Here is a 143,750-nt window from a genome sequence, read left to right as displayed (position 1 = left end):
GAAGAGGCTCGTTCTCGATTCCAGAACTAGGCTCACTTTTGGGGCTTGTTTGCATATTTGGATTCATAATCCTAACAAATGGGCAGATGAATACTTGGATGTAATAAATTAGTTCGTTGATTTCGCCATGGCACACAACCAGGGTTCACCTCTCACCCAATGCCCGTGTAGGAACTATAACAATTCAATGGTTGAGTATTATGAAAATGTTCGATACCATTTAGTAAGACATGGTATGATGGAGACGTATACCACTTGGAATCATTATGGGGAACAATTAGTACATCTTTCATCTTCACATTTGATCCCATTAGTTGAGACAGTTAAATCTTATATTGATCCAAACAAACAAATTATGGATATCCTAGATGATGTTTTTCCAAACGTCTCAACCAATTTTGATCAAGAATGGGGAGATGACATCCCTCGAACCATGGATAGTGGAGCCTTTAAAAATTATTAAAAAGTGGAAAACAAGAATTATACTCTAGTTACAATGACTTTTCGTTACTGACGACTATTGTGGAGCTAATGCATGCAAAAAATAAAATTTCGTGTGTCTAATCGGTGCTTTAAATTTTTTTTTTTTTTACTAAGTCGCGATGTGTCGAGACACTCGGAACTTGAGAAATGCTCGGTTGGATAATAGACTAATTTGCCACATACTTCGTGAGTCATCTTCGTTGGATGAGCGCATCTATGTAATCCTTGAGGTTTATACAGTCAACAGTAAAATGGTTATGGTCTCAGGGATACCAACAGTAATTGGCATCGTCTTTCAGCCCTTTGAAACCAGGTTTTACCTCTTGGTGGTAGGGAGTTGTCGTTCCATGAGAGGAAACATCTTTCCTCGAGACATATTCATGAGGGTGTACGATATGTATTTGTCATATTGCTCGGGGTAACACTCTGCAATGGGTTGATAACCTTCATACTTTTTCTTCTTCGCAGCACAATCATACAGAACTTCTTATTTTACTTTCTCTAGGTACTCGAGTGATCTGTCTTTACCGTTGGGGAGGTGATCTGTATCATTATGTTTTGCTTCTCAGCTAGGGAGTAGCTGGTTGCTTCGCATAGCAAAACCTTGAAAGTCTCAGAGAGATCCTTGGTCAAACGGAAATAAAAATCACCATGGCAAATCCCCTCATGAAGGTATGTAAGCCATTGCCTCATCGTACCTTTGCACATTGCATACTCATTGTTGAAACAAGATATAATCAGGGTTTTACCTCACCGAGGCAAGGTCAATCAGTATGTATTGCCTCTTTTGGATAATCATATATGTGTCGAGGAAAACTTGCTTGAGCTTAGACAATGAAACGATTGAACCTGGGGTTATCAGTTTAAACCAATCTCCGGCTACCTATCTAAGGATGGTCGAGAATAATTTTGATTAGTGGCGTCATTGTTCCCATAGCCCTTAACATCATAGATAATCTGTCGAAGTGGTCATATGGTAGGTAAGTTCCTCTAGCTTTGCATTTTGAATGTTGTATCACCACTCGTTGGCTCGTTAAGCAGGGCCTTAGAGAATGGTAGAGGAACCTTATTTTCAGAGTAATCGATATTTTTAGGCTTAGATGCCCTCTCTATGTCTCCTAGTCGGTTCTAGACAATCTTCATTTCCATGCTCAAGACTTCCTTTAAAGTGTTCCTTAAGTTAGTACGGTCATGTGGGTTTTCGATCGAACCCTTGGTTATCTTCTCGGCTGCTTGCACTCTTTTTCCTCAAGCACTTTCCTCTACTTGGGTCTTTTTCTTGATAACCTTGTGGGCAGCCACATCTTTGCTCCCAACGTCCAATATGGGGAAAACCTGCAATCGTCAAGTCGTTGGTAGGGTCAGCCCCCAGTCAGGATGTGCTTTCGATCTTCTTATTGGTTTGCATAATTTTTTCTAGAAGGTCGGCATGCTTTTTTTGGAATAGGGTGGTCGAACACTCTTTTTAACCAGTAGTTAACATTTGACGATGAAATGACATTTGCTCAGTCAAGATTACACGTCTTTCTAGATCAATATGTACAAGCGACCTACTCAGCCTTGATTAGTCAACAATGTTACTTCGAGCAGCGGTCCAACCACCTTCACATCCCGTCTTGGACTTTCGCTTTCAATTGGTGATTGACACGTGGCATGATTGGTGTCTAAGTTGTTAGGTTTTATGGCTCAAAATCAGGGTGATGCAAAAAATTAGGTTTATGTTAACTATTTCATTTTGGTGTCCTATTTAGGTTTGGATTTTGACTGCTAAGTTGGTTTCCTTGGTGGAGAGATTTTCTTAATTACCTATGCACTATAAATAGGACCTTCGGGTTAGTCTATTTTGTGTGGCTCATTCGTGTGGCAATTTAGTGAGAGTTAATTTGTGAGTTTGTGAGTTAGAGAACAATTTGAGCGAATCTTCTCCATTTGTTTGAGTTCTCTACTTGTTTGGTTTAAGGTTTGTAATTTGTGGAATTTAGGTTGTGAGAGTTTAAATAATCTTCTGATATCTCTGTTTGTTTAGTGAAATTCCTCGTCTCGCTCGTGGACGTAGGCTTTACGCCAAACCACATAAATCTCTTATGTTAGTTTGAGATTGTTTGTTTTAGCTTTCACCTACAATGTTGATATTGGTACTTTGTTAGAATTCGGTTCCGTTTGCACATAAAAGTACAACAAGTAGTATTAGAGCCAGGTTTCGGCTTGGGTTTTGCTTGGCAGTCACTATGAAGTCTTATGTGTCATCGGTGAAAGTTGATATTGAAAAGTTCGATGGCAATGACTTTGGTATTTGGCAATTGAAGATGTGTGCTTTGTTAGTTCAGCAAGGGCTTTTAAAAATGCTAAAAGGTGTGAAAGCTTTGCTGAATTCATGGACTGATGAAGAAAAAAAAAGATGTTATGGAGTGGGCACTTGGAGCAATCCTGCTGACTTTATCGAATAAAGTCTTGCGTGAAGTTGGTAGCATCAAATCTGTGCACCGGAGTTGTGGCTAAAATTGGAGAGCTTGTATATGACCAAAACCTTTGCTAAACAGTTGTATTTGAAGAAAAGTTTACATACTCTTTGTATGGATGAAGGTACATCAATTCATAAGCATGTTGATGAATTGAATAAACTTATGATGGATTTGAAAAGTGCGGATGACCAAATTAGTGATGAGGATTATGTGATAACTTTGTTGTGTTCTTTATCTCCTTCGTATGAACACTTTGTCGATACCATGCTATTTGGTAGAGAAAGTCTTAGTTTGGAAGATGTTAAAGTCGCTTTGAATTCTAAAAAGATAAAGAATAAAGTGTCTGACACACAAGATGGAGCTTTGGTAGTTCAAGGAAGGAATAAGGAAATGAGCAAACTTGGAAAGAACACTTGCAACTATTGTTATAAGAAAGGTCATTGGAAAGTAGATTGCCCTAAATTCAAGGGCAAAAAGAAGCCGTTTGATAAGTCTTTTGCTAATGTTGATGCAAACATTGCAGAAGATTGTTGTTCTGAACTCCTTTAAAGGTTATGTGAGGAGGTGGAGCTTGGTACTCAAGCTCTTTGGGTGGAGTGCAATTCCCATTTTTTGTTCGTATGTTCAAGCTTTTGCTTGGATTTTGTTTGGTATTTGTTAGTTTCTGTAACGGAATTTATTGGAGAATGTGTTGGAGGAATTTTCAAGTTTGAAGAGTTTTGGATTTTTTGATTCTAGGTGGAGATCAGTTTCGAAAAAATTTGGTCCCCGTTTGCATTTGTATTTTGGTATCCCAAAATTTGAAGTTTGTATTTGATTTGGAAGTTTGCTAATTTCTTGCCGAGGTGGAGATTGTTGGGTTTTACAGTTCAAAATTAGGGTGATGCAAACAATTAGGTTTGTGTTACCTATTTCGTTTTGGTGTCCTATTTATGTTTGGATTTTGACTTCTTAGTTGGTTTTCTTGGTGGAGAGATTTTGTTAATTACCTATTTAATTAGGATTTGGATTTTCTTCCTATTAGGATTCTTATTGTAACCTAAGTCCTGTGCACTATAAATAGGACCTTAGGGTTAGTGTATTTTGTGTGGCTCATTCGTGTGGCAATTTAGTGAAAGTCAATTTATGAGTTTGTGAGTTAGAGAGCAATTTGAGAGAATCTTCTCCGTTTGTTTGAGTTCTCTACTCGTTTGGTTTAGGGTTTGTAATTTGTGGGATTTGGGTTGTGAGAGTTTAAATAATCTTTTGTAATCTCCGTTATAAATCGTATTCATGAGATAGCTAATCACCAATTGGTCATGTCAATACCAAGAATGTACTTGGGATTAGGAATTTTTTAGGAGAGGGGGGAAGGAGAGGTATCGTCTTCGTATTTGTAAAGATCATGACCAATAAGAAAAACTTTGAGTTGGCGAACCCAAACAATATAGTTTGTGGTAGAAAATTCAATGAAGTTGGCAGTGTTTTGGCTAGGAAGAGAGGCAGAAAATAATGCCGTGAGAGGAGAATAAGGGACGGCAAGAGTCAAAATTTGTCTTTTTTTTTTTTTGTTTGGGATGTAGGGATGGAAAAGAGAGGAGAAACTTTAGGACCACTAGACGAGTGATGCTATATAGAATTATGACTACGCTAATTATAATTGGAAATTATATTTTTCTATAGGAAAAATTAGTATTCGGTCGCTAGTTACTAATATTCATTGACTGAAACCTTATTAGTTTTCAGATTTTAATCGAAGTCTCTACCATTAATGCAATAATGAATTTACATGTCAGTTACATAATTTTTAAAATAAAAATTAATAATTGATTTAGAATTTTACTACTCACACCTTTACTAAACTCCTAACTAATTTTCAATTCAAAACATTTTCACAATAAAAAAATAATAATTAGAATAAGTTTGTACCCCTTAATTTTTTTTTATAAAATGGTTTTCAATTTTTTTTAATCTTATATGTACCCATTCGTGTAATTTTTCAATTTTTTAATCTTAACATGTATCCGTTCTTAAATATACCAATTCGTTGTATGTAAAATGTACCCTTTTTTATATAAAATCTATTCGATTTGTTTCTCATCCATTTTTAAACTTATATGGGTATACTCTTCTTCTTGATTTGAGAATGTATGCATGTCAAGTTCAATCGAAGAAATTTACTAATGTTATTAAACCTAATATCTATTATTTTTTGTGTGGTTTTGAAGAATGTACCTATATTTTGGTACAATAATTTTTTTGTTAATTTTGATGAATGTACCTGTAAGATCCCACATCGTCCAAGGGAGTGATCCTTATATGTATATTCTCATCCCTACCTAGCATGAGGCCTTTTGGCAGCTCACTGGCTACGGGTTCCATCGGAACTCCGAAGTTAAGCGAGTAGCACGCGAGAGCACTCCCATGATGGGTGACCCACTGGGAAGTTCTCGCGTGAGTTCCCAGAAACAAAACCGTGAAGGTGTGCTGGGGGCCCAAAGTGGACAATATCGTGCTATGGGGGAGTCGGACCTGGAAAGTGGTCCGGCCCGAGCCGGGACGTGACAATTTGGTATCAAAGCCTAACCCTGGCCATGGTGTGCCGACGAGGACGTCGTGCCCCTAAGGGAGGTGGATTCTAAGATCCCACATCGCCCAAGGGAGTGATCCTTATATGTATATTCTCATCCCTACCTAGCATGAGGCTTTTTGGGAGCTCACTAGCTTCCCGACCTAGGTCAAGATGTGACAATTTGGTATCAGAGCCTAACCCTAGCCGTGGTGTGCCGACGAGGACGTCGGGCCCCCAAGGGCGGTGGATTGTAAGATCCCACATTGCCCAGGGGAGTGATCCTTATATGTATATTCATATCCCTACTTAGTATGATGCCTTTTGGGAGCTCACTGGCTTCGGGTTCCATCGGAACTCCGAAGTTAAGCGAGTAGTGCGCGAGAGCACTCCCATGATGGGTGACCCACTGGGAAGTTCTCGTGTGAGTTCCCAGAAACAAAGCCGTGAGGGTGTGCTGGGGGTCCAAAGCGGACAATATCGTACTATGGTAGAGTCGGGTCCGGGAAGTGGTCCCGCCCGGGCCGGGATGTGACAGTACCCCATGTTTAAACATACATATATACACACAATATATTGGAGACTATATAATTTATATTTTAACATTTCCACAAATTATGGATTTTTTATTACTTAAAATCTCATTAATATAAACAACTATAAATTTCAATTTTTAATTTAAAAAATATAGTAACCTACATAGAAATATATTATCACACTAATTTCAGGGACTTCGATCAAAAATTGAAAACCAACAAGGTTTCAGTCAAAAAATATTGATAGTTAAAGACAACATCCAAAGTGTTCCTTTTTCTATATTACATGCTACAATCATAAAAGAGGTTCCGAATTAATTATTTCTGTTCTAACAACCTGCATGATAGTCAACCTTTTTACTCCACTAGCATCTCTTCCTAATTCACATCTTTGCCAGCTTCAATTCAAACGAAAGAGTTTGATGAAGAAAGTAGAAATGGAAAGTTGTCAGCTTCTTTTTTTTATTTTTTTTATTTATTTATTTGAATTATGGTAAAATACCCAGCAACCAACTATCTATTCCCATCTTTGCCAGCTTCAGTTTAAGCGAAAGAGCTTTGATGAGAGAGTAGAAATGGAAAGTTGAAATGTGAAGGCAGAGTGTGTAAAGCTCACAAAAAGCGATTCGTACGTGAACGCAATAAGTATCTCCTTTTTCTTGAAACTGCTATCGTTGCGTGCATCAATTTTTACGTAATTAAGTACGACGAATACAACTCTTTGTTGTCTTCTAGATTCTAAAGAACAAATTTGAATTTGTTTTTCAAGTGTCCTTTCCCATGTTGAATTAACAAAGATTCGGTCATATGTGAACACGATCAGCGTATTTGTTTCCATTAGGTTTTGCAGATACAACACCATTCGCGTGTTTGTTTAATGATACACCTACTCCCAAATTGTATTATTATTTGTATCATTTTTTTTAATAAAAATAGAATCCTTTAATTTATGTGAATCCTATTTTTATAAGAGAGATAGTATACACGTTGGTACTCTTTATTAGAAATATAATATAAATAATGGTAAAAGTACTATTTTTGCCATTTTATGGGTCACTCATGACAGCTACAGATGGTTGAGCTGGCCACGTGGCAAATAGGTTGGGAAAAGGATTTTCACTGGATTTTTTTTTAGGAATTCTGTGATCGTGATCGTTCATTGTATATTGTACGCTCAAAATTTATTTTAAAATTTAAAATTAAAATATAAATAATACCTAACAAAAACTGAGCGCACAATATACGATGAAAGATTACGATTACGAAATCTTTAAGATCTCTAAGAAAATGATCCGGCAAGTATCATTTTCCAATAGGTAGGTAGCTAAACGAAGGTGCTGGTTTTGTTTGCGGCTGACATGTGGTCGCACACAGAGAATTTGATTGGACTGCAAAGGAAAAAGAAAACAAAAGTATAAGAGCAACTCCAGCATTGGAGCCCTCCCCCCAGGCTATGCACTATTCAATCCACCTGATGAACAGTAACGGCCCTTAATGAATAGTAATAGCCCTGGCAATAGCATTTGCATCTCCACCGTTACACTTCAATAGCCCCTGGCAATAGGCAATAAAATATTAGTATTTTTTTATTTATAAAATAATACAAAATAATTTTAATTGTAATATCAGATAAGATTTTTAATTGTTCTCGTTGCGCCACATGTCATTATCCGAAGTATTATTAAATAATACAAAATAATTTTATTTGTAATTTTGGATAAGATTTTTAATCTTTGTCGTTGCGCCACTTGTCATAAAATCTGAAAAGACAATTATTGGGGATGGATTTCCAATAAATTTTTTAATCATACTCGTTATACCGCGTGTCATTATCCGAAAATACAATTATTGGTGATGGATTTCTGATAAGATTATTAACCAATCACGTCACACCACGTGTCATAATCTGTTTACAATCTTTGAGGATAGATTTCCATCAGATTTTTAACGAATGACGGCATGCCACGTGGCATTATGTACAACATAATCCTTTCTGAATCCTCCATATAATCCACCATCCATCCTCACAAATCTCATACCAATTTTCTCAAGATCTCTATCATTATTCATATTTTTTGCTTCCTTCTTCACAAAAATCTGTATCATTATTCATAGTTTATGCTTCTTTCTTACAATGTCTTCTTCTTCCTCAAGGATGATGTGGGAACTCGATCAGGAAGAGGAAGAATTGTTTAACCAATCAGAAGCAATGTTCAATCACCAGGGGCAAAAAATGAGAGGGAAGAAGATGAGGAGCGTATAAAGAGAGATGACGAAGTAAGAATGAGCAAAGCTTCACATTCCCGTCGAGTCATCCAAGCTGTGGCTCAGATCTGCAGGCTCAGCCGTTACGGAAACCTTGATAGAAGCAGGCAACGACGAGGTATGGAACTCTTGGATGATTATTTTGTCCCTAATAGTGCATTCCCTGATACGTACTTTAGACGTCGTTTTAGAATGGAACGACATTTGTTCAACAAAATCATGATTGATGTTTGCAACCATGATTCTTACTTTGTGCAAAAGAAGGATGCTTTTGGTGCAATGGGCTACTGCCTGAGCAAAAAATTACTGCTGCCTTGCAGATGCTTGCATATGGAGCATTAGCAGACTAAGTGGATGAGATAACGAGGATGGGGAAATCAATCATTCTTGAGTCACTGATGAGGTGTTGCGGAACAATCGAATCTATCTACACCGCTGAGTACCTCCGCAAACCTACAAACATGGACTTGGAACGGCTGTTGAAGAAGGCCGAGATGCGTGGTTTTCCTGGGATAATTGGAAGCATTGATTGTATGCACTGGACGTGGAAAAGTTGTCCAAGTGCATGGCAAGACACTTATAGGGACAGAAAAGGAGCAAAAATTATCATTCTGGAGGCGGTGGCATCCTTTGATACATGGATTTGGCACGCCTTTTTCGGGGTCCCGGGAGCTCAAAATGACATCAACGTCCTTACCCAATCCCCAGTGTTCAACGATGTCCTGCAAGGAAGGGCACCAAAAGTCACGTATGAGGTCAACGGACGTATGTACGATGGGCCATACTACCTAGCTGACGGCATTTACCCGCGATGGTCAACATTTGTCAAAACAGTGCCACGTCCGCGAAGTGCAAAGGAAAAACACTTTGCAAGCTGTCAAGAGGGGTGCAGGAAGGATGTGGAGTGTTGTTTCGGTATCTTCCAAGCTCGCTGGGCGATCGTCAGGGGTGCTGCCAGATTGTTTGATGTAGAGTTGCTTCGATCCATCATGATGACGTGCATCATTCTTCACAACATAATTGTGGAAGATGAGTACGATTATGAAGCCGTTGATGAATATGAGCCAAACACGATGAACAATTCAAGAACACGTATATATTGTGCTCATGACGCCACTGATGAGCCTGTGCAACATGAGCCATTACTAAGGGATAGACGTTAGAATGAAAGGCTAATTCAACGATATACTGCATTTCAAATGCCAGACATGCACAATGCTCGGCAAATTGACTTAATAGAGCACCAATGGGCATTGAAACAAGCTAAAGATAATTAAGTTCATTTAGTGTGTTTTTTTTAATTTGGTATGTTTATGTTATTAGATTTGGTGTGTTTTATTATTTGGTATGTTTATGTAATTTTATTTGGTGTGTTTTATTATTTGGTATGTTTATGAAATTTTTTAGTGAGTTTTTTATTATTCGGTATGCTTATGTAATTTTATTTGGTGTGTTTTTGTCATTTCAATAAATATTCTCTTAGTATAAATAACTTACCAAATTAATTTCAATAAATATTCAATAAATTGGAAACAACATAAATAATACAAACAATAAATAATAAATTACAACCCAAAGTGATTGGAAAATTATGGACTCCGATTACAAAAACTAATCTATTTATCATCACTTAACCAATTTGTGGTGCTAGGATGATCTTCTCTTGTGGTGCTAGGACCATCTTGGCTTGCTCTCGCTTCTCTTGCACGCCTTCTTCGCACCACGTCCGCTTTCTGACTTCCAAAAAAATTTAGAATTTGGAGACTTCCCTTCTAAAGGCGTGTTCATAATCTCACGATGTCGTTGAGCCCGTCTTTCTTCTCTAACATGTTCCCTTTCTTGCCTAAGTAGCTCTCTTTCTCTCTCATTAGCCTGAAATTCTCTCTCAATAGCTATAGCTTTTGCGTCCTCTCTAGCCCTATTAGCCTTATATTTTGCCAATTCCCTCGCCAAAGTCAATTCACCTTGGCGAGTAAGTTCTTCCATGAACTTTGCATAATCATTCTTGGAAGCACTCCCTTTTCTCTTTGAAACCTTCTTACCTTGAGGCCTAATTGGATAACGGGTCGAACCCGACGCTTGTTCAGGGAGGGGCGTTTCGGGCACTTCTTCTACATCATCTTCATGAACATGCGAGACATGATCGGGTGTAGAGTGTAGAGGGGTGCTGTTCATGTGCACTTCTGGACCGACTGGCACAACTCTAAATTTAGGACAATCTTTGACAATATTCCAACATTCCCACCGATTGAATGATTTATTTTTGCTTTTGGATTTGGCAGCTTACCAAGCTTGTGCTTGAAGTTCCTACACAATGTGGGAGAAGAAATAATTATAATGAAAATAAGTAACAAAAAAATAATACAAACAATAAATAATAAATTATGCAGGTAACAAATAAATAATACAAACAATAAATAATAAATTATGTAGGTAACAAATAAATAATACAAACAAATAATTATAATGTAAGTACATAACAAATAAATAATACAAGCAAATAATTAAAATGTAAGTATGTAACAAATAAATAATACAGACAAATAATTATAATGTAAATTTGGGTATCAAATAAATAATATATTGTTACCTGATCCGAGTAATTTTCCCCACTTCGAACATTACTACTAGCTTGTGCCAATGCGTCTCTCCACGTACTAAACGATTGGCTAAGTAATTTCTAACAACTGGACATCAATTCTTTGGTTCTTTTCCCACCAATTTTCTCAAGATAATTGGTATGAATAAGACTCCACATTTCTCGCAACTGCATCTCATTACCCGTAAGCGAACTATGAGTAACTTCAACCCAGCTAGTACACAACGCAACATCTTCAAGAAGCGACCAATTCGTACCTGCACCAGTGGTCATTTTGTTGAAAAAAATGGATTGAAACTTTGAGACAAAGAAAGGAATGTGATTGAAAGTAGTTGAGAAAATATGAAATTGTTGTGTAAGGTAGATAATAATGAGAAGGTATTTATAGAAAAGTAAAAACAATTTTTTTTGAAAAAATTTCAGATTTTTTTTTGAATTTTTTACAATTTTTTTTAATTTTTATTCAACTAATTAATCTCTGCCGTTGGATATAAAAAAATTTGAATTCCAACACTCCAGATTGTGCCACGTGTTACAATGGTAACTTTTCTTAATTTTAAAACTATTTTTTCTTTTATTTTTTTTATTTATAAAGCATATTAATATCCACCGTTGATCTCAGATCGAACGGTGGATATTAAATAAGACTTTTATTTTTTTGACCGTTGAGATCGAACGGTCCAAATTAAAGATCCGTTGAGATCGAACGGACCGTGGGAAGCCACATGGCTTCCCAACGGTCACTGAAAAAGCAATTTTTTTTTTCCTGATTTCTTGTCGGCGACGCGCTCCCACGCACGACTGGGGTGCACGCGTCTGACAGAAAAAAAAAAAATTAAAAAGGCCTGACGCCAAGCTGACGTCAGCGCTGGTGTCACAGGGCCTTAGGCTCTCAGGCTGGCAATTCTCCACGGGCCCGGAGCTCGAGCCTCCACCTCCACTCGGGCTCTCTAACACTGGAGCCAGTCCACCGGGCCTCGGGCCCCTTTTCTCTCCCTCGTCCCCCGAGCAACTGCCCACGCTGGGGTTGCTCTAAAAGAATGAAGAGGGGAGCAGGAGCACGTGATGTCTCAAATTTGTTTTCCACTTTTGCTTGTCTGCAAACCCGAAGAAAAAGAAGAAAAGGAAGAAAATGAAGGACAAGGATTGTCTGTTCTCCCACTTTTGATGCCCTTTCGTATCCTCCTGTTTTGTATGATCACGGTTAAACTATGTCAACATTTTATATTGTTTTTTTTTATAGAGATAATAAGACAAAAATGAATAGTAATATAAAATGTTGATGTGACTTAACCGTGACTACACAAACAGAAAGACACGGAATGGCATCAGAAGTGGAAGCGCAGAACTCTGTAGCCTTCCATCTAGGTAAATTTTGAGGACTGTTGTACGGATTCCAGAGTTTAATTTCATTTGGGAATATTACTAACTTGGCTTCAATGTTTGATTTCGAGTGTGTTCTTGATGGATTATGATGTTTGGAGCTTGAATAAAGTTGCATATCAATTTAGAAAATTATAGTAAAGCATTGAACTTATATATGTCGTTGCTGGGAACTATGATATTTGTGTTTCAATATACTTGAAGTATGGAGATAATTGGTGAATCCAATATATGTTAGTCAAGGATTTGATTAACCTAAGTTGGAATTTATGTCTTTGGATTTATGAAGCATGAACAAAACTTTTGGACAAAAATATAATTATTGTTTATTATTGAAATTAGGGATTCGTGACATGCACGTGAATTTGAATGTGATTGATTTGTGGACTATGGTGAAAGTACGAGCTAAGCTTTGTGTTTGTACTATACTTCATCGTTTCTGAAACTACCAAGTACATGCCAATTTCATACCTTTTGATGACCCATTGAGGGGTTCATGCTAAGACACCTTTGTTGAAGCATAAGTGTCTCTCCAACCAAGAGGCCAATCACAACGCGACACGTGTCAACATCAGAATAAATCTCTTAAAGTCCCACATCACCTACAAACGGAAGTGAGTGACTCCCTTCAACTATAAAAGAAGATCATTCTCTTACAATTAGAGGCTAATGTCATTATTGTACTTAAACTTGTCATTAGAACTCACTAATGATGATTATGCAACACTTACTAGAAATATCACTTATTAGATTCCATTGTGGAAGACACAATTTTTTCTAAAGAATTCACCAGTTAAACCTATGTATTGTGTAAACTCTTCACTATTAATGAGAACTACTCTAACCCGTGGACGTAGCCAAACTTAGGATAAACCACGTACATCTTGTGTTTACTTCCCTATCTCTATATCTTTACATGTTATCATCACTAGGTGATCAAAGCAACCAAGCGAAAGTCGCAAACTTGACATTTTATTGTTCCAAAGTCTGTCCGATTTTGTGCATCAACACTTTGAATCATTGTAGGGGATTCACTTGCCTCACTGGATTTTTCCCGTACTCTTTTTATAATTGTTTTGTACGGAATGGTTTATGTTTTAAATCGTATTGTTAATTATTTGGAGTTGGATTTCAATTGATTTTGGCCATGGTTGTGAAATTGTACTTGAATATGGTTTCGGGTTTCTCCGAACATGTCACACGTATTACTGTGGTGATATATAACCGGTTTTTGTGGATATTTGGCATGCGTGCAATATCTTGTGTGTATACCCCGTTGCATTATGGCTTGCGTAGTTATTATATTTTACTTGGTCATCGGGTAGTGTTGGTATGTAGTGACGTTCGTGTAATCGCGTGCCACCAGTTTTAACTGATCGATTGAGCATGCTCATGATTTGAGATTTTAACTCAAATGTTATATGCTATATATTTTTATAATGAAACGAGGTGACCCCGAGGGGGAACGATATCATACGTGGTGCTCACTCCTACCATTGCATATTTTTCTATGCGAGTGATCCTATGGAGATAGTGCGCAAGATGATATAACAATGGGGACAGTAAATTGTATTGTACTTTTGAAAAACTCTGAATTATCGTGTATTTGACTCGCATGTTATATAAATCGATTTTCAATTTATTTTCAGCCTACCAAAGCATTTATGTTTCTGCATCGATTTTAAATAAACATTATATCTAACCTCGTTCATTTTCTTTTTATTTATTTATTTAACTCACGTTCTGAATTTAGTGTTTTTCACTGACCCCGGATTCGCAGGGAGTTTGTAGTTTCTGTAATATTACTTTTCCTTGGTTCCTTCATGTGCATGCGTATCCATTTGCACAACGCTCAATAATAATTGCAAATGGACTGTTCTTATATTTTGCATGCCAATAAATTGTAGCCCAAAGTCGAGGAAGGAGGACCCCGAGTTGATAGTTCATGAACTTTAGCTTCATTAGAGTATTGGTTTTTGAATTAAATTTGCGAGTGACAATGTGGAGCAATAATGATTTTAACTACCTTGGTTGTAAATTACATAAAATTATCTCAATTATTGGATCGGTCACAATTTTATACCCTATCTTTTAAAAATTTCAATGTCATACCTCATCTACGAATTTTTTACAATTTCATACATTTTGTCAGTTTTCGATCAATTCTTTCGTTCAATGCTAATGTGGATTGAGGCAGGGCCCACTCCCTGGCCCACTCTTGGAGGAGGAGCTACTGATGGTCAAGATAGCGGAGTCCAGGAGGACGCCGCTCTTGATCAAAATCTCAACATCGGCGACGTGCAGTCGAGGTGGTCCAGGATCGAGTCAACGTCGCTCTGGGTGCGAAGCTTGCCAGTAGAGAGATTAGGGGTCTGGTTCTTTCATCGCTTATGCTGGCTTTCTGTAGAGAGAGGAAGTGAGGAGAGGGAGAGTTTGGGGGTTTGCTTTTTAGGGTTTACAGAGGAGAGAGACGAGAGAGTGTGTGCAATCAAGTAGGGGAGGTGGTTATGAAGGAGAAGACAAGGGGGATCGGGTCCGATTCGAGCCCATGAGAGGTAAAGATCTGGTGGAACAGAGGGATGGAGATGAACGAAGGGAGGGGGAGTTGAAAAGGTGGCGGAGGAGAGGTTGGGGTGACCGGAGATGGGTGAGTTCGATGTTGGGGTGAACTGGGAATAAGGGGTGGGGTGATGGGTTTGTAAGGGATGGGTCCCACCTTTTTTTAATAAAATAAAAATATTTAAATGATTTTTTTTTTAATATTTAACTAATTTTTTAATCCAATTAGGCCAAAGAATGGGCTCCGTCTCAATCCATGTCAGCATTTAACGGAAGAATCGACAGAAAACTTACAGAATGTATGACATTGTAAAAAAATCATAGATGATGTATGATATCGAAATTTTTTAAAGATAAAGTATGAAACTGTAACTAATCCAATAGTTATGTAATTTACCTTATAAATTTCATTTAAAAAAAAAGTTTAAAAGGACGAAAAAAAATAAATAGAAATTTTAACCAATTTGAGATGATAATAACTGCAGGTGTTAGACATATACTTGCGTTCCATTTGTTTTTTATAAAGTTAAATTCGTTAAAGAGAAAACACGAAATAGGTTTGCATGCATGATGCAAAGCTTGCTGGCCGACTGAGCATGATTTTTGCATAATCTCGACATGATTTTTATCGATTTGTCGACTGAGCACAATCTCGACATTCATGATTTTTGCATAAATCGCGGGCTTCGGCTCATCATGTGTCAAATCCAACTTGTAAGACCAACTTCAATAATGAGTTAAAAACTAAATTACCTTCTAAAATTTCCTTCCAAACCCACTCCGACCTAAGGGAAAAATTTGGGCTAAATACTAAATGTTAAACCAAGGCCAAATTCCTCCCAAAATTTAGCCCAGAAATCGAAGTAGACTCCACCCAATATTTATCGAAATTTAAATTTTTTTAGATTAAAATGTTCATAAAATTAATTTACGAAAGTCTACATATTTATTTTAAAAAAAATGTAATTTAACAAAAAATAGTCTAAGTTCATTCTTTAATAATCTCGGGCTAAAATTTTAGACTAGAACGGTTGAAGCAGAAAAATTATTTTTGAACTAAAACCTAAATTTTTCGAACTAAAATATTTAACTTTTAATGCAATCATTGAGGATGGTCTAGGTGACAGATCGATGTTCAAAGGACTTTTGTCGACATTCATTTTCCAAAAGTAAACCAAACCTAAAAGTCATATATTGGCATATTATAACGAAAAGAAAACAACAAAAGCGACGAATGAACAACTCCAAACGGCTGGAGACTTCTTCGAAAGCACTGAAAAATTTCTTCACCAGAACTTTAATATGGACTGCTTCCAGAAGCAGGGTGTACGTAGTTGTGCTTATCTATTGCATGACGGTAGTGCGTATCATTTCTTAACAATTAAATTGTAATAAATTAATTCTTTCGGTAATTAGGCAAAAAAACCAACGCGTGGATATCACATGGATATATAAACCCTAACTTAGAAACAACTAGCACATTACAAATTTTAAAAATACTCGGGCGCCGTCTTAATATAATGTCAATTGACTCGCGGCCAGAATATTTGAGAAATGTATAAAGTCTTTGCGGTTTATAAAGTTGTCAAATCCAGCTGATAGAAGTCCAGGGTACTGCCATCAGTGTTCTTTCTGCAAAAGGAGAAAAACTAAGGAAGAGGATTTTCTACCTTCCTATGTTCATTCCCTTCTATCATCTCCTCTCACACATTAGTTTTTGTCTTATTATTTCTATATAAAAAAATCAATATAAAATGTTGACATGGCTTAACAGTAACCGTTCAAATAGGAGGGCATAGAAAGATAAAGAGATTAGGAGAGTAGATAATCCTCCTCCAAAAATTAATGGCATTTACTGTGGAATTTTTTTTTATGAGGAAATTTATTAGTATTAAAAATAAAAGTCGAATTTGGTTGGGCGGATAAAAACTCAACTCTCATAATAGAAGAAATGAGGAGGGAACAAAAACTTGACCATTTCTGAAACTTGAAGAAAATGAGGTGCAAAAGACCAAAAATTCCTCTGAAGCAAAACTTAGAAGTCACAGCAACCAAGCGACAATCTACCAATTGTACCTAAAAAACAACTCCAACAATTGTAATACTATAATTAGAATTTGACAGATGCATGTGCCCAAACTTTTCTTTTACGTGGCTTTAAGTAATGATATTTTATATATACGTTAGATTGTAATTTACCGTTAAATAAGAATGATTCTTTATATGTAAGAAGCTAAACAGTGTTGTCTAATCTACATATTTATAAACTACAATTTGACATTCGCACACTCTTTTTTTTTTTTTTTCTTCCGCACGCACACCGTTGTTAGCTTCTAGTGATTGTCTTTTCAATATGTTCGCTCAAACGATCAAAAATTAAAAAGAGTGTGTGAAAAGTAAAAATTGGTGTGTGAATAGCACTACCTTTAAGTTAATGGCCAAGCTCTAGCTAGGCTTATGAATGTACATGAAAGTCAATCTGAAACATGTGAATAACATATTGATAATAAAGAAATTTACATTATGCTAATGTCCTTAATTACGTCATATATCAACATTCCCAACCTTGGAAGATAAATTAATATATATGCAATAGCTGGAAAATTATATGCATGCATGCATTTCTGTTCTCCTTCATATTCTTTTCTTCTGTATTTTAAAGACTTCGTCTACTAAATTGATCGTCATTTACTTTCTGACTAAATTGATGTGAGGATTGTCATCATTAGGTCATATCCGATCGGGAATTAATATTCAATGCACGCAGTAGCATATCTAAGATTTTAATATCGGATGGTTTTAATTAACATATGGTAGCCCGCTGTCTAACTAACACCTAGATGGGGCCTAGGTGGAGGTAGATTTATGTAAATTTTTTATATATTATATAAATAAGTGTACGTTTACACTTTATAAAAAACTATACTTATATTGAGAATTTGAGTTTGTTATTTTAATTAGGTTTAGTATTTAGCATATAACATACAAAAATATCATAATTTGTGCTTTAGTATTTTAATGAATTCGATGGCATGAGATAAGTTCAAGTGATTACGAGTTTCGGAGTTCGTAGTACTTTACGAAATATTTTTCAGATGTCGTATAAATTTATACTGATTTAAAAAAAAATAATAGTGTCAAACATATATGGTAGAAAAAGTATTCATTGAGTAATACACTATCCTTTTATTAATTAAAATGCTACGTGGAACAACGTGATCGGACAACAATTAAAAAGAAAAGGAAATAGAAAAATAGGGAGTTGGTCATGTGGGAAATGGAGAAAGAAAGTCTTTCTTCTTCTTTGGAACCAAGGTCTAAGAATAGCAGAGCTACGGTGGTCTTCTCTGTGTTCCTCTTCGTCAGAAATTTGATCTTTCTTCTTGATTCAAAACTTCTGTTGCACGGCATCTGCATAGCCATGGTGGTCTTCTCTCTTCCACTACCTACCCAGACCATTAGGTGATACTACAAGGTCCTCACAAACACTTCTTTGGATTTCCGAGTGATGTCAAGATCACCTGGGTCCATGAATGGATTCGCCCCTAATTGCACGGTCGACCTCTAAACTTGACCTCTAGTTATTTTTTATTTGTTAATTAATTGTGAAATTTCGAGGACATTTACCCTTATTCTTAATCAACCAAAAAAATAATATTTGTAATTAGGATGACCACAAAATACTATTTTTATGTTGACATTCATATTATTTTATGAGACTATTTCTGCAAGAACCATGCTTCACTGCTAAAAGAAAAGCAGCAAATGCTACTAAAACTCAATCACAATTGGACAGGTGTCCAATCATAATTTCCAATTTTAATTATTAAGACACATATCCATTTCTAATTGACTTTTCAGAAGAACTTTCTGCTCTTCTTTTAAGGGTTGGTTTGGTATTGATGTGCTTTGAAAAAAGACTGCTTCTGTTGTGCTATGAGAATAAGCTCATTTTTGCTGCTTCACGTTTTCAGCTTTTTTTTCACCCAAAATTGTGAAAATGAGTTGTTTTTAAGTGTTTACCAAACACATTTTTGAGCTCAGCTTTTTTTTATACCCTTTTTTTTTATATAAAAGCACCTCAGTACCAAACCAGTACTAACAACGAAGCATGGTTCTTCTTCCAGCATGTGATCGGAGAAAAACATGCTAAGTTTAGTCAAAGAATTGGACTCTTACTTTGCCAAGATTTTTGCTTGAAAGAAATAAAATTAGGAAACCGTTATTCATAATCTTCTTAGTCTTATATTCCTTTTTAAATCAAGAGTGCATGACTACGAGTATTATGAAGTGCTAACATTCATATTATTCTTTGGGCCACGCGTGATAGTTTCGCTGGCATCGACTTCAAATGAAATGTTAAACTTGTTTGGCCCAAACATCTCTAATTTGGTTGGACTTATTTGAGAAATGCTTTTAAATGATTAAAATCGCTTTTAGAAAAAATATTTTTTAACCAAATTCTTAGTAAAAATGCGTTAATTCTGGGAAAGTATTTGAAGTGTAAGAAACACATAACTGATACTTCTTATAAGAAGTACTTTAAGTGCTTTTAAAACTTAATTTTTATTTTCTCTACGAGCAATTTTAGCGATTAAAAGAACTTCCACCTTGCATCTCTTATCGAGCAACTTCTCTAGGAGGATCCAGTAACAAAAAAGAAAAAGGGCTTGATGCCGTGTAGTTCTAACAGCGTCCCAACATTGACAACCTAAACCAGGCTATGGGTGACAGCTGAAACTATAATATTTTGGGCCTCAAGCAAATTTCAAGTCTTTGGGTCTCTGCAACTCTCAACCAAAAGGCCCAATCAACACACGAAAAAAATGAGCAAAGGCTAAATTCATCATTACAATTTACAAAAACTACATTCCTTACATATTCCAACCTCCTGCACTTCACTGGCGGACCAGCCCCCTCTGCCTCTTCAGCCATTAGGGTTTCTTCCTTTCAAATTCTGCAACTTTTACACTGAAATACTTGTTCTACAATTTTTTATTGTTCTTGTTGAGCGCGGCCCTTAAGATCGCCTTCCATTTTACCCATGGAAGCATTTTGAGTCATATATGCGCAATAGTTAAAAACTCCACTGGGGCGGGTGTCTTTAGGGTTTTCATTCTGAAACCATGCTCTCCTCCCACCTGGATTTTCTTCCTGAGGCATTGGTCCGTTTTCCTTTTGGGTTTTGAAGCTTGTTTTTCCCATTTTTCTTGAAACCCTAAGGCAGATAACTTCCATGTTGTTTGATTCTGGGTGTTCATTCAACTGGGAAGCTTTTGGCCCCTAGTAAAACTTTTAATTTGTAAATGTCTCACTCATGCGTGGGTAACATTTTAAATTCTACTTGGTCTTTAGGTTTCTTCGTTTATCAAGGGATGTGAAATTTGCTTACGAGGGAAAGCGATGGGTACTTTTGAGCTCTTACGTAACAAAAATCTTTCTTCCTTAACGTAACCCTCATATATAATATACCTGTGATAGTGCATAGTATTTTACACTGCCATCGTACTTATACTTGTGTTTCATGGACCAATTTATGTGTCCCCAATATGGTGGGACTCACAACTAGATGTAACCAGGTTTTTTACAATCACTGCCATGCGTGGATGGTTCACCCTCTAAAAAAACTGCCACATTATTGTCTCATAATTGATTTTTTTTTTTTTTTTTGAATTTTTAAATTAACACTTTATAGTACAAAACAAAATGAAATGAAATTGTTCACATACTGTGTTGGAGCATCTGCTAGTTATATTTGTTTGCTTCTTGTATTCGTGGTATTGTAGGTGGATAAATGCTGCTAAATTCTTGACCGGTGCATCAACTGTTAGGAGCATAGCCATTCCTATCATTTATAGGCACGCTAATATATATGATTGAGATCACCTGTTATGTGGATTGAATTTTTTTTCATTCTGTTCATATTTATTTACTGTCGTGTGTTCCACCGTTCTAGTCTCAAAGACAAGTGGTGACTAGCATGAAAAAAAACCTAGAAGTGTGATAATGCGTGGAACGGGAAATGAACGGAGCCTTTCCCACTTTGTAGATGTGATATCGATACATTCAAAAGACCTTTTTTTTCAATCAATTTATACGTTGTTCAAAGGTATCTTGATCGGTTTTGCCTTTCACTTGATTTGGCAAGGACGTTAGTTTCTTGTTCAATGTGGGATTGTTTGTGTATGTGATCGTTTAATCTTGGAAGTTGATCTTTAGCAAGTGATTTCACACTCGTTTCATTTTCTACACTCTACCTCTTGTTTGTTTCTATTCTTTGATTTATACAATCCTGAAGTCGGAAAACAAAGGGGCCACTACCGCTACAATATGGTAGTATAGGAGGTCTGACATTTGACTCTTTTAAACGACAAATTTGATATCAAATTATTGCTAACTCATCATGTAGCTTAGCTCCATTCTCACACGTATCGTTGTATATAAAAAGGCTGAAAACAAATGGAGCAAATTGCCAAAAGAAAGAAAAATGGATAGACCATTTCATAATTTCATTCATAAAGCATCCACATCAAGTATTTTTGGACTTTTGAATGAAGTCTTTGGGCTGACCTAGATTGGGCCGATGCTAGGTTGTCATCATGGGCCTATTTCTAGGTCTTCCTACATGCAAGGGAGAAGACCAAAGACCTTGTCTTTCTGCTACCAAAGTGATTTATTACATTAGTGTTGTGAATAATATGTGGATGGCCCACATGAATAGTGTAAAGTGAATAGTGTTTTTTCACTATTCATTTGTGGAAAATTTGTAAAGTGAATAGTGTTCTCTTTGCTTATAAAACGAATGAGGTTATAGAAGGCAGAAGGCTCACAGAAGAGGAAGAGAGAAAATAGAGGAAGGGGAGAGGAGATAATAGAGAGAGTTACTTTTGTACTCCTATTATTCTAATTTATAATGAAAGCACCACCGTTGCCCTGAAGACGTACTCCAGTCACACTAACTGTAAAGGAACCTCGTAAATTTTGTGTCTTGTTTTATTTAGTCCACTGCACACACCATCGATTTTACAACATGTTATCAGCATGAGAAGCTCTCATATCAGTGGAAAGCATAACACCATAAATTCAGACAAATAAAGGTACAGCAAAACAAGCAAAGGTATGTCCATTTTCCGTCTCTTCCACCGCGCCAGAAACATCCCACCAAATTCCGGTGAGAATGGAAATTTACAACGACCTATAGTCGTCACAAGATGAGAAAACTCATACCTGATAATTGGTTTCTAGAGATCCAGAAGAATCTCATCAAACTTGGAAATCCAGATCCTGTTGTTCTAGACGGATCAAGATAATTCTAGTTTTGAGTCTTACGTTGCTCAGCCCGGTGCCCATAGCCGCCGTATTTTAATGGCGTTGCAATCCTCTGGTAGATGTCAACGTTTTCTTCATCACCAGTTTTGTGACTCCCCATCTAATATCCAACACCTGAAGCGTTATCATCATTTTTTGGTGAAGAGATCGACGACGACAAAGGTTTATTGGTTTTGCTCCGTTGGCAAATTCTCATATCCCAGCAGTGAGCCCCAATTGAGATTACCTTTGTTGACCAAAGGGCTTAAAAGTCCATTACCATACCTAAATAAATATATAGAATAAAAATGGGAGCCAATGAAAGAGGTGTGGTTCTGGTTGTGCACAAAAAAAGAAAAAAAAAGAGTGATCAATCACTCACGTGTGAAAGAATAAAAAAGGGAAAATGGGGCCATTTTGGAATGGTGTGTAGCACCATGTGAGAAAGGAATAAAAGCAAAGGTTATGGGATGGTGCAAGGCACCATGTGAATGAATAAGAAAAATAATAAATAAAAAAAAGGGGTAAAGGCTTTTAGATGGTGTTGTACCATCTGAAAAGAAAGAAGAAAATATATATGTATTTATTTATGTGAATGATGTTGGTTTAAAATCCTTTCACAAGTTCTATTTACTTTAAAGCAATTTATTTATCATGGACGGTTTTACCGCCTACTGCTTTAAGTTTTGATTTATGTGAATAATGCTAAATTAAAGCCCTTGTTACAAACTTTATTTACTTAAATGCAATTTATTCATTATGGTTGAAATTACCGCCTATTGCTTTAATTTATTTATTGTATTTATCTTTTATTACGATGAGTATATACAGGACCTGAAGTTTCTTAATCAGATCAGAACCTGTAGTTTCTTGATCCTCATCATATAAAAATGATTGGACCTGAAGTTCCATCATGCAAAAAGATCGGGCATGAAGTCCATTGATCCTCAAGATCAGGACATGACGTTCTTTGATGAGTACAGTAAGTTTGAAGTGCCGCAGTGCCTCAACTTAATTGTAATAAAAGGCATAAAAGTCTCAATCTACAGACTATTACATAAGGACCAGAAGTTCCTTATATCCATACTCAAAATGGTTTAGCAAAAGTATTTATTAAGCGAATGAAATTGATTACCCGCGCTCTACTCATGAAAATGAAATTGCCAAGCTTCTACATGAGGACATGTTATTTTACATGATGCAATATTAGTTCAGTTGAAATTTGTTACCAACCATCAATACTTCTCAGTACAACTTGTGTTTGAGAACAAGTCAAACATTACACATTTACAAGTTTTTGGTTGTATTATCTATGTGCTTATTGCACTGCCACAACGTACTGAAATAAGGCATCATCGCCAATTGGGCATTGATGTTGAACACCATCTATCATTCAATATTTAGAACCTTTGATTAGGGATATGTTTACCGCGTGGTTTGCGAACTATGATTTTGATAAGACAATTTTCCCGCCATTAGGGGGAGAAAATAACTTCGGTCCTGGAGAACGATGAGAAAATATCATTCCAGAATAATGATGAGAAAATACCGTTCCAGTAAGCAAATCCCTCAAGTATACATGAGAGCAAATTGCTCTGTACAAATTCCAAAGAAAAATATGTCATAAAGTATAGAAAATCCCTAAATTATTCAAATTGCTTGAAGAAAGCCCCAAAGGGTAAAGCACAAATTATGTACTCAATACCAATGGATGATATAAATTACCTTAGTGAGTACTTTCATTATGATATTATTGCAACATACTAAAATCTCTTGCAAGAGTTGATGATATTAAATTGGGACTCCTGAAGAGTCTGGAAAGATTATAAAGTGTTGAGAGAAATATTATCTCGAACTGCAGATCAAACAATATGCCAACACGAATCTTATCCATGATGTTTATGATATTAAAGAATCATATGGATTGAAGATTATGAGTTGAATACTCAAATGATGTAGACACTAAGAATGATCATTTATCTTCGTGAGGGTAAAGATAAATTGATATTTGGTCCAGAAGTACCACGTCTTAGTGAAGTATATGCTTTATTGTATTTGGCACAATACATTGAATGAAATAAAGCTTATATTTACAAGCACGTGTAACACTCTATTCTCGTGCTTGAGCCCTCTGATCTCTTGTTTAAGACTTGCCACTTCAGCCATCAATGATTTAACTTGGTGAGTTCGAGCAAGTAGGCGTTGGCCCATATTGGATACAGAGCCTGCACATTGAACACTGAGAGCCAAGGAGTCTTGAACGGCCGACTCATCAAACTGTTTTGAAAGGATTCTGTTATCCTTTAGAGTGAGAAAATTCCTAGCTGAAGTAAGATTTGTGAAAAACAAGTTCATTTGAGCAACATCAACAACATGCAATTAACAATAAAAAGGCGGAATCATGTTTATATGCACTCAAAAACAAAACTTAACCCATGAACTTCAAAGCCTAGTAGATAGGTGAACCAAGACTCAACTCAAAACAAAGTGAGTTGAGAAATCAATACCTTTGTAGATTCCTCTTTGCATAAGCAAAGGCTAGTCACCCAAAGAGAGGGCCTTCATTCCTTGCATCTTAGATCCATGGATTTGGATGGATGAAAAGGTTTCTCCAAGTTCCCAAAATTGAGAACCTCTAAGTCTCCACACCAAGGCATATTGAAGAAGAAATGAGTGACCTAGAGGAAGTAAGATTGCTAGATTTTCCCCTCTAGATTGGCCGGCCTCTTTGAGAGCAAAAGGAGGTTTGTGTTCTCATCTTTACTCCCAAGAAAACCCTAAGGATGAAATGGCTATAAAGATGTCTTTATACCACCTCACAATGGAGTGGCAAACTTGCAATTAAGCCAAGTTCACTACCCTTCTCTAAATGGCCGGCCTAAGGGGATTTATTGGGCTATTTGGGCCTTTGTGAATCATTATTCATTAAGTTGTCATACAACTTAAGTCAATGGACTTGACGTTCGAAGCCCATTGGGCCTTAAGGTCCAAAACTATCCCGAAGTCTTTAACGAACTTATTCGTCTGATTAATTAACATATTAATTAATCCTTGCCATAAATAATTAAACCATTTAATTATTCTTACTCATCTCCGTTGAATCTTCAATCTCTACCTTACACGGTGTACGATCCATTAGGTTCCTTTTAGCGAGGCAGTGGGCGATTCAAACTCTTTCAAATCGATTGTGAATTGAAACTTACTTTCAATTCTCCCTTTAGTGTTTATACACGTTTAGGGCTTCCACAAACCATGAGTGACACCTAGCAGCATATCATGGTTACCCAAGCTAGTCAGAAGAGGTGGAGAACCTATTCAGTTTAGGATTACAAATGCAATACGGTCTTTCTCTAATACAATACTCTTGACCACATTGTTTGGTTTGATAGTTTATTCATGTCTACTATCCAATGTGAATCTTGTACTTATATGATTACCTTGAATGTGATCTGGAACACATTCCAACATCTCATTCATACTCTGGCCAGAGATTCTAAATCATATCATAGAGTATTCTCCCTCAAACAGTTTGAAGGTTAGAGATCCCTTGTTGCGCATTCACTTGTCTCCATGGCTAAGTGGCTTAACCCCGACGATGCCGTGGACACCCTGATAGAGTGACTTTTGACATAATCAAAGATCAAGTACCTAACCACAAGACAATTGTGATGCCTCAGGTCAAAGGACTACTTTGCATTATCCCAACCATGAGTTCTCATGTGACATGAATATGAGAACTCATCGTTGATCGTGTTCAGTGAACTCATTCTCTATTGAGCACCTACATGCTTGTCTTGGTGTCACTCACACCAATGACTTGAGACTAGTCACTCTCCCTGAGAGAAGACACAGCACGTACTGATCTTAACGGACTGTCAATGCCCAATTGGTAATCCTATGATCAGGAACGTTTAGGATGTGTCTACGAAAGAATGGTCTCATGAATCTAACTTCTTTAGATCGCATTCTCCCAATCACATATTCCTTGGACTTATCGTTTAAGCATATAACATTTATATAAGACGGCTCAAACAATAATGTTTGCCCTTAATATTAAACTAGATTAGTTTAACATGTGAAATGTCTATAAAGTATCATCATATGATTGGTTTTATGGCACATTTCCAACACTAGCTACCACTGTAGCGGTAATGTTATTCTTCATCACAAAGTCCCCAACCATAAGAGGACCATTAGAAGATAAGAAGGACGGGCACTATATATTATCCTGACGATGTTCGTCTGTATCACTCCTAAAACTCAAATCTAAGCAAATGTTAGATGGGCAAACCATTTTCAGAAATGATGAAAGCAAAATGAGGTCAAATAAAATCTCAGAAGTGCAAGAAAGGGAAAATTTCTACAGGCAACAAATTTCTGAGCATACTTTTGAACACAATTAATGTATCTATAAAAAGAAGAGGCAACAAAGCCACTTGTTCAAAAATCAAAGAGACACTGCTCTCTGAATTTCAAAAGCCATATTTTCAGGATAAAGTTCGTCAACATTTTTCAAACGCAATCTCAGCTTTTTCGGATATTGCTTGCAACTTTGTCAAAGATCTCTGACAAAGTTGAAAACGCGTAAATCTTACTATTCTAATTACACCACAGTTGCTGACAAGACTAAAGGCACATCACCACTACTTGCTATTGAAAAATCTCTATATATGTCGACCTTCGTTCTCTATAACAAGGTAGGCTTGCAAGAATACCTAACTCTTCCTCATCTCCAAAAATGCATCTTCAACAAAGCATCTCAAAATACTCAGTTTTCTTCCTTTCTGAGATACCTCTTCAAAACCAGTCACACCAGAGCAAGATTATCTCATATCATCAGGGACGAGAGCAAGAGTATCTTATATCATGCAATCTCCCTTTTCTTTCATTTGTCCTTGTTCTTACCTGCAAAGACAAGGATAAAGAAAGCAATATGTCGGAACTTCCACTCAAACTTTTGGTGAGGAACCGACTGCTTAGAACCTTTCTTGATTGCTTACCTAGAATTGCTCTCAAGTACTCATCTTCAATTGTTGATGAAGCTGGGTCTCAAGTCATCAACACCACAGAATAATTGGCATGTTGTTGGTTCTTTACATTGAAGTTGCCACGCATGGATGAGTCACCAAGAAGTGAAGGACCATTCAAATGCAAGGTTTGCATTCCACTCCTGCATCAATGAACAAATACTACAAGAGAAGATGCCACACATGCATGGGAGGAAAGCAGGGAAAATACCACTTCTGCAAGGGAAATATATAAGGCAAATGAAAATGATACATTGAAGCATATGGAGACAAGCGCAACAAACACATGTTGATTCATCCTCGAGAAAGCCAAAGATCACTTGCCACATGAAGTTCCTCATGGTCCAATTTCATTCAAGATCAAGCCTCGAAGGTCCTTAAAGAAATCACAAGTCCGATTCAAGATCAAGTGTCCACCACCCTTGAATCAAATTTAGCTCCAGATAAATAAAGTAAATTCAGACTTTTGGAGGAAATCAGAAGACCTTCCAGCCCAGTTTAAGAACAAGTCTGTGGAAAGTTAACAACAAGTAAAACATCTCTTTCGGCAACTCTTCTTGCTAAGAGACTGAAGCAGAATAATCAACGATCGGCCTAAATGATTTGAAATCAAAGGAAGATACTCATCAGGGAGAGCATCCAAAACATATCAAGATTTTAATGAGTCAATCGAAGACTTGTGGCCATCCAAGGGGGAGTGTTGTGAATAATATGTGGATGGCCCACATAAATAGCTTGTTACTATTTATGCACAGTGTTTTCACTATTCATTTGTGGAAATTTGTAAAGTGAATAGTGTTCTCTTTGCTTATAAAACGAATAAGGGTATATAAGCCAGAAAACTCATGGAAGAGGAAAAGAGAAAATAGAGGAAGATGAGAGGAGATAATAGAGAGAGTTACTTTTGTATTCCTATTATTCTAATTTATAATGAAAGCACTACCGTTGCCCCGAAGACGTACTCTAGTCACACTGACTGTAGAGGAATCTCGCAAATTTTGTGTCTTGTTTTGTTTATTCCACTATACACACCATCGATTTTACAACAGTTAGACCAAATTTCGCGTAATGCTAGGAAGAAAAAAATAAATAAATAATTTCAACTCTTTTCTTTTTCTTCTACTTCTTTGTAATCTAATTTTGCATATAATGCTAGGCATACTAGATTTTTAGACCAAACTTGCAGGCTAAATAATATGTCACCAATAGGAAAAAAGCACCTTAATCAATATTTAAGTAATAATTCAATCCTCAACAACCATATCATTTAATTTAAAAAATTTTGTTTGAAATTTTATCTCCTAAGTATTATCCTTTATTTTCTTCTTACTTGGTACATGGAATAGAGTCTAAAATGGGAGAGAGACTTACATTAGTAGTGTTCATATAGTTTCTAGAAAAATTAAAGGTTTTTTAGCCAAACTAATCTCTGAGATTGGCATAACTCTTTACTTTGGTTGCTGAGATTGACATAACTTTTGGTCCCTGAGAATTAAATTCGATAGAAGTGGTATTTGAGATTGTTCAATTTGGTCATTTCATGAAAATCTCCTTTAGATTGAGGTATTTTTGTCTAATCAACCTCTTCACTTGAAGTGGTGATTTCTTCAATTTAACAGAGATTTTTCACATAATGATCAAAATGATTGACGGCTAACAATTTCAAAGACCACTTCTATTGATTTTAAATCTCAGAGATCAAAGTGAGGAATTTGTCAATCTCTAAAATCATTTTGGCTAAAAAGTCAAAGTTAATATATGCGACTTTATAATGTTTACCTGGAACGCCAATGAGAAATATATACAAGTCCATCATCTAAAATGAAGAGGTCTTTAAAGGAAGGGATCCCTATTTTTTTAAAATAGAGATTAGTTGTGGGGCCACACCATGTCAAACTTCAACAATTCAAACCGTCTATTTTTCAAGTTGTACTTCTTAGATTATTCTTGCAAAATATAAGCCAAATCAGAAATATTTGAGACATCTAATTAAGTTCAAAGAAATTGAATAACACTTTGTTCTAAAAGAAACAATGAAATTTCATTGTGATATAATTAAATCGGCATATGATTTCGGATTGAATTGAATTTTTGCAAGGATGATCTATGAATTGAGACTTACAAAATAGACAGTTCGGATCGTTGAATTTTGATGTTAAGTGGGTCCCACAACTAATCTCCTTTTTTAAAAAAGAAATGGGGAACCCTTTGCATAAATGCCTGCCTGAAATGAATTACGTACTAAAAGTAGTTATAATTCCAAGGGTTTGCACATTCATTTGATATAAGAGCATTCATCTCATTCAACATTCTTTCAAGGGTTAATCTTAATTTACTACCCTAAAGTTTATTAGTTTTCAACATTTGGTGCAACAAGTTTTTTTTTTTTTAATCCTAGAATGGTACCTGAAGTTATAATTTTGAGACACTTTTATATATTTGTTAAGGTTGCTGTTAAATTAGGCGTTAACTGGTGATGTGGCGCCCACGTGGACAATGACTGGGCGCCACGTGTCAATATGAGCCCACGTAGATATTAAAAAAATTAAAAAAAATGGGTTGTCCTCTCTTACCTCACCCCCGCTCCTACCTAACCCTCCCTCCCTTCTCTCCTCTGCCGCCACCCAACCCTCCATCCCTTCTCTCCTTTCCACTCACCCGACCTTATTCGACTCCCCGCATATCCACCCTTCCCCTCCCTTTTCAATTTTACTTTTCTCTGTCCCTGATCCCTCTATACCCAAACCTCTTCTCCTTCACCACCATACCCTAACCCGACCTATTTACAGATTTGATTATGGCGATCCTTCGCGTTGACTTAAAAAGCGAGAACTTGAAGGCATTAGGGTCCACCAGACTATGCAAGAAGAGATTGAAATTTGGACGATTCTGGAGTGAGGATGGACTACCCCGTGAGCTCGAACATCCAGGCTCCACCTACCAAATTTGACCAAACCCAGTGGGTGGAGGAGCTGGAGAAGACAGTGGTAAAGTCACATCTACCAAATTTGACGGCGGTGGAGAACAAAACCCAGCAACCTGAGAAGACGGTGGTGAAGAGCCAACCTAGCGGCCAAACCGATTTTTAAAGCTTTCAAATTTTCTTCCGATTTGGGTTTCCAATTCGATTTTTTACTGGGGGTATTGCAGAGCCAAACCCAGCAACCCAAGACTATCAGAGATTGGCTTTGATGGCAAAGAGGATTGGGGAAAGGGGTGTGGTAGGAGGAGGAGGGTGGGCGTAGAGGAAAGAATGGAGGGAAGGTTGGGTGGACGCAAAAGAGAGAAGGGAAGGAGGGTTGGGTGGGAGCGGGGGGGGGGGGGGTTAGGTAAGAAAGGACGGCCCATATTTTTTAATTTTAAATTTTTTCAAATTAAATTTTAAAATTTTCAATATCCACATAGACCTTATGTTGACACGTGACATCTAATCATTGTCTATGTAAACGTCACGTCACCAATTAGCGTCTGATTTATCAACAACCTTGATGCATGAAAGTGTCTCAATTCTGAGATGAAAAAAATTTAATGTGCTAAATGTTGAAAACCTAAAAACTTTGGATAGTAAACTCAGACCCTTCTTTCAATATCGTTTGTGCTTCTATTATCTCTTAAACTTTTCGTTCATTCATCATTGTTTTCCTTTTTTTTTTTTTTTTCTTTTTATTCTTATGAAGCGACAAACCCCTTATTTAGATGACAGATCGATGACGACAGATGACCGATGACAAAATCATGTTTCTGCTGTTATATTTCGTATTTGCAGATAATTGGTTATCATGTTTGTCAATTCTATAAACGACTTGGTGAGAAAAAAGCAAACTAAAGCATGCCTGCTTCTTAAATTTTATAAAATTTAAACATATATAGGTCTTGTCTTGCCCACATTTATAAGATGGTTTATCTACTTATTTATATTGTTCATACTAGTATTTAAACATCCCATAAACCGCCGCTCCCTCTCTCCCAAAGTCAAAAACCCCCAATCTAATCTCATTTTCAGCCGCGGGCCCTGCCTCTTGGGTGGCGTCGGTGCCAACCCATCCCATTCTTTCCCAATTCCTTTTTCCTTCTTCTCTAACCGGCCACTGTCTTCTTCCTTTTCGTTTCTTTGGATTTTAGTGGCTGTTAAAAGTGCAGAACACCGTGTCGTGGAGGTTTCCCAAAGCCACACGAATCATATGACCGAGCGGATCCGATCTGCTGGAAGTCTTGAAAAGTTGCGAGGGCCCTGGAGGGAGAAGCCCAGCGTTTTTCACGTGTTTTCATTCTCCGTCTCGTAAAACGCCGCAGTTTGATTGTCGGAGTCATGGAAGAAAATGAACGTTTGAGGATAAGGTGAATGTGTTTCCTGGAATATGTGGATTCATTGTGGACAGTGATGTGAGAGTTTTACGGTGTGGGGAGGTGAAAAAATTGAGAGAAAACCGACCTAACTCTTCATATCGATTCCTACAAAGGGCACTAAATGCTAATGCACAAAATCATATTGATCTTGAACCAACTAAATCTGATTGTAAATAACACACACGCAAAAAAACACAACAATATATCGTCATTTACCCTGAATTAGGGTTACGTCCACGCTAGTGTCGATCTAGTTTCCACTATTACATTACATTATGGAGGCTTATTTCTAGAGAAGCTAAAGTTTGCCATCCCAAAGTGGGGGTAAAGGATCATTTTATAGAACAATTCCTTTCCCTCTTATATACTTCCTGAGCTAAGTTGAGGCCTAAATTTTTAGTGTAATGTTATTCATACCATGTTTTTATATCATATTTTTATACCATCTTAGGGGTGGCGTCTGATATGGACAGTCACATCATTTGAAAAATTTGCAAAATCCAAGGAAAGGAAGGAGAAAGACTCCTCGTATACCACAATCATCATTTAATTAACTAGTTTTTCTTAATTATTAGTTCATTAAATAATGAACTAAATTAAAAAATCTGATTAATTCAAAGATGTGGCTGTCCACATCAAATCCCAACTAAGTTGATATGAAAATATGATATAAAAGCATGGTATGAATAACATTACTCAAATTTTTAGGCCTAATCTATAGTACAACAAGTTTAAATGCTAAAAAACACATAAGAATGGTTAGACTTGTGAGGGCAAGTCTAGCACAATATGAATTTGGCTTTCTTTTCCAAACTGTAGTCCAAACTTTACTTTAGGACGGTTAAACCCTACAAATTATTCCACCAGCATTCCATTCCATGGAAACGTTATCATTTATTCAATTTCATCATCTTGTCCATCCCTTAAAGCCAATTATCCATTAATTCGTCCCAATCCCAAATAGCTTCATTGTCAACGGCCATTAGCAAAGACCCACTTTGTTCTGGTTGAGAGGATTGAGAGCCATGGTTTCCTGAGGATGAACTCTCCAGTGAGCTTAAGTTTGTTCTCTCTCCCATATTCTGAGGGTTCCTATTCGAAGTTGTCGAACCATGATCCAAATGATTTGCACCCTGAGCAGGAGCTGCTTGAATGATTAAGCTAGGGTTTCTTGTGATCTCAATCCCTGGAGGTCGTCTGTCAAATGCCCTAATAAGGCATTTCGATTTCTTGTACACTCGACATAAGCTGAATTCTTCCCTTAACTGCATGTATGCATGCCAACAGATATTAGCTTAATAGTTAATAATATGAAGTATTATGAAGTTTTTTTTTTGTCGAAAATTATTATGAAGTTTAGTTAGTTAAAGTTAGTTAAATGGGTTTAGATGCATATAATTAACTGCACTGAAACTCAATGTCGTACACCATCAATTTAATCGCCTAAAAACAGTGTGGTTCTGTCATATGGTTTCATTAGTTGTTAACTTGTTATAGGTATTGGCACCACTAACATGCATGTTCAATTTTGTTTTGGTCCCTTCTATAAATTAATAATTAAATGTCCTTTTGAGCCCCAATTTAGAATATAGATGGTGTAACACGGAGCTGATGAGCAAGAATATTCAGTTGTAATTTTTCGAAACCATATTTTATATTTATATATACACACACACAAAGTAACTTGATTAATTATGTCATTAGACTACAAATTCCAGTTGAATTTATGAAGTTTTAGAATACAATAATTTTATTGGACATGCTTGTTGACTCTCTAATAGATGTATGTTTCATGAAGTTTTATAACATCGATATTAATTTTGAGCTAAGAAATTAATTAGTACGTATATACTCACCGTGGGAGCAGGAGTACTACTACTAGTGTTTGATGAAGAAGCTGCCATTGATAGGTGATTACTATGATCTGCATGAACTTCGATGGCTTTGTATTCATTCATCATCCACTCGGTTTTCTTTCCACGGGGAGCTCTGCCAATGTAGAAACCCATGGTTCTTTTGTGGCCGATGGGACGATTGTAATTGGATTTGGAAGAGTAAACAGTGCTCGGAGATCCTGTCGCTTTCCAGTACCCAGTTGTTGTGAGTCGTCTCGGTCTCCCTCCACGAGCTTCACTCGCTTGTCTTGGGATGAAAAAGAACCACTGCTCTTGATCTTCATGGCTCACCTCTCCCGAAACCTCTGTTAATTAGTTCATTTTAATTCATTATAAACGTAATAATTAATTAAAGTGTAAATCATGAAATTGCATGCTAAGCTGGCAAACTAGCTTCATATATCATATTTTAGTTTTATTTATTACATAAAAGAAATGGAAATTGAAATCAGTAAGGGTGGTGATTATTGATAAATAACCGGTGCGAAAATTAGTGTCCCAAACAAACATATATAACATTATGTCTATTCTTTGTTCAAAAACAAAAAAAAAAACATGAAGTCTATTCATTGAATATCAAGAATGTACACGATGCTGTAAATTAGTGTCCTAAACAAAATATATATATAACATTCATTATCCTAAAACTGGCATGGTCGTAGGGAAAGTGATGAAAAGGAAACACTAGCTATAATTTGGTGTAAACTCCATGTCTAAGCATAAATCCAACAAGTGATCATTAAAAGAAGAGAGAGAGAGAGAGAGATGTTGAATTACGTGGGAGTTCCCATGGATTAAACTCATAAATGTAAACAACGGGTACGATTCGGTCCAGAACTCGGTTCAGGTCCTCACTCTTCCCATCAAGTTTATTCTGCAAGTAAAACGAAATCAGCTCTTCCTCAGTTGGGTAGAATCTATATCCAGGTGGTAAATCTTCCATTGCATCTGTTTCTCGAGCTCCCTCTACCCTAACCCTAATAACTCAAAGTTTCCCCTCTACCCTACCGAAATAAATAGGAAGAGCTCAAAGCTAGTAGTTCAGGTTTCTCTATATGTTGTTTAATCTTTTTATTTACGCAGGTTTCAAATATTATATATATAGCAGATGATGATGATGGAATTAATGAATTGAAGTGAGGCAAATGAGATCGAGCAAAAAGGAGACCGAGTGAAAGGAGAAGGTAAAGACAGATTTTTGAGCTGTTTGGAAATTTCCACGCAATGTACACGAAGAAAAAAGCCTTTGTACAGCATCTTGACTTCTTATTATTTTAATTAGTTCTTTTCAAAACGAGAAAACGATTAGTGTATATATCTCTAGACCATTTTTCAAAATTTGCACTTTATTTATATAATTTCTTTTTATTTAATAGGGAGAGCATATTACGTTGTTTTTGTATTACAAATGATATTTTATTTTCGAGAAAGAGTGTTTGAACTCAAAACGCAATGAGTTGAAAAAAAATAATACAACTACCCGGGTAATCAACCACTTGTATATTATATTGTTTTAATTTATAAAATATGAACTCACAGTTAACGCCGATTAAACAACATATATATCTTGTACGTATGTAAGAGAAACTTACTGGTACACAAGATAAGATAAGCTAGCTTTCTGTTGTAATTATCGAAATTATAGTATAACTTTGTAGCTATAGGATTAATACAATATTTTGGATTTGCATAATGCTTAACATTGCATTTGAATGGATTTGTTTAAGTGTATGAGAAAAATAATGCATATTAATTATAAAGTAATTATAGCAACATTTCAACACCCCTCTTAATTAATTGAGCTGGGAGAAATTTAATTGGTTGGAGAGGGAGGGAAAATCTACACAAATATGTACAAGTGTAGATCTATCATTGTGGTTTCGGTCAACCTAATTGTTAGACTGAAATCTTGTTTGTTTAAATATTTTGATTGAGGTTCTTAACATCATTTAATAGATTTGACTCATGCATTTATGCATTTAATGTCCCACAAATTATGAAATTTAAAAAAATTCAAATAATATTTTTAAAATATAATAAATACTTAAAAATAAATATTAGAATAATATTGTTCTTCACAAAATTATAGCAAGAAAATAATGTATCCACATAAGTATTAACATATTTTAAAAAATAACTGCTGATATATTTTAAAACATAAAATAAATACATATAATTAGCATGGGTACATTTAGCAAAATTAAAAATGGGTACAAATAAATTTAAAAATATGGGTACAAATACAAATAAAACTTTAAAAAATATGGGCACAAAAAGAAATTAATATATGTGTACAAATTAAAACTAAAAAGAAAATTGGTACAAAATAAAAAAGGGTTGCAAATTAAAAATGGGTACAAACGCAAAATAAAAATATATTATAAAAATTTATGTAACATTTCTAACACTAAATGAATATATTTAGGAATAAAAAAATTATTATTGAAATAATTAATGATGTTTATTAATACCTAAGAATCTTGATCAAAAATTGAAAATGTGTCACATCCCGGCCCGGGCGGAACCACTTCCCGGGCCCGCTCCACCACCGTAGCACGATATTGTCCGCTTTGGGCCCCGACCACGCCCTCACGGTTTTGTTTCTGGAAACTCACACGAGAACTTCCCGATGGGTCACCCATCCTGGGAGTGCTCTCGCGCGCTACTCGCTTAACTTTGGAGTTCTAACGGAACCCGAAGCCAATGAGCTCCCAAAAGGCCTCGCGCTAGGTAGGGATGGGAATATACATATAAGGATCACTTCCCTGGACGATGTGGGATGTCACAATCCACCCCCCTTAGGGGCCCGACGTCCTCGTCGGCACACCACGGCCAGGGTTAGGCTCTGATACCAAATTGTCACATTCCGGCCCGGGCGGAACCACTTCCCGGGCCCGCTCCACCACCGTAGCACGATATTGTACGCTTTGGGCCCCGACCACGCCCTCACGGTTTTGTTTCTGGGAACTCACACGAGAACTTCCCGATGGGTCACCCATCCTGGGAGTACTCTCGTGCGCTACTCGCTTAACTTTGGAGTTCCAATGGAACCCGAAGCCAGTGAGCTCCCAAAAGGCCTCGCGCTAGGTAGGGATGGGAATATACATATAAGGATCACTTCCTGGGCGATGTGGGATGTCACAAAATGAATAAGGTTTTAATTAATGGAGTAGCAAAAAGAGGAATAAGAACCTAATTTCTCCAAGAATAACACTAGATAGACCACATTTTTATACCACATTTGTAAAACATGTGATATGTCATTAAAAGAAAATATACATATGAACCAACACTTAAGTAATGATCTAATCATTAATAACCACGTTATATAGCTTACAAAATATAATTTAAGTTAGGGCAGCTTAGGTCGGGAAACTGAACTGAAAACCAAAAATCAAACTGAAAAGTTTCGGGAAAGGACTTAAAAAACCGAAATTTGGGTTTTTCCAAAATTCGGTAATACCAAAATTATTTCAATTTCTCAGTACGGGATCGGGAATGAGCCTACAGGATGCACTAGCTATTGCATCAACTTTCACTAATGCTTCTATGATTTTGAACAACTTAGTCCTGCAAATAGAACATGATATTTAATCCCCAAATACCCAGTTTCACAGAAATAGTGTCAAGCTCAACATCTAGGATATAAATAAAATCATATAATCAGTAATCAACAAGAAATAGTATAGGAGTTTTGAGATTCCTCTTGTCCCACATCGGGAAACAATAATTTGTCAAAGGCCTTTATATAGGTCTAGTTCTTCTTATTAGTAGATAGGATTTGGACCATTGGAATGAGGATTAAGGTTTGCGTCACTAATTGTGTGGATTAGGCTTGATGATTAAAATAAATCAGATCATTAATTTTAATTTTGAATTAAGTTTTTAATTAAAGTTAATTAAAAACGTTTTGATAAATAGACAAAGAGTTGTGTAGCTTCAGATACATCCAAAATATATTCAAAGAGGTATAAAAGAGTCTATATAACTGGAGTCTCATTTCCATCTTAGATCATATTTTTCTTCCTCCTTTTCTTCCGTATAAACTTTTTAGAGAGTAAACACACAAAGCAATTCGCTAGAATTCTATAATCTAGTGCGGGTTGTAAAATTAGGTAGTTGTATCCTGGTCGAACAAACGTTGTAGAACTACAAGCACAAGAGTGGGATGGAAATACTGTTCGAATGACATTTCTTTTGCGCTAGCCTCTACCTTTGATTCATTCAAGTTAGTATCAATTTATTTCTGAATTTGTTGGCTAATTTTAAATTATGTATTGCAAGTATTTTTCAGTAATAAAGTATAAGTATTTCAAGTTCTGTATTTTTGTTTCTAAATTGATCTCCAACAAATAGTTCTCCAAACTTGAAACCTCAAATTGAAAATTAATCCCCAATTTGATAAACTAACCCTGATTTGAAATTTTAGGATTTGTAGATAGTAAGAAATATTTGGGATTTGTAGACAGTAGTTTAGCAATCCAATTCGTGAGGACCAGAGAGAAGTTATGGATCCGTAGGGGTGGTGGCTAGGCAGCAAAGTGTGAAGTTCGTGAAAAGAAGGGATGAGTGGTGGTGACTGAAGTGTGAAGAAACAACCAGCGATGTTGGAACTTGGAACAGCCAGATCGAAAGACCAGATCGAGTCGTGGTGGCAGACCTGGTGGTCGCTGCGCGACGAAGTAATCTGGTGGTGGATCGTTGTGGCTGGGCGACGGATAAAGCAGAGAGAACTAGGATGAGAGAAGTGGAGTGGTTTCATTCGAAATCGAGAGAAAACTGAAGTTTAAAATTTCAAACTTTTATTTTTCTTTTCAACCCAATAGTTGAGATTAACTTTCAATCAATTTTGCGGCCAATATTAATAGTTTATATATATATATATATATATATATATATTTTATATTTAAAATTAAAACTTATATATATTTCAGTTCGATTCGGTCTCACCGAAAAAATCAAGGTTTCATACCGATTCTTGTACCGAATTTTTTAGTATTCCTAAAATTTGCATTTGTGTCGATTTGGTTTCGGTATTCTCGATATTTTTTCCACCCCTAGTTTAAATAGAAGGTCTTCCTAGCATTATTCAATAAAAAATGAATTAAAAACCTTTTTCATCATTGTCTTTATACCTAAAATCTATTTTGGTCACTATGTTTCAAGAAGTTTACAATCTTGGTCACTTTTGTCATTTTATTCTTATAGGACAAGGCCTGCACGGTTGCATCATGAAAGGCTTGCTGCCCATTCTAGGCTGATGCTCATGCTAAGCATCGTTCAGTCACGTACTGGTTTTCCTTTCTGCTCTTTACGAGCATATCGTCCACGTAAACTTTCCCCGTCTTCTCTATGTGGTAGGTTTGGTTGACTAGCCGTTCATACGTTCCCCCTGCGTTCTTGAGCCCGAAAGGCATCACGTTCTAACATTAAAATCCTCAGTTGATTATTAAAGTTGTATCATCTTGGTCGGCGGATGCATGCGAATCTAGTTGTACACTGTGAAAACATGGAGGAAAGTTAAAAGTTCGTGATCCGCCATGGCATCCACAAGTCGGTCGATACAAGGCAGAGGAAAATTGTCATTTGGGCATGCCCCATTGAGATCCAAGTAATTGTACACATGTGCACACTTGGTCAGCTCATCGACCCTTGTTTCCTTCTTGACCATCACAACGTTTGCTACCCATTATGGGTAATCCACATTTCTGATAAATTAGATACTGAGTAGTTTATCCACCTCCACTTTCAAGGTTTCATAGCGCTTGCCGTTATATGACCGTCGCTTCTACCGAATGGGTATGCAGTGTAGGTCGAGGCTGAGTTTATAAGAGATGACGTTTGGATCTATTTCGAGCATGTCCGCGTAAGTCCAAGCGACTAAACTATCATAGGCCCTAAAAAATTCTATCAATTCCGCTCGGACCTCTGCATTCAGTTTAGTACCAATTTGAACGGTCTTGGTCAAGTATTCTTCTGACACTATAATAGACTCTAATTCTTCCATGGGCTTAAGGTGCTCTCGACCTTCATCATCTCTCGAATATGGTGCAGCAGACTTCCCGGAGGGAGTAGGTTGGTTCGTCGTGTGCTCGATCAAATCCGTGGCCATCTTTTCTTCCTTATTGCCTATCAGATACTTAGGATAGTATGAGTTCTTCGTCGCAAAATGTCTAAGTCAGTTGGGTAGAAAACAAAAATAAATTGTATGCAATTCCCACACATGGTGCCAAACTATTGACACTCCTTGCAGGTTAACAAATTAAAACAATTAACATTTGGTAGGCTTGGGATAAAAACCAGAATGAAATGGACTCAAGATTTAAATGGTCCACCTTTCAAAACTAGGTTACATCTACTGTTTTACTCAGATTATATTGATTTAATAATTACAAATAGTGCTAGGCTTAGCACATTCCCTCTAACATTAGTCGTCTGACCCCGTTACAAGAAATTCCCACCCCTTTATATAGGCCTTCAATAAACCCAGAAGCCTTTTGCCCACCTAATCTCACTTTCCTAGTATTTTATTCAAGGTTCTGAAAAAATGCTAGGCACTGGTCAGGCAGCAGGCAGAGGCCTAGCACTTAGGTGGATTTATGTAAATTTATTAAATATCTTGTAAATAAGTTCATATTTACACTTAAAAAAAAAGTATATAAATTTATTAAATATCTTGTAAATAAGTGCCTATTTATAATTAAAAAAAAGTATACTTGTATGGATAATAAAAGAATGATAAAATGCAAAAAATAGAAGTAGAAGAATACATAAAGTACATCCATCCAACAAGTTCAACATTTAAAAAATAGTAAGCATATAATCATAATGAGGAGTATTCTTGGATGATAGACTAAATTCTTCTTGTTCATGATCTTTGCATTGGATTGGACATAGACTAAATTATTTAACGTTGTTGTATCTAGTTTATTTTTATTTTTTTTGTATGTATTCCCTCAAAAGTTCTCCAATTTATTTCACAATTGGATGAACTTGTAGTCAATCCATTCCTTGCAAATTAGGCACACCACTTCCATAAGTATACCACCATGGGAAAAAAAAAAAAAAAAAAAAACCAAACTGCCTAGGACCGCCTAGGTGCCGCCTAGCTCCAGACCGATTTTTCGAAATGATTTGCCTTAAATCACAGCGGGTCTTCACCACCTAGGTTAATTTTTAGAACATCGATTTTAATGCGCCAACTTCCTCGACTAACATGCTAACAACTTTTACCTATCAATTTGACATTTAGTGGTGAAATGACGTAGCTAAGTTATGATTGCACGCCTTTTAGAGTTATGCATTCTGAGCGACCTACTTGGCCTTGGTTAACCAACCATGTCCCTCCAAGCAACATCCCGACTGTCTTTATGTCCCATCCTATGCCCTTACTTTTGATTGTGGATTAACACGTGACCTAGTTGATGTCTGAATAGGCTTGCTCATGGAACCTTGTGCCATAAAGTTGTTGGACTACTCATGTGCATCTGGTGGTCAGAAAGTACTTTATGTAGTCTGGTCCGACTGAGCTAGTTAGCGCTCTAATATATTCCTTTAACTCCCCTAGGCCCATGGGCATTGACTTTAATTTGGGCATTTTGTGATCTATCACCCCGCTTGCACCATTTTGTGGGCCGAAAAGAGCCCTGCATTAATAGTAAGCATCTGGTAATCAAGGCCGAGTCCACGAATAGTACACATAACAAGATATTCGTCAGAAATAGGTTCACCAATTTCAGCAAGTTGATTAGCAAGAGACTTGGCTTCTTGAATGTAGACAATCGCGGTCTTAGATCCTTTGGACAAATCCAAAAGTTGAAAGCGCAAAATGGCTTCATTAGCAACCGAGGTCTGAAAAAAAGTGCGTATGAAGACAATCCCATAAAGAATGGTACGTAATAGAACTAACAATGAGATACAGTAACGGTTTACAAATCATACTCATGAAATAACTAATCACCAGTTGGTCCTGTTGATATTAATGGAGGTACTCGGGATTAGAAATTTTAAGAGAAGAGAAGGGGTTGGCTTCAATGTATTGAGGATTGGCAATGGTGGGTAGGTGAGAGAGGGAGAGGAACCTTCTACGTATTTCCAGAGATCAACGACCAATAAGAAAGACTTTGAGTTGACGAACCCAAACAACATAGTTTGTGGTGGAAAGTTCAATGAAGTTGGCAGTGTTTTTACTAGGAGGAGAGGAAGATGACTCCATGAGAGGAGATAGGGGATGTAAAGGTTCAATTTTTGTTTTTGTTTTTGTTTTTTGTTTTTTGTTTTTTGTTTTTTTTTTTGTTTTTTTTGTTTTTTTTTTTGTTTTTTTTTGGGACGGTAGGGAATGAAAATAGAGGAGAAACTGTAGGACCTAAAAAAACATAGACGAGTGATATCATGTAGAATTATAACTTATTATGTTGATATATGAAAATATTACAATATAGAGGGTTATATTAACCCTTATTGAGGTAAGAATCCTAACTAATTATAATTAAAAATTACATTTTTATATTACGTGCTTCAATCATAGACAAAATTCCGAATTAATTAATTTTATTCTAACAACATGCATGATAGTCGAACTTTTTACTCCACTAGCATCTCTTCCTCATTCACATCTTTGCCAGCATTTTTGTGTTGTAAAACTAGGGGTCGAAACACCACAACAAAAACAACAAACTATTCTCATCTTTGCCAGCTTCAATTCAAAATGGAAAGTTTAAATGTGAATGCAGAGTGTGTAAAGCTGACAAGGTGTGTTTCGTGTGAAAGCTTATATAAATAATAATTTTTTGTTTTCTTGGAAAAAATCTATCGTTACATGCTTTAGTTTTTAAGTAATTAAGACGAGAATACAATTTTTTGTTGCCTTCTAAATTCTAGAGAACAAATTTGAATTTATTTTCAAAGTGTCATTTTCCATATTTAATTATATATAAAGATCCGGTTGTGCAAAACACAGAACATAATTCCCTAAAGATTTACATGTGTGAACGCCGTAGTTTCAAAGATGCTCATTTTTCAGTACATGTATGTGGAAATTTGTGAGTTTTAGTCCACCTGGAAGACCGAGATGGAGTAGATAGAAAGAGCTTCATGTATGTGGAAATTCAAAATGTGAAGACGCACTGCGGAATGTTGACAAACTGTATAAGAGAATGAATTTCACATTGATAAGACGAGAAATTTTGCATGGATTTATAAGTAAGTAGGGTTACTTCTCATATTACCAATTGGGTTTATGGTAGAACATTAACTTTCTTCGTGGTATAAGAACAGGTTGTCCTCGTGTGCAGCCAAACAACCACACATACTCTACGTCACCTTATTATGTATTCCACGTGTTAAGCTTGAAAAATGGTCACACCTGAAGGAGCGTCTTGAGAATGAATCCGCATTGATGAGATGAGGAATCTTACATGGACTTATAAATAAGTAAAATTATTTTATATATTATCAATTCATTTTACGATAGAACCTCAATTTTTCTTAAAAGTACGCCAACAAAATCATCACGGTTTAGCTAGTAAACTTCTTTATTACTAAACAAGGATCCCCACTACTCAAATCATTGAGATGAGTTAATTTATTGCGTGTTTCAATTTTAAAGGTGAGTTACACGTGCAAATAGCAGGTAGCCAACTAAGGTGCTGGTCTTGTTTGCGGTTGACATGTGATCACACACGGAGAATCTTAATTGGACCACAAAGATAAAACAAGAATAATGTTATTCTTACTACAATTTTATACTACATTTCTTAACCATCTTAGGTGGCAAATGAGTTGGACAAATTACATCATTTAATTTCAATCTCTTTATTAGTTACAACACTTAAATAATTTTAGGTGGAAGATGGAGACTCCTGGATGGCAACGATTTGGTTTGGGATTCGGTTGGGGGACGGAAATGTTATATCCATCCCTATAACCACAAAAATTAACCATATCCATAACCGTAATTTAACCATCGGGTATTATCCATAACCATACCCACCGGATAACGGATTCCCTATCGGTTAACTGTTATACCCATCTTCGTCAATACAAAAAATATATTCGTTCAATTGACGCATGATAATTTAGTAAATATTTATTTTGTCATTAAATATTTGATGTATAAAATGATTTCATGAATGAATCTTGTGGAGCATAAAAATTAAAGCTAAACATCGATAATGTCGGCTGATCTTTGATATCTCTCATAAGTATTATTGGTCTGGATTCTCATAAATTTTGATTCATATCAAAACTTTTTAACTTGCCCACAAAATGCAACTCACACAATGCAACTTTTGTATTCTCAAAGTAATAGATTCAGTGAATAATATATATATATATGTGTATATATATATATATATATAAATGCTATGAATTATATTATATATAATTTGGTTCAGATTCGGAGACGAATACGGATTGGGGACCCTATAACCATATCCAAAACCATAACCGAATATTATTCACGGTTTTTCCCCATATTCAAAAATATACCCGAGTTTTCATACCAAAATCCAATCTATTTAGACGGTTATCCACGGTTATCGGTTTTAACGGTTAGAATTGTCATCCCTAGTGTGGACGGGTTACGTGTCATTGACACACTGGCAGAGTAACCAAGGTGTTTTCATTAAATGATACATGTGGACTGGGCCATTCCTATTCTACCATATATGTCTTTTCCATTCCGTCGAAAATCAATTTTACGGTATAGACGCTTATGACCTCCTTCTCTATGCCCTACGGTAATGATTATTATGGCAATACGACCTTTACCATAACAATGTTGTCCATAGATCAAATTATTTCGGGGGAGGGAGGAAAGGAAGGGATCTGTTTTCTACAACGGAAAAATACGGAGCCTCGCTCTCTTCGCCCAACTATCATATCGGCTATTGAAGGCGTAGCAGACAGGCGTGACCTCATGCACCATAGTGTTTTTTTGGAGTCCCTTCAGCCTCAAAACCAAAGTAAATGAACTGCGACTTGTCGCAATCTGGTCGCCTAAGCATCCCATCACCAACGACCGAGATTAAGTGCTCGGGACTATATAACCCTCCCCTTGTCGTAACCTTTTCTTTCTACTTTGCATTCTCTGTCAAAACTCCAGCAAATTTGATTCGTGACTTTTTCAACAACTTGAAAACTGCCTCCTCAAGCCTTTAATTTTCATCGTCTTTCCTTTCGGTAAAATTTCCACTCTTGCACTCTTCGTTTGTAAATCTTCAAAAAACTTTGAACGTAGTTGTCATTTTTGTTGTGAAATTCAATTTCTCAGCCGTCGCTACCGCGTGTAAATTCCGATAAGGCTATTTTCGGCAAATCTAGAAGGTATGATAAAGTAGGACTCCCCAACACTGGTAGACTGAGTGGCCTAAGACATCCTATAGTAACAAGCGCCTAATTATCAGAGTAGAGCACACGATATCAATTGCCTCAAACTCCGAAAATGACAACCGAGAAGCTCAAGACTTCGAGCAGTCAATCTGTAGCTACGTTGCTAACTCTGCTAATTCAGTTGATACTTCCAACATGTTTGGCGACAAGTTCCCAGTCGAGTTGGGCATCAATTTTTCATGCCGACTACCAAATTGATCGCCAATTATAAACTTGGTGAATTCTTCCTCATCATTTATTCCTGGAAAAGATTCCACCTCTGGTTACCAAGAAGAACTTCGAGCACGATGCTGACTGAGCAGCTCCTAGCGAGATGAGGGATGAGGACTCACCAAATGTACCCAGATGTCACGAGTTGTCAGCCACCCAGGCATGCATCCTAAATCTAGAAGCCTCATACTAGTTACCTTTTGGTGTAAGGGAGCTGCACTGTTGAAACCTACATTCTGCTTCTTCTCGAGGCATGGTTTTTTCCAGGCCTGCTTTCCGCTGGCGTTACTTCTGGTAACGTGCCTCATGGCTTTCGTGCGTTGGTTGTCTATGCAAGCTATGAAGGAAAGTCAGCATTAAATGCTTGACTTGCTGGGTTTAGCATATATTTAATGCAGGAATCTAATTTAGTCCTAACTAAGAGTGTTGGCTTGCTAAAGAAAGAGGTAAACTAGGCTAGTTCTCTCTCAATGTTTGCCTATGTGAAATGAAAAAGGTATGGGCTTGGATCCTTAGGCCCCTAAGCAGCCCAAAGTCTTCCATAACCTCGATTTCGTGTAGGCCCAATAACTTTCCGTAACCATCCACACCACAATTCACTTGACAAGCCCCCAGTATGTAACTTGGGCTTAGCAAAAATAATGACTAGCATGAGGAAGCTTGGCATGATGAATAGGCATGAGTATGGCGTGATTTGCATAAATATCCACCTTAATTACTGTGGCGTGGCATGTTTTCATTCTGAAACCCTCCTCTCCTCCCACCTGGGTTTTCTGAGGCATTGCTCTGTTTTCCATCTCTTTTTTTTTTTTTTTTTCTTTTTGAAACCCTGAGGCAGATAACTTCCATGCTGTTTGATTCTGGGTGTTTCAGTCAATTGGGGAGCTTCTGGCTCACTAGTTAAACTGCTAAATATCTCTTGGGTGGGTAACATTTTAAATTTTAATCCTTATTAGGTTTTTTTTGCAATTTTTTTTTATTTTTTATTTTTATGAATTGGTTTGAGTTAGAAGTGGGATTTGGCAAGAGTCATGATTCAATTAGATGTGTGAAAAAAGGAGAAATCTTTTTTCATGAACTTAATTATTTGAGGCATTTGGATTTGTCTGACTGCTTTCCATCATTATATCTTGTTAATTGCTGAGCTTAGTTCACTAAACCTTCAAATTAGCAAAACCCCACTTGTTTGTGACTTCTTTTACTTATTTGTTTGCAATTTTGAGATTTTAGGGTTTCTATGGTTGGATTAAGAAGGTTAATTTATAATGTAGTTAGTAGAATCAAATTTACTATCTTGCAATTTAGTTTGGAAGTGGGGTTGGCAAGAGTGATGATTCAATGAGATGTGTGAAAAGAGGATAAATCCGTTTCATATAAGTCATTCTAGTATAATCCGTCATCCGTTTATCTCGTTTCATGTAAGTTATTCTTCATAATCCGTTTATCTCATTTCATGTAAGTCATTCTCCATAATCCGTAATCCGATTTCATCTTATGGAATTACCGTAAACATAAGCAATAGCAACATCAAAATATAGAACTTGACCTAATTACCCAGAATCAAAAATAACAATTGGGTATTATATAAAAAAAAAAAATTCCCCCAATTAATCTTGGCATTAAAAAAGAACCACAATTCTTGATCAACCAAAAGCAGAAAATCGAAATTACCAAAAAATACTAGAGATTTCTGTAGAATTGTTGATCATCAATCAAGAAACCCAGTCTTGCGCCAAATCGCATTCCTAACCTGACGCAAATCCCTACCTTTCAGCGTCCTCCCCACGCCTTCCAGCACCGAGAACGTCGTCCTATCCGACACCCCCGACCCCCTAGCCACCAGCTCGTGCGGCGGCAGCATCTCGTCGTCTCCCCCGTCGTCGTCGTCCACCACATCCGCCAGATCGTCGTTTCTGCTGTGCTTCTCCACCGCCCGGGACAGGACCGGCACCATCATCGGGGCCGAGCTCTGGATCTTCCTCGAATTCGGCACCGACTGGGACTGTAATTGGGACGGCGAAAGTCTCGGAATTGAAGGGATGGGCTTCGACGATGACGAAATTGTCGGCTTCCGGTACAAGACTTTTGCCGATTGACCCGGTTCCGGGAGGACCGCGAGTATTCCGGAGTTGACGCGACGAGTCAGATTGAGTCGGGGGTTTGGGGTGTCGGCGGTGGGCTCGGTGAAGTCGTTGGTCCAGAAGACCTCGGCCTCGTTGAGCTCCTCGCCGGCGGCGGCGGCTGAGGGCGGAGAGAAGGAGAAGAGGCCGAGCAGCCGATCCGACGACGGCGATTGCTGGTTGCAGAAGCTGGTGGAATCCATGGTTCGGATTTCTTGGGGGAATAAAAAGGGGGGAAAAGGAGGAGACTTTTGGGTTTCGATGCGGCGGAGGGACGCGGAGTTTTGTGGGAAATAGAGGAGACGAGAAGAGAAGAGAAGAGAAGGGCACCAGAAAATGCTGGGGGTGGGAGTTGCTTTCGGGGAATAAAAAGGATGTGGTGGGCGATGGTTTTTGGGAGTTTGGATTTTAGTGAGTCACGTAGGCCTAAACCTTTATCTTTGGATTTTAGGAAAGTTATTATATATAATTTCCCAAACGTTACGATGTTGATAAACAAAAAAGACCATTCTTGAAGATTGATCTGTTAATAAATCGGATTTAGGTTCGGCTCGGATATGGATCTGTTTATAAAGTTTCAATTCGATAATTGTTATGACATGAATAGGAGAAATCTAATCTGACTCGTTTAGTATTGGGCAAATTTTTTTTTTAATATAAACGATATATTTGTATTAAGGGTAAGAGATTTGAGTTAAGTCGTGCAATATGCAAGCGAGAATAATTTTGTATTATTATTTGACAAAAAAATAATTTGATATTATGAGAGATAAACTTAAAACGTCTCACCTATAAGTGGATAAAAGTATAGATTGTATTATTGTTTGAGAAAAGAAACCCAAATTTCACAAAATAATTTTCTACTTATATAAAATGATTTCACTCCTAATTGCACATAAATCTTTTGTGATAAAATCAAACACATGTTGAGTTGTGCAGGTGGATAAGTTAGGACCCCATCGGTGGGACTACTAGTGGGTCGTTGACCTGACTATGAAAACTTAACATGATAACTATTATTTTCTACACAACTTGGTCCTAATTTACTTGGCTTGAGTTTGCTTCCTTAAGTTAATAGCTCAACCGTTACAACTTCTATTATGACAGTGGTGTATCGAATCTTGTTATCGTCACATTGAAAAATCTCTACACTATTTGGAGAAATTTTTCATTGTGCTAGAAACATAGTTCAGTATATTTAGTGTCATAATATAATTGGTTCAAAAACTTTTTTTTTTAAAATTTTCAACCTATTATATTATGACACTTAAAGCACCGCAACATATTCTCGACACACGCTCTCCACCGCTTGGGAATGGTGATAAAAAATGCATACAATAGATTAATAAAGAAAAATACTAATATACAAATACATTTTGTTGTTCGTATTCACCAATACCAACAAACAAGCAATTCCTTTTTCTTGCTCATTTACGCAGCAAGATATCCAACTCACCACTTCCACATCCACCACTTGCTCTCTGGTGGACTATCCGATTGAAATCTCGCAGAGCTCCGTTTCGCCCAGTCTTCTTCATTGACCCGACCCGACCTCCATCTCAACGCCGCCATGCTTACCACGGTAATTACGAACCTGCAACTCATCTCTTCCTCTTCGTCTTCTTCTGTTGGGTCTTTGTTTCACTGATTTGCTCGTAGTTTGAAATCTTCGTTTCTGTCGGCGTTTGATTGTGTTTGCATGGAGCAGCAGAGAAGCATATCGGGGTCGTCGCAGAGCCCTAGATCTCCGTCGTCGCAGCCGTACCTGTCGGTCTCAGTTACTGATCCTGTGAAATTGGGCAATGGCGTCCAGGCATACATCTCCTACCGAGTGATCACCAAGGTAATTTCGTCATTTCACTCTCAATTTCTGCTTTTGATTGTAGGCTTTGTTTTGATTAGGGTAAGGGTCTCTGTGAATCCGTTGATTGCGTAATTAACAGTAATTGCATGGTTGGTTTTATCTCAGAGTGTGCGGAAGATATAAATTCTCACTTTGTTAGGGGAATTTGATGTACTGAATGACCAATTCGGTTAATGTGAGAATAGGTCTTAGAAACCAAGGAAGTTGAAAAAGGGGGTTCCTCCGTACCTGGGCATCGAAAGACAGAAAATCAGAATTTGTATTAGCACGGTCATTCAAAATGCTCCGCGAAATGATAACTCTTCTAGCTTTATGTACCATAGCTTCTTCCTAGTGCTTCGTTGCTAATTAATTTGAAACAAGCTAACAAGTATCTTGCTTATTGGTGTGATGGAAAATGTGATGATTGATTGGATTGGAGCCAATGGTGCATTAATCACACATCAGTGATTCTCGTTATAAAATGTGTGCAAACAAATGATGTTTTTCAATGGATCTTTTGAACTTGAGCATGTTTAGTGAATTGGATGAGCATGTGATCTATAAACATGCTTTTTAAATCTTGTTTTTGCGTCTGTTTTGATGCTATTATAATGGTTAATTTCTATTTTTGAGTATTCACATCTATGCTATGTTTGTTTTTTCAGACAAATTTTCCTGAATACCAAGGGCCAGAGAAGATTGTTATTCGACGTTACAATGATTTTGTTTGGCTACAGGACCGTCTCTTTGAAAAGTACAAAGGAATTTTTATTCCCCCTCTTCCAGAAAAGAGTACCGTAGGTAACAACATAACTATACCCTTTTTTCTTAGAATTGTTTTGTGCTTGTAAAGTAGAAAATCCTATGTTTACCTCATCATGTGCATTGTTTTGCCATGCCTAAATTTATGTACTTGCATATTCATGCATGCCTTAACTAGCTAGTTATAGATATCTTGGTTGTTGATTCAAATTGTGAATGAAGGAACTGTGATAGTGCCAAGGTGAAGGCTGTTATAGCCAACCCTAAGGATACTCTTTTTTTGTGGGTTTATGATGTATGTTAGGGCAGTGGAATTAGAGTAGTTAGCAGAACCAGAAACACAGAAAACTTTAAACAAAATGAAATTAAAAGATAAACTGACTCTCTCCAGGGGCCTCGCACCCGTTCTTGGTCTCGCACCAAGAATTGGAATTTGGAATCACTCCAAATAAACTACTATTGTTGGAAATTTAACTAAACTTTTATTCATAAACTTTTCTTTGTCTTTACTATTGGAATTACAAGGATATTTATAATGCCTTAAACCTAAATAACGCAGGAAAGTAAACCCATTATAGGAAAGAAATTCTAATCCAAAATAGAATAGGAAACCAAATCTAGCCCCAATAAAACTGGAAAGAATCTTAAACCTTCTAAAAGTAGGAAATTAAAAGACTAGAACCCTAAATATTGACATACCAAAGCCCTTGAGATTAAAAGACTAAAACACCCATTCATTTAGGGCAGCCTTCACTTTCGTTCCACATCAGTTTATAACCATGCTTGGAGTGATTTTGGCACTGAAAATCTTTAACCTTTGGAGTCTATGCTCGTTGCTATACTTAGTAGTTACTGGAAAAAGAAAATGCAAGATTATGAGCACTTGTATACAGTGACTAACTTCAGTCCCTAATGCAGAGAAGTTCCGTTTCAGTGCTGAATTCATTGAGATGAGGCGTCAAGCATTGGATGTATTTGTTAACCGAATAGCTTCACATCATGAACTTCAGCAAAGTGAGGATCTGAGAACCTTCTTACAAGCAGATGAAGAGGTGGTGTTTCTAAAGTGATGCCTTGAGTCACACAGTTATTCTTGTGTTACTACTATGAAAGTCAATACTCAATAACTTATCAGGCACCTCTGTCAGACTTCAGAATGGTTGACGTGTTTATATGCTTTTTTTCAGACAATGGAGAGGTTAAGGTTTCATGAGACTGGTATCTTTAAGAAGCCAGCAGATTGGATGCAAATCTTCAAGGTAACATTGATTCTGCATGGTGTTTTTAAGACTTAACTGTCTCCCTGGATATTTCCCTTCCTAAAAAGGCATTTTTCATGAATTAGAAACGTTCAGTACCTTGTTCTGCTTATCATGGATGGATTTCTGGTTGTTATCTTTCCTTTTCTATGATATGTATTCTGTAATGGGAAGATTGAAAGGTTAAATCCTCATATGCAGGTACTGGAAATCTGTAGAAAATTGTCACTATATTCAGTGTGAAAAATAGTGCACATTAGCAATTATTCTCAACCCTCTATTTTCATTGTCAGGTTAATGATCTATGTTCTGGATTGTCAAGCCAAATAAAAAATGGAACACTTATCACGTGGAAATAAATGTAGGAGAATATTCAATTGCAATTGTACAATTACTATTCTTGTTAATAGGTTGAAGTTTTCTGACGTCCTTCAAGTTTATTTTTCTTTTTTTTTTGTTTGTTTAAATGCTTTTAGTGTCTTGTCAAGTGCAAGCATAAGGGGCAATCCTTTCCACTGCTTCATGTCTTTTGCATTTATTGTATTTATTGAACTGAATAGGCTACTTCAACTAGTAAGTAGCTTTCCTTTTTGAGAGTTTGTCTGGTTGAATAATGCGGCTCTGTATTTAACAGGATGTACAATCTAAAGTGAGCGATGTGGTTCTTGGAAAGGAAAAGCCGGTGGAAGAGTCAAATCCTGAATATGAGAAGTTGAAACACTACATTTTTGAGCTTGAAAACCACTTGGCTGAAGCCCAGAAGCATGCATACCGTCTTGTAAAGAGGCACAGAGGTAACGACGATTTAAAGGCTCGATGTTCTTTCTTAACCTTTTTCTTTTACTCTATTAGGGGCTTTTCGGCTGCACTTCCTTATTCTGAATTCAGAATATGGTTAGAATGTGATTCTTTATAACTATATTTATGCAGAACTGGGACAGTCTCTAGCAGATTTTGGGAAAGCAGCCAAGCTCCTAGGAACTTGTGAAGGTAATGCTCTTGGAAAGGCCTTTACCGAGCTTGGGGCAAAGTCGGAGACATTATCAATTAAGCTGCAAAAGGAGGTAGGCTTTAATTGAGAATCCAGTATATCATTGGTGTTCCAGTGTCTATGGTGTGTTTGTTTGTTCTTTGCATGCGTTCCTTTTGTTTTCCATTTTGTTTAACAGCTAATCATGATATGTTATCGTATTACCATATATTTTCGTCTCTTTGTAGGCCGAACAACTGTTAATGAATTTTGAAGAACCCTTGAAAGATTATGTACGTGCCGTGCAATCTATTAAGGTGAGAAGGGTTTGACTTGACACATGTCTTTAGATTATACTCTTTACACTAGCATTCTTCTCTTTTGGCAATGGATATAACTTTAGCTTATTAGTTCATGGACACAAATTATTATTTGAATATTTATCCTTCCCATTCTGCATTAGACTTATGGAATTTGTTTCCTACCATTCTGGGTTAATATGTAATAGAAGCTCTTCCTGGAATTGCCCTCGGTCAAAGTTTTTTCCCATTCATTGTGTCCTTCTGCTAATCTTCATTTGTCATAAAAGCTGATCCTTTTAAATATGTGTGTTGAAACAGGCCACAATAGCTGAGAGAGCAAATGCTTTCAGGCAACAGTGTGAACTTGCTGAAACAATTAAGTTGAAGGAGATAAATCTGTATGCATCTGACCAACTGTTTTATGTTTCTGTGTGTGTCTGGATTTCCGTTATGCTAGCCTGTTGTATACTGAAAACATAGATGAGTAGTAACTGTGATTATATTTAGGTTTCCGGTTAATAAATATAAAATGGTATAAGGGAAAAAAAATATTGGTGAAGGGCATGGTTGGGAACCATTTAATTCACAACTAATGTTGGATTTCCTTACCATTTTGATATAAATACGCTGGCGGTCGTTTTGCCTGTAATTGTTGATTGGCCTAATAAGTGGTGATTGGTTTGCAGTGACAAGCTCATGTTGACCAGATCAGACAGGGTGGGAGAAGCTGAGCACGAGTACAAGGAGGCAAGTCAGCTGATGCAATCGTATATGGTGTACACGTTAGATGGCATCTTCATTATTTGACTAAGATTGGTTTTGTGATGCAGTTGAAGGCTGAGGGTGAGGAAGCAACCAGAAGATTTGAAACGATAGTACGACTGATGAGTGAAGAGATAGTTCGCTTTCAGGAACAAAAAACAACAGACATGGGGGTGGCTTTCCATGAATTTGCCAAGGGACAGGCACGCCTGGCAAACAGTATTGCAGACGCTTGGCGAAGTCTTCTACCTAAGCTCGAATCTTGCTCCCCGGTTTAGTTGATTGAATATAAAACCGGAGCAGGAGACTTCATTTAGTTCGTATAGATGGCAGGGCAGCTCTTGCTTCATTTAGTTTGTCCTGTTATTCCGGTGTTGTTTGCAGGGGATATGTGTACCTCACACATGGGATTTATTCTCACATTTTGATGTGCCTTCAAATGTTTAATTATCTGAATTGTCCATTGACATTAGAATCTTTGTTTTCCTAATTGGTAATTAGTGCTCCCCTATAAACAATGGCAGCTGAATGAGTGGGAAGGTTTGTTGTTAATTGTTTCTTTTGGCCTAGCCTCAGGATGGTGGTTTTCAAAATGGCTAACGAATTTTAATTTTCTCGCATTGCAACCTAATATTTTGAAATCACATCGGTTGGTCTCCTAGCTTTTTGAACTTCTTTTGGGCTAACCTTATGCTACTTTTTCATTGAGAAATAAAAATGGAGAATTGTTATTAAAACTTGAAAATAATTAGTTAAGAGCTGTTTGATAATTAGTTAGGTCAAAAGTTCAAATTTTAGCCCACATTAAAAATATCTCAAATTTCAATTCAAAAACCCAAAACCCAAAATCCAATCCTGATCCATTCTGAAATACCGAAAACATTTTGGGAATGCTGAAATTTCAGTTCGGGGTTGGTCTTCAAATTCCCATCCTAAAAATTTTCGGCTTGGAATTCGGGGTTCCATACCTAACCATCCCTAACAACATTTGCACAACCATGGTAGTCTTCTCCTTTTCACCACTTGCCTATACAGTTAGACAATCCTCGAAGGTCCTTGCAAACACTTTTTCAAACTTTCAGGTGGTACCAAGACCATTTCAGCCAATAAATAGATTCGCCCTTGAATGTATGATTGACCTGTAAATAAAATAATCTTGACCTTTTAGGGTATTTTTTTTTTTTTTTTTTTTTAAACTAATTGTGAAATCTCGAGGACATTTACCCTTATTCTTAATCAACCAAAAATAATAATATTTCCACTTAGGATGACCACAAAATATATATTTATGTTGAGATTCATATTATCCCAGGAGACTATTTCTACAGGAACCATGCTTCGCTGTTGAAATCCAATCACATATGGATAAGTGTCCAATCATAGTTTTTAATTTTAATATTCAGACACGTATGCATTTGTGATTGACTTTTCAGTAACACTTGATGCTCTTCTTTGAACAGTGAAGCATAATTATTCATGCAGCATGTGATCGGAGAATTACTTTGCCAAGATTTTTGCTTGTAAGAAATAAAATTAGAAAAGCGTTATTCACAATCTTCTTAGTCATTTACTCTTTTTCAAATCAAAAGTGCATGACGAGTATTATGAAGTGCTAATATTCAAATTGTTCTTTGGGCCATGCATCATAATTTCGCTGGCACCGACTTCAAATGAAATGTTAAACTTGTTTGGCCCAAACGTCTCCAATTTGGTTAGACTTGTTTGTTAAAGTGATTTTGAATAGAGAAAACATTTTTTAAACCAATTCTGAAGATTGAAGCGACAGTGCGACTGATGAATGAAGAGATAGTCCGCTTCCAGGAACAAAAAAACAACTGACATGGGGGTTGCTTTTCCATGAAGGTTTTGTTTTTATTTATTTCTTTTGGCCTAACCTCAACATGGTGGTTTTAAAATGGTTAACGAATTTTAATTTTCTCGCATTGCAACCTAATATTTTGAAATCGCATCGATTTGTCTCTTAGTGTTTTGAATTTTTTTTGGGTTATCCGTACACTTCTTCGTTGAGAAATGAAAATAAAGAATTATTATTAAAACTCGAAAATAATTAGTTAAGAATTGTTTGATAACTATTTTTTCTTTTTAAAAACTGAAAATCGAGAAATGAAAACTATTCTCTTGAGTTTTTGTAATTTGGTTTTTAGTTTTGAAACACGGAGTAGTTATCAAAAGAGTTTTTCATTTTCAATTTTAAAAAAAAAATTGTATATTGATATTTTTACTCTAGGGAGAGGAAGAATTCGGCTAACCCACATAATGAACCTAATTTGGTATCGAATTCACCATTCACGAGATTCGAACCTAAAATCTCTCACTTTCAACTCAAAAGGAATACCACCAGACTGTAGTATTGAAACGATTTTTAATTCTACATTAAAAAATGGCAAAATTTGTGGCGACGGTGACCTACATTTGCTGATGTGGCATGAAAGGATTGGAAGCTTGGTCGCCAACCATTCCCGCCTCGGAAAAGGTGAACAAAGAAAGAAGCACGTCCACTAAATTCCGATTCCATCCTCCAACGAATCCCCTTCCATCTTTCCCATCAATTCTAAAACTCAGCCATGGCCATTTCTGTCGCTGTGGCGGGAGGAGTTATGAGCTCACTCTGCCGCCTCCACTTCCCACGTGTCAATTTCCACGTCCCACTCTCCCCTCCTCCGTCGGTGGCTGCTTCCTGTCCGCTAGTATTCACCACCGCCACCAGCTACGGCTTCTTTGCTAAGCTTAATTTGCACTCCGGCCGTCACTACCGCCACCAAAATCAAACGCCGGTGGCCAATTCTTCTTCTCAGGAAAAGGACAGCCTTATTCCTTCCGACGACGCCGAAGATGGCGTCTTGCTCGGGACCATGAAATTGCCCTCGGATACCGATCTTCCCAGATTCCAAATCTTACTATCCAGGTAACTCTATTTAATTATTAAAGTGCATACTCCTACAACGTGGCTGGAATAGCTCAGTTGGTTAGAGCGTGTGGCTGTTAACCACAAGGTCGGAGGTTCGAACCCTCCTTCTAGCGATTTTTTTTCTTGCCTTAAACGCTGCGTTTGTTCAACGGTGGGCTAATTTCCCATTTTTTGGGTCCAATATAATAAACGTTTCTTTTTGTTCAACAGCGGGCTAATAGTCCCTACCTAATAATTATTTTTCTGGTCCAATGTATTAAACTCTGCGTTTTGTTCAACAGTGGGCTAATGGTCTCTGCCAAGGAGCTAACCTGCCTCTTGATATGCCTTTCAAGGTACATAATATATTTCAATTATTTTTTTCCTTTTATTTTAGGAATTGATTTTCCGAAGGCCCATTTTCTGCTTCTGCACATTTCTGTTTATTTATGTTCTTTTATTTTCTTTTATTTTACTCAAGGTTTGAAATCGCAAACAAACGTTCTGTTGGAAGTACTTTTATACGCAATCTCGTGCTGCATAGCTGTGACACGTTAGTTTATATTGCCCAGTTGCATGGACACATTGGAATATATTATGACAATGGCTTTGAGACCTAGCAATGGACTGAATATTTTCTTGTACATTGCGATGGAACAGGTGGACAAAATTGCAGGTGGGACTAGATTGGGTTTTGTTACAATTGGGAATGCGGAGGTTGAGGTCCCTGTGTACATAGACTGCTTGGTTTTTCCACCAAGTGACGGCTCCGGCCCAATTTTCCGAGCTGTCAGAAACGGACGCTTGAAGGACAAGACACCTCCCGGTGAGCCAAGGATCATGAGAAATCTTATGCAGGCCCTTCAGAAGTCGGTCCAGATCGCTAGACTGTAAACTAGTTTTCTATGCATATATTTGAGTTGAGATTATGTGCACTTCTTATGTAATGCAAATGTTCTTACTTTTTTTAAGTCCAAGAAAAGAAAGTCCTTGTTTCTTGTTCAATTTTATGCTTAGTGATCAAATGCAAGCATTTGTTTTGCTTTTACAAAGTCCAATGCAGATTATGGTGATCTGGTCCATTTCTTGCTGCTATAGAGTTCCTAATTTCTTGTCCTCCCCATACAACGTGCAGAAGATGGATTCGTTATTGGTTGTAGACAATGGAAGTGCCACCATATTTTGCCACATCTAAAGGAAACGGGCAAATCCAGTTCTTCTAATGGATACTCCACCGAGAGTTACTGGCTCTGGCAGCCAATGGAGGGAAATGACTTAAGTCATATTTGATCCAACAAGAAAAAAATGGCACTACCAACGCTTTATATATCCGGAGGGCGGTCTCTCCTCGTGGCTCCTCAAACATCTTTCCTTGCTCATAAGCACATGAAGTTGCACCAACCAGGATTCCAGCGCGAAAGGGTAGTTGTGGAGGGTTTCGGGCATTCGGATTTGTTGATTGGAGAGATTCTTACAAGACAGTTTTTCCTCACATTTTATCTCCCATACGATTAGCTGAAAACGTAAGGAGTGGGAAGGGAAAGAGGTTCAGAAAAGAGGCAATGGATTGGGAAGCTGATGGTCTGTATGAAGGATTTGGGGAGTTTGGAACATGGTTTCCCCTTCTGTGGTTGTTGTGGTGATGTTTATGTTGTTTCCTCTGCAACTAGGGTTCTTTTAGGAGTTGTAAATCTAATCAATGTGTAACATAGAGAAATTTCTTCAAGTGCTACGTATTATTGAATGATACAAGAGAGAATGAGATTGAAAATATAATACCTAACGACTAAAACACATATAACATCGAAGTCATGCCATTAACTCAAATATGGGAGTTAAATATGAAGTTTCTTAAGGTCTGAATATGGACACTAGATCCTCTCTCTTACGGGCCAAGATACGTGATGAGTTTATATGAAATGCTCCAAACCGATTTTGATTTTAAAATTTTCAATTCAAATAAAAAAACTAGTAAAAATAAAATTAAAAACCCATTTTCCTATTCAATCGGTCCTACTCGTAGCAAAATGTTTTGACCCTTTTACTGAAACCTTGTTGATTTTTAATTTTTGATCAAAGTCCTTGAAATTAAAGTGATAATTTATTTATGTGTATGTTACTATATTTTTTAAAATTAAAAATTGAAATTTATAGTTGTTTATATTAATGAGATTTTAAATAAATAAAAAACCATAATTAGTGGGATTAAAAATATTAAAATATAAATATACTATTGTGTGTGTGTAAACATGGGTACATTCATCAAAATTAACCAAAAAATTATTGTACCAAAATATGGGTACATTCTTCAAAATCACCAAAAAAAAAGATATTAGGCTTAATAACATTAGTAAATTTCTTCGATTAAACTTGACATGAATACATTATCAAATCAAAGAAAAAAGAATATACCCATATAAGTTTAAAAATGGATAAGAAAAAAATTGAATAGATTTTGTATTAAAAAAAAATGGTACATTTTACATATAACAAATTGGTACATATAAGATTGAAAAATTGAAAACATTTTTTTAAAAAGCTAATGGGTACAAACTTATTCTAATTTATTTATTTATTTTGAAAATGTTTTGAATTGAAAATTAGTTAGGAGTTTAATAAAGGTGTGAGTATTAAAATTCTAAATCAATTATTAATTTTTATTTTAAAAAATTATGTAACTGACATAAAAATTTATTATTTTATTAATGCTAGGAACTTAGATCAAAATCTGAAAATTAATAAAGTTTGAGTTAATGAACATTATAATTAGAGACCGAATATTAATTTTTCCTTTTGTTTTTATTTAAAAAAAATTCAATTAATTGTTTTGTTACATTTTGTATATTTCTACGAAAGTTTGCTAACTTGGATTTTTCTGTTGTTCTTTCTTTCGTTGACTTTAGGGTGTGATATCCAGAACTTGAATTTTCAGCCGTTGGTTCAAATGAATTGAAGAATATCAATAGATAAAAATTATCAAAAAATATATGAAAAGTAAAATAAATGTGATAGCACATCCGTTAACCTTATAAGCGGTAACTGCCACGGACGCAAATAACAGTTAACGGTCAAGAGAGAGAAAGAGAAGCACGTGGCAATAACCCATCGGCCTCATCCCTTCTTCTGTCTCCGTCTTCCACCAAGATGCTCACTCAAACCCTCCCAAAGATTCCTCTCTCCCCTCCTTTCCTCTCCTCTGCTCTGCTCTCACTCACCAAAACCCTCCTTCCTCTCTCTCTCTCTCTCTCTCTCTCTCTCTCTCTCTCTCTCTCTCTCTCTCTGCTATTTGGCTGATGAAATGAGCAGAGCATAGAAGCTTTACAAAAATGGCTTCCTTCTCTCTCAGCTCTCATCCTCCCCCTTCCTCCAAAACCCTAATTCCCTCCTCCACCTCCGCCCATGGAATCCCTAGACGTCTCTCTCTGTCCAAATTCACCTCCCCGCGTCCCCAAATTTCCTGTTCTGCTTCCAAGGAATCCTCCCCCGCCGATAACACGCCAAGGTAATCAAGAGCCCATCGGAAATTGCTTATCTAAAAAGCACTTTTACTCATAAGCGCTTTTACTATAGACACGTTTAAAATTTTATCAAAAATCATAGTGCCTTTAATTTTTTAACTAAAAATTCAAGTACTTTATGAAGAAGCATCAGGTGCATTTCTTCTCTGAAAAGCACTTCTATTGGCCGAAAGCATTTAGCCCTTTTGTCTGTCAGAAAGCGCTTTTAGCAATCCCAGACTGAAAGTTGGTCCTCGGGTTTAGTTGACGAGAAAAATGCTAAATTTTCTGTGTTATGTTTTGTTTTCTCAGCACTTTTTGTATCATAGAAGGGCCGGAGACGGTGCAGGACTTTGTGCAGATGCAACTGCAGGAAATTCAGGACAACATAAGAAGCAGGCGCAACAAGATTTTTCTTCTCATGGAAGAGGTGAAAACAGAAAACTCAAAAGGGTTTGATATATGTTTGTTCTTTTAAGTTTCAGTAGCTAGGGGATTGTGAACTTCTTTGTTTGATATATGTTTGGTTTGTGTAGCTAAGGAGATTGCGGGTGCAGCACCGGATAAGGATGGCGAAGGATATGGATGAGGCTTGTGAGGAAGAGTCAAATGAGATGCCTGACATTCCATCCACTATCCCTTTTCTCCCTCATATTGTGAGTTTAATCTACAATGTAGTTAACCGCCTTAAGTTTGCCCCTTATCGACATCCTCAAACAAGTCGAGAAGTTTGGATAGTTAGCTAAGACGTAAGAAGCACGGATGGGTTTATATACAAATCTAACCTTATATTTCAGGAGGGGGCATGCAGGTTGAAAACGATAATTGACAACGAATTGTGATTTTTCTTGTGAATTCTGTGGTTGTGCAAGCGCTTTGCCTTTTATTTTCAGCTGACATTGTGTGATTTGTGTTATGATGTAGACACCAAAGACGTTGAAGCAGCTCTACCTTACAAGTTTATCAATGATATCTACTGTCATTGTATTTGGAGGTCTCATTGCACCATCGGTAAGTCTGTAAGCATAGATGATTGTTTATAGTGAATATTTCCTGATGTCTACATACATGTATAATTTTGTAAAGGTGGATTCTCAATTTCTTTATCCTTTACTGCTTATATGTTTACTGACCCTTGTAGCAAGATGGTACATATTCCTCTGTATTGAATAGGAGGAACCGTAGTTTTGACGTACATGTTTTGTGCCTATTGGTTAGACTTAAAAATTCTTTACTGTTGTTAAATGTCTCAACCTGTTCTCTGTGACAGCTGGAACTAAAATTAGGTATAGGAGGTACCTCATATGAAGATTTCATTCGCAGCATGCATCTGCCTTTACAATTAAGGTATATACTGGACATACTTTTTTTTTTTTTCTTGATTACTATTAGAAATTCAAGCAACCAGTACCGATTTTCTTACTTACTGTTCTGAAATCCCTTTTGTTTTCTGAATTCAGTCAGGTTGATCCTATTGTGGCATCCTTCTCCGGTGGGGCAGTGGGTGTCATTTCAGCATTGATGTTGATTGAAGCTAACAATGTTGAGCAACAAGAGAAGAAAAGGTGCAAATATTGCCGTGGAGCTGGTATGTTTTAAACTGTCACAAATGCAAGCGTGCCAACTGATAAGGTTCTTTGGGGAAACGTGGATCATTTGTTGGATGGGGTTGTCTTTAAATTTTCTTGCATTTAGTTTTCTATGAAGTTTGCTTACGCTGGTAAGTTTATGAAAATAATAAGTAAAAAATGGCTTAGGTTCTGGCTCTTACAGCGCCATTAGTTTCTTCGATTTTATGGAAGTTCTTCCTTGCCTTTCTCATCACTAGAATTCTTTTCAACTTTGTTACTTTTCTTATGTTTTTTTTTTTAACCTTTCATCAATTTCTCCTTATAAATGTTATTTCTAAGGTTTTATTGTCCTCGTACTTTTGTTTTCATCTGGTAATTTTGTCTGGTATTACATGGACAGGGTACTTGGCCTGTGCTAGATGTTCTGCAAGTGGTGTGTGCTTGAACATCAATCCTATATCAGCATCTAGTGCAACGGACCGCCCTTTGCGAGTGCCCACAACTGAGAGGTGCCCAAATTGCTCTGGTGCTGGAAAGGTACAAATTTGTCGCTAAGCGGTTTATTCATGAGAAATGATTTGGCATGTCGAAGTTTGTTGGCACTGCAATTTATCACACTTATCTCTTGATGTTGTTGATCATTTGTCTCGTGGTACACTTGCTTCAAATCTTTCCACACATTCATCGTATCATGTTTGCCAATGGTTTGCTCATGCTAGGCTTAAAAGGAAGAAAGAACCATAATGAGATTTACGATGATTTTTCAAACTTCCGAAAGGAATTTAGTGCAAGGCTTTAATTCCATTTGTTTCTTTTGAATCCTTGATAAGAGATTTGCCGTTTGTGTTCTTCATGCACTGTAATTCCAATCTCTCTCTCTCTCTCTCTCTAGGACTAATCATCACCTTCCATGTTCACTTAGGTCATGTGCCCGACGTGCCTGTGCACTGGGATGATGATGGCAAGCGAGCATGACCCACGGATTGATCCATTTGACTAAAGCAAACCAGATGAAAAACTTAGCAGTGTTATCTCCTCGTCGATGCAGCTTGGTAATAACTTAGCGGTGTGTAACTTGTGCCAAAATGTTGGCTTGACTGCAAGATTACTTCACTTAAACTAGGAATCATCACAAATTTAAGTTCTCTGTTTGATGAAATGTGTTGCAACTTACCTTGGAGGATTGGGAACTTGGTTGTGAAGAAATGCTAATTTAGTTGAATTTGTTGCTTTTTGTTGACGTGAAAGTAGAGAAATATTCTATGAGAAATTTAGATGCAAAACCTATTAGTATTAGGTCAAGGAGGCAAATTAACCTATTGGGTAATCATTAAGACTCAGTTAGTTTGATTTCACATTACACTATCACCACTATCAGTCTCACATCTATATTATGGTGATATCAAATTAAACGGTCCCTAACGGTTAGCTAACAATCCAATGTGTTGATTTGTCACCTCTAATATCAGTTAATCGCTATTCACGTCCAAGAGCTATGATTGGGAACTCATCGAGAAGCATGCCCTGTGCGACAGCTCTCTCACAAAGAGTCGGGGACGCATGTAGGTCCTGCAATTGGGGCCTACTCCCCGCTTCATGTGGAGGACTGCCGTTTCGGCCGAAGCTGATAGTGTCTCCATTTTTATACATTAGCTGAGAAGTTATAGAGATGATGTAAGAACCTCTGTACAATTAACATCAACAGGACAGTTTGGCCGAGTGGTCTAAGGCGCCAGATTTAGGCTCTGGTCCGAAAGGGCGTGGGTTCAAATCCCACAGCTGTCAAATTTATCTTTAATTTTTTTTAATCTTATTTTTTTCTTTCAACACTTTCCGTTGATATTCCCGCGGAAGAGTAGTAACGACGTCGGAGAGCTCATAATTTAGTCCCTTTCCTCCAACACAGGCGGAGTAGTTGACAGTTTTCGCCGTCCCCATGGCTCGGATCCTCGGAAGGGTCTTCACCACCTCCTTACCCGTTTCACAATCTCACAACGGCCGCTGCAAACCCTAGCCTACTAAGAGCTCAGATTCTACGAAACAAGGAGATCACGGGACATGGGCCTCTGTTGGAGCACCCCACAAAAGATATGGACATAGCTGTTTTGCGTGCTGAGAACAGTGATCGTTGGGACCCGGATGTGGTGGTTCAACGGCTTGTAAGCCTTGCCAATCGAGAAGCCGATGGATCGGGGGGAAATGTCTCACTTCACGTTCTTCCCGAGTCCGCCCACTGGTCAATGGGTTCACATGGACAATCCGAAATGTCTTCTTGAGATTGTGGCAACCAGGATTTCATCCCTTCATACGTCAAGGTTTCTTCATCCCAGTTTCATAGCTAAAGTTATGTTTTTCTTTCGGATTCATACTTCCCGTTTATTGAATGTTAGAAATTCTGTTAAACCGTGACATGACAACCACGTGGCATTATGGCCCCTCGTGCATTGTGAATCTTGGAGGTAGTAAAGAAGAGCTTCCTAGGCAACAAGAGTTCATATACAGTCTCTATCGAAGATACTCTTATAAAGAAAAATGACTTGTTTAAACTGCTCAGCAGAGTACAATACCTGACTCATTCTTAGAAGTCAGCATTCTTACATTCTTGTCAAACATTTGCATGACTTTTTTTTTTTGTGTATTGGCGCCGTTATTATAGTTCGTAAAATGAGGCAAAATTCCTTACAACTTGAGTTTTCCCAAAGAGAGGAAGACGTAGAAAGATGAACTTTTAGTTAACTGAAAGGACTAAAATGAAAATTGAACAAAATTTTAAGGACCAGGATGTAAAGTGAAAATCGGAATCATCACTCCCCAAACGGAGTAACGGAAAAGTGCAAAATCGAATGTGTCAAAATTCCCCATGGCGCGAACCGTCGGAAGCAAACCGGGTCTTCATGCCCTCCTGACCCGATTCGTTATCTCACGACGGCCATTGCAAACGCTAGCTTACGAAGAGCTCCGACCCTTCGCCGACCCACAACCCTACCGCACCACCGCTTTCGTCCTCCACGGCCTTCTGGGCTCCGCCAGAACCTGGCGATCTTTCTCCCGCACCCTCCTCTCCAATCTCCCCGACCCATCTGGTCTCTCTCTCTCTCTCTCTCTCTCAATTCATTTCTCTATTTTCGTAAACAGAAAATTCGAATTGCAGGTTGGAGAATGGTGCTTGTGGATTTGAGGAACCATGGGAGGTCGGCGGAGCTCGGCGGTCTGAATCCGCCTCACGATTTGGTCAATTCGGCGCAAGATTTGGCTAATTTGATCCGGACTCAAGGTTGGGACTGGCCGGATGTTGTTCTCGGCCACTCCTTTGGCGGGAAGGTTGCTCTGCAATTTGCACAAAGCTGTGCTCGTGGTGACTATGGTGATTCTGCCAAGTTGCCCAAGCAGGTTATACACTTTGCCCTCTTGCTCTTTGTGCTAAAATTGCATAGAGCTTAAATAAAATACTAGAATGATTATCTCAGGGCTCGTTTGGGTCTGCATCTGCAGCTTTTATCATGAACAAGTCGAAATGTTTATTGAGCTTTCATGCTGAACGCAGTTAGAAACGCTTTTGGTTAACCTTTTTAGCCATTTCAGAAGCAATCCCAAACATAAGTGCTTTTTGTAATGACTAAGCACTTTAAGACAACCAAAAGCGCTTCTTGCAGCATTTGGCAGAGAAAGTTAAAGTGCTTCTGGAATATACAACTTGTAAATACTTTTCCAGAGAAGCACCTAGCACAAACTTTCTTCTAAGTACTTGTAAGGTCCAAGTCCCTTCCTAGGAAGCACTTGAATTGTTATGTAAAATGTAGATTTGCTTCTAATAAAAACGCTTTCAACAAAAGTGCCTACAAGCTGAAGTTCTTTTTGGACAAGCATTTCCAAACTGGCCTTAAGGTACTTATTCTAGCAAAGTGAATCAAAATGTGGAAGCTTTTTAGTTTACACTGATGTTGGGGAGTACTTAAAAAGTTATTGTATAGTGACTCAAAATGATGTCTTGTTTTCTTCTTGGGTTGGGAGTGAGCACTACATTTTTGGTTCTGAGAGCTCTGTAGCATTTGTGAGATCCGCAAGTGCGACACCATGTATGCGGCTGTGGAGCACTCTACTTCTTCAACTTATGAATGCTGAAAGCTGTCTACCAACACTTGTATGTGTTTGTTCGTATTCGGGGTTTATATGTTGCATAAATCATGCTTAGTTTCTCTGATTAGGTTTAAAGGCAAGTACTGCTTCTGCTGTGTGTTGCCGAATGCAGTTGAAACGATAGGAAGGATGATTAGACTGGTTTGACATCCTAGCATGAATCCTTTCTGTTTTTTTTTTTTTCTCTGTGATCCAGAACAGCTGTGGGTGTTGGATTCCGTTCCAGGAGAAGTGAACCCTGAAAACAGAAATAGGGAAGTTGAGAAGGTTTTGCACACATTGCGGAGTCTACCTTCACCAGTTCCATCACGAAAGTAAAACCTCTTTCTCCTTACGATGAGTTATTTGATTTTTGCATCTACATTGGTGCTGTAGTGTGTAACTGCGTGTACTATTTATGGGTTAACAGTTCAACAGTTGGTTTTGTGGAGTTCTAGTATATTTTTTCCGTATGCTATTTCCTTCAAAGATGGCTATATCCCGTTTAGATCTAAATTTATTCAGATGCTTTATTTCTCATACAAACGCCTTCTCTACCCTCAAATTGCTTCACACAAGCAAGAGCCTTGAATTCAGTCAATCTTTACATTGTTAAATGTGAATCGGAGTAACCATTGTTTTTTGCCTCGGAATTTAGTTGCATTATGGAGTTACAAAAGTATCCTATGTATGATCATCGTATTTCAAATTTCTTGATGCAATAAATCTGGTTCTTCATTTAAGGTGGCTCATGAATCATTTGCTTGAGCTCGGGTTCTCAAAATCATTGTCACACTGGATCGGCAGCAACCTCAAGAAACATGGAGATCATTTGACATGGGCGTTCAATCTTGACGTTGCTATCCAGATGTTCAATTCTTTCCAGTATATATCTTACTACTTTCGAGACCAATTTGAAGTAGAAAACTATGAAAATCTGTTTCCTTCCCTCTTACCTCTCGATCTTCTATGAATGTAAAACATTGCAGGGAAAAGTCTTATTGGCCTCTGTTGGAGCACCCCCCGCAAGATATGGAGATAGCTATTGTGCGCGCTGAGGACAGTAATCGTTGGGACCAAGATGCGATTCAACAACTCGAAAACCTTGCCACTCGCGGAGCAGATGGATCGGAGGGGAATGTTTCAGCTCATGTTCTTCCCAAGTCCGGCCATTGGGTTCACGTCGACAATCCAAAAGGTCTCCTTGAGATTGTGGGTCCTAAGCTTGCATCCCTTCGGCCTTAAACCGTATCGGGTTTAATTTATCTGCCACAGAAGATATGTTGTGCAGATAACATTGGTAATTCTTAGTGTTTCAATTGTTCACTTGTAATAAATCATTTGTGTCTTATTTGGGGTTCTCTGTTCTCGTTTTTGGATTTCATCTGGAGCTACATTATAAAATTGTATCAGTTGTTGGTTGAAGATGGCAAATTGGCAATGCTATTGATCTATTTTTCTTTTTTTAGTGTGACATGTTTTGTGGTGTTACTAATTTACGGGTAATAGTATGGTTGTAGATGCTTACAATTACGAGTGGCAATTCGTGGCCACGAGCTGGTAGTCTTGGCACATAGTAGTCAGGTCATGTTTTCAAAACTGGAACAGGATACAATTATTAAAGGTGTTGCACGATAATAACGTTGTTTAAAATTCCTTATTACAAAATTATCCGTAAAATATGGTTAATATATTAATTTGTCGTTCCACATTCATTTTAAAGAGCATCTCGAATAGAAGATGCAAAACGCTAAATCTATATTTTTCATGTAAGTACACTCTTTTATTTACATTTTTCTACGAAGATAAATAATTTATATTTCGTTGTCTCCATTTAAGAGCTTTCCAATAAAGAGAAAAGGGTAAAAATGATAATTTGGTGTTATTCACGCACAATTTTTAGCTCTCACACGTTCATCTTAATTTTTAGCCTCCTAATTGAATAAAATAAAAATAAATAAAAATGTGTGAGAAATAAAAAATGTATGCCAAGTACCTACATGATTTTTTTTTTGTTTTTTTGAAAAAAAACGATAATATCTACATTAAAAATGAGAGAATGTGTTAAACTTACAATGACATTATTATAATAATATGATTTAACTTTACCTTTACGAGAATGAAAGCTAAAACATCTCATTTATGACTAAAATAGAATACCATTAAACTGCAGTAGGCAGTATGAAATTACAATTTGCATTTTCCGTTTTCGTTGGTGCGGGGGATGTAAAAGATGTAAATAAACCCTAGCGTTTCTTTCCTGCCCCTGTTTCTTCTCTCTGTAAAACAGCTGCAACCCATCCAAAACCCCTCCAAGAAACCGTAGCGTTTGGGCATTGGCCATGGGCGTCGCCCTGGACTCTTCCGTCGACCCTCCTGGCAACGACAAGCAACGGTACTCTCCCTCTCTCTCTCTCTCTCTCTCTCTCTCTCAAACTGGTAACTGGTTTCAGTTCAGGGTTTGGGGTTTTAGTTCGATTCCAATTTTCGATTTTTCATTTCATTTTTCGAATTAGGTTTACAAAGGGAAGGCAAGCTCCTAAGTCAGCCATTGATATGGAATTCCTCGCCGCTCCTATCAAATCCGCCAAGGACAAATTCGCGCTCGTCCCGGAATTTCTAAAGGTTTCAACTTTAAACTACTATTACCATCCACTTATTCATTTAAATTTTAATTAAAAAGTTGCTACCCTGCTTGTTGTTCTTGTCATCATTGCTACTGTTGTTGTTTTTAGTATTTTTGATTCGTTGGAATTTAAGAAAGATGGAATTTTTATTGTACTGTAGGTGAGGGGGTTGGTAAAGCAGCACTTAGACTCGTTTAATTACTTTGTGAACACGGGAATCAAGAAAATTGTTCGTGCCAATAATCGGATTGAGTCGGAGATCGATCCAACTATTTATCTCGAGTTCAAAGATATCTATGTCGATAAGGCCTCGGTGATGTCAATGGGTAAAACTGATGATATTTCTCCCAATACATGCCGCTTATCTGATATGACGTATGCTGCACCGATAAAGGTTGATATAGTGTACATTCGAGGAAGTCATGATCGGAAGGAGAAAGTCGAGAGGAAAGGTGTGACTATTGGGAGAATGCCTATTATGTTACAGAGTTGCTGCTGTACTCTATTGGGGAAAAATGAAGCCGAGCTTGCAAAACTGGGTGAGTGCCCCCTGGATCCCGGAGGATATTTTATCATCAAAGGGAATGAGAAGGTGCTTTTGATGCAGGAACAACTCTCGAAAAACAGGATTATCATTGATATGGACAAGAAAGGGAACTTTAATGCATCTGTTACAAGCAGCTCAGAGAGAATCAAAAGTAAAACCGTTATTCAGATGGAAAATCAGAGGATCTATTTGATACTTAACCAATTTGCCAAAAAGATTCCTATTATGGTGGTCATGAAGGCTTTGGGAATGACGAGTGATCAAGAAGTTGTGCAGATGGTTGGTAGAGATCCGCGGTATGGTTCCTTGCTAATGCCATCTTTGGAGGATTGTGCAAAGGAAGGTATATACACACAAGAGCAAGCCTTGGACTACCTTGAGTCAAAGCTGAAGCGGTTTAATTTTTCCGGTTCTTCATCCGAGAAGGATAGTGCTAGAGTAATGAAACTTCTTCGAGATGTGTTTCTTGCGAACGTTATGTGTCAGAATGATTTTCGTCCTAAATGCGTATATGTTGCTGTAATGTTGAGACGCATAATGGATGCAGTTTTAAATAAAGATGCAATGGATGACAAGGATTATGTTGGTAACAAGCGGATTGAGTTGTCTGGTCAGTTAATCTCTCTTCTGTTTGAGGATCTGTTCAAGACGATGATTACTGACATTAAAAAGATAGGAGACAATATATTATCAAAGCGTAGCAGGAGTAGCGCTTTTGACTTTGCACAGCAGCTTACAAGTGATAGAATTACAAATGGGCTAGAAAGGACCTTATCCACTGGAAACTTCAACATAAAACGGTTCAAAATGGACAGTAAAGGTATGTCACAGGTCCTATTTAGGTTATCCTACATAGGGTGTCTGGGCCATATGACCAGAGTCAAGCCACAATTTGAGAAGACACGAAAAGTAAGTGGACCTAGAGCCTTGCAACCTAGCCAGTGGGGAATGCTTTGCCCTTGCGACACTCCAGAAGGTGAGCAATGTGGACTGGTTAAAAACTTGTCTTTGATGGCTCATGTGACAACTGATGAAGAGGAGGGCCCATTAATGTCTCTATGCAAGTGTTTGGGTATTGAAGGCCTGGAAATACTATCAGCCGAGGAGGTTCACTCACCGTATTCTTTTCTGGTTTTCTTCAATGGAAACATCCTTGGAAAGCATAAGAAGCCACATCACTTTGCCAACGCATTGAGAAAGTTGCGTAGAGCTGGAAAGATTGGGGAGTTTGTAAGTGTCTTCGTCAATGAGAAACAGCGTAGTGTTTACATTGCCTCTGATGGTGGTCGAGTTTGTCGTCCACTAGTTATTGCTGACAGGGGCGTACCAAGGGTCAAAGAACATCATATGCAGGAGTTGAAGGATGGAGTACGCACTTTTAATGATTTTTTAACTGATGGGCTGATTGAGTATCTTGATGTTAATGAGGAGAACAATGCTCTGATTGCTCTATATGAAAACGAGGCAACAACAGAAACAACCCATATTGAAATAGAGCCTTTCACCATCTTAGGTGTTATTGCTGGGCTAATTCCATATCCTCATCACAATCAGTCGCCTAGAAATACGTACCAGTGTGCTATGGGAAAGCAAGCAATGGGAAATATTGCTTATAATCAGCTACAAAGAATGGACATGCTTTACCTTCTGGTGTATCCTCAACGGCCATTGTTGACAACGAAGACAATTGAGTTGGTGGGCTTTGATAAACTTGGAGCCGGGCAAAATGCAACTGTTGCTGTGATGAGCTATAGTGGCTATGACATAGAGGATGCAATAGTCATGAACAAGGCATCTCTGGATCGTGGTTTTGGTCGTTGTATTCTAATGAAAAAATTTTCTGGCACGCTTCAAAAATATGAAAATGATGCACGTGACAGGATAGCAAGGCCCTATAGGGATGGACCTGATGCTGGAAGGATGCGGGCGCTGGACAACGATGGACTTGCTGCACCTGGAGAAATTATTAGAAATAATGACATTCTAATGAATAAACAGGTTCCTCAAGTCACGAGAGGGCCGCAGATTTCCCCAAGCCAACTAAATATTCCATATGGAAATGCTCCGGTGTCTTACAAGGGACCTCATGGAGAATCTTGTGTGGTTGATAAAGTGACCCTCTCTTCTGATAAACATAATAATTTATGTTCCAAGTTCTTAATTCGGCATACTCGTAGACCGGAAGTTGGTGACAAGTTCAGTAGCAGACATGGGCAGAAAGGTGTTTGTGGTACCATTGTCCAGCAGGAAGATTTCCCTTTTTCTGAACGTGGCATTTGCCCTGATTTAATTATGAACCCTCATGGGTTTCCAAGTCGAATGACTGTAGGCAAGATGATAGAACTTCTTGGGAGTAAAGCAGGAGTGTCATGTGGCAGGTTTCATTATGGCAGTGCCTTTGGTGAACCAAGTGGTCATGCAGACAAGGTTGAAGATATAAGTGAAACGCTCGTGAGGATGGGGTTTAGTTACGACGGCAAGGACTTGATTTACTCAGGTATCACAGGCTGCCCTTTACAGGCATATATATTCATGGGACCAATTTACTACCAGAAGTTAAAGCATATGGTTCTAGATAAAATGCATGCACGGGGTAGTGGTCCTCGAGTTAGTCTAACTAGGCAACCTACTGAGGGAAAAGCCCGTAATGGAGGACTACGAGTCGGAGAAATGGAGCGTGATTGTTTGATTGCTTATGGTGCTAGTATGTTGCTTTATGAGCGCCTGATGCTGTCGAGTGATCCTTTTGAAGTTCATGTTTGCAAAGAGTGTGGTTTGTTGGGATATTACAGCCATAAGCTGAAAACTGGAATTTGTTCCTCGTGCAAAACTGGGGATAAAATGTATACTGCAAAGATGCCGTATGCTTGCAAGCTCTTGATTCAAGAACTCCAGTCGATGAACATTGTTCCTCGCATAAAACCGGAAGAGCTTGAAAAGGAATGAAGTTATAGGTTATGGCTTCTCTTGACACCGCGGAGTCTGCAACGTACAAACTACCAGTCAATCATGCAGAACTTCCTTCGACGCTCATTCGAAGGTGATGGAATTTTTTTTTCTTTTTTGTTAGCATGTCCATTGCAAAGGAAGAACCAACATTTCAGTATTATTTTTGTTAATTTCTTTTGTGATATTATCATCGTATCAAATAAAAACAACATGAAGTATACAGGGTATAGAGATGTCATCCGTTTCATTGTTTAAAACTATTCACGTACTCGACGACTGTACATATGCACCAAAGAATCCATTCACATTACTCGTCATGGAGGGAGTGGGATTGTCTTACTTGTCATGGAAGGAGTAGGATTGTCGAAGGAGTAGGATTCTCTCTCCTACTATTACCATTTCCTTCCATCATCTCCTCTCACATTTTTTTTTTGGTCCTATTATCTATAGTATTATTAAGAAAACCCTCTTGTCAACTTTTTTTTCCCTTTTTTTCCTATTTTATCCTCATTTTTGATACACTATTGACAAAAAGAAGGGCAAAATAATAATTTTGTACTTTTTGACAAAATGACAATCATATCCTTATTTTTTTTATTTCACTCTTTTTTTAAGATAATGACAATCATATTTTTTTCAATTTTACCCTCATTTTTGATACATAATATTTACATAAGGAGAACAAAACAGTAATTATGTAATATTAAAAAAACATGCACTTATTAAGAGAAATTGTTCACACACATACAAAGTATGTGCTCCCTACTAGTCTATATAAAAAATTCAAAACAAGATGCAAACATGGCGTAATCATAACTGTTTAAATAAGAGGGGATAAAAGGAAAGAGAGATTAAGAGATGAGAGAATCTTACTCTGTTATGGAGATGGGCAATTCCAAGGATCTATGATAGACAAATGACTAGTTCCATGATCATCGACCTGCCTCCATCTGTTAGGAAACAAAAAGTCATTATCGGCTGGCTACCGTCAAATTAATCTCTAAGCCTTGAAAAAATGAAGACCTGAACCTAGGCCTGGCAAACGGGTCGTGTCTGTCGTGTTCGTGTCGTTTTCGTGTAACACCTATTATCTTAACGGGTCGTGTCGTGTCACACCCGTTATCTTAACAGGTCGTGTCACTTTACCCAACGGGTAAAGTGACCCGACCCGTTATGACCCGTTAAGAAAAAAATATATTTTTTTAAAATTTGCACATACCACACATTGCGACATAAATATTACTTGAAAACATTAAAACATTTCTCGTTCAAGTACTTGAAAACGATAAATTGACTAACACTTAGAGTTTATTTATACTTTCATTAAGTATAACATAAGATTTTGTGGTATCCACTTGTGTAAATATTTTAAATTGAAGATCGAATTCATTCATTGTATTCATATAGGGTCAAGGAGTGTAGTTATAAAAAATCATCAAAATCGGAGTTAAAATAACCGTTAAATCGTGATTTTTCGTTTATAACCGTTGAAAAGCTTTGTCCCGTTACTTGATCTCTGAATGTTTTTTTTTTGTGATTTTTTGCTGATGTGATCTCCAAGCATATACAAACAATTTTGACGGTTTGGATCGTTGAAATTAGTTTTGGAGAATTCGTAAAACGATAGATTGACTAACACTAAGAGTTTATTTATAATTTCATTAAGTATAACATAAGATTTTGTGGTATCCACTTGTGTAAATATTTTAAATTGAAGATCGAATTCATTCATTGTATTCATATAGGGTCAAGGAGTGTAGTTATAAAAAATCATCAAAATCGGAGTTAAAATAACCGTTAAATCGTGATTTTTCGTTTATAACCGTTGAAAAGCTTTGTCCCGTTACTTGATCTCTGAATGTTTTTTTTTTTGTGATTTTTTGCTGATGTGATCTCCAAGCATATACAAACAATTTTGACGGTTTGGATCTTTGAAATTAGTTTTGGAGAATTCATAAAACGATAGATTGACTAACACTTAGAGTTTATTTATACTTTCATTAAGTATAACATAAGATTTTGTGGTATCCACTTGTGTAAATATTTTAAATTGAAGATCGAATTCATTCATTGTATTCATATAGGGTCAAGGAGTGTAGTTATAAAAAATCATCAAAATCGGAGTTAAAATAACCGTTAAATCGTGATTTTTTGTTTATAACCGTTGAAAAGCTTTGTCCCGTTACTTGATCTCTGAATGTTTTTTTTTTGTGATTTTTTGCTGATGTGATCTCCAAGCATATACAAACAATTTTGACGGTTTGGATCGTTGAAATTAGTTTTGGAGAATTCGTAAAACGATAGATTGACTAACACTTAGAGTTTATTTATACTTTCATTAAGTATAACATAAGATTTTGTAGTATCCACTTGTGTAAATATTTTAAATTGAAGATCGAATTCATTCATTGTATTCATATAGGGTCAATGAGTGTAGTTATAAAAAATCATCAAAATCAGAGTTAAAATAACCGTTAAATCGTGATTTTTCGTTTATAACCGTTGAAAAGCTTTGTCCCGTTACTTGATCTCTGAATGTTTTTTTTTTGTGATTTTTTTTCTGATGTGATCTCCAAGCATATACAAACAATTTTGACGGTTTGGATCGTTGAAATTAGTTTTGGAGAATTCGTAAAACGATAGATTGACTAACACTTAAAGTTTATTTATACTTTCATTAAGTATAACATAAGATTTTGTGGTATCCACTTGTGTAAATATTTTAAATTGAAGATCGAATTCATTCATTGTATTCATATAGGGTCAAGGAGTGTAGTTATAAAAAATCATCAAAATCAGAGTTAAAATAACCGTTAAATCGTGAATTTTCGTTTATAACCGTTGAAAAGCTTTGTCCCGTTACTTGATCTTTGAATGTTTATTTTTTATGATTTTTTGTTGATGTGATCTCAAAGCATACACAAACAAGTTTGACGGTTGGGATCGTTGAAATTAGTTTTGGAGAATTCGTATGCCATCAATCAAGTTCCGTGTGTGTGTGTGTGTATATATATATATATATTTATTAAGTAGATTTAAATCTATTTATTTTGTACGTATAAATTATAATTGACTGGTACACGGAATAGTACATACATCACGTGTCACGTGTGTCATTATAAAAATAATGAGATATGTCATGACAGTCATGTGTGTGATAAAAAGTTAATAACTTAAAAAAGAAAAAAAAAATTTCTCACCGCTTCTATTAATTTTCATTTTTCCCTCTCTTTTTTGTTACCTTTTCAACTTTTTCTTATCATTTTCACTTTTCCCTCCAACATCTTTCCCTAATTCCCTCACTTTTTTGTTTTATTTTCAACTTTTCTTAACATTTTCATTTTCCCTCCATTTTTTTTTTCAAAAAGGGCGGCAAGTTGGCAAATGGCAATGGCAAAAAATTGATTATTGAAATTTGAATGGAAACAAATCACATCTGACGCATCAAATTTGAATGGATGCAAGATCATGCAAATATGCAATGCATGATCATGCATATTAAATTATTAATTAATAATTATTATAGTTTTTATAAAATTTAATATATATATATATATAATAATTATAGATAGACTTAATATTTTGGGGGTATAATTATTATAGTATATATAATTATTATAAATTTTATAGTTAATTTAATATATATATATATATATATTATAATTTTTAGGGGTATAAAATTGTAAAATTAATGTATATAATTATTACAGTATTTTTTTAGGGTTATAAAATTATAAAAATAATATTCTACTTATTGTGTATCGTGTTACCCACGTGTATACCCGAACCAACCCGTTATTTTAACAGGTGCTTGTCGGGTTACCCGATAAGACCCGATTCGTTATCGTGTCGACCCAAACACCTGTTAATTTCGTGTCGTGTCGTGTCGGGTTATCGGGTCGTGTCAGAAATTGCCAGGCCTACCTGAACCTATCTAGGCACCCGGCTAAACCCGCCTAGTTCTCGACCATTACTTAAACAGAAAATAGATAATTTTCATAGCTTCTCATCATTCACATTGCCGAAATTGGTAACTAGCGTACTTTTAAAAGGGCAATCATGTCATTCAACACTCGCATGCAAGTTCTGCACAAAGGGCAATGAAGTAATTTGAATAGCCCGGTGCGAGTATTTAAAAAAGGGCAATAAGGTCATTTTAGTACCCCAAAGCAAAACGTTGGCTATAAAAATTAGCGACTGAATTACGCCGGAGGGGTAAGCTCTGAGAGCCCGCCTTAGCGTCGTCGTCGTTCTGAATAATCTGAGACGTCTAACCAAATCATTTACTCGCAGCCACGGTAACCCTCCTTCTCTTTCTCTCTCTCTCTCTCTCTCTCTCTCTCCTCTGTGTTTTTAGGCGGTTTACATTCTGTGGTTGCCGAGAAATTGACAGTAAAATATGACCAGAAAATATTCATTTTTCCCTCCAAATTTTCTCGCCAACCAAACACATTACGAATTATCGATTGTTTGTAGATTTATTGAAAATATTGAACTACTGTTTTATAATTTGATTTGGTGTTGATTATATCTTTTTATTTGTATTTTTCGATTGGTTTAGTCGAGGAAGAAGACCAGGGAGCCCAAGGAGGAGAATGTTACTCTTGGACCTGTTCTCCGTGACGGAGAACATGCTTTCGGTGTTGCTCATATTTTTGCCTCATTTAATGATACCTTCATTGTAATACCCATATTTTTTATTTCGAATGTAATTACCATTTTCATTTGTAGTTGAATTTATATGCGAAATTGTTGCTTTCTAATTGCAGCATGTGACTGACTTGTCCGGTAGGGAGACTCTTGTGCGCATCACCGGTATGTTTTTCGACATCTCTCAGTTGTTACTTGAAATAGTTTTCCGGTATTATTTGATTTGCAACTGCATGGTTGGATGCGCTCCACAGTAAATTCGGATATTTGTAGTTGATTGTAAAGCTATGTTACGGAAGCGTAGTGATGTTATGTATGATGGCGCATTGGCGCTCTTCTTAAACCGTTCCTTTGCCATAATTGTGATGAATAGAAGTGACCGTTTCTTGATGCTTCGGTTCTGTTTGTGGACTCTTGGCATTACTGTGCTGTCGTACTCTGTTGGAAGATGATTTTCTTTTGATTATTTCATTGCTGTTGCTATCATTACCCATTTTTTCCCCCAATTTCAGGTGGTATGAAGGTGAAAGCTGATAGGGATGAATCATCGCCTTATGCAGCTATGCTTGCCGCCACTACAAGAAAAATGAGCTATGGGTACAAAATAAAGGACACCATTGAGAATTTTGTGCCTGTTTGACCATCAAAAGACTGAAACAGTTCCCATTTCATAGAGGGCACCATTGATTGTGCCTATTGTAAAACAAAATAGGCACAAATACATTTTCTGACAGCTTTATTGAAAAAAATGGACTCTAATATATTATTTGTGCCCATAATTAATTATATATACTAAAACCCAGTTGATGAGCACTGTTCAGCAATACTGATTTGACCGAAATGCCCCTCTTTTGATCACCATGGCCCGTTGTTTTTTGTGTTCAATACAGTGAAATTACGTGTTTACCCTCGTTGTCCACCTGTCGATCATCGTGAAGGTTAGCTGAATTGGGTCTGCTTCGAAACAAACTCCACTTTTGCTTCCATTTCGTCTTCTCTCTCAGAAACATTACCCTCTCTCTCTCTCTCTCTCCCCCCTTCCCTCTCTTGCTGCGTTGCGATCCTCACACCACAATCTCATCCTTACAGATTCGTCCTCTTCGTCTCGATCCCGAACTGTAAGTCTCCTCTCTCTGCTCGCTCTTTCGCTCTCTTCTCTAACCCTAATTTCCTCCCTCCGATCATCATTCCGTTCAATCTCCCAGATCCCTAATTGTTTTTATCATTTATATAAAAATGGATTAAATTTTCGATTTTTCTTTTCAAATTAGTTTGTTTGGTTGATTCGTCCGTGGCTATAGCTGTCTGATTGATGTCCATTTGCATCGTTCCTTCTGTTGCATGTCAACGATTCCGATTAGGTGTTTAATTGTGTATTTTTCTGTAATTTGATGATTATTGTGTGTGTGTTTGTATTAATGTTTTTCAAATTTTGTGTTTTTTTTTTGTTGTAATTGGTACTGGATTTTGATCTGCTTTGCTTTGGATTCCGATCTGATTTGAGTTTTGGGGACCGATTTGAATTTTGAGTTTGTTAATGTAAAAATGGCGCCTCAAAGATTATTTTGGTCTTTCGTGCATACTGATTTTTTATTTCTATTAATTTTGGTTGTGTGATTAGTGATTTTTGTTCTTAATTTTACTAAAAATTTTGAGTTTTTCTTTTTGTTGTTTCTATGGTTTTTTGTTCTGCATATTTCAATTACTCTCTCTCTTGCAGCGGAACCACCGCGACCACTAGGGGCCACTGCCGCGTGAAATTATGGGCTTCAATCGTTTTCTAAAACCTTTTGTACTCATGGTAAGTTATTCTAGGTTTTATTCCATATTCAGATCATCCCCAATTTCGAAAGTTTAGGATATTGGTTTGTTTCCGTGTTGCATGTTTAACATTCTTCTGTGTGATGCTGAGTTGAGGCTTTACGAACTGGAATCGTTGAGGGTAGGCTTGAATTTGGCCAAATTTTGGTAAGAACCGTTAAAATCTAATCCTAATTTTCTATAAAATTCCCTGTATATTTATTATTTGTTTCCAACAGTAGGTAATCAGGAGTTTTATTTGGCCAAATTCAGAGCCGAAGAGTTTTTCAACATTAAGATTTAGATACCCGAGGTTGGTTGAAGGATTTTGCCTCTGAACTCAATTCAGGTACACAAATCTGAAAGCTTATTGAGAATTGTTGTAATTTGCTTTTCGTTGTAGCGTTACTTTCTTAAACTGATTAGAGCTAAAGATTGCTAATTCCATAGCATTCAGTGCATATGCTTATTAATGTCTGTTTGTTATATTAGAGGCATATGGTGATTTAGTTGCACCCTGCACATGTGCAGCTGAAGGCTGACCCCAAATTGTTCCCCCTGAAATGATGTTGTGCTTATTTGTAAATTTTGTTGCTCATCTGCAATTCACCTTTTGTCTCTTGATATCTTTTACAGGTGCAAAACACCATAGAGTATTTAAACATCATCGGGGCCTTGGATGAGAATGAGAATCTGACTGTTTTCGGTGGGGAGAGATTTATTATTCTTTTAATATTTCAATTATGCATTGGGATGCTTGCAACTCTTTGTAATGGTTGAGTGTTTAAATTTGAAAATCATTAGCCTAATGCAGTTTTAATCACTTGACAGTTTAAATGCAGGTTGTTATATAGAGCTTAGGATTTAGGTTTTCCAGTTCAATCAAAGCTAATTGGACAGAATCATGAATTAATTAAATGTGGTGTCTTCCTTTTTCCCTCTGTTTCTTTTGTTGTTGGGTGAAAGTGAGCATGGGTTTATGATAACCTATTTAAAAGGAAAGCTGGAGAGAGAGAGAGAGGGTACTAAAGTAGGTGCATATAGGGAGTCAAGGCATACTGATAGAGAAAAATGCACAGATTGGAATGGTAAAAATGAAAAAAAATGAAAAGAAAGTGAACCCAATAGAATATAGAAAATGAAGTGTTCATCCAGTGGAATAACCCATATGTGGTGTTATTTTTTATCGTTCATTTGTGTTCTATTGGGATTGTATTTTGCTAGAATTTCATAGAATTTGATTTCTTGAGGGCTTTGTTGCAAGTTTTTAGTTGTAGTTAAGTGTTTAGGTTGCTCTTAGGAGAGACCGAACAGTGAGAAAACATACAGTCTTAAGAAACTAAACAGCTCCATGAATCTTATCTTTCCGTATGGAAACATGGAAGACTTCACTAAAGCTAAAAATTAGATTTGAAAATACTTATTTATTAGCTTGTGCGTTGTAGAGCCTATAAGGTTCTTAGCAGTTTCTATCTTTCTTAGAAATTAATGTCATAACAATGATTGTCCAAACTTTTATTGTTTTGTACATCTTGTTTGCTGGTAATGATGGTTTAGCTGCTTAATTTAGTTGCATATTTTGTTCACTGTAATTTGGTATAACAAAGTAGCAATGCATCACTGCTATTGATTTCTTAATGCCGATTGAAAGTTTTGGTCCTTGAACATGACTGGAAATAGGTCCTTTCTTTGTTTATTTTTTTAATTTCATTTTCACTTTCATTTGGATTTCAGGAGGATGATTGCACCATCCACCAAGTTGGAAAAGGAGGTGAATCTTTGATATGGCAGATCTGGAACTTTTACGTATTGATTTTAACCAACTCCTTTTTAGGTGTAATTTTGGACTTATTTTGTTTTGAAGTCGACTATATTTGTTTTAGCTTCTGATGAGGTGCAAGGCTTGCTAGGGAAGATGCATTTGTCCAAAAATGTCTGCTTTCAAGTTCTTTTTGCATTAGAGATGAAATATGTAACATTACAATATATGTTTCTGAGATTGAGAATGTGTTGTAGGCTTTCTACATTTTATGAAAATTAAAAAAAAATAATAATAATTACCTCAATTCAGTTTCAGTTTTTTCAATTTTGATTTTTTTTTAATATTTAATTCTTGTTGGCACAATTATAATATAAGTGTCAATATGGCTGGAAAAGGTCTTTTGATAAAGTTGTCAGAAACAGGCACAAATAATGGTCCATTTGTGTCTGCCTCTTTGAGCACCAAACAGTGAATTGTGCCCTTTTAGCAATGGTGACGCCCATAGAGGGCACAGATACAAACTTAGTAGCTGCACTGTTGCTATTGGTCTATGGGCACATGTCTTGGTGCTCTTTGGCCTCAAAGGGCACATATAATTTATTGTGCGCAGTGCCCATATTTTTTGTAGTGCGCTCAGGATGTTTCTCAACGCTGCAAGGTTTACCGGCCTTTTTATTTAAATGATTTTTATTTCAGACCGAGTTATATGATATACATCCGTCTTTGGTTTCTAGTTCTGAGTTGTAATAATGAATTAATTTGTTTTGGTGACTGATATTGTAGGAGCTTGGCATTACTGCTCTACATATAAAGCTCCGGGCTACTGGAGGGAACAAGACCAAGACTCCTGGTCCAGGCGCCCAATCAGCACTCAGAGCCCTTGCTCGTTCTGGCATGAGAATTGGTCGCATTGGTAATCTCCTTTGCCCTTTCATCTCTCTGTGGTCTTGATAAATTTACAATGTATCAACATCCTTTTTCATTCACTCCCACTCTCATATTAAATGTGTATTGTTGCATTTGTGATACCTAGACAGGCTAGACTTCGGGAGTGATGTTATTATGGAACTTCGTTTCCTTCAAGTTAAATATTTGCAGTTCTTGATTTTCTTTTTCCTGTTTCGACAGAAGATGTGACTCCAATTCCCACCGACAGCACTCGTAGAAAGGGTGGTAGAAGGGGAAGAAGGTTGTGATTTCTTACTCGCCTTCAATTGTGTGGTTTTCTGCTGCTGCTGCCGTAGTTTGGGAGATATTATGATTTTGATCAAAATTTTATCATCAGCCATTCCATCAACTCGGATGTAGTTTTGAACCTAGTAAGATTATTTGCCGGAAAAAGTAGAATTTAGTTTGGTTGACGATTATCATTCGAGCTTTACACAGAACAAATTATGGTATTCTTGTTATCTATATATGGTTTAAAATCTAGTACTTTGGTTCTGTGTTTTGTTTCTGGTAGACCTGAAAAGTTTCGGTCACCATTTATCATGACGTGCAGCAACTTAGTAGACGCAAGTGTTATGATACCAACTTACATGACATGTATACACGGTCATGCGTTGTCTCATGTCTATGTATATACGAAAATTACTGAAACCCTAACTTTTTGATACATATATACCTGAACTCCGGATGAAAGGGATGAAGATTTGGGAAGACTGCAAAAACGTATATGGTGACTAGCAATATCATCTACCCATAGCGTTGGATTGTCCGCTAACGTATATGGTGCTGGACGCGACTGTTGTCCTTATTCTCCTCGATCTTCATTGATTGCATCACAAAATCATGAACGAAAATGTATTTGTATCATAATTATATGAATGCGATCAATGAAGACCGAGGAGAATACGGACAACACTTGTATCCTTATCTACCAAATGTTTTTCTACTAGATTCAGCTTCGTAAAACAATATGCATATTGAGAAAAGAAAAAAAAAATTACTATTGCATACCTTAAGTTAAATAAAATAATTAGATGCATAAAATTTGAGATTTACAATATAGTACTACTGATGCATCTAGAATCGTTTGTTAATATGTTTATAACTTATTATTCAGGAGACTTAAATCAGTTTTACAATATATAAAACGTAAAAAAGGGTGGCACAGAAACTTAAGCAAGGCCTTTGCATCACTATTCATTTGCAAGTATATTTATTTAGGGTTTTTATATTTAAACTCTTGCAACTCTTAAACTCTAGAAAAAAAAACTCACATATATTATAACTTCTAAATAAAACCTAAATTTTAAATATGATGTCATGTTGGATAAAAGATGTCCATGAATTTGTGTTTATTTACAAAATCATGACACCAAATCTCTTATATGTTTCTTTTAGCTAGACATTTAATTTGTTTAGTATATTTTTAATTTTGTGTGAACTCCTCCAATCCAAAATCTAATTAGATCAAATATATACGGACATATATTCTACATTTATGTATACTAATATTGTCACATCTCGACCCGGGCTCCCATCACATTCCGGGCTCAACTCCACCGTAGCATGATATTGTTCGCTTTGGGCCCCGACCACGCCCTCACAGTTTTGCATTGATTTATATCACCTAGCTTACATGTTTTTATGTTGAGATATTCAACATGGCACATCTGTGGATTTTGCTATTCTGAGCATGGTTGTGGTATAGATATGTATTCTATTTTCTGGGAAATTATACAAGTTTTACGGCGAGGAGTTACTATCTTTGATAATTGAAATGGTTTTGAAAAGCTTTGTTTTTGCCCACTCATACTTTCTGTTTTGCACCCCTCTAGGTTCTAGTTAGGAGTGCTTTTTGGTGGCTTGCGAGGAATCCACGGCAACTCTGACAGATTATCACCATTGTAGGATTACCTTTGGTGTTGTATAATTAGTATTCGTCCTGCTATACTGCACTTAGGCTACTTATGCTCTGGTTGTGAATTCACACTTAGTTTCGTCTTGCACTTATTCATATCTAGTGCTCTAGTTAGTTTGGTTTTTATTTATTCGCATTTCTTAGATTATAATTGCTTCTGCACTGTGCACATGGCTACGTCACCCTCACATGATGGCCAGCATGCCTTGATTTCAGTCAGGGTGTGTCAAATACCATAAAAAGAAGTAGGTAAATTAATTTTGTTACAAATTTAAAAAGTAGGCACATTAATTTTCATGTAATTATACAATAGGTAAATTATTTTCATAAAATTAAACAATAGATATTGTTTTCAAAAAATTAATTTTCATAGTAGGTAAACTATTTTCATGTAATTATACTGTAGGTATAAAATTAAACAATAGATATTGTTTTCATAAAATTAATTTTCATAGTAGGTAAATTATTTTCATAAAATTAAACGATAGATATTGCTGAAAATAAACAGTAAATTAGGTATATTCAAATTGAAATTTATTGTCGAAATTAAAAAAAAAATCCAAATTAATTCCTCCATCTAGAACCATATTTCATGGCTACAAAACCTTGCCAAATTCAATGCATGTGATCAATTAAAACAAACTTACAAGAACTTTCCATACTGGCTTAGATGGGGTATATTAAGGATCCAAAAAATATAAAAACAGACACACATACTTAATTTGGTAAGTTGCTTAGTTGGATCCTAGTAATTAGGTTTTATTCGAATAAATATTATATGATGGGCTAGAGGCTAGAAAAAATGAGTTTGGAGGGGAAAAGTTAAATTCTCAGATTTATTTATTCAATTTAGTCTCTATACACGAAACAAGGACCTTACCTATATTCAAGATCTTATATCTCCTAAGGTCTCATCAGATATCATGATTTCTTACAAAATCAAACCTATGGTTTACTCTTCTAGACTAGCGGCTCATATAACCAATGTATATAAAAAACCTAAAATTAAAAGATATGTTTTTCAAGTTGATTATGAAAATAGGATGAAGTATTAACACCATGCAATGGAAGAGAGAGAAGCAGATTGAATGCCCGATGAGAGATTTTTCAGTGTGACCGTTATACAAGGTGGTACATCATGTGTCACTATATAAATGATGAGATATGTGAGTTAAAAAGTTAATAACTTAAAAAATAAATTTTCCCACCAATGTCTATAATTAAAAGATATGTTTTTCAAGTTGAGTATGAAAATAGGATGTAGTATTCAGTGGCGGATTCAAGATTTTAAACTCGGGGGGTCCCAATTATAAAGGTCAAAAAATTTATAGACAAAAATAACATTGAAAATTTAAATATAATACATTTCATTTAAAAATCATATGCAAAACAATATTACAAATTATAAAATCATAATTCAAGCGTCCATTACGAGGTTTCATAAGTTACTAGGGAGTACCTAAGTCATTGATTATCTAATATGAACCATTAAATTTAAAGGGGTGCGCTATTCATACACCCCTTTTTGCTTCTCACACATCTTTTGTTAATTTCTGCCATTTGATATTCTTTAATTTAGTCGATCCGATGGTCGCAAATTAAGAGTGTGTGTATGAAGTAAAAAGGGGTGTGTGGATAGCACATCCTAATTTAAAACACTGGTAAAATAAAACTCTCCCCAAACTCCCACTATCTTTCTAACCAAACACACCATTTTTCTCTTTTACTAGTTTCCAAACATCCACATTCTCTCTCACTAAGAACAAAGCTGACATACCTCTACCAACCGCCTCCCTCCCCATTCTCTTGAAGCCATGGTAGCTCCACCCCCAAATTTCACAAACCCATGACAGATCATATCCATCTTACTAACCTTATGAAGGAAATTTCAGCCATAAGAAAAATTACTAGGATGGTTGAAATAATTTGGGGAAATTTGGGCTTATGTACTGCCCCCTCCAGACGACAGAGAAAGGTTAGAGGAGAAGTGAGTGGCACCGACGGATGAGACCATGGCAGAAGCAAGGAGGAGAAAGGCAGGAAGGGTCCCTATTTTCTTTCTTCTCCATGCGCGGTCATCTTCTCCGAGAAGAAGACAACCACTGCAACCTACGCAAACCTCATGCTCGAGTACGAGGGGTTCCTAGAAAATTTATAGCAACGATTTAGAATTGCCGACGGGTCCTGGAACCTCCCTGATCCCTATGTGGATCCGTCCTTGGTAGTATTAACATCATGCAATGGAAGAGAAAGAGCGAGGGCTTGGAGAGAGAAAGGGGCGGAGTGCTTCGGGAAGAAGAGGAGGGAGAAAGGGTATAAGAAAGGTTCTTTTTATAATAAAAAAAAGGAAACCATAACATTGGATAATGATATGTGGCATTATATGAATGATCGAGAATCTTATAAAAAATCTGAGTGTATATTACTAATGGATAATAACACATGACACTACATAAATGAGTGATAAATTTAACAAAAATCTACGACGATAATGATACATGGACACATGGCATTATATAAATGGTTGAGATTCTCATAAAAAATATGAGTGGATATTAATAATGGATAACGACACATGACATTACATAAATGGTCGAGAATTTTAACGAAAATCTATGACGATAATGGTACGTGGAACCTAAATACACATGACATTACACAAATATACAGGGCCCAAATAGCCACACTTTTAACAAGCGGGCCAATTATATCGGCTCATTCCGGGTCAAGCCTTTCGCACCAAGCGAGAAACCCCAAGAAATGAAACCCTAGAAGCTGACTATAAAACCCTAACGAAGCCATTTCCGCCTCTCACAGAGACACAGCCAAAGGAACCTAAAGATGCAGATTTTCGTGAAAACCCTAACCGGGAAGACCATCACCCTCGAGGTCGAGAGCAGCGACACCATTGACAATGTCAAGGCCAAGATCCAGGACAAGGAGGGCATTCCGCCGGACCAGCAGCGCCTCATCTTCGCCGGCAAGCAGCTCGAAGACGGCCGCACCCTGGCTGACTACAACATCCAGAAAGGTCGGTCTTTTTTTTCTTAGGGTTTTAAATTTTGGGGATTTTTCAGTTGATTGTATTTCATTGCGGAGCCTGATTCGAATTGATTGCTCTGTTTTGATTCAGAGTCGACTCTTCATCTCGTGCTGAGGCTCCGCGGAGGGATTATCGAACCTTCTCTTATGGCTTTGGCTCGCAAGTACAATCAGGAGAAGATGATTTGCAGAAAGTAATTATCATTTTTCTCTCCTTAATCTGTGAATGTTTTCTTTTTGTCTAATTTGTTGTTAATTTAGTGATTAATTTTGTGGGACAATTACTTAGCCTCCATTTCAGATAGAGTGCGATTGAGGTTATACTCGTCCCCACATAAATTCCCATTCTCTCAACTTTGTCAGCTGGGCTCAATTATTTTCAGTTGATTTTCTTGAGTGGAACATTGATTAATTGTTGTTATGTTTGTATAGCATTTGTTATGTAAAAACGCTTGCTTAATGTTGTTCCTAGACCTTAAATTAAGCGATCAATTGACGATATTAACTAATTATGTTTCAGAGATGAAGATATTAGTAAATTTGGTTTTGAGATTTGACTGAATGAATGAGGCTTTTCTTAAGTGGCAAATGGGTAGGCGTTTTTCGTTTTTTTCTTTTCTGAGCAAGTTGCACTCTAATTGTTTCCAATAGGAAATTCCGTTCAATTAACTTTCTGTTTATTTTTCGTGTCTTGAGGTTTTGGCTCATCCTTCATTGTTGAGACAATTACTTAGCCTCCTTTCTGTGTTAAGGTGTATTGAGGTTATGCTTGTCTCGACATTTATTTTCATCCATTAATTGTGTCAGCTGCGATCAATTGTTTTCAGTTGATGTTCATGGGTGGAACATGCTATTGTTGCTTTGTTTACTTGATAGATATTGTAGGATGTGATTGTTTTCGTTTTGATTTTAGAGCTTGACGTTGAGATAAATCTCATGTTTTCTAGTGTTTCAACATTGTCAACTAGGCCTTTCCTGTAATTGAGCTTAATACTCTATACAATGTTAATTGATATTGTGTTTGATGTGTATTGTTGTGGTATCCTCCTATTGTTTTTCCACTTTTATTGTTTCAACACTTGATTTTTATGTGATAATCCAAACGATAGATTGTTATGCTGACATCGAAGTTTTTCTCATCTCCCTTGTTTGTTAGGTGCTATGCTCGTCTTCATCCAAGGGCAGTGAACTGCAGGAAGAAGAAGTGTGGCCACAGCAATCAGGTACTTTCATTTTTCTTTGGACTTTTTATGGTCGCTGCTTGCTTACTGCATTTGAAATTTGATCATAGAATTCTATATGATCATGGCTGGTATGCCGGTAATCACTTTATGTTCTGAGCAACTGAAACTGCGATTTTGTTGTTTTGCAGTTGAGGCCGAAGAAGAAGATCAAGTAGACTGTCGTCCGAATATTTTATTACTCTTGTCTAGGCTGGAGTTTGAATTTTTGTATTTCAGTTAAAGTCATTTGCTTTGTATCGGTGTTGAATTACTGCAGTTTATATTAACATTTGATGCATCTTGGGATAATTTTGATCTCTTGGTTTATGTTTGCTTCTGTTTCATCGTCCTTTTTCTGATGAACTTGTTGTAGGCCTTTGTTTGTCCCTCTGTTGCCTTAGCCATTTTTTCCTCGTTTCTTTTTTTTTCGTCTTGTTTTTGCTGATCGACACCTTTTATTTCTTTGGAATTGCATTCAAAAGGTACGAATTTCGGTTGCCGAATAATGTGGTGGTCGAATATAAGCCGAAGCGGTGGTTTGTACAGTACATTCTTGTGAACGCAACATGTGAGAAAAATTTATGAGTTCACGATGCTGTTTTTGAAGTGTCACTAATAAATTCTTTGATTTTTCATGTGTCACATATGAGGAGTGTCGACAGTATAAATCTCACATTTAACAAACAGAGATTTTACATGTGTTTATAAGCAGTTAGGCTATCGCTTGCATTCTACGGCGATCACATGAGTTTAAATCACCAGCTGGCTATAGCAAATTCGAAAGCACGTAGCAAACGAATCAAATACATATGAAAATGTATAACCAGATTGACCTCTTAAGCATGAGGTGTAAACTTACTTCAGCTGCGAGTTTCACGTTCATTTGTTTCTGTTTGATATATTCAATTGGATGATTAGAAATAAAAATAAACAAAAGTTAAAAAGGTATGTGAAATCAGCTCTCCATCGCAAATTGTTGGGGCTCAAAAATGTTACACACCAATCCAACTAAGTCTTAGGAACCAATTGTTATGCAAAACCTACATTCAAGCCCAAAAAACATGCCAATGTGCGGGATCAATGATGAATATATTTACAAACATGCCATGCCACGATGATTAAGTTGTATATTCACCCCATGTTCATGCCTATTTATCACGCCATGCTTCCTCATGATAGTCACTATTCATGCTAAGCTCAAGTCACATATTTGGAACTTGTCAAGTGAATTGCGATATGTTTTGGTTATGGAAGGTTATCGAGCCTAAGTGGAATCGGGGTCATGGAAGACTTTGGGCTACTTGGGGGCCTAAAGATCCAAGCCCTTGTCCTTTGCATTTCACGTAGGCAACATTGAGAGAAAACTAGCTTAGTTTACCTCTTTCCCTAGCAAGTCAACCCCTTTAGTTAGAACTAAACTAGATTCATGCATTAAATGCATGCTAAACCCAGCAAGTTAGACATTTAATGCTGACTTTCACTTCCCAGCTTACACAGACAGACAACGTGCAAAAGCCATGAGGCGCGCTACTACAAGTAACGCTTGTGGAAGGTCGCCCTGGGAAAGCCGCGCCTCAGAAAGAAGCAAACTACATGTCTCAACAGTGCAGCTATCTTACACCAAAAATGGAATAATAGGAGAGCTAGGGAGAAAGAGGGGAAGAACAAGCCACAAATGGAGATTCCCTTGAAGCCTATAGAAGAACCCTTCACTTACATAATGAGGGAGAAACTATTAGAGAAAAGGATAACACATAGAGACAGAGGAGGTAACACAAAGAAAGATAAAAGAAACGCAGGGAGAGGGAACCACCCAGGAAATAACTCCAGAGAGTTTCATTTAGTTCAGAAGCATACTTCAAGCCTCAAGCATCACCATTCATGCAACCCTAATAATTCCCATGGCCTTCCATTAAACATCCCAGCCATCAAAAGCCTTACTATCACTCTAGGAAAGCCCAAATCATGCAGCCAAGAATGCCATGCAACATGCAAATCTCTTCTCTCTCATGTAAACTGATAATCTTCTAGCTTCCGCACCACGCTTCACTTGATCAAGTCATTATCTTAATCAAGCATGCTATCTTCAAGCTGTTGATGTTACCAGATTGTTTCCTAAGACAAGTTAACTCTTTCGAGATATTCCGGGACTTGGTACGATTCCGCACCAAGGAAGACAAGAGGACATTCTCAAAGCCCAAGTTCACCTTGACCTAAAAGTTCCCCAACAGTGTTAAACTTTGATAATTCAATTTGATCCTCATTAGTGTTGCAAATTGAACTAGAGCCCAATGAATATTGGAAATATATCCCCAAACTTTTATTAATTATATTACAAACCTTAAAAAGCATGTTGCAAACCAGTTGCATATATATATATATATATATATATATAAAATATTACTAGGGGATATAATTACAAACATGGTGGAAGAGAGATTAACAACCCATCTCAATTTTTTATTGTGAGTTTATCAACCATAGACTTGCTATCTAGTCCTTTGCTGTAGAAATTTTCCCGTAATTCTTGTTCAGTGAAGTCTCGATAGATTGGTGGTTTCTCAGGTGACAAAAGCTCCGGCAGAGGTCCACAGTAGCCACCTTCTCTCCATTTGGTTTGGCTGAAAAATATCACAATAGAGATCCGAGGTTCTTTCCAAGAGTTGGCCAACACCCTGTGTTCCACACTTTTATATTCCCCGTTGGAGATTATCTAAATCCTCACCCAAAAAACACAGTAATTAAAATAAATAATCGATATAAACAAAATAGAACAAATAATGCTTATGGTGCGGATTCGATCCTCAACCATTCATTTTTCTTTTAATAACTAACAATTTAACCACTAACGTTATCATAAAAAGAAAAAAAATCTAACTTAGTATTATCAAATTAACTTCTTTTTATAAAACTTAAAAAAGAAGAAGATGAAAACGAAAATTAAACTCAACATTTTCCACATGAGATTAATTTTTTGTCTAAGCGAAAATAGGAAAAAAAATATAGTGTATCCGCCACACAAATTTGTGTTTAGGTGATGTATTAGATATTTTGTAGTGAATTGCCTTGGTAGTTAGCGATTTCCTCTTCAACCTCCTGCGTTTCGGGTTTAAACATCCCTCCACCTCTTTAGGGTAGATTAATTGATATGGATTGTATTAAAAAAATGTATAAGATACAAAGAATGCACTTTTTATATGGTAGAAAGTAAATCAAGAGTATTTCACCGGATTTATATAGTTGGACGACAAATTGTTCAACCAAGAGAAAATATGAACATGATATCATGTTGGATTTACCTGTAGCATGTCTCCAACATTAATAATCAAACCTCCAGGCACAGGTTCCACATCCAGCCACTCGTTCTCATGCTTAACTTGTAACCCAGGAACATGGTTCCGCAACAGAACCGTCAGAATCGAACCATCAGTATGCGCCTTAATCCCCACCGTCCGATCTGGTTGGGGACAATAAGGATAGCAATGCCCCACCAGCAACCTTTGATCTGAAAACGTTAACTCCTTAAACCTCCTTCGCTCCAACCCTAACCCTTCCGAAAGCAACTCCAGCACGTCATCCGCCACCTTAGTTGCATGCAAATCCCATCCAACCACCCCTTCCCGACACACCTCAGGTATCTCCTCCGCCTGCAACCTCTCCGGGGCCATCCACACTTGTAGTGAGTCACACCAGCTTGCGGCCGATGTGCGGTACAAGTCGGTATTGGTAGCATACATGACTCCCTTTCCTTCATTTCTCTTGTAGTGCTTGGCTCTGTCTTCATGGGGCTGCTCATGGAACGCTTTGACAGTGTTGACCGTTTCATCCAAAACGGAGACAGGCACACCGTGGTTAATGACATGGAAGAAGCCAAAGGTTTTAGCGGCGGATTTCACATGGTCAACGATTTTGTGGCGGTGAGCGGGGGAGTTGATGTGAGAAAGGTCGATGGTGGGGATGGGGGTTGTGGTGTTTTTGGATGAGGGTTTGAGGTCGGATAAGGTTTGAGGGTCGTGGACGAAAATACGAGGGATGGTCATGATGCCAGAATCAGAGAGGCCCTTGACTCCCATCTTCGACTCGTCGAATTCTTTCACTTCCTTCATGCGGTCGTATGATCCCAAAGTTGCATCAATTTTGGCTGCCATTTTAGAATTGATAGACTTAGAGCTTTCAATTCAATCCTATCTAAGTATATATGTATGCGTCTCCCTTTTATAATTTAATCTAAGAGCATTTTTGCTCACCGCCTAGTTATTTGTCACGTGTTCTTTTACTTTGATTGATTGTTTTTTTTTTTTCAAAATTGAAAAGGTAACATTTAATTTGAAAGTTTACTAAAGTTAAGTGAAAAGACACATGACAAATGATTAAGTGTATGATGAGCGTACACTATAGTTATGACATAAATGCTCTACTAAGGTCCTCATTTTGAGGACATGTGAGGTCCTATTTCATTTCAACCCTTAAGATTAATCTGATTGTGAAATAATCCAAAATATGATATTATCTCTGTTACAACATAACAAAATAAAAATGTTGTAATAGGGATAATAACAAAATATGATATTATCTCTGTTACAACATATCAGATATATGATATTCATGCCTGAAACTTTTTTTTTTTTTTAAAATCAAAATTATTATTTTGTTATGTTGTAACAAGGATAATATCATATTTTGGATTATTTCACAATCATATTAATTTTAAGGGTTGAAATGAAATAGGACCTCACAGGTCCTCAAAATGAGGACCTTAGGAGAGCATTCCTCTTAGTTATGGTAGTGAAGTTGTGAATCATGACTTGTTGACATTTTCATTTCACTTCGCACCAAGGTTGGAGCCAGGATTCTTTATCTTGGGTGGGCTAGCTAAAATTAGTACCATAAAATTAGGGGTGTGATATTCACACACCATTTTTTACTTCTTTTACACCTTTTTAGTTTTCAGCCGTCAGATCGGATGAATTGAAGAAGATCAACGAATACAAATTAACAAGGGGTGTGTGAGAAGTAAAAAAGGATGTGTGGATAGCACACTCCTAAAATTATATGTTTATTTTTCTTTTTTGCCTTTATAAAAGTTTATCAACATAAAACAACAACAATGAAATATAGTCTATTCTCAAAATCAGAACCCTAATCAACAAATTCAAATACCATATAAATAATTAATCTACTATTTAAATAAAAAATAAGTAAATAAAAAGATTATGAACGTACCAAACATTGATAAAAAAATCTCAAACCAAACCTAACCAAACCAAACCTTGAAAAAGTATAAAGTTCCAAATTAATTATTATGGATGACTTTCCTTGGATCCTTCACAACTTTATTGTCCTTTATGCATTCTTGACCTTTATAAAAGAAGGCAAGATTTGGTCTGAGGTCTCAATCACCTATGTTTGATTGGAATTATGATCCTCTCTGAATCATTTAATCGTATCCGTTCATCATAAATTATGCAGTTAGTTTTTGTCAGGTACTATTTATGTTCAATTTTAAATAAAATTTTTAAAATAATTTCTGACTGAACAATATACGATAAATGAACACAATTGAAGGATCTTTGAAATCCTCACAAAGAGGTTCCGAATACGATCCTCATTAGCTTTATTGAAAAATAGACGAGAAGTTTAAACGTTTTTTTTTCTTTTTGTTTTTGAAATTAATTCTTTTAAAATATAATATAAAAGAGAGAAAAAAGGGGTGGGACTAGATGTAAGATGAGAGTTGGGAGAGAGAAGATAAGTGAACGGGAGACAGAAGGGCGGACGGAGAAGAGATGTGAAAGAGAAAGGAAAAGGTAGGGGGTGAGACAGGTGGAAAAAGGAGTGGAAGATAAAAAATGGCAGTTGAGCTATTTTTAAGTAGTTGTGAAAGGTAAAGAAATAATTTAAAACTCGTTAGTGCACTTCAAAATCCTTATCTAAACATAACGTAGTGAAAATCTTGGCTCGTAAGACTGAAAATCTCTTAGTTTTAAAACTCATTATTTTGGTTCAGTTTCAAAAATAGGTGTAATTTTGTTGTAGTTTTAAAAATAGTTTGGATTATTTTGATGTAATTTCAGAAATTATGTGGTTATTTTGTTATAGTTTCAGAAATAGTGTGGTTATTTTGCTATAGTTTCAAAAATAGTGTGGGTTATTTTGGTTCAATTTCATAAATAATGTGAGTTATTTTTCTGTAGTTTCATAAATAGCGTGGATTATTTTGGTTCAGTTGTAGAAATAGTGTGATTTATTTTTCAGTTGTCACATCCCGGCTTGGGCCCCCACCACATCCCAGACTTGACTCCACCATAGCACAATATTGTCCGTTTTGGGCCTCAACCACGCCCTCACGGTTTTATTTCTAGGAACTCACGAGCAACTTCCCAGTGGATTACCCATCCTGGGAATGCTCTCGCCTTTTTCTCGCTTAACTTCGGAGTTCCCATGGAACCCGAAGCCAATGAGCTCTCAAAAAGCCTTGTGCTAGGTAGAGATGAGAATATACATATAAGGCTTAGAGGATTCACTCCCCTGGGCGATGTGGGATGTAACAATCCACCCCCCATAGGGGCTCAACGTCCTTGTCAGCACACAACCAGCCAGGGATTGGCTATGATACCAAATTGTCACATCTAGGCCGGGGCCCCCACCACATATCCCAGGCTCGACTCCACCATAGCACGATATTGTCCGCTTTAGGCCCCAACCACGCCCTCACGGTTTTGTTTCTGGGAACTCATGAACAACTTTCCATGGATCACCCATCCTAGGAATACTCTCGCCCCTTTCTCCCTTAACTTCGGAGTTCCCATGAAACCCGAAGCCAGTGAGCTCCCAAAAGGCCTCATGCTGGGTAGAGATGAGAATATACATATAAGGCTTAGAGGATCCACTCCCCTGGGCGATGTGGAATGTAACAGCAGTAGTTTCAGAAATAGTGTGGTTGTTTTGGTTCAGTTTCAGAAATAATGTGGTTATTTTGGTTTAGTTTCAGAAATAGTGTGGTTGTTTTGCTATAGTTTAAAAAATAGTGTGGGTTATATTGGTTCAGTTTCAGAAATAATGTAGTTATTTTGCTATAATTTCAAAAATAATGTTTATTTTGTTCTATTACAAAAATAGTGTGTGTTTTTTTTGTCTAGTTTTCAAAAATAGTTACAATCAATAATACTAAAACCAATATAAGAAGTGTATACACTACCTTATAGCTTTCACAACTTCTGACCATGGATATTTGAATAAGCTTGGGACCGGTGGAACCTATTACATTTGTACACTATTTTTTTGATAAAAAAAATAAAAATTGTGTCCCAACTACTTTATAAAATTATTATTTTTTATTGTAAATCAAATCAATAAAATAATAATAAACGCTGTAGCATCAAACCTTCTATAGATGACCACAATTCTTGCTAGAAAGATCAGAGGGGCTTGGGTATTTAAAAAAAAAAAAAAAAAATTAAACGTAGTAGCATTAGCGCAACGCTTCAAACCAAAAGCAAACCCAGATTTCGGCAGGGTCGAAAGATCAGAGGAGCGGAATCGTCACTCTTAGTGGCAATTTTCGATGAGCAGAGAGGTGGCCGCCCTTCCTCGTCCCACTGCTCACTTCTCTTCGATAATGAAGGAGCTGTTTTGTATATTTGCTTAGGCAACTCAAGGCTCAAATTGTCACAGCGTACGAAAATGGAGATTGGGTAGAGATCAAGAGAAAGAGAGAGAGATTCGATCAATTCAATTGCAAAATGGTGAAATTAGAATCGAATTAACAATAAAAATGATAGTAGAGATTAGATGGAGAGATGGAGAAATGGAGAGAAGATATAACGGGCAAAGACTAGAAATCAAGGGTAAAATTGGAAACTAATTGCTTGGGGCCAGTCTTATTGGGTTGGTTTAATGTTGAATTTGTACTAACCATTAAGTAAACTTATAGAATGGTTTTTGGTTAAAACTCAAAGTTTTCAAACCATTTTGGTTAGTTTTCCTATATATATGGATAGTGTAATGGTAGGTAAACTAATTTGTAGACTAAATTTACAAATTAAATGATGTGTCACCAATACAAAATAAGGTTAATCAACACTTAAATTTGTAAGAGTAATACTAAGTAGACTAAATTTGTAAATTAAAATTACAAACTAAATGACACACCCCAACCCGATATGTCCACTAGAACTCCGAATTGAGTTATGTTGGCTGACACCAGGAAGGTAACGAAGCCATAAAGTATAGTGCTGTGGAAAATGTAAATAAATTTAAACCTAAAAGTGCCTAAATACAAGAGTGCGCTGTGAGCGGGAATGAACCCAATTCATATGTGATGACAGAGTAAAAGTACAATACAGTAAAATAGGGCGAGAATTATACCATTGATGATAATCGTCTACACCGAGATTTGCCAATATTCCTCGTCGGTACGAAAACTCTGCTACTAACACCTAGAGGGAAGAAAAACAAAGGTGAGTAGGCTTGAAAATAAAGTTTTAATAAAAACCTTTTGAAAACATTATAATCCCTTGTTGTAAAACCCGTATAGTTTCCAGAAAATAATACTACTTAGGTATGAAAAATGAATGCACAAGTGCAGTAAAAACGATAGCATGCCATGTCGCAATATCTCGACAATAATGTACCAACCCGTCCCGGGATTTACGGAAGAAAAATGGTATTTTTGTATTTTCACTAAGTTTGGGGATATTTTCATTTTTAAAATGGTTTTTAGTTCTTAATTGGTGAGCCCAAGGGGCCCACCCCTGATTTGTGTCCCCGGTCTCTCTCCTCTTTGTTTTCCCCCGAGTTAACCTCTTCTCTTTCTCTCCCCTATCTTTCTCTCGGCTCTCTCTCTGCATCTCTCTCTCGACCTCACTTTTCCCTTCTCACCGTCGAACTGAAGGAAAATTTGTGAAAAATATGTTCATTTAAGCAACATCAATAGCATGCAATTAACAATTAAAGGCGGAATCATGCTTGTATGCACTTAAAACAAAACATTTACCCATGAAATTCAAAGCCTAGTAGATAGGTGAATCAAGACTCAACTCAAAACAAAGTGAGTTGAGAAATCAATACCTTTGTAGATTCCTCTTTGCATAAGCAAAGACTAATCACCCAAAGAGAGGGCCTTCATTCTTTGCATCTTGGATCCATGGATTTGGATGGATGAAAAGGTTTCTCCAAGTTCCCAAAATTGAGAACCTCTAAGTCTCCACACCAAGGTATATTGTAGAAGAAATGAGTGACCTAGAGGAAGTAAGATTGCTAGCTATTCCCCTCTAGATTGGCCGGCCTCTTTGAGAGCAAAGGGAGGTTTGTGTTCTCATCTTTACTCCCTAGAAAACCCTAAGGATGAAATGACTATAAAGATGTCTTTATACCACCTCACAATGGAGTGGCAAACTTGCAATTAAGCCAAGTTCACTACCCTCCTCTAAATGGCCGGCCTAAGGGGATTTATTGGGCGGGTAAAGTGACACGACCCGTTATGACCCGTTAAGAAAAAAAATATTATTTTAAAATTTGCACATACCACACATTGCCACATAAATATTACTTCAAAACATTAAAACATTTCTCGTTCAAGTACTATAACTACACTCGAAAATAAAAGCCTAATAAAAAAATAATACATACACTACTAATCTATTACAAGTGAATCATTATTCATTAAGTTGTCATACAACTTAAGTCAATGGACTTGACGTTCGAAGCCCATTGGGCCTTAAGGTCCAAAACTATCCCAAGGTCTTTTAACGAACTTATTCGTTTGATTAATAATCATATTAATTAATCCTTGCCATAAATAATTAAACCATTTAATTATTCTTACTCATCTCCATTGAATCTTCAAACTCTACCTTACACGGTGTACGATCCATTAGGTTCCTTTTAGCGAGGCAGTGGGCGATTCAAACTCTTTCAAATCGATTGTGAATTGAAACTTACTTTCAATTCTCCCGTTAGTGATAATACACTTTTAGGGCTTCCACAAACCATGAGTGACACCTAGCAGCATATCATGGTTACCCAAGCTAATCAGAAGAGGTGGAGAACCTATTCAGTTTAGGATTACAAATGCAATACGGTCTTTCTCTAATACAATACTCTTGACCACATTGTTTGGTTTGATAGTTTATTCATGTCTACTATCCAATGTGAATCTTTGTACTTATATGATTACCTTGAATGTGATCTGGAACGCATTCCAACATCTCATTCATACTCTGGCCAGAGATTCTAAATCATATCATAGAGTATTCTCCCTCAAACAGTTTGAAGGTTAGAGATCCCTTGTTGCGCACTCACTTGCCTCCATGGCTAAGTGGCTTAACCCCAACGATGCCGTGGACACCCTGATAGAGTGACTTTGACATAATCAAAGATTAAGGACCTAACCACAAGACAACTGTGATGCCTCAGGTCAAAAGACTAATTTGCATTATCCCAACCATGAGTTCTCATGTGACATGAATATGAGAACTCTTCGTTGATCGTGTTCAGTGAACTCATTCTCTATTGAGCACCTACGTACTTGTCTTGATGTCACACACACCAATGACTCGAGACTAGTCACTCTCCCTGAGAGAAGACATAGCACGTACTGATCTTATCGGACTGTCAATGCCCAATTGACAATCCTATGATCAGGAACGTTTAGGATGTGTCAACGAAAGAATGGTCTCATGAATCTAACTTCTTTAGATCGCATTCTTCCAATCACATATTCCTTGGACTTATCGTTTAAGCATATAACATTTATATTAGACGGCTCAAACAATAATCTTTGCCCTTTAAACTACATTAGTTTGAAATGTCCGTAAAGTATTATCATATGATTGGTTTTAGGGCACATTTCCAACACGAACACACACACACACACAAACATACAAACACACGACGACATCACCACCATCGTTGGGCCTTTCTTCTCTCCTTCCTCCTCTGTGAAGCACAGAGACCATCCAATCATGCTTAGCACACCCACGCCGGCGAGTCCTACTATCCCCGACTAGGTGAGGCTCGAAATACCATCACATTCTTCATTTTCAATGGCCTGGTGGTTTTAATGAAAATAGATATTGTCTTGAGGACGTTTTGACACAAGAAAACCACCTAGGAGACATTTCCCTAGTCTTCCAGCCAACATTGTCCCTTTCGAGGTAATTTCCATCCAAACCACGGCAAGTTGGCTGGCGTACAGGCGATCTCAGTGACTTTCGAGGCATTTTCCAGCCAAACCACGACGAGTTAGACGTTATGCGAGGTACCATTCTCTTCGTCTCTTGAGAACTATGATTTCCGTTTTTTAATCACTTGATTTTGTTGAGTATTGACAAAGTTATGAGGGTTTAAAGTTTGTTTAGTTTTTCGGCCGAAATCCGATCTTCTCTTTCAATTGGGTCCGCCGACCCATTTTCTAAACTCAGGCCGGGCTTTCAAGCCCAGATCCTTTTGAACCAGGCCCTTTAGGCCGTGCCAAACCCAGGGCTTTAGGCCCGTTGTTTTAAGCCCAAGCCCCTTTTTATTATTTGTTTTGTTTTAAATTATTGTTAAAGGCCTTTGGGCCGTGAGCTGTTGGAGGGCCCAAGCCCAAGAAATCTCCCAGGCCTTTGGGCCATTCCTGCCGAGCCCAACCCAACCCAACGCTTTTTATTTTTTTGTTTTATTTATTTTGGTTTTAAAAGCTTTGGGTCTTATATGTTAAAGCCCTAAACCCTTTTAGTTTAGAAACCTAAACCCAACCCACCTAAAAGTCTAAGCCTAAACCCTTTAACCTGTCCAACCCTAAACCCTAGCCAGCTCAAACCATTTTGTGGAATATTCCGTTAGGGAATATTCCATCAAAGAGTATTCTGTCAGGGAATATTCTCTGAAATAATCTATTGACGTTTACGAAATTTATCCGGGACCCTTCTTAGGGTAATTTGACGTCCTGAATCCGTTTCCGCGTCCTTTTTCCCAAATTCAACTGTTATAATAGAGTTTTATTAATTGGACCCTTTATGTGCTTACGGGGAAATTAATTGTGGCATTTCCATCTTTGCTAGTTGCGTGGCTCTTCGGCAGTTAAGTACTGTGAGTGGACCCCTTCCAAAAAAATGCACATTTTAATGGTAGAAATGCATATACATGGAAAAGCATGATTTCACAATTATGTTTTATGAATCGCTTTGAGATAACATGTTTATTGAGGCTAGTTTGAATTATTACTATTTTTCCTATAACCCGTGTTCTTATAAAATATCCGATGGATGACGATATGATATTAGAACACGTTTAGAACACCTCTTTATAGTATAGATGGTGGATGAATTTATACTATGAAGTTACTTTTCAATATATGCATGTTCACTGGTTTTGTACTTACCTAGTGGTCCTTTCCGCTATGGGACGCAGGGATAGATCCGGTCCGTCCCGGGCGACGGTTTGGTGTTGGCATAGGGCCTGAAGTGTGTTACCTATGGCTAATTAGTACAGGGACGGGGAGTCGGCATGGGGCCTGAAGTGTTATATTGGACATTCACTAGCGATTATTATATAAACAAGTTATGATTTGAGACATTGCACAACATGCTAGGTTTCAGAAAACCTATGTTTCTCATTATATATATGCTTTCATAAAACCTGGGGATTAGGACGTTAATAACTGTTTTATTATATATATATATATATCAACTTGGTTCACTCATGTTTGTTTTGCGCCCCCTTCAGGACTTAGAATCGAGGTATACAATCCCGGCGTCCAGACACTTCTGCATCGGTATCTTCAAGTCCTCTCGGTGTAGGACCCACTTCTTTATTTCATTCAATTTTATATTATTTCTTTTAGTATTCTAGTTAGTTGTGTGCTCTGAACACATTCCTTAATTGCATATTCATTATTCTTTTATATTTATAAGTCTTATCTATCCCTTGTTTTCAGCATTTACACTCAATAAATGGCATTCGTTACCCTCGGGTGTCGGCTAGCACGTGTCTATCCTGGTTCAGGGAATATCGGGATTGCGGCGTGTCAAATAATAAATGTAAGCCAGGTGTAAAACCAACTTAAAATAATATGCTAGTTGGAGTCATCTAACATGACTTGTACGACTGGACCTGTAGCTCATCAATCTAGACTAGCACACGAGTTGGAGTCACTTAGTGTGACCTATACGATAGGCTAGGTATAATTATGTACGCTCAAGTGCTACGATCACGTGAAGGCTGTGATATAATTCGCGGGTCACCTACAAGTCGGAACCACTTATTGTGGTTTGTACGACAGCCTGGCACCAAACTTGGATCCAAAATGAGTGTGCGGTGCGGGAGGTGAACAATCACGTGAAGGCTGGCCCTAGCCCAGGCGAAAGCACTAATACTGGGAGCCATGATGAGCTCTAAATAAATATATGCATGCTCATATAATTCAACCATTTCAATCACATAATAACTCAACTGAACTTACCTGCGCCTCCGTAGGATCATTTAGCACAAACACAGTTTAAAACAATGTAACATTTAAAAATAATACATTTTTGGAAACCGTAAAGTTTATACACACACACACACACACACACACACACACTATAAAAAGCAAAAAGACCCATTATGCATCTAAAACATCATACTAAAGTTTCATTACGATCCAACGATCAAATCTCCGCCAATTGTAAATTCAAGTGGCGGTCAATATTTTATTTTACAAACTTAGGAATCCAATTTGGGAAGATCCGCGCATCGAATTCCTGATCTGTTAGTTCCTATTGTCCTCAAATATTATGAATAATAACCTACTAAAGTTTGGTGACGATCTAACGGTTGAATCGTCGATTCAAATAAGGATCAGGTGGCGGACCTTAGCGAAATTGTACCCAAACAATGGAATTTTGTTAATCAGACTTCACCTATGCAACTGGAGTATTAAACTTAGCTTAGGAAGGTCAGGTGGGTCTCGGCCCACGCACCGCCTCAACTCACTAGAAAAATCAACTATTTCTAAAAATTCTCAAATTTCACGAAAATGAAGATCTCAATGAGTGGAGCAAGTTTCATACCTGCGGTCAAGTCCAATTTGATCGAAAAAAACCTCAAATCGCAACGAACCAGTCAGAAACCCTAGAAATTGATGGTTTTAATTCAACTCCAAACAAGTTTCGATGCCCCAACCAATGTATGGGCTTTGTTCCTGAGGTTGAGAAAAGTTTATTGGTGGTGGTGGTTGGCTGAGTTTGCTTCATGAATGGTGGATCGTCAACATAAGACCCGTCGCACCCATCGGTGCTATTCTCCACGGAATGAAACCAAATCTCGTCGAGTTTAGGGTGGAATTCATAGCGAGGATGTCGTAGTGATGTTTACAGGTGATGGTTGGCCGTGAAAAGCTAGGAAAATGTCGTGAAAGGCATCGGAAAAGCCGCGAAACATCGGGTCAGAGACCGGGTCACGACATGGAAATGGGTCTAAGGTCCGATCAGCTACCCCCTCAACTATCTCATTGCCCTTCCTTTTTCTCCTCTCCCATTGGTTCTCTCATTTTCTCCTTTTCCTAATTGGTCCGATTCCCCCCTCTTTTCTCTCATTTATCTTCCATCTTCATCGCCCATCTTTTCTTTCCTTTAATCTGGGCCACACATGTGGCTTTCCAGATTTTGCTCCAAAAATCTGGAGCATTCCAGAAAATAATAAATTTACAATTTTGCCCACGACTTCATTCATTATAACTCCAAATTACGTTCCATTTGCGTTCACGCGTTCATAGCAACGAGTACTACAAGGATACATCAAGAAAATGGATCTTACATGATTTGACAAGGCGGTCAACAAAAGTCAATGCATTTGCCTCGAAGGGCATTTTTGAAATTTCACATTTTAAAATTATAAAAACCGTAGTTTTTGGAGACGGGTTGTTACACTAAATGATATGTAACAAATAAAAAATAAGCATGTTAATCAACACTTAAGTAATAATCCAACCATCAACTTTTATTTCATATGGATTACAAAATTTTGTCTACAAAATAGTCTCCCTAGTATTACCCAATTGATAATCCAATCTAGGGGTGGTTCGGTAAGGGATCCCAAACCGAAAAATGAGTACTTAAAATTTATCCTATGTATTACATGTTAACACTGCAACAATTAATGAGAATTATTTTATCATGCTATCTACATCTTTCCTTTTACGTGGAAAACCTTATAAGTTGTGGCTCTTGGAAGGCTTTTCTAGTAGTGTGATTATTCTGTTAATTAGTGTCGCTTGGTTCTGAAATATCACTACCAAATTACCAGTATATATTGGACATCCACATGCATGAGTCTTGCAAGGCTTTCTTCTTTTCTGTAAGTTTTTGACGTTTCTTTTCTGTTAATTAGTTTCTTTTCCAGTTAAATGAAAAGGATATCCATAATGATTAGGTAAAATGGAACTTTCACTTCGCAGTACGTCATGACTTCTCACCAAAAAACGATTAAAAATAAGAGCACCAAACGCATCCCCGCCTTTATATATTTTTAAATGAAATAATTGGAGACACGCAAATATATTGTTATATTGGATTGAATGTTCTGATTCTACCAGTTGTACTAAGAAAATGGCAGCCAAAAATATTGATGCAACTTTGTACTTTCGTCAATGATTCTCTCAAATTCTTTTTTCTCCTTTGGCAAATTCTGTTTATTTTATTTATTTATTTTCTTTTGATTTGTTTAATTCAAAAATCTCTCACAATTTTTTATTAGGACTAGTTAATTTTGAAATGCAAAGTTAGGTGGAAGATCGATACTGCCGTCGATATTGAATCCCATGTGGTTTCATTCTTAATATTAAAGAACGTTTAAACTTGTTGTATTTTCAATAAAGCGTAAAGGTGAAGGATGCATATTTTGTGTGTGTGAACAATTTATTTTAATAAGTGCATATTTTTTTTTTCTATATTATTATTAAAAGAAGCCTCTTTGTCAACTTTTTTCCCCTTTTTTTCCTATTTGTCCTCCTTGTGTAAATATTATGTATCGAAAGTGTTATTAAGAGAAGCCTCATCGTCAACTTTTTTCCCCTTTCTCTTAATAAGTGCATATTACAGATATAATGATGAAAGCTTTTATTCACTTGCCTATGGAGAAAAAGAGGCATGCATATAAAATGCAACTGCCTAGAACCTTGGTTCATATAACAAATGACGAATGTGGGCTCGATATAATATAAAAAGACCTTTAAAGATGTGTAATACCCGTAATAAGAGGCTAAAAGCTACAACATGACATGTAGTTTTGGCATAACGTAAAAGATTGTTTGGAAAAAATATCAATTGACAGAAACGAAGAAAGCTAATGTATTTATCGTTTATTCTTTATTTGTCCGTCTTCTCTCTCTCTCTTGCCTTTACGTTGGTTTCTTCAACCGTGTCATCCAATCTCAGTTCTCTGTTGACAAATTTCACTGGGGCATAATAGTTAGACAAATTAAACAATGACAGCGATTTTATAAAAAAAAAAAAAAAAATCAGAGAACTGGAGGCAAAGGGATGAAACAAACTTACTCATAAGAAATGAAAACTAATTTTCCTCTTCTTTCTCTCTTGTTTTGCGTTCTAATAAGCAATAGATGCAGCAGGGCAAAATTAAACACAATAAAGTTCACTGAGGCATAATATATCACTGCTAGAAAAGGAACCATTCGCTTTTAGGTTTACAGTTTTTCCGTTAGTGTAACAGAAGCACTGAATTGGGAAGGTCTAGGAACAAAATGCACACCCTAAATGTTAAAATCCTGAAATAACTTACCTTTACTTCGTCAATGATGACCAAACAAAAACCCTAAACTTTGAATTGCAATCGAACTCCATTAAAGATTCAACTAATTTAGCATCTTTAACTTTCCAAGTAATTGACTAAGCTCAAGTTGATGCAAAGATGAAAATATGTTCTAAATACACTCGCCCAAGATAATTAATTGTAAATGACACTATCCTAAGTTCCAAATTATATTCAAAATTTCAGTTGATTTAATGTTACTTTGTTTGACATATAGGCACTCACACACAAAAGAATTAAGGTATATTGTTTACAATTTAGAAGATTGTTATTGACATATTGTGTGCTCTAACTATTGGTGTTTGTACTTTTCGTGGTGGGAAACATGAATTTTATAGCTTGTGGTAAAATACAACATTACAAAAAGACCAGAGGAGATATTCGAATGAAAAGTTTCTTAAAATCATCAAAGAAGAAAAACACAAATGTTAAAATGAAAATATAACTTTGTACTTCGCACGTAGGGTCCGTGATTACAAACAATTTACACAAATCTTACAAAATTAATCATGTTTTAATTGAAAATTCTAAAACTGATCTCACTGCGTAAACATAATTCAACTTTGTGAACTCAAATCCAAAATGATGTGAATAGATTCTTGCTTTAATGTAGCAAGACCAAAGAACTACCATGATCGAGCTTCATACCAAATTCCAAGAGAATTCAGATGCACGATTAAATTAGATTTTCAAACGCATAAATGTGTAATACTCACTCAAATTCAAAACATAACGTTCAACTCAAAACCAATATCTTCCCCTCCTCCCTATCTTTCTAGCAATCAAATTGAATAAATTCCTACATAACGGCTCCAACTTTACTAATTAAAACAAAAACCTATTTGTAATACCGTATTAGCATACGTAACTGAATCCTAAATAATTTTTTTTTCATAAAACTGGGTAATGCACCAAAGCCGCAGCAGTTGATGGTCAACCAAACAGGGGAAAGCAAACAACCCATTACCAAATTTCCCAAATCCAAATTAAATAAATCATACAGTATATTACTATACATTAACAAAATTTTCCAGTCTTTAACGTTCAGCAAAATGAATGCATAGCTGGAAGGTTAACAACAAATTCATAACGTTGATTCATACCTTATTGAAATTGAGATCAGTAGGCCAGTAATGGAGGAACTTGTAGAAGTAGTCGAACGTTTCCAAAGACGACCCAAATGAAATAAGGCCCCCATTTGTGATTCTCAATTTCCTTCAATTTCCAAAAAAAAAAACTTCGACCAAAATTGAACTCGGATGTCAACTGGGATAACATTATAGTTAAACGAACGATGATTAAGTCAAATAATTTACTACCTGGGTAGGGTCGCGGGCTTAGTGCAAATTTGGTACTTCTTGTTGACCATTGGAAATTATGAGAACTTTCTCGACATCTCCGTCGTCGTTTGTGCTTCCGAATTGCGACAATGGTGTCCTATCGTATGGCCAATGGCAGCACCGAGTAGCCCTCGTAGTCTATGTGCTCTCTGGTCAAGTTCACTCTCCTTGAATCCACCGTCCGGTAAAAAACTCAAACACATGCACAAAATCGAAAACTGAAAAGTAAAAAAAAAACCCAAAGAGAGAGAAAGATAAAGAGGACACACCTGAAGAGCAAGCGAAGAGCTGGGCCTCATCGAGTTGGGAGGAGTGGCCGTAGACGGCTTTGAAGGTGTCGTGAATTGGTTGGGATCGAAATTTCTTCGTGTTTTGCCATTTGTGCCATCATCTTGATTAAACACAAACTGAAAGCTCCCCATGACGATGACGGTGACGCAAGCAAACAAAAGCTTTAAGTTATCTAATTAGACAATATTTAGGACACTCTTTGATGAAGACGATGATGATTGGATTATATAGGACACTGAAGTGAATAAAATCTTGGGTACCTGGAGGACATGGTAATGAAGGCTGAATACATAGAAGGCTAGAGACTATTGGTGCTGAGGGCAGCGAAGAAGGATGCGTTCTGGTACACTGAGCGACTGTCTGAATTTCTCACTGGTTTGCGGGGATGGAATGACCCGTTGCTCACTTTAAACGTGCGGTATATGGCAATTCCATCTTTGCAGTTTGCAATTGTTGCAAGTGCTGTGGAGAATTCCGTCTCTGCAAGTTTGCAACTGCTGTGGAGAGTTCGTCTCTGCAATTTGCAACCGCTGTAACTGCTGTTGAGAGTTCGTGGCTTCGTGCCCATCTGAAGTATTTTTTTCTTTTTTTATTTATTTATTTACTTCTTGTTTTCTGTATAGCAAAAAGATTGAATGTGACGAAGTAGTTATAGGATAATTAATTTAAGGGATGATAATGAATTTAAAGTGTGTGTGTTTTCATCTAGTGGTTCATAATTGTCATTGTTGTGATGGGTGCATATATTGTTTGCAGTGGATAATTTTGTTTTTCAATATGTAAATGATTTATAAATAGTAATATATTTACGAATTTGACCCTATTTTTGTGAGCAATTATCCATGTGCTTTATGTATGAAATGAGGGCATTCTTAGCATTTTCAAATGCTTCATCAAACTAGCATTCTCCCTTTATATACATAGATTATTAAGAGAAGCCTCATTGTCAACTTTTTTCCCTTTTTTTACTTATTTTGTCCTCCTTATGTAAATATTGTGTATCAAAAGTGTTATTAAGAGAAGCCTCATCGTCAACTTTTTTCCCCTTTCTCTTAATAAGTGCATATTTTGTTTCTATACTATTATTAAGAGAAGCCTCCTTCTCAACTTTTTTCCCTTCTTTTTTTTTTCTATTTTGTCCTCCTTATGTAAATATTGTGTATCAAAAGTGTTATTAAGAGAAGCCTCCTTATCAACTTTTTTCCCTTTTTTTTCCCTATTTTGTCCTCCTTATGTAAACATTGTGTATCAAAAGTGATGATAAAATAGGAAAAATAAGTATATGACTGTCATTTTCTAAAAAAAAAAAAAGGTAAAATAGGAAAAATAAGTATAGGATTGCCATTTTGTCAGAAGGTACAAAATTACTCTTTTGCCCTCCTTTTGTCAATAGTGTGTATAACAATGAGAGTAAAATAGGAAAAAAATGAGAAAAATGTTGACAAGAAGAGTTCTCTTAATAATATAGATAATATAGATAGAAAGATAATAGAAAAATGGATCCATTTCCTCCCTGAATGTGCTTGACTCATGATGGCCATACTTATTCAAGGTTTGGTTTGATTATACTTTCTCTGTCCAATTAGGTTTTTACCTTCTGTGTGGTTTGTCTGAGGCTGCAGATAATCTCCAACGGGGAGTACAAAAGTGTACAGCACAGAGTGTTGGCCAACTCATGGAAAGAAGCTCGGATGTCTACCGTGATTTTTTTCAACCTGGCCAAATGGAGAGAAAATATGTACTGTGGACCTCTTCCTGAGCTCGTCACTTAAGAAACCACCAGTCTATCGAGACTTCACCGCCGAAGAATACCTTGAAAATTTCTATAGCAAAGGAATAGATACCAAGTCTCTGATTGAAAAAATCACTTTAAAATTTTGAAATATCCATCTCTTTTTTAAAGATATCGTACATATATATATGCGCCCTATATATTAGATGGGTTAATCTCTTTGTTGGTGCTTAAGCTTCTGCAGCTGCAATTGATTCAAGTTTCAAGCTTTCCTATATATGAAATGTCTGTACACGACTATATCATAATGAATTAATGTACATAACTGTTTGTATTGAGATACACATTTATAATGAATTAGTGCACTCAAGTATTTCTCGGGAAATATATTATAATGAATTGGTGTAGAAATTTGATTCTCTTGTACAATGTCTATAATTTGTTTTTCTTATATAAGATACTTTTAACCAGTATTTAAAATATCCATGAAAGTATCGATATTCTTGTCGAAATATCTGAAAAATTAAGAATCGATATGGAAAGGGAAGGGAAGCGGGTGGGTTGAAATGCAACTTTATCCTGTATCGGCAAGATATAGGAAAATCAATGTATATTAACAGTATTTACCAATTCACCATAGAAATTTTGTCGGCACTGCTACAAAAAATAGCTTTTTCGAGGAAAACAAGTTCTTTGCATAAAGCAAAGTTTCGTCGTGTCAAAATTACGACAAAGACATTTGTCGCACTACAGTTTAAGGGACGAAGTCTGTCATTGAATTGGGTATCTGGCAATGATAGGTCTTCATTGGGTAAGACCTTGTGTGACGAATTGTTTAGTCGGGTCAACAAGGACACAATGAAGTTTGCCCTATCTTATTTGGTTTTCGATTATTTTTAAGTTTTTTTAATTTATAAATACATTGTCGTTTCAACTTACGCGGGACGTGTTGAAAATCAATGTCAAAGATGTTGAAAATCAATGTCAAAGTTAGGTATGGAAAATTAGGCAATATTAGGTATGGTAGAATAAAAATAAATTAGGTGAAATTAATGTGTTTTGTGTGGTAATAAATAATTTTAGTTTATTCATTTGGTTTGCTATAAATACCCAAGTTCTCAAGCATTGTAAATCATCCAAGGAAAAACAAAGCCTAGAGCTAAATAAGAAAAGCTTTGCTAACTAGTTTGTTTTGTGAGCTTTCTTTAAGAGTGTGTTCTATTTTCTTCTTCTTGGGATCATTAGAGTTATCTTGGATACTCTTCTTATTCAACAGGACGAAGGCCTACAAGCTTTAAATCTTGGGCAACGAAAGCTATTCGTTGTGCAATTGGTTTTTAAACTAATTTTTAATTAATAATTTATTTATTAAATTACATATTTTAATTAATTTTTCTTGCTATGTGACAGATTTTAATTAATTTAAAGCACAAAAGAATAATTAATATAATTATTATTTATGTTATATATGAAAATGTACGTAAAAGAAAAAAAAATTCCTAATACAAGAAAAAGAAACTAGAAAAGTTGGTGGCCGGTGTCTACTAGGTTGGACGGCTCAGTATCTGCTGGATGAAGCGGTTGGGAACCCGATGTCTGAGCTGGTTGAGAAGCAGATGATGGCAGGGGAATCGAATGCCGGACAACTAGAGCTCCTCAAACTGCCGTTGTAGGTCTTTACGTGTTGGTTATTTTAAATATTTTAATAATATTTTATTTTAAAGATTCAAAACTTTTTTTATTTATTTATAATATTTAGGAGATGTGTTTTATTTGAAGAGTCATATTCCTTTTAAAAGGGTATGAGAAGTTCTTTAAATAAGAAATCTCGAACAAAAAACATAATACACTAAAACTTTTCTATCTCCCTCAGTTTTCACATCTCAATCCACATTCTTATTTTAAATTCTTGAGCACTTGATCACTACCTGGCAATTCTGTTTATCGTTGGTGTGCACAACAAATCAGACATCCTGTGAGGCTTTGGGTTGTATCTTGGAGTTGTAGGCACCGTCATAACCTGCACGTAAGGAGGTGTCCACGGCTTTAGGACAGCGACATCATGCCTCTTCTTGGTTCACAGGCTAGATTTTCTTATTCTTTTTTCCTAATTTAATTTTCATAAGTCTGATAGTGATTATACATTTGATTGGATATATTTGAACATATAAATAATTGGTATATTTCTACAATATATTACACAATCTAAAGCCATATAGGTGTGATAATATAATTGCAAATTTTACAATCTGTTTTTACAGTACCTTGAAGGCCCTAAGAATTGTAGGTTTCCTTTGTTGAAAGTGGAATTTTAGGGTTCTGTTGTTCATTGCATTTTCACTCTCTGTATTTTGTTTTTATTTGGGTCCTGTTGTTGCTTTTTGACTCTGCAATTTTTTTTTTTTTTTTTTTTTTTTTGTCTCGAGTCCTGTCATTGAATTTTCTGAGAAGGCAAACCTTGCACTTCATTCATTGCATTTTGGACTCTTTGCATTTTCTTTATTTTATTCAGTACCAAAACTTTTTAAATATTGCTTATCTGTCAATTGTTGTCTGGGCTTGATAATCTTGCTAAACTACAATTAATGATTAAATATTAAAAAAAATTAATAAAAAATTCTCGGTACTATTTATTTTAACGAAAAACTTTATTTTTATATTAAAAAATTAATTATAGTACTATTTACTATATCCTTTATTTTGTCCTTACCGTTAAAACTCAAAATTTTCAATTATTTTTCATTAGTTTTTCCTAAATATTACTTGTATACTGAATCCCTGCATACTGATACTTATAAACTGCAATTATCTAATATTACTCTTAAACTGCAATTAATTATTAAATATTACTTGTAAACTGCATACTGTTACTTGTAAACTGCAATTATTTAATATTGCTTGTCTATCAAGTGATTTGACTACAATTGCATCAGTGCGTGATTATTACAGTTTCTGTGTGATTATTCAGTACCAACATTTGCATACTGATATATATAATATTATACTTGTGCGTAATTGTCATTATGCTTTAATTAAATCTGGTGCTTTAATCCCAACGTGATTTGACCAACAATTGCATACTGATATATATATATATATATATATATATATATATATATATATTAATTGTTTCATGCTTTAATTAAATTTTGTGCGTAATTATCTTTATTAATTGATCAGTGGTTATTATATAATAGTATAGTTTATCCTATACTTGTTAAAACTTTGGGTTAATGACAAAAAACTACCTCAAGTTTGGGTCAAATGACACTTTCATACCTCATCTTTTAAAATTGACAATGTCATACCTCATCTTACGAATTTGTGTCAATGTTATACCTTCCGTTAGCTTGGCCGTTTATTTCTCAGTTAAATGCTGACGTGGCTTGATGCGGGACCCATTTTTATTAAAAAATTAATAAAAAAATTATTAAAAACAAAAAAATCATTTAATATTATTTAAATATTAAAATAATAAAGACCCATTTTTTTTTCTTCTCTCTTCTTCTTCTTCCCTCTTCTTCCCTCTTCTTCTTCTTCTTCTTCTTCTTCTTCTACAGGGGGACGAACTGGGTTTTTTTTTTTTTTTTTTTTTCTGGGTTTTTTTCTGTAGGTCCATGGTTATTTCGTGCATCTCCCCCTCTCTCTTCCCCATCATCTTCCTGCAACCCAGCAACCCAGAAAAGAAGAAGGAGAAAGAAGAAGAAGAAGAAGAGAAAAAAAAAAAAAAAAAAAACAGCAGCAAACCCGTCCACTCCCACCCAACCCCACCCCCCCAACCCCACCCCCCCCCCCCCAACCTAACCCGCAGAAGAAGAAGAAGAAGAAGAAGAGGGAAGCAGAAGAAGAGAGAAGAAAAAAAAAAAAAAGCCCAGTTCGTCCCCCTGCAGAAGAAGAAGAAGAAGAAGAAGAAGAAGAGGGAAGAAGAGAGAAGAAAAAAAAAAAAAAAAAAAAAAACCCCAGTTCGTCCCCTGCAGAAGGGGAAGAAGAAGAAGAAAAAAAAAAAAAAAAAAAAAAAACAAACAGCAGCAACCTAGTTCGCCCCCCTCACACCCACCCTCTCCTCTCCACACCCATTCCCCCACCCCCCCTCTCCCCCCTCCCCCCCCCCGGGACCCCCGTTGCCCATTTTCTCCTCGCCTAGGAGAATGGGTTTTTTTTTTTTTTTTTTTTTTAGGGGTTGTAGATAGTGGGTGCGAGGTTGGGGTGCGAAGGTGGGGAGGTTGGGTGCGTGGGTGTGGGGAGAAGAGGGGGTGAGGAGCAAGGAAAACAAATTGGTTTTTTTTTTTTTTCTCTTCTGTTTTTCTGGGTTGTAGTTGCAGAAAGGGGAAGAAGATGAAGATGGGGAGAAGGGAGAGAGGGGGGGAAGGGAGAATTGATGTTGGTTTTTTTTTTTTTTTTTTTTTTAAATAATTTTTCTTTATTATTTTAATATTTAAATAATATTAAATGATTTTTTTTGTTTTTAATAATTTTTTTATTAATTTTTTAATAAAAATGGGTCCCAGATCAAGCCACGTTAGCATTTAACTGAGAATAAACGGCCAAACTAACGGAAGGTATAACATTGACACAAATTCGTAAGATGAGGTATGACATTGTCAATTTTAAAAGATGAGGTATGAAAGTGTCATTTGACCCATACTTGAGGTAGTTTTTTGTAATTAACCCTAAAACTTTTGAGTGACAGACTGCTTTAATTTCTACAGTATTATAGCAATCTTACATCTCTCTCGCTTGTTATTAGACAGTATTACATAACAAATGGCAAGTCTAGAAGAAGCCAATAATGTTAAGCCTGAAAACTTTAGTGGCCATAATTTCCGTAGGTGGCAAAAACAAGTGCAATATTGGTTAACTGTCTTAGGATTTCAATCCGCACTTGAAGAAACTCAATCAAACAAGAATTTCTCTTCTAAAGAGTCATTTTCTAAACTAACCCCTGAACTAATAGAATACCATTGTCACAACAGAATCTTAAGTGCTCTTTCTGATCACCTCTATGATGTGTATCATGCTACTACATCCACCACCAAAGAACTTTGGGAGACTTTAGAAGTGAAATATGGAATTGTAGATGTTGGGATGGATAGGTTCACGGTCTCAAACTTTAATGATTATAAGATGGTAAATAATAAGCAAGGTTCTAAAAAACGTTAGGCGCTAGTTGGGAGGCGGGCTGGCGCCTAACGCCTAAGCGGCTAGGTGGAGTCTAGGCAGATTTAGGTAAAATTTTTGTATATCTTGTAAATAAGTGCATATTGACACTTACAAAAAATTATATTTGTATGAAATCCATGGATAAAATAATAAAATAATGATAAAATGCAAAAAGAGTATCCAACAAGTCCAAAATTTAAAAACACATTGAGCATATATGCCATATAACCATAATGAGGAGTATTGTAGGATGACACATGTACAACAAGTTCACAATTTTAAACCACTTAGATGTAGATAGGATTTTTTATTTTATTTTTTAATTTCATTAAAAAAAAGCCGCCTAGCCCGCCTAGGTAGCCGCCTACAGCCCATCCGATTTTTCCCAACAATTTGCAAGAAAACACCTCGGCTCACCACCGTCTAGCACCTAGGCCGTTTTTTAGAACATTGATAATAAGTCTGTGGGGGAACAAATACATGAGTGTCAAGAGCTATTAAGAGGTGTTGAAAAGAAAGGAACGAAGTTCAGTGAGGACTTTAAAGTTTCCTGCCTTATTGATAAACTGCCTCAATCTTGAAATGACTTTGCCAGAACCTTAAGGCATAAACAAGGATAACTTACTTTGGTTCAAGTCATAAATTCAATTAGGATTGAAGAGAAGCATAGGTCAAGCCAAAAGAAGGAAACCGAAAGTTAAACAATTGTGAACTTAGTTGAGAATGACACCAACAAAATTGGGAAAAACAAAAACAAGTTCACCATAAATAATAAGAAGAATTTCAAACCTAGAAGAACAAATTTTAAATTCAAATCACCCATCCAAAATAAGAACTTCCACAAGACTAAGGATCAAGGGAGAGAGAAGGGGATATAAATTATATTATTTACTAATCGGGTCGGATTCAGTTATGGATACGGTTTTCGGACCTCTATAACCGTATCCAAAACCATAACCGAATAATATAAACGGTTTTTCCCCATATCCAGAAAATATTCAAACTTCATACCCAGTTCCATTCGGGCAGTTATCCACGGTTATCAGGTTTAACGGTTAAAATTATCATCCCTATCACCAACCCTCTTTCCACCAGCCCGATAAGCACCCATGGCATATCAATCATCACCAACCTGCTCTCAATGGCTTGAAGGGAAAGGGCGGAGTGCTGCGGGAAGAAAATGAGGGAGAAAGGGTATAAGAAAGGTTCTTTTTATAATAAAATTTAGAAAATATTGGCTAATGACATGTGGCACTATATGAATGATCGAGAATCTTATCAAAAATTTGAGTGGATATTACTAATGGATAATAACACATGACACTACATAAATGAGTGAGAATTTTAACAAAAATCTACGAGATAATGATATGTGGACACGTGGCATTATATAAATGGTTGAGAACCTTATAAAAAATATGAGTGAATATTAGTAATGGATAACGACCCATGACACTACATAAATGGTCGAAAATTTTAACGAAAATCTACGACAATAATGATACGTGGAGGATAAGAGGAAGAAAACAATTAAAAATATATATAGAGCCCAAATAGCCACACTTTTTAACAAGCGGCCCAATTATATCGGCTCATTCCGGGTCAAGCCTTTCGCCCTAAGCGAGAAGCCCCAAGAAATGAAACCCTAGAAGCTGATTATAAAACCCTAACGAAACCTTTTTATTACTCGTCGAGACTGGAGTTTGAATTTTTGTAATTCAGTTAAAGTCATTTTCTTTGTATTAGAGTTGAATTACTGCAGTTTATATTAACATTTGATGCATCTTGGGATAATTTTGATCTCTTGGTTTATGTTTGCTTCTGTTTCATCGTCCTTTTTCTGATGAACTCTTTTTTAGGCCTTTCTTTGTCCCTCTGTTGCCTTGTCCATTTTTTCCCTCGTTTCACATTCTTCGTCTTGTCTTCGCTGATCCACATCTTGTTGTTGGTACATATTTTCGGCTGTTGAATATAAGCAAAAGTGGTGGTTTGTGCAGTAGATTCTTGTGAACTCAACGTGATAATCTTAATGGCTTGTAGAAAAGAAGAGGATGTTTGATTTTCATACTTAATTCACATGCACTCTAAAAAAGTTATCCGTACGCTATATTTTGTTACAATGCAGAGAAATATTTATGGGTTCATGATGATGTTTTTGAAGTGTCGCTAGTAATTTTTTTATTTTTCATGTTGTAACTGTTATCATGGTGTTCAATCAGAAATTAAAACTTATGTAGGGTTTTGTGTGCCATTGAACTTTGTTAAGTGACACTACAATTTACCAAAAACTCATCATAAATATAGTTTTTATCATTTATTATATTTAAAATTTCTATAATTATTTTTCCAACTAATTAATTTATACATGAAATTATTCTAATGATTTTTTCTACTCTCCTCTGTCTTCTTTTCTCTTTCCAAATTTTCTCTAGTGCTTCCCAAAGATCTGTCTTTCCTTTCTTCATAACAATATGGGGAAAGTCTGAAAAATGCCTCAACCTACAAGTCTGAAAAACAAAAAAAAAAACACTACACCATATAGGGTTTGTGAATTTGCAGAGGGGAAGGGCTTAGCCTCACAATAGGTTAGCAATAATGTAGTTCGAATTCGTCTTTGGCGAGAATTGAACCTAAGACCTCTCACTTACAAGTAAAGAGGAATATCATTAGACCATAGTAATAAATGGCAATAATTATATAAGTTTTAAATATAAAATCTTATATAAGATTTGCCATGTGACGAGTTTTGATTAGATTGTAGTGCCACTCAACAATGTCTAATGAGTTTTGATTAAATTTGGAATAATACAGTTATTTATATGTACACTTATGTATTTATATATTCTCATTTATGATCATTTAAATAATTGAAAGAACCAATATGAGATATTAACAAAATTATAATTTTAATGTGGATATATTTTAGAATATAATTTGGTGTAAGATTAAAATTCAATTTTCGTCCTTGAGACATTTAATCATCTTATTTATTAATTATATTTTGATGTTTTATTTCTTTTTTTTCTTTCTATTTTTAATGTTTTAATTAAATGGGCTTTTGAGCTATGCAAAAGATTAAAATTATAAAAAATAAAAAAAAACTAGTGCTAGATTAGAGCATCTTCAATGGAGATGTCAAAATATAAATGTCAAATGGTAATTTAATGGCTAATGTAGCAATGTTAGATTTTCTCTTTTTCCAACCGATATGTTTTTTTTGTTACAAATGATATTTGTATGACCCATTTTAAAAAGAAATCAATTAAAATAAATTTTCAAAATCTATAATTGGTGCATTAATGGGATCCACACAATAAAATAATTAAAAATTATTTGACATCATCTTTTCTCATATGTCAATACACATAGGATTGTCATATCGATTGGAGCTTGCTCCTACCTTCAAATTTAATTACATGGCATTCCACATAGGATTTGACATCTCATTTGGAGATGGTCTTATATATTCAATTTGATCCCTAGGGGAGTACTTTGCTAGATTACATATTCTATTTAATCCTTTGAAGAATACTTTTATTAAGATTTATATTCTATTTTTGTAATTTAATGTGTATTGTTATTTAAGATAAGGTATTGTACTAGCTAATCTACTATATATAAAATAAAAAATATTTCTTTGTATCTAATATACTATTGAGAAGCGGTGAAGGATGGATATCTTGAGAGCATAAAGGTGAAGGATGCATGTCTTGAGAGCACTGAGGAGAGGGAGAGTTCGGTTACGCCACACAATGGGCAGCTTAATTTGGTATTGAATTCGCCATCCACAAGATTTGAACCTAAGACCTCTCACTTCCAAGTGAAGAGGATTACCAACAGACTATAGTATTAAATTGCAATAGTATAGTAGATACAAAGAATAATTATTTTATTTTATTTTTTATATAGTAGATTAGCTAGTTGAAAACTTCATTTTAATCTTTAAAAAAGATGAGTTTTAGACTATAACCTTGTGTAAGATTAAAATCTAATTTTCTTCCCTGATACATTTAATTATCTCATTTATTGATTATATTTTGATGTTTTATTTATCTTTTTCTTCCTATATTTAATGTATTAATTAAAAGGGATTTTGAACATTAGTCCTTACAAAAGATTAAAAGTTAAAGAAAATTGGTGCTAGATTACATATTCAATTTAATCCCTTGAAAGTACATTGCTACATTATTCAATTTAATCCCTTGAAGAGTACATTTATTAAAATTTATATTCTATTTTTGTTATTTATTGTGTATTTTTATTTAACGTATCCACATTAAAATTATAATGTTCTTTCAATTATTTAAATGAACATAAATGAGAAAATATTAAAAGAAATTAGTGAGACAAAAACATGTAAATACATAAGTGTACATAAATGACTGTACTGAAATACATAACATTGTCTTGTTTATACCGAATTGTTTGTACCGAATTGTATTATAATTAACTTAAATATATGTACCAAAATATATTATATTGAATTAATATACCTAAATGTCAAACCAGAAATGTGTGTATCAAAATGTATGTACCAAAATCTATTATATTGAATTAATGCACCTATATATATGTATCGAACGATTTACCGGAATATATCATATGAATTAATGTACCTAAATAAAAAACATACAAATTGTATCGGAACATATAATATAAAAAAATTAATTTACCTAAATATAGACATCAAAATATATTATGATGAATGAAATTTAAATGTAATCAACACATTAAAAATAGGAAGAAAAAGAGAAATATAACATGAAAATATAATTAATAAATGAGATTATTAAATGTATTAGGGATAAAAATTGAATTTTAATTTTACACAAAATTATAGTCTAGAACTCATTTTTTCGAGGATTAAAATGAAGTTTTTGGAACCAACAGTAATGTATGGAAAAAGTTAAAAGCACCAACATCCTCTCATATGAGGGCATTAATCATACTGCTTGTTGTACAGAAACTAGTAACAGCACGGTACAAAGTGCATTTAGAATATGGTGGGGGATATTAAGATGAGAGATCATAGTTATAAATCTGCTGACCTCTGCATACTCAAAACATATAAGTTGACCAAATACTGGTATCCCCTCTTCATGCATAAACTTATCCAGTGTAAATATGATTTAGTTGAATCCAATAAACAAGTAATTTGGATCAACGATAGACCATTTGGTTCAAATACCATTCAAATTCCTACAAAAGCACATGAAACAATATGCCTCCACACATATAACCATGCTGACAAAGTTTGAAATAGAGTCTGAGAACATTAAGTCTGTAAGTATAATCTAGCACTCGCAGTGATAAATAATTTGTTTGCACCTAAAATATGCAAATTTTTACTTATTTGGGTTTAAAGTCAAAATATGACATTTTGGGGGGCTTAGTGTGCAAATATACCAAAAGTTGCATGTAGGAATGTTTCCCCACATGGTTTGAAACGGTGGTTTTTTTGTGAGTAAGGATGTTGGCAGACTTGAGAGTTGGACATGAGGAGAAAATAAGTCAATTTACTTCTTTTAAATATTAATTTATTGAAAGTGGATTTCAATAAATTAATAGACATGTGGTGGAAATGTAAGTTAACCTCTTTTAATATTATTTCATATGCAAATGGATGGTGGAGTTCTCTGCACAAATTCAATGTTCTCAGCGAAAGGAATGAAAATGAAGATGCAGGATTGTTTGTGATAAAACCTCATTTTTCTTTTTAGTATAAGGAATGAAAATGAAGGCGTTGGATTGTTTTTATCTGAAAACAAAGCGCGTAATTGGAAACTTAAAACATTTACGTGCTGGAATTAATTAGGGTGTCACAAACCTTTATTCAATGTCACTTATATTGTTATTTGCTGCATTATTTGCGACGTTACTTATACAAGAGTCGAGAATACTTTTGAGCTAACATTTAGAATTCAAATTTTCTATCATTTGCGAGGTCCATGTCATTTTTTCACAAAGGCCCTTTTTTGTAGCGTGGGGTCCACCTCATATGAAATTTCAACTATTCAAACCGTTTATTTTTCAAGTTGCAATTGACGAACACTTTGTTCTCTAAAAAACAATAAAATTTCATCATGATAATTAAATAGTCAAATGAGTTCATATTGAATCGAATTTTTGCAAGAATAATCTATAAATCGTGACTTACAAAATACATAGTTCGTATCATTGAAGTTAAAAATCTCTTCTTTTGAAGGGCCTGTATAAAAACATACTGGAAAGAGATTAACCCATTTTAATATATGCGGCTCATATATATTTGATATATTAAAAAAGGGATGGATATCTCAAATTTTTATAGTGATTTTCTCAATCAGAGTCTTGGTATCTATTCCTTTGCTATAGAAGTTTTCAAGGTATTCTTGGGCAGTGAAGTCTCGATAGACTGGTGGTTTCTCAGGTGACAAGAGCTCCGGAAGAGGTCCATAGCAGCCGTCTTCTCACCATTTGGCTAGGTTGAAAATAAATCACGATAGAGATCCGAGCTTCTTTCCATGAGTTGGCCAACACTCTGTGCTGTACAATTTGGTATTCCCCGTTGGAGATTATCTGCAGCCTCAGACAAAAACATGAGGTATAAACCTAACTGCACAGAGAAATAAATAATCTATTTGAAAAAGTATAATCATCAAACCAAACCTTGAATAAGTATGGCCATCATGAGTCATGCACATTCATGGTGAGGAAATGGATCCATTTTGATATTATTCTTTATACAAGAAGGTAAGATTTGGTCTGATCTCTCTAGATATGCATCCTTCACCTTTATGCTTTATTGCAAAATTACGACTAGTTTAAGCGTTCGTTTAGTTTTAAGTAGAGCTGGGCATTTAAAATAAAACCGAGTGAACCGTCCGAACTGCACCAACTGTTCGGTTTCGGTTTGGTTTTTTTTTTTTTTTTAATTTTCGGTGGTTAAACCGAACCACATCGATTTTAATCGGTTTGACAATCGGTTCTCAAAATTCTTAGGGTGCAGTTACTTTATTTTATTTTTTTAACCATAATTAATAAGTGTACTATGTAGTAATATAAATAGTTCGTTTGAGTTACCATGTTTCTACCACATAAAAACAAAACCTAATTAGTTTAAGAGTCCTTTTGGAAAAGAACATGGGGGACCTTTGGGAGAACGCAACAGATGCTGCCTTGGTGCTCTCCTTATTTTGTGTAACCTCAATTTCATATTTTACTAATTTGAAATAATCTATCTCATTCAAAAGGTTTATTCAATTGTGTTTTCTTTGAGCAATCACTCTTATATTGGTGCTACTGAAGCTTTTGGAGATAATTTTGTTATGTATTTTCGTTTCACACAAACCGATAACTGATCCAAACCAACCTGCCACTGTCGGTTAGCCGACTTGATCGGTTTTAGACGCAACTTGATTGGTTTCGGTTTGCAATTTTAACCCAACTAACTAGATCGGTTTGATTTCGGTTTGCAATTTTAACCCAACCAACTAGATCGGTTTGATTTCGGTTTTGGCCCAAAACCGATCCAACCCAACCCGTGCTCACTCATAAGTTTAAGAATGAGACCGCATGGGATTTAATATCGACGGCAATATCAATCTTCCACCTAACTTTTTTCATTTTAAATTAATTAGTCCTAATAAAAATTTGAAAAAGAGAGATATCTTGAAATTAAATAAATCAAGAGAAAATAAAGGAACAAAAACAAAATAGAATTTGCAAAAGGAGAAAAAAAAAAAGTTTTAGGGAATCATTGACCGAACAAAATATGGACAACATTCCTTGTTTTTCTCATACTTTTGTCCAAGAAAAAATAGGAAAAGTAATTGTACGTATCCAAGACACATTACTGTGTGGACTGTGCGGACGATGGAGGGGTGAATTCGATTAATTATCAGTTTGGTTGAAAGTGGTTTCAAAATAGTTGAAAGCGTTTTTTATGAAAATATTCTTGAAATTAATTTTTAGTAAAAAAATACAAATGAATCGTAGAACAACATTTGAAATTCTTCTTACAAGAAAACACATAATTGTAGAAAATACTTTAAAGGCTTTTGAAACTTAAAAATATTTCCTCTAAAAGTGATTCTAGATATACTCTTGTTGCAGAATTAAAACTATATCACCCGATTTATGTAGTTGGACGAGAAATGGTACATGCAAGAAAAAATATGAACATGCTATTGTCAAAGTTGGATTTACTTGAAGCAAGTCTCCAACGTTAATAATTAAACCTCCAGGCATAGGCTTCACATCCAACCACTCATTCCCATGCCTAACTTGCAACCCAGGCACATGATTCTGAAACAAAACAGTTATAATCCCAGGATCAGTATGTTCAGTAATCCCCACCGTTCGATCAGGCTGGGGACAATAAGGATAGCAATGCGCCACAAGCACCCTCGTATCCGAAAAGGTGAGCTCCTTAAACCTCCTTCCCTCCAACCCTAACCCTTCTGAAAGCAACTCCATCACGCCCGTTGCCACCTTGGTTGCATTGAAATCCCATGCAACCACCTCTTCCCCACAAGTCTCAGGTATCTCCTCCACCGCCGGCCTCTCTGGACTCATCCACACTTGTAACGAGTTGTGCCAGCTGGCAGCCGTCTTGCGGTACAAGTCGTTGTTGCTAGCATACATGACCCCCTTTCCCTCCTCTCGCTTGTAGTACTTGGCTTTGACCTCATGGGGCTGGTCGTGGAACGCTTTGATCGCGTTGACCGTTTCGCCCAAAACAGAAACGGGCACCCCGTGGTTGGTTACTTGGAGGAAACCGAAGTTTTTGGTGGCCGATTTCACTTGGTCAAAGTTTTTGGGGCGGTGGGCAGCGGAGTTGATGTGGGAAAGGTCGATCATGGGGATGTTGGTGTTGGTGTTTTTGCTTGAGGGTTTGAGATCGGACAAAGTTTGAGGGTCGTGGTTGAAAAATTGAGGGATGGGAAGTGATGCCAGAATCGGAGAGGCCCTTGACTCCCATCTTTGACTCGTCGAATTCTTTCACTTCCTTCATGTGGTCGTACAAAGTGGCATCAATATTTATGGCTGCCATTTTCTTAGCACAACTGCTAGAATCAGAACATTCAATCCAATATAACTATATATTTGTGCGTCTCCAATTATTTAATCTAACAACATATAAAGGCGGGGATGCGTTTGGTGCTCTTTATTTTTAATCGTCTTTTGTTGCCAAAGTCATGAGCTCACTGAAAGTTCTATTTTACTTGAGAGCAGTTCCACTGTTGCTAGGTTTACTGGGTAATAGGCAATTCAATCCTCCAAGTGAATAGTAATTTTTTTTCAATAAATAGTAATTGTTCAAGTGTATCTTCATCCCATAAACTAAATAGCTCATGCAATTTGTATTAAAATATTATTATTTTTTATAAAATAATAATAAATGATTTTATTTTTAAATTCGGATAATAATAAAAGATTGGTTGAAAATATTGAAATATGGTGTGAGGTAGAAGAACATGATTAAGTATTTATAGAAAAAAATTATATTTTTTTTATATTTTTTGTATTTTTAATTTAATTTTTTTAATTTTTTAATAGTGATTGATGTCATCATGACATCACATAACCCAGGGCCTAGGTTGGGCAATGTTGGACTAGACTAGACTGATAAGAAAGGGCGTTCTTAGCAATTCCATGGTTTAACGTCAGACTAGTTTGGATGATCTAACGAGGCCCAGAGTCCCACACGAGTTCGAGCTAGTCTCATTTAAGTCTAAACATACCAAACATGGGATAATAATCCTAGCTAGTCCAATCCCATTTAAGAACGTAAAATAAACACACCCATAAGGTTTTCCACAGAAAAGGAAAGACATAGAAAGCATGATAAAACATTAGATAGAAATTGTAATTCTTTGTTGCAGTGTTAACATGTAATATATATGATAAAATTTGAGTACTCACTTTTTGATTTTGTGCAATGATATTATAATACATGTTTTATTGTTTTAAAAAGTAATGGATATGTTATTTAATTTTTCTTGAACTTTAGAATCGTCTAAAGTCCACGAGTGAGATTCCAATTATTATCCATATATGTAATGTTAGAAAGATTAAATTTGTAAACTAAATTTATACATAGAAGTTGATGATTAGATTATCAATTAGATCATAAATAAATGAATCTATGATTAAATTTATAATGTTCGAAAGATTAAATTTGTACACTAAATTTTATACATAGAAATTGATAATTGGATTATCAACTTGTAATCTCAATTCTCTAAAACATCTCCTCTTCAGTTTTTGCCTTCTAATTTTTAATTTGTGTTTATTGGATCATAAATAAATGAATCTGTTAGGAATCTCTGACAGGTGGCAAGATTAGTTTAGAATTAGTGGGAATTCGTTGGGAATTGGTTGAAAGGAGGGTTGGTTAGTTAGAAATTAGTACAACTTCTATAAATAGTGAGAATGTAAACGAAGGAAGCAATAAATGGAATATTGTTTGTTACCCCTTCCTATTACTTCTCTCTGTGCAAGAAGACGACGTCGAGTAAGATCGTAACAATTGGTATCGAGCCAGTCGTTCCGCTATCTCAATCCTTCTCTGTTGCATGACGCGGCAAGCTTCGAGGAAATCTATGGAGTCCAGAGTATCAAGCTTGGAAGATAAGTTCGACGAATTCAAGAAATCGAATGAGGAGTTTCGATCGGTTCAGTCGAATTTCAAGACGAACCAGGACCAAATGATGCTACAGCTACAATCAATCATGACACGATTTAATTGCGGGATTGTGGGCGATTCGTCCGAGGTGACACACAGCGATCCCCAGATTGAGGTGACACACCCCAATCGTCAAGATACAGGGCAGAACTTCAACGGCCTCCATTTTTTAAGATGGACTTTCCAAGATTCAATGAGTTTGATGATCCAATGGAATGGGTTTACAAGGCGGAGCACTATTTCGACTTTTTCAATATCGAAGAATCCAAGAAAGTCAAGATTGTAAGAGCAACCATATAAGCTCTATAACAAACTAGCCAAGAACATAAGATTTTACCAACTAAATCACAACCAACACATCAAATATGTTCCACATATGCAGATATTGAAGTGATATCTGCAACACATACCTGCAGACTGCTTCACAATGTCTTTCCCATGTGTGCTGTTAGAAGACAGCAGATGGTGCTATTCCATTAAGCCAAAGGACGAGGGGTTTCCGAGATGACTGTCATCGTTGAAAAGCAAATGACCAATGATGTGATGATTGGTGACGGTCCAACCATGACCAAGATCAGCGGAAGCAAGAGCCACGCGGATGGCGTCACAACCATGAACACCGCAACCTTTGCTGCACTAGAAAAATATTTTGTTGCCAAAAGGAACTGTGTTCAAGAATACAGCAGGACACGTAAAGCACCAAGCCGTGGCACTGCGTGTGCAATCCGACTTCTCCATCTTCTTCAACTGTCACATGGACGCATACCAAGACACCCTCTACACACAACCTTCTCCTCTCTGCAAAACTCAATGCTCTCCAAGTTATAGGTAATTGGAACAATAAGAGCGTATTTTTTGTGAGAGCAGGGGCTTGTGGTTTTTATACTACAAAATCTGGATTACCCTATAATAATCCTACAAGGAATACAAGACCAAATCCTTGTACAAGTATGAGTTCTATTCTCAAGCCAACAGTAGAGTTTCAATCCAAACCAAAGTTGAATTAACTCTTATAAACACATTAAGACCTCTTTATACCAATATGAAATAACAATGATTATTACTAAACTATGAGAATCACACTCATACTCTAACATTCTCCCACTTGAGTATGATTCACAATAGTAAATAATCATCTCAAACTCAATATAAAGGTGATCACATAAGTCATTCATCAACACACTAGTACATAGACACAACCAGCTTACATAAACCAAAACAATGAATTTATAATTGCCTCTGCAACACAAAATACAGATTTAACTTACAAATCACAATGTCCGGTTCATGTTCATAGCAATGTATCTAAGCTCAAGAGTAAACCAAGACGTCTACTCCCACTCATATAGCCCAAAATTGATAAAAAAACCAAACCAATTTGCTCCCACTTATCTAGGCCATACTTAACACAAACAAGTTAAGTATAAGTTAATATCAACTGTATTAACTAACAGTCATTGCAATACACTGAATGTCTTATCAATGTGATCAATTGCCGTAACCAATATGCAAACAGATTACATGATCACATTCATCCAATTTGTATTTACAACAATGTGATTTTACTTGACTAGAACAAACACATAAATTGGTTTGCTCCCACTCTATCAAGTTAAGTTTAGTTCCAGCAAATAGCACTAAACTTCTCAGTACTTAAACAAATTAAGTAACATAAATAATTCAACCAATTGCTTCAATAAAACCATAAACTGGTTTGCAAGCATCCAAATGAATTATAATGGCTGGCCTAAATACTCTTAGCCTTTTGCTTACATTCGAATATATGATTCTCCCACTTAAGCATAAGCAGAATATACTGCATAGCCGATAAAGAAACCAGAGATATGAACCAATTGGTTCCCGATTCCTTACCTATTGCATAATCTCAGTTTAGTCATATACACCTAAACCATTATGCAAAACAGTCTATGTATCAAAAGATAGTCATCATCCATTCGGAATAACTTATCTCACATAAACCCAAAATCACCAGTTTCAACAATGATCAAAATCAGAATAGCAAGCACAATATTTTTGCATTCAATTTGATCTTAACTAGTTCAATATCTAGTTCAATATCCATCGAGCAAGATCAACCAAAATTTGATAATGTCTGGATATATATCACAACAATATGTCTTGATTAAAACGAGATAATCAAGACCACTATTTCTTCTGGAAAACTCAAAGTTCATCATCCTCCCTATTTGTAATTTCAACCAAAGCATAATAGCGGAAGCATGCATCATATATGAAATCACAAATATATATATATATATATATATATATATATATATAAAATAAGCATGCATCTTAAACTCGATGATTTTCACAATACAATAAGCACATGCCCTCTTATGAATTCATAAATTAAATCAATATGCATTCGGCAATGTCAATTTGTGTTGTACAAAAATATAGACAATAGCTCACATAAGCAATTTGTTTATCATCCCTGTATATGGATGAGACAAGCTAATTCTCAAAATTTATAGCTTGACCTATATAATCATACCAGTAAATTTTTTAAGGTTAAGGTCAATGCCAAAACAACTAATTAAATTTTCAATGCCATGCATTAAAGTTCAAATGATGCCATTCATCTCCCGATCAGTTTTTAGGTCTTAAAACTACATATACAAAATACCTAATAAGAGTTGGCAACATAACATTTCGCATTGAAGTCTCACGCAATGCCATTGCTTCTCAATGATCAGTTTCAAGTCTTCAAGCCACAAAATCTAATTTGGGTCAACTAATGAAAATAAGATCATTACAAAATAAAACCCAAATTACACTGTATACAGATCCGTCATATATGCACAATAACGATTCAACCCAAAACATATTTCACATATATATGTTCATTCATCTGTTCATATATTTTCTTGTATGCATGCATCAATATGCAGAGAAACTTATGCAAGTTCTATTTGATATAGATAAAACTGTATGCCCATAATTACAACGTCAGTGCACGAATGCTATCTCCATATGGGTACAGATTTCATTCATATATGCTATTATATATAAATCACAAAACAATTGGCATCCACTTCGTATATGCATTTGTATTTATTGCTTTATAATACCTGCCGACTTGCATATTATATACAATCAAATCCATTCCAACCCAGACTTGATATAAATCAAACTAATTGAAAATCAAGAATTGACACTAAGATGTGCATGTGTAGCTCCCCGCAATTTAAATGTATCAAGATTCATACATGAAAACAATGCATACGCATGGATTCTTTAATGAAAAATAGAAGAGTATATCTAGACATACACTAATTTATTTATACAGCAAAGGATGATTCCAGACATCTCACATAAATCACAAGTTGGCATCTATAGGGATTTTGAGTTTAATCATGCCTTCACTATATATATATATATATATATATAAACAAACAAGCATACTCGAAATAGCACAAAAGCCCTAATTCATTATGCTCCAACTCTTCGTACTATAATCACGCATATAGGAGAACAATTAATCATGCATGAAACAGTGAACTGAGTTACCTGAATGCATCATTGGACCCGTGTTCGTCAACCCAATTGCAATTCCTCGGTTCCAAATCAACGAAACAAATTATCCATCAATGCTCGAGACCCATCCATGCGGATTGCCATCACTCCCAATTCCGATGGACCTCGTACCATTGCAAATTATAGAAGTAAATCGCCATTGTTACAGACGCGCCGACCCAAAATCATCGTCAAAGTGACGGCCAAAATCCATCGACACAAATTCCCATAAAAAAAAAAAAAACCAAACCATGAACATTAATATCTCCTAGACAAACAAAAACTTATTAATGTCATCAAACCAAGATTTCATCTTTCTTTTATGTTACTAATATTTGGTCTGTACAAGGCATATTTTATGCACATCTTTATTCATATAAAGGATTAAGAAACCACAATTACCTCAATTTTCAGACATCATAATGAACACAGCGGAAGCAATAATTCTCAAAATTAGAACTATGATGTTAGATAAATGTGTTTTGCTAAATCTCTTTATTGATCTCCAAAGAAGCAAGCAAGAATAAGTTTACCCTTTCCCAGATTGAAGAACACGAGTTTCTCCCCTATTGGATCGATAATGGTAAAAAAAAAATTTAAATAATAAATCCCTAGTTTTTCTTTTACGTTGCCAGGGTCAGAAATAAAAACAAAAGGGTATTACTAAAACGACGTCGTATTATCATCGTTCTATAAAACCAATAAACAAACTTATTCTTTAACTTAATTCGCAATTAGTTTTGCAGATTGAAGGACCAATGATTGAACTTAATTGAAAAATCCATTGGCTCTAATACCACATGTAAGAGCAACCATATAAGCTCTATAACAAACTAGCCAAGAACATAAGATTTTACCAACTAAATCACAACCAACACATCAAATATGTTCCACATATGCAGATATTGAAGTGATATCTGCAACACATACCTGCAGACTGCTTCACAATGTCTTTCCCATGTGTGCTGTTAGAAGACAGCAGATGGTGCTATTCCATTAAGCCAAAGGACGAGGGGTTTCCGAGATGAGTGTCATCGTTGAAAAGCAAATGACCAATGATGTGATGATTGGTGACGGTCCAACCATGACCAAGATCAGCGGAAGCAAGAGCCACGCAGATGGCGTCACAACCATGAACACCGCAACCTTTGCTGCACTAGAAAAATATTTTGTTGCCAAAAGGAACTGTGTTCAAGAATACAGCAGGACACGTAAAGCACCAAGCCGTGGCACTGCATGTGCAATCCGACTTCTCCATCTTCTTCAACTGTCACATGGACGCATACCAAGACACCCTCTACACACAACCTTCTCCTCTCTGCAAAACTCAATGCTCTCCAAGTTATAGGTAATTGGAACAATAAGAGCGTATTTTTTGTGAGAGCAGGGGCTTGTGGTTTTTATGCTACAAAATCTGGATTACCCTATAATAATCCTACAAGGAATACAAGACCAAATCCTTATACAAGTATGAGTTCTATTCTCAAGCCAACAGTAGAGTTTCAATCCAAACCAAAGTTGAATTAACTCTTATAAACACATTAAGACCTCTTTATACCAATATGAAATAACAATGATTATTACTAAACTATGAGAATCACACTCATACTCTAACAAAGATGGCATCATTTCACATGGAAGGAGATGCACTGCGATGGTTCAAATAGGCGAGTTTAGCTCATGCTTCTGTTAAGATTCAGGACTTCTAGTTCATTACAGATTTGTATGCTATTCCATTGGGGGGGTGTGACATTGTATTAGGGATCCAATGGCTGCGAACGCTTGGTCCTGTTCTTTGGGACTTTGATAAGTTGTCCATGCAATTTTCCAGAGATTCCAGAACATTTTGCATCACAAGTAATGCTAATGTTAGTAACAGCTTTGAGGATATCTCTGCTTTACAAATGCAGAAATTGTTACAACAAGAAATCACCATAGGTGCAGTACTTTACAATTGGAAACTGAACCCAATGTGCAACACATGGAATCACATACTGCCAACTCTATTTCTGAAAATCTCACATATCAACAGCAGTTGGAGTTGAATGAATTGTTAGCCAAGTTTGAAGGCATATTTCTAACACCAGGTGCCCTTCCTCCTTCTCAAAGTCAAGACCGCAGAATTCCTTTGGTAGAGGGCAGTGTTCCACCAAATAGCTGACCCTATAGGTATGGTCGTGTGCAGAAAACTGAAAGTGTGTGAGGGAGCTTTTAGCAGCTGGGTTCATAAGGGTAAGCATCACTAAATAAGAATGAGGGGACATGGACGATGTACATGGATTATAGAGGGCTTAATAATATCACAGTCAAAGATAAGTTCCCTATTCCTCTTATTGATGAACTGCTTGATGAGTTATTTGGTGCACAATTTTTCTCAAAGTTAGATTTAAGGGCAGGTTATCACTAAATAAGAATGCACCCTCAAGATGTGGAGAAAACAGCCTTTAGAACACATGATAACCATTATGAATTTTTGGTCATGCCATTTGGTCTTACAAACGCTCCAGCCACCTTCCAATGTCTCATGAATGACATATTCCGACCCTACCTAAGGAAATTCATTCTAGTATTCTTTGATGATATTTTGGTCTATAGCACCTCTTGGTCTTCACATTTTGCAGCATTTGAGAGTGGTTCTAGAGACACTACAGCAACACTCTTTATTTGTGAAGCTGTCGAAACATGCATTTGGAAAAGATCAAGTGGAATACTTGGGGCATATAATGTCCAAGTATGGTGTATCTGCAGATCCCACGAAGCTGGAAGCAATAGCTTGGTGGCCTACACCTACATCGGTCAAAGCACTAAGGGGATTCCTTGGATTGACAGGCTACTATCGAAAGTTCATACCTTGGTTTGGAAAATTAGTGAGCCTCATTACTGGCCTCACGAAGAATGATGGATTCAAATGGTCAAGTGAGGCTACTACAGCCTTTAATAATCTCAAATAAGCTTTTGGCTCTACCAGATTTTACCAAACGCTTTGTAATCGAAAGTGATGCATCCGTGTATGGTATTCGAGTAGTGCTACAACAAGGAGGAAGACCATTAGCATTTACCAGTAAAGCCTTTTGCCCGAGGAACCAAGCTCTCTCAGCTTATGAAAGAGAGATATTGGCAATCATACATGCAAGACAGAAATGGCCGTCATACTTGGTGGGAAATCGTTTCTGTTAGAGTATGAGTGTGATTCTCATAGTTTAGTAATAATCATTGTTATTTCATATTGGTATAAAGAGGTCTTAATGTGTTTATAAGAGTTAATTCAACTTTGGTTTGGATTGAAACTCTACTGTTGGCTTGAGAATAGAACTCATACTTGTACAAGGATTTGGTCTTGTATTCCTTGTAGGATTATTATAGGGTAATCCAGATTTTGTAGTATAAAAACCACAAGCCCCTGCTCTCACAAAAATACGCTCTTATTGTTCCAATTACCTATAATTTGGAGAGCATTGAGTTTTGCAGAGAGGAGAAGGTTGTGTGGAGAAGGTTGTGTGTAGATTTCTCTAATGGCTCTTAATCCTAATTTGTTGAACATAGTTATGATATGGTGTCTAGCACTATTCTTTCCTTTGATCAATGCCGTAAAGAACATGTGTGTTGCTGCCGATGCATGTCGGGCTCCGGACAGATGAGGGAGGAAACACGATAGCCTTGCGTTGGTACAGAAACAAATCCAATCTTCACCATGTGTGGGATAGGGAGATCATATAACAAACTATGAAGGACTATTATGACAGAACACACGGGAAAGATATTGTGAAGCAGTCTGCAGGTATGTGTTGCAAATATCACTTCAATATCTGCATATGTGGAACATATTTGATGTGTTGGTTGTGATTTAGTTGGTAAAATCTTATGTTCTTGACTGGTTTGTTATAGAGCTTATATGGTTGCTCTTACATGTGGTATCAGAGCCAATGGATTTTTCAATTAAGTTCAATCATTGGTCCTTCAATCTGCAAAACTTATTGCGAATTAAGTTAAAGAATAAGTTTGTTTATTGGTTTTATAGAACGATGATAATACGACGTCGTTTTAGTAATACTTGTTTTTATTTCTGACCCTGGCAACGTAAAAGAAAAACTAGGGATTTATTATTTAAATTTTTTTTTACCATTATCGATCCAATAGGGGAGAAACTCGTGTTCTTCAATCTGGGAAAGGGTGAACTTATTCTTGCTTGCTTCTTTGGAGATCAATAAAGAGATTTAGCAAAACACATTTATCTAACATCATAGTTCTAATTTTGAGAATTATTGCTTCCGCTGTGTTCATTATGATGTCTGAAAATTGAGGTAATTGTGGTTTCTTAATCCTTTATATGAATAAAGATGTGCATAAAATATGCCTTGTACAGACCAAATATTAGTAACATAAAAGAAAGATGAAATCTTGGTTTGATGACATTAATAAGTTTTTGTTTGTCTAGGAGATATTAATGTTCATGGTTTGTCTTTTTTTTTTATGGGAATTTGTGTCGATGGATTCCGACCGTCACTTTGACGATGATTTTGGGTCGGCGCGTCTGTAACAATGGCGATTTACTTCGATAATTTGCAATGGTACGAGGTCCATCGGAATTGGGAGTGATGGCAATCCGCATGGATGGGTCTCAAGCATTGATGGATAATTTGTTTCGTTGATTTGGAACCGAGGAATTGCAATTGGGTTGACGAACACGGGTCCAATGATGCATTCAGGTAACTCAGTTCACTGTTTCATGCATGATTAATTGTTCTCCTATATGCGTGATTATAGTACGAAGAGTTGGAGCATAATGAATTAGGGCTTTTGTGCTATTTCGAGTATGCTTGTTTGTTTATATATATATATATATATATAGTGAAGGCATGATTAAACTCGAAATCCCTATAGATGCCAACTTGTGATTTACGTGAGATGTCGGTAATCACGATGTATTTAATTGCGGGGAGCAGCACTTGCACATCGTATTGTCAATTCCTGATTTTCAATTGGTTTGATTTATATCAAGTTTGGGTTGGAATGGATTTGACTGCATATCATATGCAAGTCGGCATGTATTATATAGAAACAAATACAAATGCATATATAAAATGGATGCCAATTGCTTTGTGATTTATATATAATAGCATATATGAATGAAATCTATATGCATATGGAGATAGAATTCGTGCATAGATGTTGTAATTATGGGCATGCGGTTTTATCTATATCAAATAGAACTTGCACAAGTTTCTTTGCATATTGATGCATGCATACAAGAAAATATATGAACAGATGAATGAACATATATATGTGAAATATGTTTTGGGTAGAATCGTTATTGTGCATATATGACGGATCTGTGTACAGTGTAATTTGGGTTTTATTTTGTAATGATCTTATTTTCATTAGTTGACCCAAATTAGATTTTGTGGCTTAAAGACTTGAAACTGATCATTGAGAAGCAATGGCATTGCGTGAGACTTCAATGCGAAATGTTCTGTTGCCAACTCTTATTAGGTATTTTGTATATGTAGTTTTAAGACCTAAAAACTGATCGGGAGATGAATGGCATCATTTGAACTTAAATGCATGGCATTGAAAATTTAATTAGTTGTTTTGGCATTGACCTTAACCTTAAAAAAAAAAAAATTTACTGGTATGATTATATAGGTCAAGCTATAAATTTTGAGAATTAGCTTGTCTCATCCATATACAGGGATGATAAACAAATTGCTTATGTGAGCTATTGTCTATATTTTTGTACAACACAAATTGACATTGCTGAATGCATATTGATTTAATTTATGAATTCATAAGAGGGCATGTGCTTATTGTATTGTGAAAATCATCGAGTTTAAGATGCATGCTTATTATATATATATATATATATATATATATATTTGTGATTTCATATATGATGCATGCTTCCGCTATTATGCTTTGGTTGAAATCACAAATAGGGAGGAAGATGAACTTTGAGTTTTCCAGAAGAAATAGTGGTCTTGATTATCTCGTTTTAATCAAGACATATTGTTGTGATATATATCCAGACATTATCAAATTTTGGTTGATCTTGCTCGATGGATATTGAACTAGATATTGAACTAGTTAAGATCAAATTGAATGCAAAAATATTGTGCTTGCTATTCTGATTTTGATCATTGTTGAAACTGGTGATTTTGGGTTTATGTGAGATAAGTTATTCCGAATGGATTGTGACTATCTTTTTATACATAGACTGTTTTGCATAATGGTTTAGGTGTATATGACTAAACTGAGATTATGCAATAGGTAAGGAATCGGGAACCAATTGGTTCATATCTCTGGTTTCTTTATCGGCTATGCAGTATATTTTGCTTATGCTTAAGTGGGAGAATCATATATTCGAATGTAAGCATAAGGCTAAGAGTATTTAGGCCAGCCATTATAATTCATTTGGATGCTTGCAAACCAGTTTATGGTTTTATTGAAGCAATTGGTTGAATTATTTATGTTACTTAATTTGTTTAAGTAATGAGAAGTTTAGTGCTATTTGCTGGAACTAAACTTAACTTGATATAGTGGGAGCAAACCAATTTATGTGTTTGTTCTAGTCAAGTAAAATCACATTGTTGTAAATACAAATTGGATGAAAGTGATCATGGAATCTGTTTGCATATTGGTTACGGCAATTGATCACATTGATAAGACATTCAGTGTATTGCAATGACTGTTAGTTAATACAGTTGATATTAACTTATACTTAACTTGTTTGTGTTAAGTATGGCCTAGATAAGTGGGAGCAAATTGGTTTGGTTTTTTATCAATTTTGGGCTATATGAGTGGGAGTAGACGTCTTGGTTTACTCTTGAGCTTAGATACATTGCTATGAACATGAACCGGACATTGTGATTTGTAAGTTAAATCTGTATTTTGTGTTACAGAGGCAATTATAAATTCATTGTTTTGGTTTATGTAAGCTGGTTGTGTCTATGTACTAGTGTGTTGATGAATGACTTATGTGATCACCTTTATATTGAATTTGAGATGATTATTTACTATTGTGAATCATACTCAAGTGGGAGAATGTTAGAGTATGAGTGTGATTCTCATAGTTTAGTAATAATCATTGTTATTTCATATTGGTATAAAGAGGTCTTAATGTGTTTATAAGAGTTAATTCAACTTTGGTTTGGATTGAAACTCTACTGTTGGCTTGAGAATAGAACTCATACTTGTACAAGGATTTGGTCTTGTATTCCTTGTAGGATTATTATAGGGTAATCCAGATTTTGTAGTATAAAAACCACAAGCCCCTGCTCTCACAAAAATACGCTCTTATTGTTCCAATTACCTATAACTTGGAGAGCATTGAGTTTTGCAGAGAGGAGAAGGTTGTGTGGAGAAGGTTGTGTGTAGATTTCTCTAATGGCTCTTAATCCTAATTTGTTGAACATAGTTATGATATGGTGTCTAGCACTATTCTTTCCTTTGATCAATGCCGTAAAGAACATGTGTGTTGCTGCCGATGCATGTCGGGCTCCGGACAGATGAGGGAGGAAACACGATAGCCTTGCGTTGGTACAGAAACAAATCCAATCTTCACCATGTGTGGGATAGGGAGATCATATAACAAACTATGAAGGACTATTATGACAGAACACACGGGAAAGATATTGTGAAGCAGTCTGCAGGTATGTGTTGCAAATATCACTTCAATATCTGCATATGTGGAACATATTTGATGTGTTGGTTGTGATTTAGTTGGTAAAATCTTATGTTCTTGACTGGTTTGTTATAGAGCTTATATGGTTGCTCTTACAGTTTCATCATTCAAACTGATCACCACAGTTTGAAGTACTTCTTGGAAGGTAGGACCCATAGCCTTTTCAACAGAAATGGGTCACCAAGTTACTAGGGTTCGATTATGAAATACAATATAAAAAAGGTTGCGATAATCAAGCTACAGATGCATTATCAAGGGTAACTCCTGAAGTGGCTAGCTTGCAGGCCACGGGTTCCATCTGTGCTATTTCTTATCCTTACTCTTCTTGGTTAGATGAATACGACGGCATACTGATAATGACACCTGGATTATGGCCAAATCACAGCAAATCTTACAATCTCAGGGTGTAGATGCTCCAATTGGTATGTTGAGATTCCACATTGACAATAGGTTCTTAAAGTACAAGCATTGAATTGTTTTGAATCCATTTAGTACTTGGAGGGATAAGGTTTTTGTGGAGTTACATGAGAGCCCTACAACTGTTCATAAAGGATTTCTAGAGACTTACAAAAGGATTTCCCAAGCGTTCTATTGGGAAGGGATGAAGAAAGACATCGAAAGTAAAGTGGCAAGCTGTGCTATTTGTCAACAACTTAAATATGAGAACTTATCACCCCCTGGTCTCCCGCAGCCATTACCAATTCCAGGAAAGGTATGGTCTGATATCTCGATGGATTTCATCACAAATCTTCCCCCTTGCAAGGGTAAAACGATGATTTGGGTGGTGATGGACAGACTATCGAAATATGTCCATTTTACTGCATTGAGTCATCCTTACACAGCTTCCTCAGTGGCTCAACACTTTGTTGACAACATATTCAAGTTGCATGGGATGCCACAGTCTATAGTGAGTGATCGAGACCCGGTGTTCATGAGCAAGTTTTGGAAAGAATTTTTCAAGTTGCAAGGTTCTGAGCTTTGTTTCAGTTCGAGGTATCACCCACAAACGGATGGGCAAACTGAGGTTCTTAATAGGTGCCTGGAAACCTACTTACGATGTTTCTGGACATTGCAACCAAAAAAATGGGTGTTATGGCTGTCTTGGGCTGAGTGGAGTTATAACACCAGCTTCCATTCGGCCATTAAAATGACGCCATTTGAGGCAATGTATGGGTATGTTCCTCCTCTTGTACTTGCTTATGAGTCAGGCACAACCAAAGTGGACTCAGTCGAACAACCATTGAAGGAGAGGGACAACATCCTATCTTTACTTAAGGATAACTTGGCAGCAGCTCAGGAGATGATGAAAGTGCAGGCGGATAAGAAGAGAACTGAAAAGGTCTTCGAGGTTGGAGATTGGGTTTATCTCAGATTAGTGCCTTACCAACATAAGTCGCTGGCTGCCCACCATTTCCACAAGCTGCAGCCTCGTTTTTATGGGCCATTTCAGGTACTAGCCAAGGTGGGCAATGTGGCCTACAAGATCGAACTCCCAGATCATTCTAAGTTACACCCTGTATTCCATGTATCATGCTTGAAGAAGTATTTGGGAGAAAATGTGCAAGCCACAGTTGCTTTACCTGTTCTCACAGACACTGGAATATTACAAGATGCACCTGTTGCAATCCTAACTAAGCTAATGGTGAAGAAGGGCAATACTACAATGACGGAAGCATTGGTCCAATGGCAGAACCACTCAAGGGATAATGCAACTTGGGAGAATTATCATGAGTTGAAATTGAAGTTTCCAGAAATAGTTCATCTTTGAATTCCTTGATGAAATTTTTTCTTTTGGAAGTTGTGAATGTAAGCTTGGTTTCAAAGGAGGGGGGGGGTATTGCTAGGAATCTCTTACAGGTGGCAAGATTAGTTGAGAATTAGTGGGAATTAGTTGGGAATTGGGTGAAAGGAGGGTTGGTTAGTTAGAAATTAGTACAACTTCTATAAATAGTGAGAATGTAAACGAAAGAAGCAGTAAATGGAATATTGTTTGTTACCCCTTCCTGTTACTTCTCTCTGTGCAAGAAGAAGACGTCGAGTAAGATCGTAAGAGAATCTATGATTGAATAACATGAGTTGATCTTGTGGAATTCGTCGAGCTCGTCATAATCCACATCCCAAAACGCGCTAAATGCATCAGTTGCCGTATCAATCATTGGCCTCCGGCTTCTCCGGTGGCAACAGAGATGGAGTCGCTTTCTCTACCGATTTCGCTTCTTATTCTTTCGGCTTGGATTCTTTGATTGTTGAGAAACTCAAACTCTTCGTTGTTGTCGTTGCATCACCTCTGTTGTTGGACGTGGGATACTCGGGATGGTGGTACAAGTGCAGAAGGATGGTCGCGGTCTTGCTTCCATTTCACTCATATGGATATAATCATTTTTGAAAGAAAAAAAAAAAGTTTTTAATAATCAAAATATTATTTAAATAATTGAAAAAATAGAATGGAAGAACATGATATAGAAGAAGAAATCAAGCAACATGAAGTCATGGATGTGATCGGATTTTGGGCTTTGCATGGGCAAGGGAAGGGGGAGTTGTGATGGTGAGCAATGTCAAAAATATTCTTCTTATTTTTTTATGGTGGATGTGCATATATGGTTAATAACTTAAAATTTTAAATTGTCCACCACTTACATAAAAATAAATGGTATATCATCCCTGTTCCCGTCACAACTAAAAATTTATCTCTCATTAGTTATCAACCGTTTCTTCTTTTCTTTTATTAATAATTTTGTTTTGTTCAAAAACCCTCGACTCACCAACTCCATCTTCCCTCACCAGCCCTCTTTCCACCAGCTCGATAAGCACCCATGGCATCCATCATCACCAACCTGCTCTCAACGGTTCTTGTTCCCTGATCATGCTCCCAGACCCCACCCCTTGATATGCCAGCCCATCTCACGATTATTCCTCTAACTTTAGAGAGGGGTTAATGCTAGCAAACCAAGGTTTTAAACAAAATTTGCAAATCAAATTATGTGTTATTAATAGAAAATAAGCACATTAATCAACAATTAAATGATAATTCAATCATCAACAACAACATGATTTGATTACAATATTTGACTTAAAAATTTGGTATCTCTAGCATTATCCTAAAAAAGGCACTGACATGATGTGACAACCTCTCGACATCAAATTGATATACTCTCTCTCCACTGAAATTATCCCTTCCCCACACACACTGACACAACCACCCGCCCCTCACTTCCCAAATTGATATAACTTTAAAGCAACTCCAGCATAGGCTGGTGCTCGGGGGAAGGGGGACGAAATAAGGCCAGATAGCCCGAGGGAGAGTGGAGGCCCGAGCTCCAAACCTGTGAGGAATTGCCATCCCAAGTGGATGTGACGTCAGGGCTGATGTCATCCTGGCATCAACCCTATTTTATATTTTTTTCTGTTAGGCGCGTACGCCTCATCCGCACTTGGGAGCACGTCAACCGATCAAAGTATGGGCCTGCGTAACAATCTACCGAGGTTACCGTTGGAAGCCACGTGGCTTCCCACGATCCGTTCAATCTCAATGGCTCTTTAAATTGGACCGTCTGATTCGTAATGGTAATAAAAATAAAAATAAACTTATTTAATATCAACCGTTGGATCTGAGATGAACGGTTGATATTATTCTGCTTTATAAATAAATAAATAAAAGAAAAAATAGTTTTAAAATTAAGAAAAGTTACCGTTGTGACACGTGAGTGTTGGAATTCAATTTTTTTTTTTAAATCCAACGGTAGAGATTAATTAGTTCAATAAAAAAAATTTTAAAAATTGTAAAAAATCTGAAAAAGAAGCTGAAAAAAATTTTTAAAAAAATTGTTTTTACTTTTCTATAAATACCTTCTCATTATCATCTACCTTACACCACAATTTCATATTTTCTCAACTACTTTCAATCAAATTCCTATCTTTCTCTCAAAGTTTCAATCCAATTTTTTTTCAACAAAATGACTACTGATGCATGTACGAAGATATTGCGTTGTGTACTAGCTAGGTTGAAGTTACTCATAGTTCGCTTACGGATAATGAGATGCAGTTGTGAGAAATATGGAATCTTATTCATATCAATTATCTTGAGAAAATGGGTGGGAAAATAACCAAAGAATCGATGTCTAGTCGATGGAAATTACTTAGCCAATCGTTTAGTACATGGAGAGACACCTTGTCACAAGCCAGTAATAATATTCAAAGTGGGGAAAATTACGCAAATCAGGTAACAATATATTATTTATGTGTGTGTATTATTTATTTGTTACCTACTTTCATTATAATTATTTGTTTGTATTATTTAGTTGTTAACTACCTTCATTATAATTATTTATTTGTTACCTACTTTCATTATAATTATTTCTTATCCCGCATTGTGTAGCAACTTCAAGCACAAGCTTGGTATGGTGCCAAAACCAAAAATAAATCATTCAACTGGTGGGAATGTTGGAATATTGTCAAAGATTGTCCTAAATTCAAAGTTGTGCATGTCGGTCCAGAAGTTTTCATGAACATCACCCATCTACACTCTACACCTGATCATGGCTCGCATGTTCATGAAGATGAAGCAAAAGAAGTGCACGAAACGCCCCCCCTGAATAAGCGTCAAGATCGACCCGTTATCCAATTAGGCCTAAAAGTAAGAAGGCTTCAAAGAGAAAAGGGAGTGCTTCGAAGAATGATTATGCAAAGTATATGGAACAACTTGCTCGCCAAAGTGAATTGACTTTGGCGCGGAAAATGGTGAAATTTGAGGCTGATAAAGCTAAAGATGAGGCAAATGCTGCAGTTGTTGAGACAGCATTTCAAGCTAATGAGAGACAAAGAGAGCTATTTAGGCAAGAAAATGAACAAGTTAGATAACAAAGAATGGCTCAACGAGATCGTGACATTATGAACACGCCTTTAGAAGGAAAGTACCTCGTCGTTGCCTGCTTCTATCAAGGTTTCCAAAATGGCTGGGCTGCAGATCTAACTCATAGCTTGGATGACTCGACAGGAATGTGAGGCTCTTGCCATTCTTGCTTTGTCATCTCTCCTTCTACGCTCCTCATCCTCTTCCCTCTCATTTTGGGTCACCTGGAGATTGAACATTCCTTCTGATTCGTTAAACAATTCTTCCTCTTGCTGATCGATTTCCCACATCATCCTTGAGGAAGAAGAAGACATTGTAAGAAAGAAGTAGAAACTATGAATAATGATAGAGATTTTGGTGAAAAAGGAAGCAGAAACTATGAATAATGATAGAGATCTTGAGAAAATTGGTGTGAGATTTGTGAGGATGGATGGTTGATTATATGGAGGATTCATAAAGGATTAGGTTGTAGATAATGTCACGTGGCATGCCGTCATTCGTTAAAAATCTGATAGAAATCTATCCTCAGAGATTGTAAACAGATTATGACACGTGGTGCGACGTGATTGGTTAATAATCTTATTGGAAATGCATCACCAATAATTGTATTTTCGGATAATGACATGTGACGCAACGAGTACGATTAAAAATCTTATTGAAAAATATTAATATTTTTATTACCTATTGCTAGGGCTATTAAAGTGCAACGGTGGAGATGCAAAATGTGATTACTGTTCATTAAGGGCAGTTACTGTTCACAGGATGGATAGCATAGTGTATTGCCTAGGGGGAGGTTTCCCACGCTGGAACTACTCTTAGAGAGGGCAGAGGCATGAAAACTTACTTATCCCTTACATCAACTCAAAGACTTAATGCATCTAATTTAAAACATATTTATTCATTGACTCCATATTTAAACTGTAATTATTCAATCAAAATTGGGATTCAAATATCACAATGTATGGTGAGGAAAGCCAAGCTTGGCTAAAGCCTATATTTGGCTAATGAGTGTGTGATACCCCGTTTTTCTCCCTAGATTACTATAAGAGCCTGACAGCTTAACCAAGCATACATTTCCCTTAATATTTAGATCAGAACTCCAAGTTTTGGTTCATTTGCTTAGGAGCATTCATACTCCATGCGGCGAGGGTTTGTACAGTAACAGGCTCAGTCCCATTGTTGAACACAAACAATTGAGCATCATCCTTAATAGCTAAGGTGGGATAAACCCTGGATAAGATGCATGTTTTTCCACCAGCTGCAAAACTTTCAACAACTGAATGATCAATCTGCAATTAGAAATCGCGAGAAAATGATATTAGTTTTGGGTTCTTAATTAATTAATGACTTATATAAAATGATCAGTATTTAAACTGACAAAGGAAGAGTTCAAGTTATGCGTACCAAACTTCTTAGAGAAATCTTCTTCTCAGCAGCTAAATCGACATCTACATAGCCAGCAAATGATGGTCTATACTGTTTGATGTCAAACGGCCTCAAAGTAGAACTGCCCCATCCAAATATTTTAAGGGTTAAATATATTTACTAAACATAATCCTAGATCAAAGTTAGAATTAATAAGAAAGGTAGATAAGACTAGGACAAAAGACAAACCTTTTTGCATCAGAGCACATGAGAACCTTATGCTTGTTCTCTTTAGTTTTGAAAACCCTAAAGAACACCGGAGTAAACTCCTCTAGGTTTTGTGACGCCAACGTCGCAAGCCCAAACGGACCAACCCCACCTGGAACGTTCGAACGTTTTAGGGCGCAGACTGATTCTGCATCTAGCTTCTCCCAATTAGGATCAAACTCCTCGGCTTTGTCCAAGCTCCCTAATGTGAATGTAACATCAACATCGGCCTGAGCAGCAGTTATTCCTTTAACTTGAATAAGTTTTCCCTGCTTCATATTTTTTATGTCGTTCAAGTCGACCTTTTGTCCCCTCAGAGTTTCTAATTCTTCAACTGGCCATTGCAGCACTTGTTTCCCACTCGGGTCCAGCCACAAAGTCCTTGGAATTGCCTACGAAATTATACCACCCATGAAAAAAAAAAACATTAAGGGATCTCCATGTAGTTCTACATAGAATTATGTTGCTAGTTAATTATAGAAAACAATAACTTGTTTCGACTACATTGTAGATTATATTGATAGAGGTATGTAGGATCCATTGGTTTATAGATAACGGACATATTTGTTGGCGCTCTTTTTTATACATGTTGACCCCTGTATACAATAAAATTCTCATTTTTATTAGAGAATGTCGGCAAATGTGTCTAAAATAACATTATTGTCACCAATATTGTGATCATTGTGATTCTTCCAAAACTTTATTAGAAAATGAGCGTGTCAGCATGTCAGCTATCTTTATTTAACAGTACATAAATAAATGCGTCAGTTTTGTGTATCTCAATAACATTATGTAAGTAATGTGGCCTAACATTGTGACCCTTCTAAAACTAGTGAGAGGGAAAAGAAATATTAGGCCTAGAACAAATAAGCAATTATGATATACCTGAATTCCAGCCCATCCCTTCGCCGTGTCATCATCAGCTGAATCAGACTCATTAGCCCAACCCCACAAGATCCTCCTGTTCTTTGAAGAGTCAAAAAAAGTCTTTGAAGCATAAAAATTCCCGTAATCGAATCTCAATCCCTCCCTGCCGTCGACCGAAGTTTTATCCGGCTCATAGATTTCAGTCTCAGGTTCATATTGCCCAACAGTGTAGTACTCATACCTAGTTTCATCAAGACTCACTTTAAACACATGCTTCACATCGTTGCCAACTCTCGACGTGTCCAATCCATTCTTGCCGTGCAAGGCAACGGGAAAAAAATCGGGGCACTCCCACATACCGGTTAGGGGAGCAGAGTGAAGAGGATGCTTGGCCTTGATCCAATGCTTAAAGTCAATGCTTCTATACAACCAGGCCATCCCTGATTTCTTTCTTTTGCCACCCACCAACATCCTCCAGTGACCGTTATGCCACCATGCAGTCGTGGGATCACGAAATTGGCTCGCATTCATGTCCGAGCTAGGGAGGACTAAGGGGTTGTCATCGGGTTTGTCCCATTCGCGAAGGTAGGGGTCGGAAATGTTTACTGGAACTGCGTAGCTCTGGATCTGACGCTTGTCATTGTCGAGGCCAGTGTAGAGGATGATCGGCCTGTTGCCGGGAAGAATGGTGGCGGAGCCAGACCACGTGCCGTTTATGTCAAAGGATTTTGAGGGGAATATGGCGTTTGGTAGGGCTTCCCAGTTGATGAGGTCTTTAGAGACTGAGTGTGCCCACACTATGTTTCCCCACACTGAACCCTTGGGATTGTATTGGTAGAATAAGTGGTAGAAACCATTGAAGAACATGGGTCCTGTTCAATTTGTATGTCAAAGCGGGTAAGATTAAAATTAACAGGTAATTAAGGGATTAATTAAAAAGCGCTTCTATTTGGACCCCATTTACCACATTGCTTACCAACTCTCTAATATTTATACGTGAGTTTCATACACACAAGTGGAGTCCACCTCTATTAAAGAGGCAGTCAGCAATGTCGTCAAAATGTAATACAAATAACATTATTCCTAAGGTACTCACCATTTGGGTCTGCCGATAGAGAATTGTTCGATTATTGGCCACCATGGAAATTGGAAGCAAAACAAAAGAGTCAGTGAAATAATGTGATCTTTAAAAGATTTAGGAATGAACGTAGAATAATTATTAGTACTGCTATGGTGACTATGATGATGTATTAGGGGAAGTAACAAGCAATTAAGAAATCTCACATGCACAATAGTGCCTATGTAAATATCAAACCAAAAAATAACCAGTTACTTTTCAATTATTTTTCACTAATTTTCGTATAGCATTAAGAAAAAGTAGAAGAAACCTCCAGGTTCATTAAGAATGTTGCCAACATATACAATTATATCGAGGGCACAAATTACGTGCATGCTTGCCATTTATTCATGAATTATCTGTTAGGGCAATGATGGCTTCTTCCTTCATGCAGATCGGGATTAAACTGTCAGCTGATACAAAACTTATGAACAATTCCTATCCATAAACTTCTATTTACAATTTATGAACCCTGGATCAGAAAACCAAGCATGATGATTTGGAAAAATACCGTTAATCCAGTGCTTCGGAGGTTGGAAGTGGTAGGCGGTTCTGTGGACTTGGTTCACCTCGCCGGCAGGAACATTCTGAAGCCTAGAGTAAATCCTATGCGACCCTTCTACTCCATTGTTGTTTGTGATCAGAAAAACACATGAAGCGAATAAAAAAACTGGAGCTAACTTTCTTAAGATATCCATATTTAGAACGTGCAATGAGAAAGATAGGAGAAGAGCTATTGGATAAATAGGGATTGAGTTATCTATATATAGATCTAGGCTCAGCGAGACACAAGGTGGTATTCGTCACGGCGGTCAATACGGAGAAGAATTTTTCTTGCACTTGTATGAGGCCGTCTTTCATGCACATTCATGATCACGCCTTACTCCTATTAATATAGTAAATGTGAGACACTTGTTTCACGCAAAGATGGTTGATGTCGAGCATAAAAATGTGAGACACTTCTAACTGCATTAATAGACATAGTAACAACTTTTTTAAGAAAAACAATGCAAAGGGTATCTAAAATTATACTTTTGATTTCAGTCATTTTCGTGCAGTTTCGGTTTTGACAATTTTCAACTTCTAGTGCAACACATCCGGTAGCGCTATGTCAGATTTCTGTCTTGAAAATTAACAGGGTTATCGATGTGGATCGGACTCAAAAGTGTTGAAGAGTAGTTCGTCAAAACAAAAACAAAAAACAAAATTGCAGGTTCCTGGTCTATCGTACTGAAAAGCTTCGAGGCCATCGTCTATTTTTCCTCATCCGGCATTTCTTTCAAGTGGTTTGCCCAGCTAAGATTTATTCCCTCTTCAGATGCCTGTCCTCTTTTGACATTGATGAAGTAATGGAAACCTAAATTGTCTTAAAAATGATTCAATATATTTGACTGTAGACATCGAAATTTCAGTTAAATAAATGTTCACCAACAAAATTAAAGTTTCGACATGTCAGGGCATACGTGGCATATATCATGTGTCTACCAAAATTTCG

At 36.4% G+C, this 143,750-nt stretch overlaps 10 protein-coding genes, 1 long non-coding RNA gene, 4 other non-coding genes and 1 pseudogene across 22 annotated transcripts; 11 read left to right on the top strand and 5 right to left on the bottom strand.

The window, feature by feature from the left end:
• Positions 1–32,182: 32,182 nt before the first annotated feature.
• Positions 32,183–34,597, bottom strand: LOC103956494 (NAC domain-containing protein 90-like). Its single transcript, XM_009368492.3, has 3 exons — positions 34,190–34,597; positions 33,374–33,717; positions 32,183–32,782 (listed from the first exon to the last, which is right to left on the bottom strand). The coding sequence occupies exons 1-3, from the start codon at positions 34,353–34,355 to the stop codon at positions 32,441–32,443; spliced, it is 852 nt and encodes a 283-aa protein (XP_009366767.1). The 5' UTR covers positions 34,356–34,597; the 3' UTR covers positions 32,183–32,440.
• Positions 34,598–46,033: 11,436 nt separating this feature from the next.
• Positions 46,034–46,133, top strand: LOC125473623. The gene has a single exon (XR_007255460.1). It is a non-coding gene; the product is annotated as a small nucleolar RNA Z266 (small nucleolar RNA).
• A 413-nt stretch (positions 46,134–46,546) lies between these two features.
• On the bottom strand, positions 46,547–47,477 carry LOC103956468. The gene has a single exon (XM_009368465.3). The coding sequence runs from the start codon at positions 47,334–47,336 to the stop codon at positions 46,722–46,724; it is 615 nt and encodes a 204-aa protein (XP_009366740.2). The 5' UTR covers positions 47,337–47,477; the 3' UTR covers positions 46,547–46,721.
• A 1,096-nt stretch (positions 47,478–48,573) lies between these two features.
• LOC103956466 (sorting nexin 1) lies at positions 48,574–53,586 on the top strand. 2 transcript variants are annotated; one of them, XM_009368464.3, is made up of 11 exons: positions 48,574–48,715; positions 48,845–48,976; positions 49,645–49,780; positions 50,660–50,793; positions 50,929–51,000; positions 51,635–51,794; positions 51,931–52,064; positions 52,219–52,287; positions 52,591–52,670; positions 52,959–53,019; positions 53,103–53,586. In XM_009368464.3, exons 1-11 carry the CDS (start codon positions 48,704–48,706, stop codon positions 53,310–53,312), a joined length of 1,200 nt encoding a protein of 399 aa, XP_009366739.2. In that variant the 5' UTR covers positions 48,574–48,703; the 3' UTR covers positions 53,313–53,586. The 2 variants fall into 2 exon arrangements, with proteins under 2 accessions (XP_009366739.2, XP_009366738.2); XM_009368463.3 differs by having other exon boundaries at positions 48,842–48,976.
• A 2,416-nt stretch (positions 53,587–56,002) lies between these two features.
• Positions 56,003–56,076, top strand: TRNAN-GUU. Its single transcript has one exon. It is a non-coding gene; the product is annotated as a tRNA-Asn (tRNA).
• A 3,020-nt stretch (positions 56,077–59,096) lies between these two features.
• LOC103956465 (protein ORANGE-LIKE, chloroplastic) lies at positions 59,097–62,238 on the top strand. Its single transcript, XM_009368462.3, has 8 exons — positions 59,097–59,444; positions 59,752–59,869; positions 59,976–60,095; positions 60,364–60,450; positions 60,710–60,786; positions 60,900–61,027; positions 61,411–61,547; positions 61,933–62,238. The coding sequence occupies exons 1-8, from the start codon at positions 59,269–59,271 to the stop codon at positions 62,008–62,010; spliced, it is 921 nt and encodes a 306-aa protein (XP_009366737.2). The 5' UTR covers positions 59,097–59,268; the 3' UTR covers positions 62,011–62,238.
• Positions 62,239–62,715: 477 nt separating this feature from the next.
• TRNAL-UAG lies at positions 62,716–62,795 on the top strand. Its single transcript has one exon. It is a non-coding gene; the product is annotated as a tRNA-Leu (tRNA).
• A 979-nt stretch (positions 62,796–63,774) lies between these two features.
• On the top strand, positions 63,775–66,580 carry LOC103956464 (protein ABHD11). 2 transcript variants are annotated; one of them, XM_048576338.1, is made up of 5 exons: positions 63,800–64,093; positions 64,162–64,400; positions 65,349–65,461; positions 65,871–66,011; positions 66,116–66,580. In XM_048576338.1, the coding sequence occupies exons 1-5, from the start codon at positions 63,871–63,873 to the stop codon at positions 66,369–66,371; spliced, it is 972 nt and encodes a 323-aa protein (XP_048432295.1). In that variant the 5' UTR covers positions 63,800–63,870; the 3' UTR covers positions 66,372–66,580. The 2 variants fall into 2 exon arrangements, with proteins under 2 accessions (XP_048432296.1, XP_048432295.1); XM_048576339.1 differs by lacking the exon at positions 65,871–66,011 and having other exon boundaries at positions 63,775–64,093.
• Positions 66,581–67,327: 747 nt separating this feature from the next.
• On the top strand, positions 67,328–71,476 carry LOC103956463 (DNA-directed RNA polymerase III subunit 2). The gene is made up of 3 exons (XM_009368459.3): positions 67,328–67,521; positions 67,643–67,751; positions 67,914–71,476. Exons 1-3 carry the CDS (start codon positions 67,469–67,471, stop codon positions 71,244–71,246), a joined length of 3,495 nt encoding a protein of 1,164 aa, XP_009366734.2. The 5' UTR covers positions 67,328–67,468; the 3' UTR covers positions 71,247–71,476.
• Positions 71,477–75,462: 3,986 nt separating this feature from the next.
• On the top strand, positions 75,463–80,976 carry LOC103941683 (40S ribosomal protein S14). The gene is made up of 7 exons (XM_048576707.1): positions 75,463–75,547; positions 75,811–75,889; positions 76,019–76,064; positions 76,412–76,469; positions 80,092–80,119; positions 80,245–80,374; positions 80,590–80,976. The coding sequence occupies exons 2-7, from the start codon at positions 75,845–75,847 to the stop codon at positions 80,655–80,657; spliced, it is 375 nt and encodes a 124-aa protein (XP_048432664.1). The 5' UTR covers positions 75,463–75,547; positions 75,811–75,844; the 3' UTR covers positions 80,658–80,976.
• On the top strand, positions 76,670–79,765 carry LOC103941678. 6 transcript variants are annotated; one of them, XR_666495.3, is made up of 6 exons: positions 76,672–77,017; positions 77,620–77,700; positions 77,817–77,867; positions 77,942–78,048; positions 78,336–78,405; positions 79,434–79,765. It is a non-coding gene; the product is annotated as an uncharacterized LOC103941678 (long non-coding RNA). The 6 variants fall into 6 exon arrangements; XR_007255448.1 differs by having other exon boundaries at positions 77,939–78,048; XR_007255446.1 differs by having other exon boundaries at positions 76,676–77,017; positions 77,973–78,048.
• A 4,103-nt stretch (positions 80,977–85,079) lies between the features above and the next one.
• LOC103941677 (ubiquitin-60S ribosomal protein L40) lies at positions 85,080–86,919 on the top strand. Its single transcript, XM_009351878.3, has 4 exons — positions 85,080–85,358; positions 85,461–85,563; positions 86,526–86,592; positions 86,742–86,919. The coding sequence occupies exons 1-4, from the start codon at positions 85,169–85,171 to the stop codon at positions 86,766–86,768; spliced, it is 387 nt and encodes a 128-aa protein (XP_009350153.1). The 5' UTR covers positions 85,080–85,168; the 3' UTR covers positions 86,769–86,919.
• On the top strand, positions 85,676–85,776 carry LOC125473624. The gene has a single exon (XR_007255461.1). It is a non-coding gene; the product is annotated as a small nucleolar RNA snoR99 (small nucleolar RNA).
• Positions 86,920–88,888: 1,969 nt separating the features above from the next.
• LOC103941676 (1-aminocyclopropane-1-carboxylate oxidase homolog 4-like) lies at positions 88,889–90,786 on the bottom strand. Its single transcript, XM_048576601.1, has 2 exons — positions 89,892–90,786; positions 88,889–89,305 (listed from the first exon to the last, which is right to left on the bottom strand). Exons 1-2 carry the CDS (start codon positions 90,738–90,740, stop codon positions 89,045–89,047), a joined length of 1,110 nt encoding a protein of 369 aa, XP_048432558.1. The 5' UTR covers positions 90,741–90,786; the 3' UTR covers positions 88,889–89,044.
• Positions 90,787–118,202: 27,416 nt separating this feature from the next.
• On the bottom strand, positions 118,203–120,940 carry LOC103941682 (annotated as a pseudogene).
• Positions 120,941–139,518: 18,578 nt separating this feature from the next.
• On the bottom strand, positions 139,519–142,953 carry LOC103966444 (beta-fructofuranosidase, insoluble isoenzyme 1). The gene is made up of 6 exons (XM_009379613.3): positions 142,767–142,953; positions 142,235–142,243; positions 141,157–142,010; positions 140,254–140,663; positions 140,044–140,146; positions 139,519–139,928 (listed from the first exon to the last, which is right to left on the bottom strand). The coding sequence occupies exons 1-6, from the start codon at positions 142,951–142,953 to the stop codon at positions 139,731–139,733; spliced, it is 1,761 nt and encodes a 586-aa protein (XP_009377888.2). The 3' UTR covers positions 139,519–139,730.
• Positions 142,954–143,750: the final 797 nt, after the last annotated feature.

This window comes from the organism of the source record quoted next, unplaced genomic scaffold, assembly GCF_019419815.1.
Source record: "Pyrus x bretschneideri cultivar Hongxiangsu unplaced genomic scaffold, Pyrus_bretschneideri_v1 Contig9, whole genome shotgun sequence".
NCBI classification, from domain to species: Eukaryota; Viridiplantae; Streptophyta; class Magnoliopsida; order Rosales; family Rosaceae; genus Pyrus; species Pyrus x bretschneideri.
Note: the sequence above shows the minus strand (reverse complement) of the source record. Positions and strands in the feature narration are given on the sequence as shown.

Bases quoted from the DNA above. Each gene is read 5' to 3' on its own strand.
- LOC103956494 (XM_009368492.3), bottom strand. From the start codon at position 34,355: ATGGAAGATTTACCACCTGGATATAGATTCTACCCAACTGAGGAAGAG. The intron at 33,718-34,189 runs GTAATTCAACAT...ACTAATTAACAG, and splicing joins TAATCCATGGGAACTCCCAC to AGGTTTCGGGAGAGGTGAGC. The intron at 32,783-33,373 runs GTGAGTATATAC...GCATACATGCAG, and splicing joins GTAGTACTCCTGCTCCCACG to TTAAGGGAAGAATTCAGCTT.
- LOC103956468 (XM_009368465.3), bottom strand. From the start codon at position 47,336: ATGGATTCCACCAGCTTCTGCAACCAGCAATCGCCGTCGTCGGATCGG.
- LOC103956466 (XM_009368463.3), top strand. The intron at 50,794-50,928 runs GTGGTGTTTCTA...GCTTTTTTTCAG, and splicing joins TCTTACAAGCAGATGAAGAG to ACAATGGAGAGGTTAAGGTT. The intron at 51,795-51,930 runs GTAACGACGATT...ATATTTATGCAG, and splicing joins TCTTGTAAAGAGGCACAGAG to AACTGGGACAGTCTCTAGCA.
- LOC103956465 (XM_009368462.3), top strand. From the start codon at position 59,269: ATGGCTTCCTTCTCTCTCAGCTCTCATCCTCCCCCTTCCTCCAAAACC. The intron at 60,096-60,363 runs GTGAGTTTAATC...GTTATGATGTAG, and splicing joins TCCCTTTTCTCCCTCATATT to ACACCAAAGACGTTGAAGCA. The intron at 60,451-60,709 runs GTAAGTCTGTAA...TCTCTGTGACAG, and splicing joins GAGGTCTCATTGCACCATCG to CTGGAACTAAAATTAGGTAT.
- LOC103956464 (XM_048576338.1), top strand. From the start codon at position 63,871: ATGGCGCGAACCGTCGGAAGCAAACCGGGTCTTCATGCCCTCCTGACC. The intron at 65,462-65,870 runs GTAAAACCTCTT...TCTTCATTTAAG, and splicing joins TCACCAGTTCCATCACGAAA to GTGGCTCATGAATCATTTGC. The intron at 66,012-66,115 runs GTATATATCTTA...AAAACATTGCAG, and splicing joins CAGATGTTCAATTCTTTCCA to GGAAAAGTCTTATTGGCCTC.
- LOC103956463 (XM_009368459.3), top strand. From the start codon at position 67,469: ATGGGCGTCGCCCTGGACTCTTCCGTCGACCCTCCTGGCAACGACAAG. The intron at 67,522-67,642 runs GTACTCTCCCTC...TTTTCGAATTAG, and splicing joins CCTGGCAACGACAAGCAACG to GTTTACAAAGGGAAGGCAAG. The intron at 67,752-67,913 runs GTTTCAACTTTA...ATTGTACTGTAG, and splicing joins TCGTCCCGGAATTTCTAAAG to GTGAGGGGGTTGGTAAAGCA.
- LOC103941683 (XM_048576707.1), top strand. From the start codon at position 75,845: ATGTTACTCTTGGACCTGTTCTCCGTGACGGAGAACATGCTTTCG. The intron at 76,470-80,091 runs CGCCACTACAAG...TTTTTTGTAGTG, and splicing joins CCTTATGCAGCTATGCTTGC to CGCTCAGGATGTTTCTCAAC. The intron at 80,120-80,244 runs GTTTACCGGCCT...CTGATATTGTAG, and splicing joins ATGTTTCTCAACGCTGCAAG to GAGCTTGGCATTACTGCTCT.
- LOC103941677 (XM_009351878.3), top strand. From the start codon at position 85,169: ATGCAGATTTTCGTGAAAACCCTAACCGGGAAGACCATCACCCTCGAG. The intron at 85,359-85,460 runs GTCGGTCTTTTT...GTTTTGATTCAG, and splicing joins TGACTACAACATCCAGAAAG to AGTCGACTCTTCATCTCGTG. The intron at 86,593-86,741 runs GTACTTTCATTT...GTTGTTTTGCAG, and splicing joins AGTGTGGCCACAGCAATCAG to TTGAGGCCGAAGAAGAAGAT.
- LOC103941676 (XM_048576601.1), bottom strand. From the start codon at position 90,740: ATGGCAGCCAAAATTGATGCAACTTTGGGATCATACGACCGCATGAAG. The intron at 89,306-89,891 runs GTAAATCCAACA...GTGAGGATTTAG, and splicing joins ATGTTGGAGACATGCTACAG to ATAATCTCCAACGGGGAATA.
- LOC103966444 (XM_009379613.3), bottom strand. From the start codon at position 142,953: ATGGATATCTTAAGAAAGTTAGCTCCAGTTTTTTTATTCGCTTCATGT. The intron at 140,664-141,156 runs GTATATCATAAT...ATAATTTCGTAG, and splicing joins AGGGATGGGCTGGAATTCAG to GCAATTCCAAGGACTTTGTG. The intron at 139,929-140,043 runs GTACGCATAACT...TTCTAATTGCAG, and splicing joins AGATTTCTCTAAGAAGTTTG to ATTGATCATTCAGTTGTTGA.